The following is a 144,179-nucleotide window of genomic DNA, read 5'->3' on the forward strand; positions in this document are numbered from 1 at the left end:
ACACTGTCTTCCACAATGGTTGAACTAATTTACATTCCCACCAACAGTGTAAAAGCGTTCCTATTTCTCTGGAACCTTGCCACAAGGGAATCTCCTGATCCACAGATTGGAAAAAATTGTGGGAAAAGCATAGTACCCCTGGTTGGTGGCACAGTCCCTCACCACTTCCCTTGGCTAGGGGAAGGAGGTTTCCCTGGTCTGTGCACTTTCTGGGTGAAGTGACACCCCACCCTGCTTGTGCTCTCTCTCCATGGGTTGCGCCCACTGCCTAGCCAGTCCCAGTGAGATGAACTGGGTACCTCAGTTGGAAATACAGAAATCACCCACCTTCTGTGTTGGTCTAGCTAGGAGCTGCAGATGGGAGCTGCTTCTATCTGGCCATCTTGGTCCTTCCCTACCGTTAATTTTTATCAAACATTTTTTCTGTACTAATTGATATAATCATGAGGTTTTTCTTGGTCTGTAGTTTTCTTGTACTGCCCTTGTGTTGTGGCTGTTGTAGTTCAGCAAGTGGAAGGGAATGGCGCCCAGCAGTTTTTTTTTTCTCCCCCATTGCTCAGCAAGCAGGAGGGAGGGTTTCAGTGTTACAGGATTCCTTCAGTGCTACTTTGCCACCTGGAAATCTCTTTGGCTGCCGTGAACTCTGTCCAGGACCTCACTTGAGCCTGCTGGGCTCACTCTACAGGCTCAACCCAGCAGGCTCTGCTTGGCTTGTGCCCTGGCCTATTTCCCACACAGGCTGTGGGATCCGCACTCAACCTGTGGCTGGACCAGGCATGCTGTGAATGGCTTCCATGTTAGGCACTGGCATCTAGATGAGGGGAACATGGTGGCACCTGAAAACTTGGAGACGTCAGTAACCACAGAGCCCCAAAGGGTGTTACAGCTCTTGCCTGGGGAGTCCCAAGTTCTGCCCCCAAGAAATGTTACAGCTCTCTCTCATTCCTGCTGCCCACAGCTTGACGAATGGGGTCTTGTTACAGCTTGTTCAGTCCTGCTGCTCGCAGCTTGGCAAGTTCCGGGTTCTTGTCCCATGACCAAGAGGAATAAGGTACATGGATACCAGAGAGTGAGTAGGACAGAGAAGAATTTTACTGAGCGACAGAAAGAAAGCTTTCAGCAGGGAGGGGACCCAAGAGCAGGTAGTGAGGCTAAGTGGGGTTTTTATGGGCTCAGAATGGGGGAGTACATGCTGATTGGTCCATAGGTGGGCTGGAAAAAGCACCATTTGATCAGCTAAAATGTATCAAGAAAGTTCTCACTCCAGTCATGGACTCTATCCACAGCTGGCAGCTCGGTTTTCAGGCTTCAGGCTGTCTTTGGCTTGAAGGTTGGGTTTCACCAGGGACCTGTCCCTGTCTGCCTAGGAATTTGTCTGTCTCCTTTTTGCTATCACTTGTCTGGTTTTGATATCAGGGTAATGTCCTCATAAAATGGGTTAAGAAGTGTTTCCTTCTCTTCCATTTTCCAAAAGAGGTCATGTACTATTGCTATCATTTTTCTTTACATATTTGGTAGAATTCACCAATGAAACCATCTCAGCCTGGAATTTCTTCTTCAGAAGGTTTTAACTATAAGTTCAACTTTTTATTTTTTATTTTTTTTCGACAGTCTTGCTCTGTCACTCAGGCTGGAGTGCAGTGGCATGGTCTTAGCTAACTGCAAACTCTGCCCCCCGGGTTCAAGTGATTGTCGTGCCTCTGCCCCCCAAGTTGAGTAGCTGGGACTACAGGTGTGCACCACCATGTCTAGCTAATTTTTATATTTTTAGTAGAGATGGGGTTTTGCCATGTTGGCCAGGCTGGTCTTGAACGTCTGGCCTCAAGTGATTCACCTGCCTTGGCCTCCCAAAGTGTATAAATTCAACTTCTTTAATAGTTACAGTGCTATTTAGGTTGCTTATTTGTCCTGGGTGAGTTTTGGTAATTTGTGGGTTTTGAGGAATTGGTCCATTTGATCTAAGTTTCCAAATGTATACAAGTGTAATTTTTCAGTATTCTTTATCCTATTTTTTAAAGTCTCACTAAGTTGCCCAGTTTGGTCTTCAACTCCTGGGCTCAAGAGATTTTCCCACCTCAGCCTCCCAGGTAGCTCTCCTTTTAGGGCCCCCTCCTTTTAACTTATTTTCAAGCAGACAAAAATGAAAATGCAATATATCAAAATTTGTGGGATTGTAGGTAAAGCAGTGTCTAGAGGGAAATTTATAGTATTAAATGCTTGTATTAAAAAGATTTCAAATCAATATTCTAAGTTTCCACTTTAATAAATTAGAAATTAAAACAAAAGTAAAACCAAAACAAATGGAAGAAAGGAAATAATGAAGATAATTGCAGAAATCAATGCAATTGAAAACAGATGAATGAGAAAATGAAACCAAAATCTTATTTGAAAAAAATCACTGAGAATCATAAGCCTATAGTCAGAATGATGAGGGAAAAAAGAGAAAAGACACATTAGCAATAGTATGAATGATATCCCTACAGAAGCTACTGCTGGTAAGAAAATAGGCAAAGACTATGAATAACTCTATGGCTATAAATTTGGCAACTGAGGTAAAATGGAACAACTTATTGAAGGACACAAAGTACTAAAACTCATTCAAGATCAAATATGTATCCTGAATGTTCCTATATCTATTAAAGAAATTGAATTCATGGATAAAAACTTTTAAATAAAACTCCATGCCCAGATTGTTTCAATGGTGAATTCTACAAAATCTCTTCCAGAACACAGAAGAGGAAAAAATACTTCTCTACTCATTTTATGTGATCAGGATTACTCTGAAACAAAAAACAGACTTACATAAATATGGTGATACGGTTTGAATTTGTGTCCCTCCCAAATCTCATGTCAAATTGTAACCTCCAGTGTTGGAAGAGGGGCCTGGTGGGACTTAAATAGATATTTCTCCAAAGATATGTAAATGGCCAAAAAGCACATGAAAAGATATTCAACATCACTAGAGAAATGCAAGTCAAAACCACAATGAGACACCACATCCATTAGGATGGTTATCATAAAAGAAAAAAAGAACCCTAAGAAACAGAAATAATACAAACATTGCTAGTGGGAATGTAAAATGATACAACTATTGTGGAAAACTGTCTGATGATACCTCAAAAAATTAAACATAGAATTACTATATGATCCAGCAGTTCCTCTTCTGAGTATATACCCAAAGGAATTGAAAGCAGGGACTCAAACACGTATTTGTATACACACGTTTATAGCAGCATTATTCACAATAGCCCAAAGATGGAAGCAACCTGAGTGTCCATCAATGAACTAATAAACACAATGTGTTATACACTTAGAATGTGTGGTGGTTAATTTTAGGTGTCAAGTTGATTAAAGAATACTCAGAAACCTGGTAATCTATTATTTTGGGGTGTGTCTGTGAGCGTGTTTCCAGAGGAGATCAGCATGTGAGTCTGAGTGGACTAGGTAGGGAAGATCTACCCTCAATGTGGGCAGGCACCGTGCACCGTGTAAACAGAAGTTTACATCTGCTCCCCTTGACCCCTGAATCCCAAAAGAGCAAAGTGAAAAGTTCCAGACAGGGGCTGCACATGCAGTAAGTTTAGGTGGCATATAGCAGTTGAAGGACACTGGGCTTGGGGAATCTACGTCCTTTATATTATACAACACCTGCCCTTTGCCTCAGAACCTCTTTTTTTTTTTTTTGAGACGTAGTCTTGCTCTGTCACCAGGCTGGAGTGCAGTGGTGCCATCTCGGCTCACTGCAACCTCCAACTGCCCGGTTCAAGCGATTCTCCTGCCTCAGCCACCCGAGTAGCTGGGATTACAGGCACGCACCATCATGCCTAGCTCATTTTTGTATTTTTAGTAGAGACGGGATTTCACCATGTTGGTCAGGATGGTATCGATCTCCTGACATCATGATCCACCCGCCTCGGCCTCCCAAAGTGCTGGGATTACAGGTGTGAGCCACCATGCCCAGCCAGAACCTCATCCTTCAAGGTTGCTCACTGATAACTGGCCGAAGCAAAGAGTGGTCAGGGCCTTACATTCTTGACATATCCAGAAAGTGCAGGTACTCTTAGGGTCCAAGGAAAATTGCCTTTCCTAACGTGGTTTTCATATCAAGGTTACACTAACCTCAGTTAACATGAGCTTTCTTTTAAATCCCAGAAACTATTTGGATAAATGAGGGATTTATGTCTGGAAGTTTTGGTAAAACACTGTAAACTGGGCCTATGTTTGGGGCGGAGAAGGGGAGAATTTTGATGTAATCATTTTTTTTCTTGAGTAAACATTTTGTATTTTCCCAGAAAACTAATCCGTATCAAAAAGTTCTCAAATATATAGGCTGAATTTTTACAATTGCTTGAATCTACTCTGTTTATATCTCCTTTTGCATTGAAGATATTTCTGTTCGTGACTTTTTTTGCCAGTCTGACAAGTTATGTTCCCTCCCAAAAATCAGCCTTTGGTCCACATTCTACAGCTCTTGCATTTTCCTCTCATCTCCATCCTCTGACACAGAGTGATGGGGACTATCTGAATCTTCCACATACCCGTTAACAGGTTCCAGCTGGAGTGGGAACCATAGTTCCTATTTCATCCTGTTTTTGTGGGCTGGTCCAGCACACCTTCTGCCTCCAGAATTTCTGTGAAAGAAGGGACAAGTCTCTGTGCTCACCACACTCCTAGAGGTGCATTTCCAGTTATTACAAGAACTTCCTCACCTTGCACTGATCTAGCAGTGGCACGATGGTAGGTCCGTGAGTTTCTGAAGCAGTGTAATCTATTCAACCAAAGGGGATGCTTAATTTCATCTGTGCAGGCACCCCCAACCAGGTAATTCTGATGATATTCATTGCCTTCGCTTGGTCTGAGAAACAGAAATGTTGGTGACGTGGTCTCTCAGTAAGCCCTAGATGAAGAGAGAATGGTATTGCCCACTTGTTACTGATTGTAGTGAATGCTTATAATTTTATGTGGCCTTGGCACTCATTGTGAATATAAGTTGGACTTTCCCATATAGAAGCAGAGCTCAGTCACCCTTGACACAGTTTCCAGTTCTATGTCTCCCAGTTCCTCAATGTGGTCCATCCAGATGGCTGCCTTATACAGCTGCTCACTGTCAGCCACTTTGCTATGGGACAGCTAGATGCAGCTTGCTTGAGTGGCCTTGTTGACCCTTACATGGGCTGTGTGGATATGTCACAGTGACCACCTCTCAGTCACAGAGTGGTCTCCAGGAACTGATGCCTGCTTGCTTTCAACCTAATTGAAACTCCTCATGGGAAACTTGTTTGAATAATGCCCTGGAGCCAATAAAGGCACTGGCCCATAGGTCCTTCTCTTTCCCTGCCTGCATTCCCTGACCTCCATGTGTGTGGCCTCCAGATGTGCCATGTACTTCCCAGGACCTATAAATAATAATACCTGGAGTCTCTCTCAAGCATTGAGTCTCGTCACAAGCTCTCCATTGTAAATATCTTGAATTAAAACATTGACTCTCTTGAGAGTGTAGAATATTAATAATGCTGCTTCTACAGCTTTAGGCCCAGTTGTTAAAAGAAAAAAAAAATAGAGACACCTGAGAACAAACTGTGGACCAATATTTTTTGAAGTGCCCTTTGTGATAAACAATTTAAAAATTGAATAAGGCCACCCAATACAATATTATAAATGAATTGATTAGTATACTACAATCCAGATTATAATTTAAAAAATCAGATAGCTCAATTTTTTAGGAACAGAAAGTAGAATGGTGGTTACCAGGGGCTTAGGGAAAATGGGGAGTTGCTGTTGAGTGGGTATAGACTTTCAGTGTTGCAGGATGAAAAAGTTCTGGAGATTCATTGCACAACATGAATATACTTAAAACTACTGAACTCTACAGTTAAAAATGGTTCCGATGGTAAAAAAATTAAAAAAAAAAAAAAGAAAACCAGACGTCTGACATTAAGCTGATATAAGGCATTTATTGTGTAAAAAAGAAACATCTAGAGAATGCCACAGACAGGCCTAGTATGGCTACAGTACTGTATATAAAAGACAATTGCTCACAATAATAGCACTGAAGCACTGAGAGATATCAAAGTACTTTCTGAATCGAAGTCAAATGATACTTAGTGTGGTTTTAATATCCTCATATATATCAAAGTTTTACTACTCTGATACTTTTGTAAACCAGATAACCAGAACATCCAATTATACGGCTTTTGGTGATATATAACTTGGCAATAACCCAGTCTGGTGATACATAAAACTACTCACTGTACTCATCTGGTATATACCCGCACGAACATTTTGAAATTCCAATTTCTTGGTCAAGTGATATATTGCTTGAATTCATTAAATATATTTAGATTTCTGTATTATACAAACAAAGTTAAATGTACAACTAAATTAGTATATGAAAAGTGCTCACTATGTTTTTATGGGAAATAATCCTGACAAAAATGTTTAATGAATGTACTCTATACTAATTCTGCCTTTTTATACTTAATTCTAAATTTCTCCCCTCTAATTTACAACAAATATTGTGATTTTTATAAGAATCTATGCCTCCCCAATTCTCATATTTTTCTCTTTTCTCCTTTATTTCTTTGCTTAAATTCAGTATAAGCTTTCTTGTTATTTTAGGCTTCATGCACACTCTTATTCCTAAACACCAGCAGTTCTTCAGAGACCTAAAATCCAGTATAGGAATTACTGTGTTAGTTCTTGAAAAAGCATTAAAGACATTTTTTCCTGAAATATACAGAACATGTCATGCCAAATCTCTTGTTCACATAATAAACTGGTAATACCGGTGAATTGCACATACAGATTTTATCTCCAAGATAGAATAACTTAAATATTAAAATGTACCTTTAATTGACTTTGTAACAGACAGCAATATTCAATACAAAAATCACAAAACCCACTAACTTTAAATGCTGCATAGTACAGCATACAAACTCATCTCCCTATGACCTACTGAAACTATGACAACTTTTTAAGCTACTCTAGCATTTAAACCTTAACTAGAAATTTATACGAAACACGATTTTATGTTCAAATATGGAAATAAGTAACATAATTCCAAAACCCAAAAGCATCCCAGCATTCTGTAAAAAGAAATACCCCCAGCGGCTACATCCATGGTCACTAGCATCATTGTGCAGCATTTCAGGTACCTTAAAAAAAAAGTAAGGGAAAATAAGAGTGACATTTAAGTTTTTAGAACTACAGATTAGTTTTTAGAAAAATTTATAGGACAGTATACTAGCTTTATTTGTAGCTAGATATACTGTGAGTTCATTCCTTAAAACATTATTACATACATACTGACTCTAGCTAACAATGTCACACAGCATTTCCTAGCAGTTTAACAATGATTACTCATGATGTTCTGGGCAAGAAAAAGTTTGTATTGGTTCCAGTTTCCACTGGAAAATGAAAAGCGATATTGACTTTCCTACTTCAGTTACTGGCTGCATATCTGAACTGGATATAACATGTAGTTTGTCTTTAGTTCAGAGATAGAAAACCTTATACTATATAAGATACATATTGTCTTTGATTGCTTACAAAGTAAAAAATAAAAATAAAATAATAAAATACAATTTTAGCAGTAAGATTGGTTGGGATTATTCTGAGGACATTAGTGACAAAAAGATATGACTCCTTGGTTGATTAATAAACTAAGCATTCTGAAGTATACAGCAGGACAACAATATGCGTCTTGTCCTAGACTTCCTACAAATCTATAGAAAATTCACTGCCTGATTACTGAGATCATACCCTAAAACGATACATCAGAAGGATGTAGATATTTTTGTGAATCCGGACACATATTAAGCAAGATAAAGGTGTGATCAACAATCCAAAAAAAAAACTCTAAAAAACCTGTTCTTATATGCCACAAATTTCTGAATATAGAATCACTTCTCATAATGACTGCATTTAAAACCTTTTTTAAAAAAATGACTTTTTTTTTGAGACAGAGTCTTGTTCTGTTGTCCAGGCTGGAGTGCAGTGGTGCAATCTCAGCTCACTGCAACCTCCATCTCCTGGGTTCAAGTGATTCTCCTGCCTCAGCCTCCTAAATAGCTGGGACTACAGGCACACGCCACCACCTCTGGTTAATTTTTTTGTAGTTTTTAGTTGAGACGGGGTTTCACCATGTTGGCCAGCCTGGTCTCGAACTCCTGACCTCCCATGATCTGCCTGGTTTGGTCTCCCAAAATGTTGGACTAACAGGCATGAGCCACTGTGCCCAGCCAAAAAAAAAAAAAAAAAAAGATATTTTATTGAGCCTATAGTCCTAGCTACGCAGGAGGCTGAGGTGGAAGGATCATTTGGGCTCAGGAATTTGAGACCAGCCCGGACAACATAGCAAAATTCCACTTCCTGCTCCCCCAAAAAGAGAGAAAAAAAAATGAGGCTTTACCGAATATTTTCTCTATTTTATTGTTGGTCAATAATGTAATAAGACTTCTTAAAAACTTACCATATCAACCAGAGCAACATACATGAATAAGCCAGCAGTAAGTGCAAATATCCACATAGAAACATTTTCAGCATAATGACCAATGAAAATTCCTGTTGCCATTCCAAGATACGCCAGCATGGCTGACAAAGCATTATAAAGGACAGCCTGCTTAACGGTCATGCCAGCCTTTAGTAAAACAGCAAAGTCACCTTTAACAGAAAACGAAAAAGGAGGAAAAAGTCATTGAGAAATCATTTTTAAGACACATACCAAGATACTTCCCAGATTTAAGAAAATCTTCCAGTGTTTTTGAGAGGGGGAAAAGAAAACAAAATTAAGAATAATCTAGGGTTAAAGCAGTGTTAGTAAATCACCCTAACAGCTGTAGAAACTGTTTTTCCTTTTTATTCTTCATCATTCAACTCGATGTACAAACAATTTTTTTTTTTTTGAGACAGCATCTTGCTCTGTCACCCAGGCTGGAGTGCAGTGGCACCGATGTTGGCTTATTGCAACCTCTGCTTCCTGGGTTCAAGCCATTCCTGTGCCTCAGCCTCCTGAGTAGCTAGGACTACAAGTGCATGCCACCACACCTGGATAATCTTTTTACTTTTAGTAGAGACGGGGTTTCACCATGTTGACCAGGGTGGTTTCGAACTTCTGACCTCAGGTGATCCCCCTGCCCCGGCCTCCCGAAGTGCTGTGATTAAAGGCGTGAGCCACTGCACCTGGCCAGATATCTTATCCAAAAAAAATTTTTTAAGGCTTACACTTTGTCAAAATGATAAATACTAAAAATTTAATATTGTGGTCTTGCAGTGTTTTCAAGGAGCTTGGAATTTGGCCACAAAGAAGGGAGGAATGGGTGGAGAACACACATGAGATGATCAGCAAATGATAATGGTAATGCATAAATAAGAGCTGAAAAGTTTAATGCTACAATTATAAAAGGAGAAAAGAGACACATGAAGATGGAAATAAGAGAGGGGCTTCATGGGACTTGAATGTGGAACATAAATTAGATGCTGAAGACTATAAGGAATGGCTGAGCATATAACAAGGAACAAAAGTGAAAATGGCATCAGCGGTATGTGTGTGAATATATCTCCAAAACAAGAAAAACAAGGATGTGAACTGGGATCCAGAACTAGGGAAGGTTTTAAGGCCTAGTGACAAAGAAGAACAATATTAAAAACACAACTCATCCACTTCCCTTCAATTCCAATGAGATTCTCTTTCTCAACTTTTGTTAATGGAAGATGATTCCTTTGTATCCTGTAGTCTTATTCACCTTGTGTGTATGAGGATGATCCCTGATGTCATCAGTATGCTGGTTAGCAGACTTATGAGAAGGCATGAAATTGATGAAGCAGCTTGCTGAACTACCATTAGCAAAAGCCAGTAACACTAGAACATTTCACCCACCTAGCAAATACAATTTATGTGGTTCTCTTACCTAATTCATGAGGCAACTCATGACAGAACACAGCAACAGAAGTACTTAAACCACTTGATAAGCCTTCAGTAAAAGCAGCACCTGTGTAAAAATCAATCAGAAAAAGTTTGGCTACATTAATTTGTGTGTTTTTTAATCTTATCAGTATGCAAAATGAGGTAACAAGAAAATGGTATTTTGGCTGTGAATGAACAGAAGTTTCCCAACCCAACTCTGTATCTTCTTTGTAAGAAATCTTAGAGTACATTCCATGAGGTCTAAATTTCCCAAAGGAGCACATCGGGCATGAAAGAGAAGGGAAGGTTTTCTATGCCTTAGAGTGAGCGGATAAAGTTATACAAATCTGAGGAGTAACTGCTACCATATAAAAGGCCTATTCAAGAATATAAAATAAACTGTTTAAAAGGTTTAGGAAAAAACTCTCCTGTCAAGGGTATAAACGTGTTTCACTTGCCTCAGAGGAATTTACTCTGTAACTAGATGTTTACATTTATTCTTTCACTGTTTCAGTGAGAAAACTCTAAGACAAATAGCTGTCCCCTTTTAAAAAGCTGACATATTATACAATCAATCAATGATAAACCATGGCTGTGCATGTTTTTTGTTTTTTTTTTTCAGAGACAGGGTTTCATTCTGTTGGCCAGGTTGGAGTATAGTGGTGCGATCATAGCTCACTAGAACCTCAAACTCCCGCACTCAAGCGTTCCATCTACCTCAGCCTACCAGGCAGCTGGGACTACAGGTGTGTACCACCATACCTGGCTAATTTTTTTTATTTGTAGAGATAAGGTCTCACTATGTTGTCTAGGCTGGTCTTGAACTCCTGGGCTTAAGCGATCCTCCTGTCTTGGCCACCCAAAGTGCTGGGATTACAGACATGAGCTACCGCACCCAGCTGACTGTGCAGTTGGAAATTCCTCCTTTGTCTGTTTCAGCTCTGCATAATTTAGTACAAGAGGAAGAGCACTCGACTCCCAGGGAGCCAAGGCCAGGCCTAGCTATAACATAGCACAGCCTCCTTGGGCAAGTGGCGCCACCTTTACAGGCCTCAGCTGCCTAATTGCATGGTTCCTTCCAGCACTAAATTATTAAAATTTGTAAGTATTCTGTTATCTCCCAATTGTGGTATAACAATTTATTAGCAAAATAATTCTTCATAGGATAGAGATTGGTAACTGGACTTAGATGTATGAAGATTCCTTTAGCATAAAAGATGATGGAAAATATAATTTTACTTTTATAAATATTAGTTATATTATCGATAAGGGAACTTCAATGTATAGGGAGAAAAAAATCTCATACATGCACCATACAAATTAAAGACTGATCTTAAGACTTTGCAATTTAAGAACAGCTTTTGACAGTTACAATTTAGGTAATGGGCTAGGTACAATTTCTAGCATTTAATCATACCTAACATTTATTGAGCACTTCATTGTCAAAGTAGTAAAAGAAAAAGTAACATTTTTATAATCTTGGAAGTCACTAATATCCTCATCTAAACTAATCTATTCTTTGTTAAAATTTGACTAGGTGTTTAATGTGACATTTTCAGAATCAATCAACAAGGAACAAATATGTAGATATATACCAATTGCTAGGCCATCACTGAAATTGTGCAGGCCATCGCCCATTATCACCATCCAAGCCAGAGTGGCGATGCCGGCATCTTTCAGCTCCTCCCGAGAGTAGCGCTGGCTGTGACTGTGAGGATGGTGGTTTTGGTGGTGGTGATGATGGAGAATATGATGGTAGTCATGATGGTGGTGAATGAGATCGTCTGACTGGCCGAGTGTATCGTGGAAATGTGAATGGCATTTATTCTTGCACCCTCTGGGTACATATTCATTGTAGACTTCCTGTGGATGAGCATGAGCTATCATGACCTCTTCTTCTTCCAAGATTGCAGGCTGCTGAGAATCAAAGTGGGAGGGCTCTTGTGACTCTGCTCGTAAATAGCCTTCAGTTCCTAGGAATAAACATAAAGGGCATGGGGACAGTTAGAAGGCTTTGTTAATGGACTTGGAAACACTTCAAACCTCATTGAAAAAGTCAACAAAAGATCTTAAAGCACGATAACTCCTTCATATCTGCAGAACTAAACATTAAAGTATTACTGATGAAAAACATCAATAGATTTTAATGAATTCCAGAAATGGAATGGTCTCAAATATTAAGAATGGATTTTAAATGTTAACCTTCAATAACTACCTCTCAGATGCTCCCTTAATTTCTTCTGCCTCCCTACCTTTTTAAAAATGACTTTTTTCCTCATCCTAAGAGAAGAACCTGCTTGTTTTAGAAAATATGTTGTTATTTAAAATACTTATTTTAGAAAAATATCTTAGAGAAGTAATGAAAATTAGAAATAAAAAAACATGCATAATACTGCCATCTGACTTCCTCTTTTTTGGAAGGCAAAATTCAAGGAAAAAACAGAGAATCTGAATTATTTCATCATCACCAAGAAGCATTTATTATCTCTTTGTGCAAAGGAATATAAATTGCCACAATAAGGTTATTTTTTCTCTCCTGTACATAGTTATCAATTTTCTTGGAACCATCCCTGACACTGCAGTCCATTTCTAGGGCAGGTATTTCCTCCCCATCATTACACATTTCACTGGAGTCCATTTAAAAAACTGAAGAGGGGGCCGGGCGCAGTGGCTCATGCCTGTAATCCCAGCACTTTGGGAGGCAGAGGTGGGCGGATCACAACATCAGGAGATCGAGACCATCCTGGCTAACACGGTGAAACCCCGTCTCTACTAAAAATACAAAAAAAATAGCCAGGTGTGGTGGCGGGTGCCTGTAGTCCCAGCTACTCGGGAGGCTGAGGCAGGAGAATGGCGTGAACCTGGGAGGCGGAGCTTGCAGTGAGCTGGGATCGCACCACTGCACTCCAGCCTGGGTGACAGAGTGAGACTCCGTCTCAAAAAAATAAATAAAAAAAAAACAAAAAACAAAAAACAACCATATATCAAAACAGTGTGGTCTAGGCACAGTGGCTTATGCCTGTTGTCATTGGGTGCTCAGGGAAGGCCTCTAAAGGAGATACCTGATTTGAGACCTGCACAACAAGAGGAGGAATGCATGTAATGGTCTCAGAGAACGGTATTCCAAGTACAAGGAATAGTGAGTGCATGGCCTGGAGACAAGCCTTATGTGCTCCCAGCGTGAAAAGAGGGCCAGTGGGGCTGGAGCACAGTGAACAATGCGGGAGAGTGGTGGGCTCAGCGGGACCTTGAAGATCATGGCAAGGAGCTGGGTTGAAAATATGAATCTTAACTCAGTCTGTCCGACAAGATATGCCAAGCAAACAGCCAAGTTTCAGGAAAAACAGGAGAAACATGGTAGATACAACCTTAGGCAAGTGATCAAAATTAACACCACCAATAAGTGCCAAAGAATCATATCAGGTGGCACACCATGTCACAGAAAAGGCCAAATACCATTTTGCGGTATTCCTACCAAAACTCATCAACCTAATCATGCAAAAATACTAAACAAACCCAAAAGTAGAGGCAACTAAATGCAATATTTGATCCTGAATTGTACTCTGGAACAATATTTTGGTGGGGGTTGGGGGAGTGTTGGGGTAAAAAGCACTATTAAGGCATTTGGAAGAATAACGTCTACAGAGAATGGCACTGTATCAGTATAAATTTCCTGATTTAATAATTAAACTCTGGTTATATGAGAGAATGTCCATTTTCCTAGGAAACATAAGTATTTAGGAGTAAGAAACATCATGTCTATAACCTACTCTCAAACGGTTTAGAAAAAAAGTGTGTGTAGCTGGCCCTTTAGTCACTAAAAAATTAAAGAAAAAGGTGTGTGTGTAGACAGAGCTAGAGAAAGACAGAAAGACAGTGTGGTAAAATAACTGGGGAATATGAGTGAATGGGATACAGGAATTCTTTGTATGATTCTTAAACTTTTCTATGAATATGAATTTACTTCAAAATAAAAAGTCACAGAAAAAATAAATGTAAATATACAAAAACAACGTACTCACTGGCAATTTTTTAAAAAGTATGAGATACTGCAAAAACCAAAACCAAAGGACATGGTCCCATTTCTTCCAGATAGTCAAGCTGCCTGCAAATCATACAGCAATGAACTCCCTCCAGCCCTAAAATTTATGCTAAGAACTTACGATCATCTGTATCTACTTTCTCCTCATTTGTTGAAAGTTGAGATTCATACTTGGACAACTGCTTCTTAATCTCCGCATCATCATCATTTTCAGGTTTCTTCTGATTCTAAAATAGTGAGGGAAAACAATACTTTAAAACAGTAATTTGTTTATATGTACAGCTTTCAATCAATAACCAGGTAAGCAAAACACACAGAATACCCCCACAGTCATCTACCCTAAGTATGGTCCCACACTAGCAGCACAGTATCTCCTGGGAACTTGTCAGAAATGCATACTCCCGGCCAGGCGCGGTGGCTCACGCCTGTAATCGCAGCACTTTGGGAGGCCAAGGCAGGCAGATCACGAAGTCAGGAGTTCAAGACCAGCCCGGCCAATACGGTGAAACTCCATCTCTACTAAAAATACAAAAATTAGCCGGATGTGGTGGCATGTGCCTGTATTCCCAGCTACTCAGGAAGCTGAGGCACAAGAATCGCTTGAACTCAGGAGGTGGAGGTTGCAGTGAGCCAAGATCGTGCCCCTGCACTCCAGCCTGGGTGACAGAGGGAGACGCTGTCTCAAAAAACAACAACAAAAAAACCCAGCTAGGGGCATTTCCTTCAGGCATCTAGTGATCTGGTAACCACCTGCCTGGCTTCCTCCATGCCTCTTCTGCACACCGAAACCCCAGACTTCCCATACTTTTTATAACCTAAAACTATAGTTTTTTAGTTATTAAAACACTTTTCTTTAATAAAACACCATTAACATGATTTCTCTTTTAAAACAAGCCTCTATTAACCTTGAATTCATCACTGGGCTTTTTATCCATCCCAAATACCATACCAGAGATATTGTGATATTGTCCCTAAGTCCAAGCAGCCTTTATGTTTTGTAGAGGTCACTGTTTGAACAACGGTGTCTGTGTATCATCTACTTATAACAGAACATTTAGAATAAAAGTTATCATATAAATAACAGATTTCTTATTTGCAGTACCTTTGAATATGATGATCACCACCATACCTAAGATTTCATTCAAGCTCTAATACCATATCAAGTGTTTATACATTCTTAGATTTTAAGAGCTTTTAAAGGCAAACACGGCCGGGCACGGTGGCTCATGCCTGTAATCCCAGCACTTTGGGAGGCCGAGGTGGACGGATCACGAGGTGAGTAGATCGAGACCGTCCTGGCTAACACGGTGAAACCCCGTCTCTACTAAAAATACAAAAAATTAGCTGGGCATGTTGGCCGGTGCCTGTAGTCCCAGCTACCCGGGAGGCTGAGGCAGGAGAATGGCGTGAATCTGGGAGGCAGAGCTTGCAGTGAGCCGAGATCGCGCCACTGCACTCCAGCCTGGGCGACAGAGCGAGACTCTGTCTCAAAAAAAAAAAAAAAAAAAGGCAAACACACACACAAATCTTTACACTTATCCTGAATTTAATGCCTCAATCAGAGAAAGTACTTAAATATTTGTAAAAATAAATGAACTCAGGGTATCTTAAATCATTTATTCTGGTGCTTTATTTCTCACTGGGCAATTGTTCTAGAACGTATAGTTTAATCAATTCTTTCATTCCATAAGTATTAAGGGCCCACAATGTTCCCTATGCTAAATGCTGGGAGTAGAACATAAAATAAGCCCCACAGTCTTTGTTCTCATGGAGCTTACTATCCACAGGGAGAGAGTTTTACACAGGTAATGATTACATACTTCTTTGACTATAATTTTTGATACATTTTACAATAGAAAAGAACAGAGTGCTATTAAGAATGTATAATAACATGACCTCAATAATTTCCAGGTGGCCACAGAAAAAATATAGCTTATACCAAGACCTAAAGATAGGCAGGAATTTGGTGGGGAAGGTTGGGGAGGCAGCATTCCAGGCAGGGAGTAGCACCAGGAAGGGGCCAGCACTGTTCTGGAACTCAAAGAAGTACAAGGCGGTTGGGGCCTACTAGGTCAGAGAGGGTAGCCAGAGATGAGGCTGAGGCAGCTAAAGGAGATCACACAATAGAACTCTGTTGAGAACAGTGGACTTTGTCCAAAAACTAATGGAGCCACTGGAGGAAGGATTTTAAGTAGTGGTATGCAACCTCATCATATTTTCATTTAAACAAATCACTGCCCGCTCTGTGAAATCTAGATTGGGAAAAGGAGGAAAACAAAATAATGTGGACAGGCTCCTATTAGGAGGCAGTAACTGTCACTCAGGTGGGAGATAACCATGGCCTGGACTAGAATGACAGCAAGAAAGATGGAGAGGAATGGAGAGACCATGGACATATTTATTAAAACTTGGTTGGATGTGGGGATGAGGGGCATATCAGAGATTATTCTCTAGTTTTCAGCATGAACAATAACCTTCACTGGCAGAAGGTTAACCTTAAGTAGCAGAAGGCCCGTAACCTAAAAATATGATATACAGAATCTCCCAGGGATGCAGGATGGATCTCTTAAGAAAAATCCTAAGTAAAATGCCCTGTTATGAGCTTGAAGAACTCCCCATACTCACAATATAATGAGTAGTATTTTTCTTTTTGAGAGAATTAGATTAAAAATTATTAAGTAAGTAACTTTAATATCTGCATGCCTTTAACAAAAGATAAACTCAGCATATTCCAAAAAAGGAAGAGAACATGTAACATTTGCAAAACTCCTATGGGAAGTCTTCATCTAGAAATTATGCTTATTTGCTGTTTCATGCTCCTTAAACATTCAGTATTTACTACCATCTATTATGTACCAGACACTATTCTACACGTTGGAGACAGAGCTGTAAACAAGACAGAGAGATCCTGGCTTTTAAGAGCTTACATTCTAGTCGATACTATTTTAAAGCAGAGCGCATCAAACTACTCTGACTATAACCAACATTAATATATGTAATGTAAAACAGTAACATATATAATATTATTGCTGCATTTAAAAATATTGGTTATGACATACAGATTGATTTTACAACTCACTAATAATCTAGAGTTATAACCTAGAGTTAAAAAAGAAAAAATTATTCTGTGTCAGATAACAGAGGGCCTATTTCTTGGAGTCCTAGGTTAAAGAGTGCTAAGTTAAAGAAAAGCTATCCTTAGCTGGGCATGGTGGCATGAGCCTGTAGTCTCAGTTACTTGGGAGGCTGAGGTGGGAGGATTGCTTAAATCCAGGAATTTGAAGCGCAATGAGCTATGATCATGCCACTGCACTCTAACCTGGGCAACAGAGGAAGATCCTGTCTCTTAAAAAAAGATCCTGTTTTCTTAAAAAAAGAAAAAAAAAAAGAAAAGCTGCATTTAGGTAAAATTTGGAAACGAAATTGAAATGAGAATGTTAAATAAATTATGACATTTTGACCCGATGTACAGTTAAAAAAAGAAAAAAACAACCCATCCCCAAGTCTCCCAGAATGAAAATTGATCTTTTTTTTTTAAATGTAAGAATAATTGCAGAAGACTTAAAGAAGTAGGAATAAACTAGTCCATATATGGCAGATAACCTAAAACTATGATATATGGGATCTCCCTAGGGTGCAAGATGGCTCTCTTAAGGAAAATTCTAAGTAAAAAATGCCTGAAGAGCTCCCAGTACTCACCATATAATGAGTAGCTTTTTTTTTTCTTTTTGAGATAATTAAATGAGATTAGAAACTATTCAATAACATTAAGAAACAGTCCAAGGGAAGCAATTGGGTCAATGGGAACACAGAAGATGACTTCCTTGATTAAGAATAAATAAGCTATTCTTATTTTACTTCTTCCCTCTATATTTAGGTCCATTAAACAGAGGGTTCAAAATTTTTAATTTGAGATTTCGGTGAATGTAATATCCCTAAGAGCAAACACTCCAAGTACGTAAACACTCTCCTGTTTATACATGCATTTGTTTCCCACAGTGAGCTCTATGCTCAGCAAGAATCAACTGTGTTAGTTTTGAAACCTCTTCACGCCAGTTATACTTATTACTGTAATTGCACGATTTAATTACACATTGCTCAAACTATGAAACGATGGTAAGGAGTTACTTCTTTTTTGTGGGGTAGAGACAGTGTCTTGCTATGTTGCCCAGGCTGCTCTCAAACTCCTGGCCTCAAGCAATCCTGCTGTTTCAGCCTCCCAACATGCTAGGATCATAGGCGTGAGCCACCGTGCCTGGTAGGGGATACTTAATTCTGTGAACACAAAAGCTGAATACTTGGAAGATTCAAAGGCAAGGTGCTAAAAAAAGATATCAAATTACGTAAGGCTACCACTGAATAAATTTTTTTTTTAATTTCCAAAACCTAGATTCTACATTCAGAATAGCTTTAAGTGTGTAATCTCTTGTTCAATTTTAGAGAGACCAAAATTGGAAATCATAGATGAAGCAGCATGGCTGATAAAGAAAAAAAGAAATGATACAGAATACGGAACTCCAACTCGAAGAAAATCCTGGTCAATATCAAATGACCAGAATATGAGTGTACAGATGTATTAGGTTAGATTAAAATGTTGAGATGTGAACACATCACTTTTCTTTTCTTTCTTTTTTTTTTTTTTTTGAGACAGAGTCTAGCTATTGCCCAGGCTGGAGTGCAGTGGTATAATCTCAGCTCACTGCAGCCTTTGCCTCCCAGGTTCAAGCAATTCTTGTGCCTCAGCCTCTCAAGTAGCTGAGATTACAGGCATGCGCCATCTCACCTGGTTAATTTTTGTATTTGTAGTACAGATGGGGTTTCACCATGTTGGCCAGGCTGGTCTCAAACTCTTGGCCTTAAGTGATCTGCCTGCCTTGGCCTCCCAAAGTGCTGGGATTACAGGCATGAACCACCCCACCTGACCCACATCATTTTCAAGAGTCTCCTGTCAGTCTTCTGAATGACTTGCCTGATCATATCAAATAAAAAGTGGCAAATTACCATAGGCGACTCAAAAGGGTTTTTTTTGGCCAAAAAGAAAGAGCCTATTGTTTGACTTCATACCATTTCTGATCCAATTTGCAAAGGGCAAGTCTGTAAAAGTCACATACCCTTTAAAAGAAAACAGAACATTTAGCTACTGGGTGACTAATTGGAAATTAATGACATTAATTAATCATAACTACTAATAAATATTGATAGTGTATCCATGTATACACGATGCTTCTGGTCTTCAAGGCCCTGCTGGTACCTTTTCTGGTCACTTATACAGATGTTCATCCTTGCCTTTCTTACCCTGTCATGAATTTCAAAAGAATAGCAAAGATAGAAAACTTCAGAGCTATTAAGGTATAGAAATGCTCCTCATAAATATCTCTGGGACCAAAAAGTACTTCAAGGGTACTGAACTCCCTCTCAAATAAAGCTCATACAACCTGGGCATGCTAGTCTAACAATCTAGTTAGAGTACTACTATAAATAAATGTCTGAAGCATAGTAAGTACTCGGTATACTTTTTCTTACCTTTTTCTTCTTATCTTTAAATTGTTTGATCAATGTGAGGACATGTTCAACAAGAAACATGAAATACAGGCCTCCTAGAGCTGTCAGACCCTTCCATGTAGAATCAAAATAGGCACTTTCTTCTATGTTTTGAGAAGACAGATGACTGAAAAGTGGTCCTCTTTTCATTTCCATTGCTGGTTCTTCATGGCTATGACTATGGTGGTGACTTGCATGAGACTGAAGGCAAAATAATTTATTATTTATAAATTCATCAGTTTCACACAATGAGTCAGAAAGTTGGCTAGGTAAGGTCAAAATTGAAATCATTCAGTTATGCAATTATTCAGATACTTCAGAGATGAGATGAAGTTTAGGACATTAAAAATAAAATCACCAATGAGCAGCTAGCTATCTAGAATTTAATGCATGTCATGTACTTCAGATACATTCCCAGTGACCCTTATAATACATAAATAGTGAGCATTTTCAATGCTTGACAAACTACCATGGCCACAAATAACAGGAATACTAGACTTAATGTGCACAGTTTCTACTGCTTATTTTCCCGACCGAAAAGCCCATACCAATGTCATCAGACTAGTATTGTAAGAAGCCTGGTGTGTGTGTGTTGGGTTCTGGCATGTACCCTAGATCCAGGTGCACCGCCCTAGCAGCCTGTAGCTGAGTGGAGTAGTAACTACTGCTGTTGCACATTAGGGAATCGGGTGTGGAACACACTAAGAGACTGGGGGATTACAGAGTACACCCCATACACACGCCACTTTCTATCAGTAGGTATTCCCGAATGTCTGCCATCTGGTGGTTTCAGAGCTTGTCAGAGCAACATAGTTTTCTTTCATTACTGAATGGAACATGAGATTTATAGTGCTCTAGGCATGGTGTGATTTCCTTTTCCCACATACTCGAAAATCTTTAATGGGAATTTAAAGAATGAAACACGCATATTTTTTAACTAAGCATCTATTCCAAATATCTGATGGAAAAGTAAATTCACTTTACCAAACTTGTGTTATGTGTCATGAAGTGTAAATCTCTAAACACATACATAAACATTCAACTCTGAAGAAAACCTCCAAGTTTCTTGGGTACATAAAGGGTCACATATTTTATTTTTTGGCAATTACACTAACAGATAAAGCAGATAACTCACATTGCTGCAGTCTATCACAGTACTAATAGCCAGGCAGAATTTGTCTCTTTTTATTAAGTGGGTTTCAAAAAGTTAAATTAGTCTGTGTTTTGTAAAAGGAAAGCAAAATTCACAAATGTATTAAGATCAAGCAGAAAAATACAGCTTTCACTTACCAAATATATTTTAAAATAAGCTTTTCTAAACCAAATTTCTAACATTTTATACAAAAAATTCTAGTATAAACCAAAACATATTATTTTTTTCAATGTTGAATAATCAAACACTAACAAGACAAGTTACTATACTTACATGTGGAAGAAGGTGTAAAAAAGCATCACCACTCAAAGTCCCAACGGCCAGTGCCACAAGGAAACTCAGGAGAAATTTGAAAAACACCCGATTCATGAGAGGCACTAAGATAACCCCCAGCAGAGACAGGAAACTGATGATGGAAATGGCTATAAAACCACCAACCCAGGCTGTCAAACAAAACAAAACAGAGCAAAGAAAAATTATACAACTAATAAACTTTACAAGAAAGACTTTTGGAGAGTAGCATAAAGCAGCACGTAAAAGGAGAGAAGCTAAAAACACACAAATTTAATGCAAATAGGACCTACTGTGGCAACAGCCCAATAACCAAGAAATCTGTTGTTGGCTCAAATGAACAACCTGACTGGTACTTAAGAACTCTCCAGGTAAGGAGCATAGCTCTAATGGGAAATTCTTCAGGTCGGGGTGAAAGAGGAAAAAAAAATGGTTACCAAGGATGAACTGTAGCTCACTTAGGAACTCAGCTTTCAGATTCCCCATAAGAGCTAAATTATAAAATAATTTTTTTTTTTTTTTTTAAAGAGAAAAGGAAAAGAAAATGAAGAAGAGGAAGAAATCAGGAATTCAATAATGTCCTCAGAAAACAAAGAAAAGAAGAGGAAGAAACCAGGAATTCAGTAATGTCCTCAGAAAACAAAGCAGTGATTCCTTCCTCATTACTTTTGAGCAATGCGACCCTATGCTATAGCAGAGCCTATCCTAGCTTCACTTATCAATAAGAATGCATCAGTATTAGGTTTCTAAGCAGCATAAATGAACCCAAGACCTCTTCCCAAGCAGTGTGACATGATATAAAAATCCCAAATTTCAGGTGATCCTGACACCTTCTTGTAGGATGAACCCAGAGAAGTCCTAATTGAAATTTTATTTTCTGGGTTTTTTTTCCTTGCTTTCTTCACATTCAAGGCAAAGAACAACTAAGATGACATATTCAGAATTGTACTGGAAAACAAATAGGCTGATGCAAATCTAAGGAAAAGCACAACATAAATGAATCTACTGAAATTGTTTTTACATAAAAAAGGCAATTTTACCTATTTGTAATGAATAGGTCTTTGGAGGGATTTCAGCCTTCTTTTCACTTGTATGAATGAGACAAGATCTAGCATCAATTTGGTTGATGATGGCTGGACAGAGATAGTTGAACTCTGTTGCATTCAGCGGAACCTGGATGCCCATGCCATGAGATGTCAGTAGCTTTGATGCATTGAAACACTGAAAGAAACAAAGTAGTGAAAATCACCAAAAGGCATCCCCATCACAGTAGTGTGATGACACAATATCCTTTTTTACTAAAGCTACTTCTTTGTTTTCTCGAATTAATGAAAATTAAAATCAACTTCTGTTTTGAGCACTTTGGAACTTGCCTCCAGCCACCTAGCGATACTATGTCACCACAGTGGTATCCCACCTCTTCTGTCTACTTCATCAGAGAAGCAGTACATCACAAGTCACCTAGGGAGAAAGCCTCAGGTGGAACAAGCATGAGGATAAATGGAGATTCACAAGCCTGTTAACTCACTGTATAAATGTATTAAGGAAATGAGCTTTAATTTCAAAATGGGGCTCGTCAGAGATTGAGAAATATGCTGCTTCAGTACTAACGCTATCTTACTTGGCCTAAACAAGTCCAAGACATGCCTCTCTTCTAGTAATGACTTTACTTGCAAAAACTCAGTTCTGTCTACATACCTGGCAAAGTAATGCTCTGCAATGAGAGGATATTAAATTATGCAGATTATTCTTGTGGAGGGCAAGGCTGGTTAATAAAACAAACCTGTACCGGCAGGCAGATGTTTTCAACTATTTAATTAGATGACAAACTTAGTTTGAAGATACTCCTCTGCAATCTCTCCCCCAGCCAAAAAAGAAAAAAAAAAACAACAACAAAAAAACCCAAAACTGGCTTTAGTACCAGTTTCTCATCTTCTGTAAAGACATTTTCAACTTCCACCACAATTCTCAGTCGGTACAACTCACAGCAAACTTTATCACCAGGGCTGCTATGGCTATGGCCATTACTAGGATTAGTCCAGAATTAGTACAGTCACACGCTGGTTTGCATGAAGTACTAAAGTTTTGCTTATTAAACTGTATCAACTAATTCCTTGTTCCTTTCTTTTTTGACATAATTCCCCGTTCTTGACATCTGTCAGCCAAGGTGAATTACGTACAGTCTGGAAGTCTACTCTAGAAAAACCACATGAACTCAGAACCTCACTGCCCCAACTTTTCCCTTGTCCAGCATGACATTCATGGAAACTGCTCCAATTTCAATCATTCCTCAAGTCATGGTGGACCTTCTGTCAAGGAGGCAGCAGTGGTATTCTCAGTAGTCTTCAGCCCCCTCAGTCACACCTTTCCCTACAATATGGATTCTAACTCCTGCTTTCAACCCCTCATTTTCTATTTTTTATTAATAATGTTCACCTTTATAGACTTTCTCTAAAGATAGCCTTGATATCTTTCTCTATATATTTTATATTCTATATTAGAAAAAATTGTAGGAGGCAGCACTATGCTCACCAAAAGAACTGTTCCCTAAGTTCTGAATTGGGAATGTTTACAACATAGCAGGCATGCTTTGTGGCAAGTGCCTTGCTGAGAAGGTGGAAATTCCCTTCTCAATAACTTCAACATTTTGCTTTTAAACTCCTCACAACTAGAGATAGAGTAGCAGAGACAGGACAGACACACAGGTATATTAAAATAATGAACAGCACTCATCTTACCTCCTGAGGATTTTCATTTGTGTTTCTGGAATACATAAAGCCTTTTCGGGGTTCGCTCACAGATTCATTTGTTTTCCTACCAGCCAGCCGGCTCCCCCGGCTCTTTTCTGTGACACTGGGTGGAGTGGAGCTGCTTACATCTTTGGGGAAGAGTTTTCCAGGTCTTGGAGTCTCTATTGTCTCTAGAAAGTGAGTTCCTTCAGAGACAGTGTTGTACACAGTTGAGGTCACTTCACTAGCACTAACACTGTCCTTGACATTCCTTCTACCACTGGCATGTTCTGATCGGTGAGCTCCTTTCCCCTGGCTATTTCTAGGATCTTTACCTGAACTATCTGAGTCATGGTCTGGGCAAAGAGCTTTTCGTTTATTTTTACCAGAAGCAGCATGATTACGGTGAGAATGATGCTCATGGTCTGAGTGATGCTCGTGGTCTGAGTGATGCTCGTGGTCTGAGTGATGCTCGTGGTCATGGTGTATATGGATTCTTTTAATCTTATCTATGCCTATATTTTGAAGTAATTTTCTGAACCCTTCAACTGACAAAGAATTATTTTCTCCATAGCGGTAGAAAAGCTGTTGTAGATGATATTGCCGTGTGGTAATTGCCAAGTCAACATTAATGCCAGATTCCCAATTCGGACTAATTTTCTCAGTGGTCTGGGGGAAAGCAGCTGCTTTTAGTTCATGAAGGGGATTTGTGACAGAGAGGGCAAAGGTCAGGATCAAGATTACAGATAACTTCCTCGCCATTGCGCCTTCCTAGAAAAGACAGGAAAAAAAAATTCTTGACTCACTTCTAAAACAAATTGAATTAAGAAACCTCATACTGAAAATTAATGTGTAATCAAATAATCAAAGTTGCCAGAGCATCATGTGGTGTGACCAGTGTGATGCTAGGTACTGTGAAGATGGAAAGAACTAGAGTCCTAGGCTCTACCCTTGCATTCCTAAAACACATGAAACAACTGGAGAACAGCTGAGTGCTAAGAGACTGCCATTAGCACTGTAAAAGCAATAGTAATTCAGAGACAAGGGAGATCCATGTGGCCACAGTCATCAACTTCTTACTGAAGTAGAGAATTTATTTGAACGATTATTTGAATCATTGAGGCCAATGATTCATAATTAAATCTAGGCTGGGTGTGGTGGCTCATGCCTATAATCCCAGCACTTTGGGAGGCTGCGGCAGGCAGATCACCTGAGGCCAGGAGTTTGTGACCAGTCTGGGCAACATTGTGAAACCCAGTCTCAAAAAAAAAAAAAACAAAAAAAACCGAAATGAAATCTAGCTACCTTGATCATCACCATCATTTCATAAAATAACCTTCAAACACCAAAAAATAGAAATAATAATCTCAGAATTCACATATTTAAAAAATTTTAAACGAATACACTCTCCTTATATACAAGCCCATTTAAGACCCCTTTCCCCAATCACAATCCTCAAAGGTGCTCAATTTTGCCGGTGTATCCCTCAGGATATTTTCTATGCATACTCAAATACATGTATACTTAATTTTAAAAAAAAATTTTTTTTTTTTTTTTTTTTTTTTTCCTAGAGACAAGGTTTCACTATGTTGTCCGGGTTGGTCTTGAACTTCTGGCCTCAAGAGATCCTTCACCTCCAATTCCCAAAGTGCTGGGATTACAGGCGTGACCACTACGCCCAGCTTCAATAAGTGTATACTTTAAATACACATTGAATCTTTTTTCCGACTTGACAATGAATCAGACACATTTTGTCCATACATAGAATTCTTAAAGTAAATTGAACTTCATGAAAAACTCACTGTAGCATCCTTGTGTTACTACAAACCAGTCAACATTTAATCACAGGCTGTTAATCATCCACAGCACTGTTTGGAACCAAAGGCCTATATACCCCAAAGAGGAGGGAGCAATTGAGTTGGAGCTTGAAAAGCAGAATTCAGTTAAGCAGAGCCAGAATTCAGTTAATTCAGATCCAGTAGGATGTCCAGCACCAACGGTGGAGGTGATGATGGTCAAACTCACATCTCCAGCAAAAGACGCAGACGTCAAATTTCCAACTAAGCAAGAGCCTACCACGGTCAGCTGTTCTTTGGACAGGGCTCTCGCATTCACTACCTCATCTAAAATACCGGTAAAACCTATTTTGCAAGGCGAATGAGGAAAACACATGAAGGAATGTGTACTACAAGTAGTCGTTAAACTCATATGTTGCACAAGTGCGGGGTATCATACAGGGAACCGTGGGAAATGGAGGTACGGCGTAGAACGAGGCTCCTGAAAGAGGAATCTTTGGGGCTTGAAGTTTCGGGAATTCTTTTACTAGGTAAAAGATAAACATTTAGAAATCATTCCCAGGAGAGAGGCGAGGAGCGGGGTGGGAGGGGACTAGCACAGGGGACAGCTCCGAGCCTTTCTCCAGGCAGGATGCTGAGCGCGGTCGTGGACCCATTGAAGGATCTCCTTTCCTGCAAGTTGGTGCGTGCTGGAGGAAAAAGGAAAGCAGAAGGGAAGGGCCTTAGAGAAAAAGGCGAGTACAAAAAACAGAAAGGAGGGCACAAAGCTCTCTTCTAAAAGCTTTTTATTTCTAAACACGTCAGTCCCTTCTTCGAATATGGGATGAAAAGTACGGATCTTTTCATCAAAAAATTCTCCGTTGCACCCCGAAGCCCATCTGAGCACCCTAAGAAGTCCGGCTCTCTAGGGCGAGTGGGCGCCTGCGGCTGGCTCCCCCCAGCATCCTCTTTCTGTAGCCCCCCTGCCCGGTCCGCAGGATCCTGTTCTCCGCAGAACCACCCCCCACCCCGCCACGCCTGTCTAGCCTGCGGAGCTCCCCTCCCAGCTGCCCTGCTCCCGGACCTGAAAGACTCACGTCTCCGCGGCCTCGTTGTCCCACGGCCCGGCCACGCGCGCAGGTTTGGTTTCACACGGGCGGTCCAGAGGGCTCGGAACGGGCCCACTGGTGTCTTCGAGAAATCTCTACCAGGCGCGAACACGCGGTGGTTTCATTGGGTTGGCTGCCCCTCGGTCCGGGGGCAGCGCCGCGCAGCCACCCGGCAGCCGCGCCCCTTGCTTTCGCGAAGCTGGAGGACAATCACTAATTACCGCCGCGCGCAGCGCCGCGGGGAACCACCGCCCCCTTCGCCCAGGACTGCAGGGCATGCGCAGTGCGACCCCGGAACCCGGCTCCGCAGACAAATCCGCTTTTCCGTGTATTCGCCGACGCCGCGGGGGCGTGGCGCGGCCCTAGCGCACTGTAAGCAGTTGGGGGTCATTTCCTTGAGGCCCTACTCGCTAGCCAGCGCCCACGGGGCCAGCCCTGGCTGCTGCTGGGAGCCGGGTCGTAAGGGGCAGCGGGATGTTTCTGACGCTGCCCTGGCACATGAGCCCTGGGTCCTTCGGGAGGGTACCGAGCCACTCGGGTCGGATTTCGCTGTTGGGACAAAGGCCTGGCTCGTGCGCGGAGCGGGGCCACGGTCTAAGAGCAGAGCTAGCAGAGCGGCGGCCTTGCACAGGGGTTCCAGCTTGCGGTGGGAACAGAGAGCCGCAGTGGGGCGGGGCTGCCTCTGTCTGGCCCTCGGCTGCCTGCGAAACGTGGACCGGGTGATGCCACAGGAGAAACCACCCTAGTAGTTCCGCTCCGAGGGCGGAAGTGCGCGTCTCTGTCTGTGCGGCTGACCAGTTAGCGACATGGTGGCACCCGTGCTGGAGACTTCTCACGTGTTTTGCTGCCCAAACCGGGTGCGGGGAGTCCTGAACTGGAGCTCTGGGCCCAGAGGACTTCTGGCCTTTGGCACGTCCTGCTCCGTGGTGCTCTATGACCCCCTGGTAAGAGGTCGCTGGACGGCCAACCCTTGTGCTTTTCGGGTTGAACCTGTGGACGTGCTCCGGGCGCGCTGTAGTTGCCGCCCCAGACCTAGGCGGCGAGTCGGGCCGGCTCAAGGGAGCGGGGTTTGGGCTCGGAGTCTCCAGTGGACCTGCCGGACTCCCTCCTCGCCCCTCACCCTTTGCCGTCTCACGCGTGGCGTCATCCTAGGGTCATTGCTGCCCATGACCTGCCAGTAACCTTTTAGTCCCACGCAGAAACCGGAATGATGAGCATCTTACCTGAAGCCTTCGTTGGGAACTGTAGTACCGTTAATCAATTTGGGTTTTAAAACAATTGAAATTTATATGTAGATTAAAAACATCATCCCACAGGTGCAATCTCATTTCTGTATTTCCTTCAGTTTTGGTTAATGAACTTTTGTTGTACTGAATTTCAAGGAAATGTTACCTGTGTTTTAACTACGGGAATGGACATTTTAGAGAAAGTGCCAGTTTGGGGGAAAGGTCATAGGGAATGGGGATCCTAAGCACTGATTATAAGGCGGGACTTCCCTCGACTTCACCCAGTCAGTTGGTTATTTTCTTGGCGCTTTCCTTACCATATTTCTCAAGTGAATAGTTTTTGCAAGCTCCCCAGAATTCATTATAACCCCATTCCCAATGGCTAATTTAGGTCGATACAGTTAGTCTTGCATCTCAAAAGGAGGCTCAGTATAAAAAGTAAAATATTGAAAATTAAAATACAACGCAGGAGATGGCTATATGTATTTCTGTTCATACTGCTTTATTAATTTGATTAAAAATTTCATTATTGGCCAGGAGCGTGTCTCATGTCTGTAATCCCGGCACTTTGGGAGGCAGAGGTGGGAGCATCGCTTGAGTCCAGGAGTTGGAGACCAGTTTAGGCAACACAGCGAGACCCCAGTCTCTACAAAAAGTTAAAAAAAAAAAATAGCTGGGTGTGGTGGCGTGCGCCTGTAGTCCCAGCTACTCCGGAGGTAGAGGTGGGAGGATCGCTTGCGCTCAGGAGTTTGAGGCTGCAGTGGACGGGGGTCGCACCACTGAACTCCAGCCTGGGCAACAGAGCCAGACCCTATCTCAAAAAAACATTATTCTCACACCCTTTGGAGATTCAAATATATGTATGAAATATTTGTATCCACATTACCCCATCTTGAGCTTGCTTGCCTCTTCCTGGTTTTTGTTTCTTGTTATTTGCATTCTTGAATGGCAAGAGAAAGTGCAAAAAACAAGGGTAAACTTTAAAGGGACCATGAGGCAAGGACCGACTGTAGAATGGGAGAGACCACAGCAGGCTCTCCATCATCTCCCACAGCGTCTCCTCATCCAACGCCGTGAGCGTGGAGCCTTGCGGCATTGCGGCACCGTTCCGCCATGGCTGGGCACTGGGAGGACCCTAAGAGGGGCGGCCATAGGGGTGGAGTTGTCAGGGAAGCAGGAGCCCGGGAGAGCCAGGGTGACACGCTTTTAAAATCAACTCCATCGTAAAATTAGCAAGGTTCACTCTTTGCCAGTCAACCCAGGGTCTTGAGATGTTTACGGCAGAGGAAGCAGCTTGGTAAAGTCTGCAAGGACAAACTTGCCCCTATATCACAGGACAAGATCTGCTTTTAAGACGATTATACTCATGCTTTGATGTACTTACACACTGAAATGAAATTCTGATTCAGCTGTAGAATTCCATCTTTTTGCAGCAGTTGAATGGATTTGTTTCCATGCATTCCATCAGATTTTAAATGATAACCTGGTGGCTGAGCTAGTGAATTTTAGCATATTGACAAAGAAGTGTTGAGCCTAAAAAGTACTTTGTCCTGTTAAATATTTGCTGGTTGGGCTTTTTTTTTTTTTTTTTTTTTTTTTTTTTTTGGAGTGTAGTGACAGTCTCTGCTCAGTGCAACCTGCAACCTCCACATCCCGAAATCAAGTGATTCTCGTGCCTCAGCCTCCCTAGTAGCAGGGATTACAGGTGTGCACCACCACACCTGGCCAATTTTTGTGTTTTTAGTAGAGACAGGTTTTACCACATTGGCCAGGCTGGTCTTAAACTCCTGGCCTCCCGAAGTGCTGGGATTAAAGGCATGAGCCACCACACCTGGCCTCGATTGGGCTTTTAAGTAAATATGGGAATAAAAGCATTTCAAATGCTAAAATAAAGTTTTGGGAATGATGCTCATTCAGCAAATCTTCGACGACCATCTGTGGGCTAGCCCTGGGCTGAGTGATGATGACACAAGGTAACGAGTGATAACTCGTGGCCACCAAGGAATTCTCAGTCTAGTGGGAGAGACAGTGAAGTACAGTAAATTGTTTTCCAGGCTCAAATAACCTATATGTGAAATATATTAGTTTATGCACATTTGCCTCTTCCTTTTTCTTAGCCATGAGAATTCTAGTTGGCATATAAGCAGATACAAAGCCATTGCCGTTGACAACAGATAGAGAAAGGGGCTGTAAAGAGGAAGGTGCAGTAGTCACAGTTAAAGTCTTTAGTGGTGTGTGAAGTATGAGAGCTCCAAGCATGGGGAGAGGTTGGTGAAAGCAGTCTGTTGAGGATCTGTGGAGAACCTGGCAATAGGCCCTGCAGGAATCTGATGTGTGAGGACCTTAGTAGTTGTGGCCTTGTGACATTGTGCCACTGGGTCTGAAAAACCCACCGTCTCATTGGCCATGGCATGCAAAGTGAACTGTGCTTGTACCCATTAATCACAGATTCTTCTATTGGAGGGCTTTTTTTTTTTTGTCAGAGAAACCCTCAGATTGGTGCAAGCATAGTAGGCCTACTTCCACAAGGAAGCAGCTGCTTGTCTAGTTTGGTGTGTCAGGACAGGCTGCCTAGGTGAGAAGGATGTGGGCACTGTAAGAGAGTGAGCAGAAGCAGGTGGGTGGATGCAGACGCAAGAGCTCAGTGTAATGGGAGGACAAGATGCTGGGAATGTGGAGTCTCAAGAAAGGCAGGACTGATTTAGAGGAATGGATAACTTAAGCCATGGTTAAAAGTTTATGGATTGAAGAAGGCAAATCTGTTTGATGTAATCCTGATCTTTTTACTAGCATCGAAAACACTGAAATCTGTTTTTACTTATTAATTTTTCTGTAGGCTAAACTCCAGTTTACTAACTGTATTTTCTTCTCTAAAGAAAAGGGTTGTTGTTACCAACTTGAATGGTCACACCGCCCGAGTCAATTGCATACAGTGGATTTGTAAACAGGATGGCTGTAAGTATTAACCAGATTGTTAAAGTTGATCTCAATTGCTTTCTGATAAAATATGGTTAGCCATTTTTTTCTCATCACTTCTCTTAATTTAGCATTACCTTATATGATGTTATGCAATTGGAGAAACAGAAGAAAAATGGTATTCCCAGTGAAATATCTGAACTGTATTTTTACTTTGTAGCAGTTGAAGCTTGGTTTATACAGCAGTGCTTAGGATGAGGGTAGTGCAGCCCTAGACTTTGGCAGGATCCTGTCCCACCTCCCCAGTTGCCTATAACCTTTATTAAAAAAACTTGTAAGCAGGGCCTAGACTGAGGCTGTGTTTTAGAGACTTGGTTTCTTGGTCTGTTTCTGCCATAAACAAGCTATTGCTTTTTCTTCTTATTCTTTTTTCTTTTATTTACTTATTTAAATTTTTTTTTTTTTTTGCCAACTAGTTGGAGACTAGAATATTAATTTTTTTTAAGAGACAGGATCTCACTTGTTGCCCAAGCTGGAATGCAGCGGCTCCGTCAGAGTTCTCTGCAATAGCTGGGACCGCAAGTGTGTGGCACCATGCCTTTCTAGTTTTTTAGTTTTTTCGTTGTTTTTTTTTTTTTTGAGACGGAGTCTCGCTTTGTCACCCAGGCTGGAGTGCAGTGGCGCGATCTCAGCTCACTGCAAGCTCCGCCTCCCAGGTTCACACCATTCTCCTGCCTTGCTCTGTAGCCCAGGCTTGTCTCGTACTCCTAACCTCAAGCAGTCTTCCCTCTTTAGCCTCCCAAAGTGCTGGGATTACAGGATGAGCTACTGTACCCGGCCAGCTATTGCTTTTTTAGGCAAGACATTGCATCTCTATTGATCCTAGTTTGTACCTTAATAACATCTGAGAAGTAAAAGATTGGACTAGATCAAGGGTGTCTTAGAGGTTTGTAAGACCTATGAGATCAAATTATTTTCATAATGATATCAAGAAGTTATTCACAGTATTCATTCTCATTGTCATGAATGTACAGTGTTTTCCAGCAGCTACATGATGTATGATACTGCAGCAGATTAAATACAGAAGCAGATATGAAAATCCAGCTATATTCTAATAAAATCATATGTTAAAGAGATTTGTAGGAATGTAAAATAGTCCCTCTTTTTCATTAAGTTTTTGTTTTGGAAACCATTGGGGTTTTTCCCCATCAAAATGTTATATATGTTCACACATCATAGAACCCATTGTTATTTTTAAGTAAATGGTTAAGCACATATTTTTCATATTTCTCAGTTTTAATTTCTAATGTGGTTAATATTGGTACATATGGTTCATATAATCAAAAGCTTTTTGGGGTCCTCCAAAATTGTAAGACTGTAAAGGAATTCTAAGACCAAAAGTTATGAAAATTTCTGGACAAGATTATCTCCAGGTCTCTTCCATCTCTAAGATTCTGACTCCAGAATTTTCAGTTAAGATATTGGTTGCCTTTAGATGGTGCTCCCAAAATCCTATATTTCTTTAGTTATCTTAAATATATCTACTGTAGTATTGATATGGATTCTGAATTAGTTTTATTTTTCATTCCACAATCATTTGAGGGCATTTTGAGCCAGGCACAAATGCAAAATTTTCTGAATTATTAAGACTTTGCTATGATTTTATAAATGATGTTAAAAAAAGTTTTAATAAGCTACTTATTTCATTTGGTTCTGTAGGATTAGTCACATGTTAGGTCAATAAAAATCATTAAATGGTACAAGGGATGCTTGTTAGTGTGGATAATAAAACATAATTGCAATTATATTAATTGCCACCAGATAACATCAAAGACTGACTTTCAGTATAGGAATTTGTTATAAAATATTAATTTAGGTTTGTATGTTTTATCTTCCGTTTAAAAGTGAGGTTACATAAAATGAATTGCTTGTGTATTACTGTAATCTATAACTATTATGATTGATTTCCTTTCATTGAACTGCCAGATAATGCAGATAGCCTTTCCAACCCTCTATCAGTGATATATAAAATTTTAATATAATTTTGTATTTTTAATATGTCTGAATTTTAACATTACTTTTATGTATAGACATTCTTAAAATCATATAGTTAAGTGGCTTAATTGCTGTGACACGTGAAGTTGAAGCCCATGATCACAGTTGGCTGGCAGCAGAGTTAGGACATGAACCTGGGCCTTCTGTGTTCAAATTTAATGCTCTTTAGTCCAGCTGCTTCCCTGAAACAAATAAAAAGAAAATCCAAACCCAAATTAGGTTATTTGCCCCTTTTTTGGTACTACTTTTTCTTCTGTTATCACTGAGAAGTTGCAAGTATTTAAAAGATCTATTTTGAAGTATGTCTTTAATTTCAACAATAAGTCATATTCTTGGTAGTAGCACCTGACTACAATGTTTCATATAATGTTCCTGCCAAGAATGTTTAGCCTGCATCTAATCATGAGGAAACAATCAAACAGATTGAGGGACATTCTGCAGAACAACTGCTGGGTACTGTCATTGTCACAAAAATGAGGGGGACTAGGAAACTATTCTAGATTAAAGGAGACTAAAAAGATGTGATATCCAAATGTTCAGTGTATTTCCTTAGATTCTGAATCCCAAACAAAAAAAGTTTTAAAAGACATTACTGAGAGAATTGGGACATTTTAATATGGACTGTATATTATATAATAATACTTATCAATGTTAGAATTTTTGAATGTGATAATTGTATTGAGGTAATATAGGAGAATGTTTTTGTCCTTAGGAGATATATGGTCTTTAAGGATCAGAGATCACAGTGTCTGCCACTTATTTTTGAGTAGTTTGCCTCCTAAAAAGTGTGTGTGTATGTATATAGAGGAAGAGTGAGATATTAAGCAAATATGGCAAAATGTTACCAGTTTGCGCATCTAGGTAGAGGGTATAGGGGCATTGTTTTTTGGTGTAGCTTGGAAATTTTTAAAAATTGCAGAAAAAATGAATAAAGATATTTACTGAGATATAATTTTTTTCAGCCCCTTCTACTGAATTAGTTTCTGGAGGATCTGATAATCAAGTGATTCACTGGGAAATAGAGGATAATCAGGTGAGTAGACATGTTTATAAACATAAGAAATGACTTTTTTTGTTTGTTTGTTTTTTAAGAGGTAGAGTTTCACTGTGTCACCCAGGCTGACGTGCAGTGGTGTGATCGTGGCTCACCTCAGCCTCCTAAGTAGCTGGGACTACAGGTGCCTGACACCATGCCTGGCTGATTTCTGTTTTTTTTGTTTTTGTTTTTTTTTTGTAGAGATGGGGTCTTACTTTGTTGCCCAGGCTGGTCTCAGAAATGACTTTTATATATACTTTTATTTTTAGTTTTTTTCTTCAACTGTGTTGTTCTTTTATGAAGTTAATCTTGCTCATCAGCAACACAAATGCTGTATCTTTTATACTACACAGGCCCTGTACCCTTTGCTGTGATTTCTACTCCCATATTTGTATGCTGTTAACTGTCTCTGTGAATTTCCTATCATTTTGGAATAATTTTCAAACTATTCTTACTTGGGCTGATCTGTTTTCAATGCTTTTGGCATACGAATATAGATTTACAAGACTCTTCTCAGTGCTACCCCACACTTCTGTCATGTTATGTTTTTAAAAATTCTCTGATTGAGCTATAACTATGCTTAAAGATGTGAAATGAGTATTTTCAATAGATTTAATTTTTTCAGGGGGTAATGACAGACTTGTTAAAAAAAAAAAAGGTTATAAATACAAAAAGTATAAAGAAGGAAAAACCTATACAAAATCTGAGCAGAGTTAACTTTCTGGTGAATGTCATTCCCCGTCTCTAGTTATATGTGTATAATTATGCATAACAGAGATTCTATTGTATCCAAGGATTTTTTAAACCTTTTTGAGGTGAGATCTGGCTGTGTTGCCCAGGCTGGAGTGCAGTGGCTGTTCACAGGTAAGATGATAGTGCACTATAGCCAAGGACTCCTGGACTCAGGTGATACTCCTACCTCAGCCTCCCAAGTAACTGGGACTGCTGGCACACACCACTGTACCTGGCTTAAGTGTTTTTTTCCGAGAAGTCAAAGGCTAATGATTCTAAAGAAAGTTAGTGTACAGACCCTTATACAAGAGTATTATGCACACCTTCTTTAGTGGCAGCATTCTGTTTTAAGTATTATAATTGGAAAAACAACTGAGAAGACATTTAAGGAACACCACTATTTCAGCAGACAGTTTATAGAAGATACCTTTTAAAAGAAGTGGTGGAATGTCACACATTTGAAACTTAAAAAAAGATAAACCCAAAACGTCAGTAGAAGGGATGCCAGAGGGAATAATCTTGATGGGAAGCAGGTAGATTTGATAAGCAAATGGGATTTCCCACTTCTCTGCTATTTTTCTATTTTGCAGCCCTACTTGATTTAGGCAAGTATCATGAGTGGATGCTAAAAGTACTTAGTAAAGGTTTGATGGGGAATAGAATGTTTATTCAATTCCGAAGTATACTCATCACCAAAAAAAAAAAAAAAAAAAAAATTAACATCACAGTGAAAAAACCTGGCAGACAATACTTCTACTAAATATGAAGGTTAGCTTCACTAAAACCTGGACAAACTGAAATCATGTGCCTCCTGATGGGATGTGCTTATGTAGTAATGCTGTCAAAATGTATATTCTGAATCTCTTCATAATGAAAATCACACTAATCCAAAAAGAGGAACATTCCACAAAGTTGACCTATATTCTTCAGAATACCTATTGTCTCCTCAGAGTAGATTCCTAGATATGAGATTGCTGTGTTGCAGGGCATGCACATTTTGTGTGTTATTAACATGGTCAGACAGACTTCTTGAAAAATTTTATTCTTTTCAACTTAGAGGACCTATTTCTGGCTCAGCCATTTTATTGGCACCTTTATCCAATTAAATTAAGGTAAAAAAAAATCCTTTTTTTTTTTCACAATGCTTCTGTCATTCTTTCTGATTCAGCTTTTAAAAGCAGTCCATCTTCAAGGCCATGAAGGACCTGTTTATGCGGTGCATGCTGTTTACCAGAGGAGGACATCAGATCCTACTTTATGTACACTGATCGTTTCTGCAGCTGCAGATTCTGCTGTTCGACTCTGGTCTAAAAAGGGTTCAGAAGGTAGGTTTGGAGACATGATAATCCAGACAAACGAAATAATATTTAACAAATGAATGATGAGTAGAAGAGCATATATATAATTCTTTACAACTTTCGAGCAACTTTAAAAATACTATAATTGTAATCTAAATTTTTCTTTTGCACTTATTTAAAATTCTCTATACCAAGATTTTTTCATGTAAGTCGTTTTGCTCTCTGTAACATCGTTAAAATTTGGCCATTTAACTTTACATGGTCAGTGGGGGCTCAGGATTGACTTCTCTCATCTCCCTTCTGCTACCTGGTGCTGTGATGATGCTATCCAACCTGTCTAGCTGGATAAGCTCTGAGGTAGTTGTTCATTGTGTTTTTTATTATTTCTTAGTAATGTGCCTTCAGACTTTAAACTTTGGAAATGGATTTGCTTTGGCTCTCTGCTTGTCTTTTTTGCCAAATACTGATGGTGAGTATCCTGTTAAGTATATGTTAAAAGGGCAGTATATTTGCATACTATCATATGATTAGAACCTAAAAGAAATGTGTTGGGTCTTAATTTTGTATCTAAATGTTTCTATGAAACAAGATGTGAATAACATACTTTTATTATAATAATCAAATGATCTGAGTATAGAACATAAAGTTAAGGGGGGCTTATTAGGATTTTGATAGCTATTGATAATTTAAGTGACTTACTATGTACTCAAGATTGATACTGTTATCAAATATACTGTGGTTGTATATAGATCTAATTTGAGGAAAGAATCTAATTCTTTAGAAGGTGAAGGTCTGGGGTAAGTTGAAAAACTGTTGAATGAAGATGGCATATAAGCATTTCTCTCAAAATGACAGCCCCTTCACATCCCGCATAATGACATTTTGCCCAAGACCACTTAAAATCTGCAAACAGGAAAATTTCCCTTTTGCTGTGAAACCCATCTGTATTTATCTTTGAGTATCTTCTACAAAGATAATAGCCAGTGTGAGTGAGTCAGCCTCTTTGCCTCCACAGTTACCTGGAAGACTGGCCAGGTGGAAAGAGGCAGGGCCTGGAAGCCACCAGCCTCTCTCGCCCTCTGTAGCAGGAGCTGCGACTCTATGGTTTCATGTTATGCTTCCATTCTGTGCAAGGAGAAGCTGCACACATTCTGGCATCATAACAGAATTTCATTTCTTCCATCTGCATTCAGGCCAAGTGACTGGAGTTTTGTTTTTATTGTTTTTATTTTTCTTTTTTCTGTAGTTGATCTAAAGTAAGAAAATCTTTGAAAAACACATTGGTGGCAAGGCATGTCCTTAGAAAAAGTCTCATTTTATCTAGCAGAGTCGTCAGGGCTGCCCTTTGGTAATGCAAATTATTAATTTTTTTATCTTATGAAAATAATTTTACAGTCACATCTTTCATAGCTTTTAAAAATTTTTAAATTGAAAATTTATTTATTTATTTTTTAGAGACAAAGTCTCATTCTGTCACTCAGGCTGGAGTGCAGTGATCATAGCTCACTGCAGCCTCTAACTCCTGGGCTCAGGTGATTTTCCCACCTCAGCCAAGTAGCTGGGACTACAAGCATGCTCCACCACGCCCAGCTAATTTTTTTATTCTTGTAGAGACAGAGTCTGTTTATGTTGCCCAGGCTGGTCTTGGACTCCTGGCTTCAAGTGGTTCTCCTGTCTCGGCCTCCCAAAGTGCTGGGATCACAGACATGAGCCAGTGCGTCTGGATCCCCTTGTGTAGCTTTTTAAATTTTTTATTTTATTTTTTTGACACAGGGTCTCATTCTGTTGCCCAGGCTGGAGTGCAGTGGCGTCATCACAGCTCACCTCAGCCTGGGTGGCTGGGACTCCAAGCACATGCCACCATGACTGGCTAATTGCCATGTATAGCTTTTTAGCCACATGCTTAATTATATGCTCTTTTATTTATTTATTTATTTTATTTATTTATTTTTATTTATTTATATTTTATTTTATTTTTTATTTTTATTTCTTTATTTTTATTTTATTTTTTTTATTTTTATTTTTATTTTTTAGGATGGAGTCTTGCTCTGTCGCCCAGGCTGGAGTGCAGTGGTGCGATCTCGGCTCACTGCAATCTCTGCCTCCTGGGTTTAAGTGATTTTCCTGCTTCAGCCTCCTGAGTAACTGGGATTATAGGCATATGCCACCAAGCCCAGATAATTTTTGTATTTTTAGTAGAGACAGGGTTTTGTCATGTTGGCTAGGCTGGTCTCAAATTCCTGACCTCAGGTGATCTGCCCACCTCAGCCTCCCAAAGGATCACGCCCTAGGATTACAGGCATGAGCCACCACACCCGGCCTTTTATTTTGTTTTAAACAAAATAAAATGTAAGGTTTTCAAACAAAACATAAAGTCCTCAAATTAACAAACATACCCTTAAGTCTGTGTGCATTAGCCATGATGGTAGGGCTCATAGTAGCTGTTCATTATTTAGTTGTCTTAACAACTTTTCATCTTGGTCTTTGGGCTGACATGGTGAAAATGCTCTCTAGTTGCTCTTGAGCTTATTTTTCACTTATATCATAAATGTCATAGACTGGAGAGAAGGACTGGATTCTCATTTAATAGTCATTATATTTACCAAGTAACCACTGAATAGAACATTTTAGAGTGTTCATTGTATTCCTGCAGACATTTATTGAGCATTTTCAATTATTCGTGTAGTGGTGTGGGAAATTGAAGTCAGGATTCTTTACTTAGAGCTTACAATCCAGTACAGTTGATAATCATAACGTGGTGGAATAGAGAACTCACAGTGAAGCCTGTTTTTTTTCCCTCAGTACCAATATTAGCATGTGGCGATGATGATTGCAGAGTTCACGTATTTGCTCAACAAAATGATCAGGTAATAATGTTTATTAAGAGGCTGGAATTATATTCTGCTTAGTTATATCTCAATACAGACTATATCCAGATTATAGAATTTTAGGGAATGTTCTAATCTAAACCAAAGTAATCCAATAGAATCTTTTTTTGACAGTCCTCTGTTAAGATGGTTGTCTACTCTGAACACCAAGTAACCGCTGCCTTGACCATCAGGCTCAGAGTTGTTAGGGGTAAACAGGTCATTAGGTGGGGGAGGAGAGATGGAAGATGCTGTGGTCGTTGTTTTTCTCTTAAAAATTTAAACGGGATATACCTATAGTGAAGCATTCCTAGTAGTGTTTATTTGCCCTTCTGAGCTTTACTTAGATTTTGAGTGGTTAAACTAAAGGAGAGAAATTTAGAAAGGGGTTGGTTAACTCTAAACTCATTTATTTAATAGTGAGGATACTTGTTTCTTTGCATTCTATAAGAAGGTTAAAAATGATTGTGAAAGTCCAGCTATTCAACTTTTTTTTTTTTTTTTTTTTTGAGACAGAGTCTTGTTCTGTCTCCTGGGCTGGTGCAGTGGTGAGAACATGCGTCACTGTAGTCTTGACTTCCTGGGGTCAAGCAATCCTCCTGCCTCAGCCTCCTGTGTAGTTGAGACCACAGGCGTGTATCACCATGCCTGGCTACTTTTTAAATTTTTTGTGGACGCAGGGTCTCCCCTTTATTGCCCAGGCTGGTCTTAGTCTCCTGGCCTCAAGTGATAGTCCCACCTCCTCAGCCTCGCAAGGTATTAGGATTATAGGTGTGAGCCACTGCCCAACCCACCTTTTTTTCTATATTATATCTATAGTATGTATCATTTTATATCAAACATTTAAAATATTTGAGATTACAAATATTATATTATCTACTCACAGGTGCTCCAGTTAGTGATTTAGATATTACATGATGGGTTTTTCATTCCCAAAGGAATGCTTTTTCTTGTCTAATCAAATAGCGTTCTCAGTAAAAGAGCAATGCAGTAGGACTGTCTGAGACCAAATGATGTCACTGGTATACATGAAGATGTTAAATTCTTACATCAAGCCCAATGATTTTTATCTTACTAGTTTCAGAAAGTGCTTTCTCTCTGTGGACATGAGGATTGGATTAGAGGAGTGGAATGGGCAGCCTTTGGTCAGTATGAAATTTTGCTAATGCACATACAATGGGAACAAGTATGTGTTACTTCCAAGAAAGCAGCCTTTTATGTTTTAATTTTTAAGTTTTCTTTGTATGTTATGTTTTTCTGTTGTCCCAATTAGAAAGGAGGATGCTTATCCCTTCTGTTGTTAGTTGGGTGGTAGATCATTAAATAAATTGGTATTTATCAGATGACATTAGCTGTCTTGTTCACATGCAGACCTTCTTGAAAAGTTCTTTGTAGAACTTAGTAGACTATATATGAGTACTACATGTTGTAAACATGTATTAGCATTGTATGCATATTTGTCAATGTTATTAAAAATGAATAGAGATCAAATGAATTGGAGGGTAAGGAAACAAAGTATTGTTTTTTTTGGGAAAATCTGGAAATATATATATTATAGAGAAAAAGTCTTATACATAAACTTCACAATATAATGTTTTAAAATTAATATAACTTATTTTTTAATTAGGTAGAGATCTTTTCCTAGCAAGCTGTTCACAAGATTGCCTGATAAGAATATGGAAGCTGTATATAAAGTCAACATCTTTAGAAACTCAGGATGACGATAACATAAGACTGAAAGAAAATACTTTTACCATAGAAAATGAAAGTGAGTAATAATGAAAATATCCGATATAACAATACTTACGTCTCCTAGTTGGTTGATTCTTTTTTTTTCACCACCCACCTATGTGAAGGTTAGTTTTTCGCAAGTGTCAGATTCCTACCTGAAATTTCTTTTTTCTTTCTTTTTTTTTTTTTGAGACAGAGTTTTGCTTCTTCACCTAGGCTGGAGTGCAGTGGCGTGAGCGTGGCTCACTTCAACCTCCGTCTCCCAGGTTCAAGCGATTCTCCTGCCTCAGCCTCCCAAGTAGCTGGGATTACAGGCACGCACCACCACGCCTGGCTAAATTTTTGTATTTTTAGTAGAAATGGGGTTTCATCATGTTAACCAGGCTGATCTCTAACTCCTGACCTCAGGTGATCTGCCCGCCTCGGCCTCCCAGAGTGCTGGGATTACAGGTGTGAGCCACTGTGCCTGGCCTGTTTGTTTTTTTTGAGACATCTTACCCAGGTTGGAGTGCAGTGGCATAATCACAGCTCACTGCAGCCTTGAACTCCTTGGCTCAAGTGGCTTAGCTTCCTGAGTAGCTAGGACTATGCCGTCACACCCAGCTAATTTTTAAAATTTTTTGTAGAGATAGAGTCTTGTTATGTTGTCCAGGCTGTTTTTCAACTACTGGCCTCAAATGATCCTTCCACCTTGGTATCCTAAAGTGTTGGGATTACAGGTGTGGGCCACCATGCTTGGCCTGATACTTTGTATTTTCCTATTTTTATGTGAGAATGAGTCATTTTTCATATGTGAAATATTTTTCTTCTAAACTATATTAGTAAGATTTTTTAAATTGCTGAGAATAATGTTTAGTGCTTCTCAATAAAGTAATTTGTAAAATATTACTAAATTTGCAGTTTTAGCACAGGAAGACCTAAAGGAATAATGTGAATTACTTACACATTTTATTGACCTATGATAAAAGACAAGCTAAATCTCACCATTTGAGTAGTATATTTAATTCTGATTTTCCTATTGTCTAGCCTTAGAACAGTATCCCTGCATGGTAGATCCTGTTGGGATGTTGTATTTGAAAGAGATATTTTTGGATGTGTCAGTTATAAAGGTAGTTCTCAGTGAACATTGTTCACCTAGGTGTATTCTGTTTTTTGTTACTATTCTTGGTGGTAAAGTCCATCAGAGTTGAGATTTTGGTAACAGTTTTTTGGGGAGAACGAAAAAATGATATACCCAGCATATTAGGAGTAGCTGTACCCAAATATGATTTTTTTTCTATTTTCGTTGTATTGTTTGAAAGGTCAAAATACTGATTTCATTTTCTTTATTTCTGCATTTATCCTTTTAAAAAATGGGATTTGTATTTGTCCATTCTTACGCTTCTGTAAAGAACTTCCCAAGACTGGGTAATTTGTAAGAGAAAGAGGTTTAGTTGACTCACAGTTCTGCAAAGCTGAGGAGGCCTCAGGAAACTCAAATTAATAGCAGAAGGGGAAGCAGGCACCTTCTTCACAGGGCGTCTCCCACCAGATCCTTCCCTTGACAGGTGGGGCTTAGGGGGGATTACAATTCAAAATGAGATTTAGGTGAGGACACAGAGCCAAACCATATCAGTATTTTAGGCTATTCTTATAATAAGTGAGGATAATAAGGAGGCTGGCATGACTGTTTTTCCTTCCTCATTGTAGGTTAATAGTAACTGTCTCAGAAAATTGTAAAAATATAAGATATTCCTTCATATTTATTTATGACCAGCTAGAACAGAATATAAGGAAAAATGTATAACTTTTTCTCCTATAATTTTGAACAGCAGTTGAGGTTAAAGAAATTTAGAATGCATGTTCTTTTTTTGAATCCCAGCTATCATATTTTGTCCTAATTTTTTTTTTTTTTACGTAATTGCCCAACTGTCTTGGTTATGGAAATACTCTTTTTAGAAGAGCTTTGAGGAAATAATACCTTCATTGCTTTTGTTACAGGTGTTAAAATAGCATTTGCTGTTACTCTGGAGACAGTGCTAGCCGGTCATGAAAACTGGGTAAATGCAGTTCACTGGCAACCTGTGTTTTACAAAGGTAGGAAGAAAACCATACACATATCCCTTACTCCAGTTAAATCTTATGGCATGGCAAGCTGACCAAATCAAGTGGAGAATTTTTTTAGTGTGATTAGAAATCTCAAATACATGACATTTTCAAGTTGACAAAGTATAATACTGCATTCGTGGTCTGCTGGACACTCAATTCTATTGAACATTGAACTTCTAAGTGGGAAAAGTGTAATTCCTGCCATGATGCTGAAACTACCACACCCCCAGTAACTTTTTATCTTAAAAGTTTCCACTTGATTATTATGGGATTGAAGAAAAACTGACTTTCAAGCCAACTTCACTGGATCCTTTACCCTTGGTAATAACAAAGTTGGTACCACTGAAATACATTATGAGAAAGTAAGACTGTTACTCTTTCTTTCTTTTGCCGTTGTGTCTCCGTTTATGGAGTGACAGTTCTGTGCGTGTTCAGGCTGGTGCTGGGTGTATAGCTAGGTAAGGCATAGCCTCACATTCTTCCATGGCCACTTCCCCAAGGCAATAACAGCAATAATTAATTCTTAGGCTCTTCCTTACATTATGCCATGTTTGCTATAATTTAAAAAACAAAAAAAATTGGAATTATAGATATTACGGCTGGCCTTTTTAGCTTACCATGTTTTGGAGCTGTATCCACATTGATTTGTGAAGCTCTAGTTATTTGTTTTTATTGCACGATAGTAGTCTATTGTCTGAATATACTACAACCCATTTATCCCTTCTTCTAATGGTAGACATTTGTGGTGTTTGCAATTTTTTGCTATTACAAATAATGTTCAGTGAACATCCTTGCAGTACCCTTGTTGTTTGTTGTTTTTTTCTGGTCATCTAGAAACATGATGCTTGTTGATCACCTAAAGGGATTAGGTTTTATTTTTTAGATGGTGTTCTACAGCAGCCAATGAGATTATTATCTGCTTCCATGGATAAAACCATGATTCTCTGGGCTCCAGATGAAGAGTCAGGAGTTTGGCTAGAAGAGGTAAAAATATTGGATATTTAAGGAACAGAAAATTAAGTTTTGAACTCTGTATTTAAATCCCAAGTCTATATTGATAGACCTGCAAATTTTCACTGTGTACATTAAAATAGTGGGAATTTAACAGTCTCTGGAATCAGCGATTTCTGTTGTGAGAAATATAGACTATTGATTATAAATTGTTTTCTGTCTGTTATTGTACAGGTTCGAGTAGGTGAAGTAGGTGGGAATACTTTGGGATTTTATGATTGCCAGTTCAATGAAGATGGCTCCATGATCATTGCTCATGCTTTCCACGGAGCGTTGCACCTTTGGAAACAGAATACAGTTAACCCAGTAAGAAAAGAGTGTTTAAATAAAGCATTTCTAATCAAATAGAGTGCATTCTAGGTAAATAGTATTTTGCTTATAACACTCTACAGAAACATAGTAGAGGCACTTGAAGTTCAAGTGACATAAATTTTTTCTGTAGACATTGTTAAGGTATTGAAATTTGCATATAGGTAAATTTGCTACATAAATGCACTGTATTCCTTCAAGCTATAGAAGTTTTTAATGAGAATTTTCCTGAAATGTGTAGCTTTCCTGTCTTCTTAAAAAGTTAACATAATTGGATATCTTGTTAGACTGCTAGATCCCTATTATTGAATGAATGTCAGTCATTTATTGTGACTGACATTCAACACCTGGGCATGGTGGCTCGTCTCAGCAACTTGAAAGGCTGAGAGGGAGGATTGCTTGAAGCTAGGAGTTTGAGAACAGCCTTGGTGAAAGAATAAGACCCTGTCTCCAAAAAAAAAAAAAGAGGTAGTCTTCTCCCTTTAGTCATATAACTGTCTCTCTACAGCATTCCTTCTCTTACTTTGTAATCTGATTTGCTTCTAATCTGCTTCTAGCTTGGGAAAATTAGATAGCAAGAACGGAGTGGCCAAGAGCACAGGCCCTTGGAGCTAGACAGCCTGGGTTCACTTACTAGCTATGTGTCCTTGAGGACATTAGTTAATCCCTGTCTCAGGTTCCTCATTTGTAAAATATGGGTAGTTTTTTTTTTTTTTTTTTTTTTTCTTTCTTTTAACAGGATCTCACTCTGTCATCCAGGTGTGATCATAGCTCACTGCAACCTCATTCTCCTGGGGTTAAGCCATCCTCGTGCTTCAACTTTCTGAGTAGCTGGGACTACAGGTGCACATCACCACACCCAGCTAATATCTAAAATTTTTTTTATAGACACAGGGTCTTGTTTTGTTGCCCTGCCTGGTCCTGAACTGGCTTCAAGTGATCCTCCCGCCTCAGTCTCCCAAAGTGCTGGGATTACAGGTGTGAGCCACTGCATTTGGCATGTGGATTGTTAATAGCACCTACTGACAGGGTTTTTTTGTTTGTTTGTTTTGTTTTGTTTTTTTTGAAACGGAGTTTTGCTCTTTTGGCCCAGGTTGGAGTGCAGTGGCGTGATCTTGGCTCACTGCAACCTCCACCTTCCGGGTTCAAGCGATTCTTCTGCCTCAGCCTCCTGAGTAGCTGGGATTACAGGTGCCTACCACCATGTCTGGCTAATTTTGTATTTTTAGTAGAGATGGGGTTTCATCGTTTTAGCCAGGTTGTTCTCGATCTTCTGACCTCGTGATCCACCCACCTCGGCTTCCCAAAGTGCTGGGATTACAGGTGTGACCCACTGCACCCAGCTGGTCGGGTTTAAGACACACAGTCAAACAGGTGGGGAAGATTAGAGGCCTGACCCTGAAGCCTAATATACACAATTTTGTAGCTGAAGACTGTACCAAGGGCTATGGGAGTTTTGAGCCAGGAACTTTTGTCAGAGAAAACCAGTGTACTTAACACCTCAGGCCATGGATCCCTCAGGCCAGGGATCCTTTACATCAAAAAATATAGGCTGGGTGTGGTGGCTCATGCTGGTAATCCCAGCACTTTGGGAGGCCAAGGCGGGAGGATTATTTGAGCCCAGGAGCTTGAGACCAGCCTGGGCAACATAGGGAGACCCTGTCTGTACAAATAATTTTAAAAATTAGCCATGGGCTTGCAGCCCTGGGTATCATTGCAGGCGCCTGTGGTCGCAGCTACTTGGGAGGCTGATGCAGGAGGATTGTGTGAGCCTGGGAAGTTGAGGCTGCAGTGAGCCGTGGTTACGACACTGCATTCCAGCCTGGGTGATAGAGCAAGACCCTGTCTCAAAAAAAAAAAAAAAAATGTGTACGCACACACAGTCAATAATTAGTCCAGTCCATCATACTGTATCAGTGTCTCCCAGGCTGAGGCCACTCAGGTTTGCAGATTTCCTTCAATCTTGTCAGGTTTCAGAAGGAGTAGCCTCAGTCAATATTATATACAACTTCACTCTTTCAGGCATCTGGGATAATGAAGCTAAGAGACAATGTCATCTCTTGCTCTTGAGACTCTTATGAGTTGTTAATGTGATATTGAATTTTCCTCAATGACCCATTTATTCATTTCTTTACTCTCAGCTGCTATTTCTCCTTCTCTCCATTAATACCCAAACCTTTTCATCTTTGGAAGGCACATTAGAATTGCCATTGTGTTGATCTAGATTGCTGGCAGTAATACAAGTCAAGCAAGTAGCTCCTCAGTCTACTGCGTTCAGACAGGTTAAGGTTAGGTGCAGAACTAGTGAGCTATTTTTACCACCAGGCAATGTAGCTGTTTTCACCATTAGCCCTAATTTTGCTAGATGGGGTGAAGGTACACCTGTACAACCCATTCCCGTCATGCCTTAGGAATTTTGATACAAGACTTAGAAACATAGTTGTAGGGTTTTTTGTTTTTTGGTTTTTTTTTTTTTGCTTAGAAATCATCCCTGCTGTTCCAGTACTTGTCGTTGCAGTCCTGGTCCTAGGACCACTGCATCAGGTAGAGGAGAAAAAATAAATTAAAAAAAATTTTTTTTGAGGCGATTTGGGGAAGAAAGAAAACAAATATAGTCATTTTACCAGTGTATTCCTCCCTTGGTAAGAGCTGCATAGTCATACCAGCATCCTCCCCAACCCCCATCCCCATATCAACAAGAAAAACAAAAAATCTAGCAGGGACACTCAAGTTCCACTCATGTTGAGTGTGAGTACACACTCATGAAGGTGTGTAAGCAAGCCCTTCATGCTTTTATCTCCCCTTATTTTAGACAACCGATGTTTCAATTGTCCATTTCTACTTCTCTGTCAAACCGTGACTCTAAGGAGGAGATATCTCTGCCCATTGTTGGACATTATGAGCTGTACAGTGTATCTTTGGTCTGAAGAAATGATAGTCAGCCATCCAGATCTATTTAATATCTTCTGTTCTGTTTTTTTTATGGCACGTAGAGCATTTTCATCTTTCACTGGCTAAGCAAAACCTACTACACAGTCAGTTTCAGTTCCTGTCAAGACCCATTTATAGCTCCCCAGGGCTACTAGCATCGGTCTTACTTGCCAGCCATGTTCAGGGCCTTCCCACCAGAGTCTGTGCCCTGTAGCCATCAGCAGTCTCTGTTGCTGACAAACAGAGCAGTTCTTTCTGGCATTATGTGCCTTGGAATTGCCATCTACTAACCAAGCAGCTCTTGAGAGCTGTTCATCTGACACTGCAGAATCCAGCAGTTTTTCACACAGTTCCAGCGTCAGTTCTAGGGGAAAAGAAACTCCTTGCTCAAGGGTATCTCCTCCTTCCATTCCCCAGGTAGTATAAAGCATTTCCATTTTATTATGGAACTCTTCTGGACACTGCCATCCCCATTAGAATGTTTCTCTGACATCACTGGAGACAGTATGGGTATTTCAGGTGTCATAGGGATAGCTTCAGCTAATGTTTCATAGCAAGACAGTAAATGCCCCTCAAGTGGAAATACTCTAGTCCAAACCCCAGTAGTTGTTGCTGGGAGCTACTCAGAGGCTTTAGCCATAATAAGCTTGAGGAGCTGTGCCACAGAGGGTGATGAAGTGGAGAATTTATCCTTCCCAGCACTCTAGCTTCTACCCTGCATTGTGTGGTTCAGGCAATTCTGCTGGTTCCCATTTAGCATATCCAGTTAATATTGCTTGAAGGTCAGATTTACATGCTTTCTGTTTTACAGTACCAGGTAGGGGAAACATTCCCCAATCAGACACAATGTTCAGCCCCATGATACCATCAGGTAAAAGAGATGCAACCACTTCATATGAAGTGTGTTCAAATATACCAACTTTCATAATCCTATTAACCCTTAGATTTTTATGTTCTGTTTTCAGGAACTTCACCCCCAGACCATTTTACCCTTTCTTCTACAAAAAGCTTTGGGTCCCTTGCTGCCAAGGGTTGAGCCAAAGGACTCCAGCCCTTTTGTCAGTAGTTTCCCCCACTATTGCCCCAGGCCAGATGAGATTTTTCACTGTAGTCTCTGCCTTCCAGCTTTTTTTTTTCTCTTTTTTTGAGACAGGGTCTCACTCTGTTGCCCAGGCTGGGGTACAATTGTGCAGTCATGGCTGACTGCAGTCTTGACCTCCTGGGCTCAATCGATCCTCCCACCTCCACCTCCCGAGTAGCTGAGACTACAGGCAGGCACCGCCATGCCCGGCTAATTTTTGTATTTTTTGTAGAGACGGGGTTTCACCATGTTGCCAAGGCTGGTCTCAGACTCCTGGGCTCAAGCAATCTACCCGCTTCTGCCTCCCAAAGTGCTGAGATTATAGACATGAGCCACCCTGACCTGCCCTGCCTTCCAGCTTTTACCATTTCTCCAAACTGGGAGAAATGCAGTAAACTGGTTTGGCATCCTTTAATGTTGGGAGACCAGGTGGGACTCCCTTTGGTCCACTCAGCCTTTGATAGTGTTGTATTACTACTTTGTTTTAGGCCAGGCATGGTGGCTCACACCTGGAATCCTAACACTTAGGAAAGCTGAGGTAGATGGATGGATCTCTTGAGCCTAGAAGTTTGAGACAAGCCTGGGCAACATGGCAAAACCCCATCTCTACAAAAAAGACAAAAATTAGCCAGGCGTGGTTAATTCTTCGGTCTGAAGAAATGATGGTTGGTCATCCAGATCCATTTAGTATCTTCTGTTCTGGTTTTTTTTTTTTTTTTTTTTAAGGTGGAGTTTCGCTCTCGTTGCCCAGGCTGGAGTGCAATGGCACGATCTTGGCTCACTGCACTCTCGCCTCCCTGGTTCAATTGATTCTCCTGTCTCAGCCTCCTGAGTAGCTGGGATTACATGCACCCACCACCATGCCCGGCTAATTTTTTTTTTTTGTATTTTTAGGAGAGACAGAGTTTCACCATGTTGGCCAGGCTGGTCTCAAACTCCTGACCGCAAGTGATCCACCCTCCTCAGCCTCCCAAAGTGCTGGAATTACAGGCCTGAGCCACCATGCCCAGCCAGTTCTCATTTTTTAATGGTTTTTTTTCAGCTACTCAGAGGCTGAGGTGGGAAGATCACTTGGGCCTGGGAGGGAGGGTGAGGCTGCAGTTAGCCGTGATTGCATCACTGCACTCTAGCCTGGGTGACAGAGTGAGACCCTATCTCAAAAAAAAAAACAAAAAAAAAAAAAACAAAGATCTTTGTTTTAACACCATCAGTTTCTATTTTATTCTTTGTTTCTTAATAACCATCTAAAGATTTCCACCCTGCCTTTGAATCTCTCCCTTTTACCTTTCCTGTTTTCTTGTCAACCTAATGTTTTTATTAGCATCTGTAAGACTCATGAGAAGCTGAGACAGCAAGTTTAATAAGGCTTCTTGAACTGTTTATCGATTCTGCAGGAGTACCATCACATGGGGTGCCCATGTAGAAGGAACCTCCTTAACCATAGCATTTACTGTGATCTGGGTAACAGGCATATTCAGCAGGTGAATATCCCTGTTATCACAAAGCCAGTCTCACAAGGCTTGCATACAAAGCACGTTAGCTGCCCCATCTGGGGTGTTACACTTGGCATTTATAGATGATGTTAGGCAGTCCCCATTTTTGGGGGTAAACAGACCTTACAGTGGCATTTATCCAGTCCACCTGGCTGGCCGTTCCCTCAGGAATAATCTCCTGTGTGTCTTGATTCTATATCCCCATCCACGATTGTTCACTAGTGAGCTGTGGGTCCTGCATCAACCCGAATATGCTCTTCCACTCCGTAGCATTTAAAACCAAAGATACTGCCCCTTAAATTAATCACTTTCATAGTCCACTTTAGCAAAGGTTCCCCAGGAAACTGATGATACCAGTCTATAAGATGGAACAATTCCTTCATACTACACCCTTTGGTTTCAGTAGTTACTTGGTTTTGCCCTTCCCCCACATTGACTACCTTCTTGGTCCCACAGGACTTAGAAATGTTTTCTGTTGTCCCTGCATAATTCTCTGCTTTGTGGGTGACTTTGAGGCTGGTGGCCTCAGCTCACACCCACATTTTGAGCTGGGTCCAGCCTCAAGTCCTTATCCAGCACCCTCTTGTACTTTCATTTTAGCCATTATAGATAACAGTGACCAAGAGATTGAATATTGGATTGAATATTTCACTTTTTTCTTATTAGTTTGCATTTCCTTATGTATCCAATGAACCAACGCTTGGAGTTGGATCTATCTGTAAATTCCACTGGTAACTTTAACCTTTGGTAACTGATCTCAACACAGCTGCAGCTTCATACCATTGGTGAGCACATGATCAAAGATTCCTCATTCCCCACCCTTTTATTCTTTTTCTTCCCAAACCACATGATTCCGTGAGTCAGGGCCTTTCCAGCAAATCCTGCTTCACTGACATTAAGTACGCAGGGAAAACTCTCTCTCTTACACCACAACAATCATTAACTTCTGTGAGCAAATGTGTGGGGGTTTCTTCCCCAACACCAAGCAGCAGACACCAGCTGGGTGTTCTCTAATTCAGTTCCAACACTCTCTATCCAGAGATAGTGTCAGATCCCAGAGGTTGAGGGCTCAGTCCCCAAGACTGCCCCTACCCCAGCAGTCATAGTCCAGGCCTCAGGAACTTCTGACTGACCAGCTTCAAGTTAGGATTCCCTCAACCCCCTCTTTAGGTTCAATTAATTTGGGGTGGCTCATAGAACTCAGGGAAACACTTAACATTTATTGGTTTATTGGATTGAAAGTGACTTTTTTTTATATAGACTTTTTTTTTTTTTTTTAATAGAGCAGTTTTAGGTTAACAGCAAAATTGATCTGAAGGTACAGAGTTTCCACGTCCCTCTACCCCCACACATCAACTTGTAGCCTCCCGCACTATATTGCTACAGTCAAGGAGGATTTTTTAAAAGCCAAACACTGCCCTTCAGGACTGTTACTGTGGGAAACTGTTGTTAGTCCAAAAGTGCTGTCCATTGCTCAGAACTTTTTGTAAACTCCCATTAGTGCTAACTTTAGAATCAGTTTTTGTTCACAGAGGGAGTAACATTTTTTGTCACAGGCTTTTTTTTTTTTTTTCGACCAGACATAATATAGTTTAGTCACAGACTTATCCATCAGACTAGGTTTTGAATGACCTATTAGCTATTTATACACATTTAATTTTCCTCTAAAGGTTAAGTTTTAGTCCCACTTGAGGTTGTTCAAAAAGATGCTCTGTGGACCAGGCATATGACATTTTCTATATTTTGTTGTCATTATTTGTTTATATGGTTGTTGTTGCAGGCTTCTTAGTAGGTGAACCAACTAGGTTTGATTCAGTTGTCTGTCCTCTACACCTGTAACTCTTTTTACTTAATAAAGCCATCAGGTCCACATGCAGAACCCACTGACTCGTTTTACACGATATTTTTACATTTTATACAATTTTTATTTAGTTTAATAAATACTCACATAGAACCTAGTATATACTAGAATTGTCCTGTGTACTTTACAAATGTAACTCATTTAATCCTCATAATAACCCTAGAAGGTAGGTGCTGTTATAACTGTTTTATTCTATAATTGAGACACAGAAAGGTTAAGTAGTATCTGGCTGCTCAATAAATGATGAATGGAGGGAAATTTCCCACAGTTACTGATTTAAAGGATACAACACATATTTGAATGCTTAAGCTCTTATATGATTGATTGGAAAATGGATCCTATTATTCTGTGATCCGATCTTGTATACTTAGCTTTTCACCTTGCCAGAGGGCTTTAGTCTTCTCTGTTATCAGACATGAGTGCTTTACTTTGGTGGTAGTCTTTGAGTATTTTGATATGTGATATGAGCACTTCCATTGCAGAGAGAGTGGACTCCAGAGATTGTCATTTCAGGACACTTTGATGGTGTCCAAGACCTAGTCTGGGATCCAGAAGGAGAATTTATTATCACCGTTGGTACTGATCAGACAACTAGACTTTTTGCTCCATGGAAGAGAAAAGACCAATCACAGGTAAAATGTCTTATTTATTTATTTATTTATTTATTTTTTCTTGGGACGGAGTTTCACATCACCCAGGCTGAAGTGCAATGGCGCGATCTCAGCTCACTGCAGCCTCCGCCGCCCAGGTTCAAGCGATTCTCCTGTCTCAGCTTCCCAAGTAGCTGGGATTATAGGTGCCCACCACGACACCCATCTACTTTTTGTATTTTTAGTAGAGACGGGGTTTCACCATGTTGGCCAGACTGGTCTCGAACTCCTGACCTCAGGTGATGCACCCCTGCCCCCCTCAGCCTCCCAAAGTGCTGGGTTATAGGCATGAGCCACTGCAGCTGGCCTCTTCTTATTTTACTAATGTGTTTAAAAGAAAACATCCATGAACACAAGAAAAGTAGGGCAGCCACGCTAGCCATTAGAAAAATGCAAATTAGAACCATGATGAGATACCACCACACACCCTCTTGAATAGCTAAAGTAAAAAATATATTAACAAGTGCTGGTAAGGATGCAGAGCAACTGGAGCTTTCATACATTGCTACTGGGGATGTGGAATGATACAGCCACTCTGGAAAACAGTTGGACATTTTATTTTTTGTTTTTTGTAGAGACAAGGTCTTGCTGTGTTGCTCAGGCTGGCCTTGAACTCCTGGCCTCAAGTGATCCTCCTGCCTCAGCCTCCCAAGTAACTAAGACTACAGGTGTGAGCCACCATGCCCAGCTAATTTTTAGATTTTTTGTAGAGACAGGGTCTTGCTCTGTTGCCTAGTTTCATTATGTCTTGTAATTTTAGGTTTAATTCATTAGGAAGCATTATCGAGTGTACAATAAAAGCCTGAAGTCATATAGTATTAGATAATAGTAGTGAGGGCAGTTTTTGTTTAAGGAAATTTTCACTGTGTTAGGCACCTAGAATAAAACAAAATGTAAAAGATAGATCCTGTGTTCAGGGAGTTTACCATCTAGCTGTAGGGTAGGGCTATAGGTAGGGGGCAGTGGAACTAATGTTTCTGTAATTATTAGATAAGACCAGTTAATTGCTAACTGTTGGCCCTGAGCTCAAACGGTTGTAAAACTTCACTACTGGTAAACCTTGAACTGCTATGTGGTAGAGAAAATCAGGATCCTCTGCTTCAGTTTCTGATAGAAATTCATGGAACTGACTATGGGTCAGTCCGTAAGAGCTAATGAAGTTTGCCACTAACACTACTGCTTCAGTAACACGTGGTAGATTCAAATAAATAGAGTTGAGAACATTGGGAACAGCATCTATAGTCAACTGAAAAACAAGTCAAATGATTTTGAGTGGTTTTCTGTGGCTCTTGGTAATTTTTACCAATACTGCCCAGTTGTGGTTTATTCATGGATGAATTTGCCCCATGGTTATATTTCCATTGTATAGTAAATAATTTTCATCTAATAATTTGCTTATTGAAAATTCAGCTTTTGAATGATCATTTTTGTTTATCCCGTTTTACCCAGGTGACTTGGCATGAAATTGCAAGGCCTCAGATACATGGATATGACCTGAAATGTTTGGCAATGATTAATCGGTTTCAGTTTGTATCTGGAGCAGATGAAAAAGTTCTTCGGGTTTTTTGTGCCCCTCGGAATTTTGTGGAAAATTTTTGTGCCATTACAGGACAATCACTGAATCATGTGCTTTGTAATGTGAGTATTTCTCTAAATATTTTACCTAAATCTAGTCACTTCATTTTAAATTTAAAAAGATTTTTGCCTCAGGCTTTAAATGGAATATATGGGTAGAAAGAAAGTAATATTGTTTCTTAATGTAAGATTTGACAAAGTTTTTTGTGCACTGTGGGGTGTAATGATTTAAATACTAAAATTAGAAATTTTGTGTAGCAAATGAGCTCAAAATACTACAAAGCTGCATTAGTGTTCAATTGAGACATGAATACGATGTTTTATCACAGTGTTAGGTACCTAGAATAGAACAAAATAAAAGATGGATACTGTTTTCAAGGAGATTACCATCTAGCTGTATGGTAGGGGAAGAGGTAGGGGACAGTGGAACTAATGTATCTGCAGTTATTAGATGAGACCAGTTAATTGCTAAATCTTCTGGTACTAAAGTAAATTTCATAGAAGGAAGAGGTCATTGTATTGGAAAAACGAGAACATGTTTAATGGGACTTGATTTGGGTTTTGTAAGGGTAACTTTTTTTTTTATGTTTATACGCCCTTCTAAGAAAGATTTGAGCTACTTATAAAAATACATGGATTATAAAAATTATGAAGTAATTTTGAAAGAAGGAAAATTAAGTAGGAAGATGGGTTACACAGAAGTGCATATTATACAGTCCTTCACTTAGAGTTGAGTCACAAATTTGGTTCTGAGCTCTAAAAGGATAAGTACCCTTTTGATAGGCAAAAAGAAGGGGAGAGAGAGGGAGAGAGCAAAGGGAAGAGAGAGAGAGAGAGCAAAGGGGAGGCCAGAGCTATTGTGGTACCTGTTGGACTAAAGACTGGATAGAAGTGGGGAGAATGGGGAAAGTCCATGGTGGAGGACTTGGGAGGCAGGCACAGTCTGACTGTGGGGTGCTGTTGGGGGCTTCTACACAAAGAGTGATGAAAAGCATTTTGGAAGAGAATTATCTGGAAGCCAAGAGACTCTGAAGGCAGTGAAACTAGCACCAGTCTGGGTAAGACTGGAGAGGAAAATGAAATTCATTAGAAATGAAGTATCCAACTAAATTTCCTGGAATGTATACTCAGCACCTCATGCTACAGGCTTTCTTGATTATGTGAAGAGGATTTAAGATTCTGTTGTGGTTGTTTCTAATAATAATGGACAATAGGAACAAGATCAAAAGGGAAGTCTTAATTGTGGTTATTATGTAGAGCTAAGCGTATGGGAGGTGGAGGGGCAGCTAGTTTCAGGATCTCTTCAGTTCTAGGAATTGAAATGGGGTTTTAGGATTCCATGAGAGGCTTAGTCCCAGTTGTACACTTAGTTCTGTGTCCTAAGATACAGGGATCCTGTAGAGTAGTGAGCTGCTTGCTCTCGTTTGGGTTTTGCTCCCATACTAAGTGTTGGGATAGGTATGTAGGAATGCCTCTTACTGTTCTTTTCCATGTTAGTTTTTCCTGGTTTCTGAGATAAAGCATACTGTTTCTTCTGTCCCAGGTAGCCATTTTTGATGGTTTTAAATTCTTACTATTCATGTTTGTGTCTAGTTTCAGCTTCTGTATTAAAGTCTAAATTGTACAGAACACTCTTAGCAAATGAGCATGTGCCAGTTTTGATGGTTAGCTTATATTTTCACATGTAATAATTTGATTGATATAAATTGCAAAATCTAAGCAGATATTGCCTTTTCAAATGACACTCATACGAAGCTTTAAAATACTCAGTTAGTTAGGTATGTTTAATGAAAATACTATGACTAATGCTGTAACTGTTCCCTTCTGGGAAGCATCTGTGTTTATATGAGCATCATCAGGGGATGTGCCTGTGAGATTATCTTGGAAGTAGAGCTCTGGGCCTTCCATTTTCAGCTCACTGCATTTCCTGTCAGACCCTGAAACCCATTGAAATGTTATGGTTCAACGAGATCCCTTTATGGATGAGAGGATGCCCGACTTTATGGATTGCGTGGGAGTTGGAGGCCTGGTAGGGCCTATCTGTTGGAGAGTGATTGCTTAGCATTGCAGTGTTGGTTCAGGAAGTGAAAGTACAGGTAGACATCCACACAAGATGGTCTTTAAACTGTTTCTCGGCATTTATGAGCATGACTTTTTTGTAGTGCCTGAAGTAACAGTAACTTTTAGTTTTAAAATTAGCAAATAAAACTTTAGCATTTAAAACTTAGATATTATATTTTCTATTCTAGCAAGATAGTGATCTTCCAGAAGGAGCCACTGTCCCTGCGTTGGGATTGTCAAATAAAGCTGTCTTTCAGGGTAAGGCTTTTGTCTTCAAAATTATTAAACCCATAGTGGTACTTAAACCCCAGTCACACACTTGTGTAATGTCTACCTAATGTTTGTTACAGCTGATTTTTTTTTAATCACAATATATGTATCTATCTTTTCTGTCACCTATTTCGTGATAAGTACTCTTTGTACACACTCAGACCACTGAAGTAGATGCAATTTTCACAAAGCATGTTTTTTCCTTTTTTTTTTTTTTTTGAGACAGAGTCTTGCTCTGTCACCCAGGCTGGAGTGCAGTGGCGCGATCTCAGCTCACTGCAACCTCCGCCTCCTGGCTTCAAGCAATTCTCCTGCCTCAGCCTCCCGAGTAGCTGGGACTACAGGCATGTGCTACCATGCCTAGCTAATTTTTGTATTTTTAGTAGAGACAGGGTTTCACCATGTTGGCCAGACTGGTCTGGAACTCCTTACCTCAGGTGATCCACCTGCCTTGGCCTCCCAAACTGCTGTTATTACAGGTGTGAGCCACCACGCCCTGCCACAAAGTATGTTTTTTGGTGTTAGAACTACAGATGGAATGTGGGTAACCTGAAGAGTTGGTTGGGTAGTTTTAAAAGTTTGGAGACTGTTAGATCAAAGAAAATGGAAAGAACTTTTATGGAGTTGATTAATGCCGCCAGGAGCATGTTTGGAAAATACTGGAGTAATGGAAATACTGTTGCCTTTGGAATCACATGGACACAGCTGTGAATTACACCACTTTGAATCACCACTGCTTTCTATCTGGTGGCCTTAATATTGAGACAAGTGAAGGAGATATAAAAATAGTGACTATATTCTTGATGTGTTTCTTCAAACTAGGAGATATAGCTTCTCAGCCTTCTGATGAAGAGGAGCTGTTAACTAGCACTGGTTTTGAGTATCAGCAGGTGGCCTTTCAGCCCTCCATACTTACTGGTAAGAAGTGACAAAGACAATTTAATAAATCGCTAGAACACACAGTATGTTATCTATTGCTGTTGACCTAAATAAGTGCTATAGAATTCACTTTTGTATTTGGATGAACATAGAAAAAAATAGCTTCAATTTATTCTAGAGCCTCCCACTGAGGATCATCTTCTGCAGAATACTTTGTGGCCTGAAGTTCAAAAACTGTAAGTTAAACTGTATTTAGCTCTTTGGTCTGATTCTGTCATAACTTCTGACTTTTCCTCCCCACCCCACAATTTGATTTCTCCTTTTTCTTCCTTCTACCTACCTTTTCCTCCTCTTCTATATATCTCTTAGTGGCTCTTCATAAGGAATGAGAATTAAACCTCATGTTTATTTTTATATTACTGTTTATTATGTTCATTAGTTTTGTTTATTCATCTTATTTTTAAAGTAGAGAAGCATAACAATATATATTTTTTCTTTATTAAAAAGACTTGGCTGGGTACAGAGGCTCACACCTGTAATCACAGCACTTTGGGAGGCCGTAGAAGGAGGATCACTTGAGGCCAGGAGTTTGAGACCAGCCTTGACAACATAGCGAGACCCCATCTCTACAAAAAATTTTTAAAAATTAGCCAGGCATGATGATGCATGCCTGTAGTCCAAAGCTACTTGAGAGGCTGAGGCTGGAGGATTGCTTCTGCCCAGGAATTGGAGGCTGCAGTGAGCCATGATTGCACCACTGCACCCCAGCCTGGGTGACAGAGTGAGACCTTGCCTCGAAAAAAAAAAAAAAAAAGACTTAAGTTTTGTTGTTAGTCATGGTCTTTTTGTCTTTGATGGTTCCTGATGAAGACTTTTCCATGGTTTATTGTTTAGATACTGGCTGGTTGAAAGTAGGAGGTGAAAACTTGTATGTTAATTGTTTGAATGAGTTATATTACTTATAGGAAGCTGGCATTTTTCTCCCATCTCCCTGTCTTTCTCTCAAATGTTTGCCTAGACAAACCTATAATGTTCCTTAAAAGAATTGTATGTTAGCTAGAGAGGTTGATGTTATTCTTTTTACTTTCAAAAATTGTGTAGCATGAGAATAGATTCATTTGCTAATAGTACATTTTTTTCTTTTTAAATTTTAGATATGGGCATGGTTATGAAATATTTTGTGTTACTTGTAACAGTTCAAAGACTCTGCTTGCCTCAGCTTGTAAGGTAGGGAAGTTTACTTTTGATTCTGTTTGGTCACAGGTTATTTGGGTCATCAGGCTCCTGCAACTTTGGTAATGATTTAGGCAGAACTCTATGTGAAAGGCCACTAGTGCTTGGTTTTTTGAATCTTACTTTCTCAATTTTTCTTACCCTTCTGTCTCTTCAAAAGCTTATGGTTTCATTTTAAGTCTGTTTCAGCTGCACATTTTGAGCTTATCTGTGCCCCGCCGCTAAAAGTGATTTAATCAGGTATCTCAAAATGACACCTGCAATCCCAGCTACTCAGGAGGCTGAGACATGCGAATCACTTGAACCCCAGAGGTGGCAGTTGCAGTGAGGCAAGATCGCGCCACAGCACTCCAGCCTGGGTGACAGAGTGAGACTCTGTATATAAAACAACGATATCTCAAAATGACACCTAAAAATGTGATAAATTTTAAATAATTGGAGTCATAGAGACGCAGGGAAATGAGAAGAGGAAACCTGGAGTGAAGTCCATCAGACTTTTTTTTGAGGACACTCTTTTCACTGACCTAAGGTAGATGACTTTTGCATTTACCTAGAAGGATGGTCTTGAATTCATCATTCAGTATTTATCCATATCCTATGGAATGATATAGCAATTGTGGAGGATTATCTGAAGGGTCTGAAACCCACACATTCGTCTTAAATTTTCTGAAATTTATTTACTTGTTTTAAATATGATGATAAGGGCTGCCCACCTGCATGGGCTCGTGTCCCTGCTTTTACTGTGGATTTATGCCGCTGATCTGCATTGAGAGGCATCATAAGAAATACTGCTGTGCTTCCCCTACACCCACCCCTACCCGACTTGTTTATTCTTTGAAATGGTACTGAGAGGACTTCCTTCTCTTGTAGGAGCCTTTGGGAAAAATGGAGTTCAGTAGTTCAAATGTCTGGGCTTCTACTGAGCAGATAATTTGTTTCTAACTTAGGGCACTGTGAATCCTGTAATTGATTTTTTCTTTTCCCTTTTTAAGTTGACTCACAACAAGATGTGTATCCTCTAAACATTTTTTAACAGCTTTATTTAGGGTTATTAACATACTATAAATGGTATGTTTAATGTGAACAATTTGATAAGTTTTGACATGTTTATCCCTGTATAAATCATCACTACAATCAAGATACTGTATATATCCATCAACCCCCAACATTTTCTGTGCTCTTTGGCAATTCCTCTCTTCTGCCTCTCCCTTTTCCCTCCTGCCTCCATCCCTACGAAACCACTTGTCTGCTTTTTGTCATGATAGAGTAGTTTACATTTTCTAAAATTGTATATAAATAGGATCATGTAAGTATGTACTTTTTTGGTTTTGCTTCTTTCATTCATCATAATTGTTTGAGATTTATCCATGTTTTTGCATGCATCAGTAGTTCATGCCTTCTTAATGCTGAGTAGTTTTACCTTGTACAGATGTACCACCATTTATTGATCCATTCACTTATTAATGGACATTTGGGTTGTTTTCCAGTTTTGGGCTTTTACCGATGGTACAGTTATGAAAATTTATGTACAAATCTCTGCGTGGATATATGCTTTCATTCTCTTGAGTACATATCTGTGAGTGGAATTGCTGGATGGTATGGTAGATGTATATTTAAAATTTTAAGACAGTTGACATGCTGTGTTCCGCAGTGGTTATACATTTTTGCAGCAGTGTATTAGATTTCCAGTTGCTCTGCACCCTCACCAGCACTTAGTATCAGTCTTTTTAACTTTAACCATTCTAGTAAGTGTGTAGCAGCTCATTATGGCTGTGATTTGTATTTCTCTAATGATATTAAGCATCTTTTCATGTGCTAATTTTTATCCATATGAAAATACGGTGAAACTATTCAAATCTTTTGCCCATTTATTTATTAGATTGTTTTCTTACTGAGTTTTGAAAAGTTTTTAAAGTTTTTTTTATAGATTTAGGGGTACAAGTGCAACTGTGTTACATGGATATATTGTGTCTTGTTGAACTCTGGATTTTAGCATACCCATCACCTGAATAGTATACCTTGGACCTTGAGTATTGCATTCCTCAACCCCTCCCACCTTTTTGATTCTCCAGTGTCTACTATTATTCCACACCATATGTCTATGTGTACCCATTGTTTAGCTCCTCCTTGTAAGCAAGGATGTCTGGTTTTTGGCTTTTTGCTTCTGAGTCATTTCCCACTTAGGAGAATGGCTTCTAATTCAATCCATTTTGCTGCAGAAGACATGATTTCATTGTTTTTTATGGCTGAGTAGTAGTTCATGGTGTGTGTGTGTGTGTGTGTGTATACACACCACATTTTAAAAATCCAATTATCCATTGATGGACACTGAACAGTTTTTTATATACCCTGGATACAACTTTATCACATGTGCTTATGTAGATATTTTTTCTCAGTGGCTTGTCATTCTCCTAACAGTGTCTTTCAAATAGCATATGTTTTATGTTTTGGTGAAGTCCAGTTTATCAATTTTTTTTTTTTTAATTAGGCTGTGTCTTTCTTATATCTAGTCTTTGATTCAAGGTCACAAGGATTTTTCTGCTGTGTTTTGTTCTAGGAGTTTTATGGATTTTTAGCTTTTGCCTTTAGACCTATGATACTTTCAAATTAATTCCTGTATTTGTCATGGAGTATAGATTAAAATTGATTTTCTTTTATTATAGATACCAGTTTCAGCATCATTTTTTTAAAAGACTATCCCCTTCATCACTGTGTTTTGTCCCTTTGTCTAAAGTCGGTTGTTCATATATGTGGGTCTGTTCCCTAGACTATATTCTGTTCTGTTGATCTTTTTTGATATGATGCCAGTACCATACTCTGTTAGTAACGATAGTGTTTTAATAATACATCTTGAAATTAGGAAGTATAGAGTTATTCTGGCTATAGTAGATCCTTTATTTTGCATTTTAGAATCAGCTTAAGAGTTTCTGCAAAAATACCTGCAGGAATTTTAATGGAGATTGCATTGATTCTCTAGATCAATTTGGGGAGAATTTTAACAATATTGAGTATTTTGATATATGAATGCAATATGCCTGTCATTCGTTCAGGTCTTTGATTTCTCTCAGGATTGATCTTTTTAAAAGTAAACCCTTTATTTTGGAATAATTTTCATTTTTTCCCGCTCCATGCCACAGTTTTGCGTTTTATTTTTTCCCCCTCCATGTCATAGTTTTGATCATGGAATAATTTTTTAAGATCTGAGAGCTACAGTGAAAAGGAAAAAAAGAAAGAAAGAAAACATGATACTGTAGTCCCCGATGATTCATTTTTTCTAATCCCAGTCATCTGTAATTCTTCCCAGAGATTAGAAATGCTTGTAGTATGTTATCTCCTAGGAATTTTTTTTGGAATTCAAACAGATAAATAAAATATACTCATAGAAACAATGTGTTGTTTTTAAAATGTTTTCTCTTCAGTTTATTTTTACTTACTAGCTTCATTGTTTCATCTCTGTCCTACAGGCAGCTAAGAAAGAGCATGCAGCTATCATTCTTTGGAACACTACATCTTGGAAACAGGTGCAGAATTTAGTTTTCCACAGTTTGACAGTCACGCAGATGGCCTTCTCACCTAATGACAAGTTCTTGCTAGCTGTTTCCAGAGATCGAACCTGGTCATTGTGGAAAAAGCAGGATACAATCTCACCTGAGTTCGGTAAAACAGCTTCTGATTGGGAAAGTTATTAGTGAAACAGTTATGTCCATTTTATCTACATTAAGCAGCTTTAGTTAAGAGAAAGATAACAGAGTGAAGGGTAGAGCCTCATGTCTTTGAAGCCTTTCAAAGTTCTTGGATAACTGAGGAAGACTTGACCTTCCTTGTAAGATTTAAATGGAGATGATCTTTATTTGGGTTGACCTACTTGTGATTATGTAGTCAAGATGGCATGCATTCAGATATCTCAGTTCAAGAAACATAAACATCTGTATGTAGGAAGTTAGGTTTTGCAAATGGTGATAGAATGCTACCACAAAACCTAATGGATGATGTGTCCTGAGCTAGGATTTTATGGGACAGGAATAATGAAGATACAACTGAGAAAACTCATGGTTGAGTGGTTTCTTCTCTCTGAACTACTTTATTAATATAGTACTATTTTAAATTATGAAATGTAGAGGAAACCATTATCCTTAGCTTTTTCCTACCCTCTCCAGTCACCTCCTTCGTTGAGAAGGGCATATTAGGCATCCATCTGGATAACATGACCCCTGAGCAAGGTGTTAGCCCACCTACCCACATTCTACTCTGAACCTGTCATAAACTGAAAAAAGAAAGAAGACTAAAAACCTTTGTGTAGTTGGGGCAGTGGCCTATTCCTGTTCCCCTAGTTTCTTTTGGTGGATAAGTTCTAGAGAGTGTTTAAAGTATATTTGCATTGTTTAATCCTGTTTTTAATTTTTCCATTGATAAGACTTGCATACAGTTTGGTTTTGTGATATTTCTGGTCTGTTTGTTTCTTGTGTTTTAGAGAACACCCAGGGACTGTAAAGTATACTCAGCAATATGTTTTAGAACAGACTGCTTTTTTTTGCGTCACTAATCTTTTCCTAACATGCAGCATTTACTGTTTAAAAAGCTAAAGTCGGCCAGGCACAGTGGCTCATGCGTGTGATCCCAGCACTTTGGGAGGCCAAGGTGGGCGGATCACCTGAGGTCAGGAGTTCAAGACCAGCCTGGCCAACATGATGAAACTCCATCTCTACTGAAAATACAAAAAATTGGCCGGGCATGATGGTGCACGCCTGTAATCCCAGCTACTTGGGAGGCTGAGGCAGGAGAATCGTTTCAACCCAGGAGGCAGAGGTTGCAGTGAGCCAAGATGGCGCCATTGCACTCCAGCCTAGGCGACAGAGCAAGACTCTGTCTCAACAAAATAAAAAATAAGTTAAAGTTGGACGGGTGCGGTGGCTCACACCTGCAATCCCACCACTTTGGGAGGCCAAGGCAGGTGGATCATTTGAAGTCAGAAGTTTGAGACCAGCCTAGCCAATATGGTGAAACCCCATCTCTACTAAAAAAAAAGTAAAAATTAGCCAGGCATGGTGGTGCATGCCTGTAATCCCCGCTACTCAGGAAGCTGAGACAGGAGGATTGCATGAACCTGGGAGATGAAGGTTGCAGTGAGTGGAGATCCCACCACGGCGCTCCAGCCGGGGCATTAGAGTGAGACTTCATCCTCCTGCAAAAAGAAAAAATTGTATTAATAACGTATTTATTAATTTGTTATATCTTTATGGGTTATGGAGTAATAATAGATACACTCTTATTCCCTCCTCATAAACAGTTATGTGGATTTTGTTTTTTAGGAGTTTTTTTTTTTTTTTTTGAGACAGAGTTTCCCTCTTGTTCCCTAGGCTGGAGTGCAGTGGTATGATCTCAGCTCACTGCAGCCTCCGCCTCCTGGGTTCAAGCGATTCTCCTGCCTCGGCCTCCTGAGTAGCTGGGATTAAAGGCGCCTGCTACCACACCTGGCTAATTTTTTGTAATTTTAGTAGAGACGGGGTTTCATCATGTTGGGCAGGCTGGTCTTGAACTCCTGACCTCAGGTGATCCACCCGCCTCTGCCTCCCAAAAGTGCAGGGATTATAGGTGTGAGCCACCATGCCTAGCCAACAGTTAGGTGTGATAGGTTTAGTCCATATAAGGGCTAGAAGTTGCCTTATACTTAAAAGGAAAATATTTTCTTAAGATTTCTTTTTTTAAACATTAAGTGGTGCATTAATCTTTTTTCTATAGCCTAATATGCAAATCTGCCTACTTTGAGTAAGGCTAAATAGCTTGAGGCTTCTTCTATAGGCGTGAGTTGAACTTCAGTTGAGTGTTTGGAAGATGTTTGTCATCAGTCGCTAGAGAGTGACCAATCAGTACAAAAGCATTCCCTACTAGAAAAATAGCTATGTCCACAGCCTTCTGGTGAGGGGTTGGTTGCCTGGCTTCAGTCTATTTCAAAAGTCAGTGCATATAAATTGAGTATTAAGTCATATGGTGTATATGGCACTTAAACATCACTTCCTAACAGGTAAAAACCCAGCTTTCTCTCCTTTGTGAATAGTGTATACATATTTCTTTCAGAGCCAGTTTTTAGTCTTTTTGCCTTCACCAACAAAATTACTTCTGTGCACAGTAGAATTATTTGGTCTTGTGATTGGAGTCCTGATAGCAAGTATTTCTTCACTGGGAGTCGAGACAAAAAGGTAATCATTTAAAAACTTAATATTTTTTCAAATGTAAAAATAATATTTTTGTAGGTATGTTTGAATAAAAAACACATAATCCTGCCTTTCTGTTACGGCTTTTAAGAATCAGCTATGTATTCCTTTCTGTTTTTCATATATGTACATATAAAAAAAGACTTTTCTTGTTAAATTCTATAAGTAAATTTCTCTGAAATGTCAAAAATATGAGGAGAAGACCTTTCAGACATATGACCTTCAGCAAATGGTCCCAGTGGAAGAAGAATAATAAATGAAATTAATCAAGACCAAGAAACCAGGAGGGCAGCGGGAGGTAGGGGAATAAGGGAAAAACTATTTTCTAGTTTTCTTACTTTTATGAATTTAACATTTTTCTGTAATAAATGATTGTTACCTTTTCATTTGGTGCTAGAAGTGGGTGGAGTATGACTGACCCAAGCTTTAAAAAAAGTCAAAACAAAGTAGCTAGAATTTTTTTTTTGTTTGTTTTTGTTTTGAGACAGGATCTCAGGTATAGTGGTACAGTCACGGCTCACTGCAGCCTGGACCTCCTGGGCCCAAGCAATTTTCCCACCTCAGCCTTGGCCTCCCAAGTAGGTGGGACTACAGGTGCTCACCACCACGCCCAGCCATTGTTTTAACTGTGTAGAGATGGGGTCTTGCCATGTTGCCAGGCTGGTCCCAAACTCCTGGGCACAAGCAGTCCTCCCACTTTGGCCTCCCAAAGTGTTGGAATTACAGGCATGAGCCACCACACCTAGCCTCGGAGTATGTTCTCCAACATGACCTTCACCTTTGTTCTCTGGGAAATGTCCACCTCACCTCTGGTCTTTCCTTTGTTTTCATACTCTTTAAAATATCCTTTTGTTCCTACAGACTGGAGGTGGTGAAGCAGTTTAGTGTTGCCATTCCTCTCCCTGCCTTCTTTAGTCACAGACAAGGTACAGATCACTGAAGTGGAGGGCTAGCACAGGCAGGGTGTCACTCAGGCTAAACACTTTCATGTCAGCCTCTATGGCAGACTTTACGTCTCAGACCCTCCCTTCTGTTCATTTGCCTGCTCTTTCTTTCTTGGCATTGGTGTGCCTGTGCTGTGCTCGATGCTGAGGAAAAAGGACTGCTTTTGTCCCCCACAGTCATACTGTATTAATCTGTTTTCACGCTGCTATAAAGAACTGCCTGAGACTGGGTAATTTATAAAGGAAAGAGGTTTAATTGACTCACAGTTCCTCAGGGCTGGGGAGGCCTCAGGAAACTCAGTCATGGCAGCAGGTGAAGCAAACACATCCTTCTTCACTTGGTGGCAGGAGAAAGAAGTGCTGAGCAAAAGGGGGAAGCCTCTTATAAAACCATCAGATCTCGTGAGAACTCACTCACTATCATGAGAAGAGCATGGAGGTAACCACCCCCATGATCCTATTACCTCCTACTGTGTCCCTCCCACAACATACGGGGATTATGGGAACTACAATTCAAGATGAGATTTGGGTGGGGATACAGCCAAACCATATCACATGCCTATAGAACATGGTCCAGCTGCTACTCTCAGGGATAGGTCAGGGATCCAGCAGACAAAGCAGCATTCGCTGGGCATTCTCTGAAATGTACTTCTGCTTGCTTGGACAAAGCCTTCTGCTCAGAATCTTGCTTTGGTTCTGCATTTTGCTACTGTTGTCCACTTCATTTCTCTCTCCATTTCTTTTCTTTTTTTTTTTTTTTGAGATGGAGTTTCACTCTTGTTGCCTAGGCTGGAGTGCAGTGGCGTGATCTTGGCTCACTGCAACCCCCGCCTCCCAGGTTCAGGCGATTCTTCTGCCTCAGCCTCCTGAGTAGCTGGGATTACAGGCACCCACCACCACGCCTGGCTAATTTTTTGTATTGTTAGTAGAAACGGGGTTTCACCATGTGGGCCAGGCTGGTTTTGAACTCCTGGCCTCAAGCAGTCCACCCGTCTCGACCTCCCAAACTGGTAGGAGTATAGGTGTGAGCCACCACGCCCAGCCCACTCTCCATTTCTTTGTGACCATTCACACATCCTTGAGGCATGAGTTTCCAGGGAAGCCTCATTTCATGAGGGGTATCATCTAGGTCAGGTTTTCCTCATAGCTGAGTAGATTCCCTGAGCAATGGACAGTGTAGAGGAAGAGCTAGAAAGCTGACTAGTTCTTTTTTTTTTTTTTTTTTTTGAGACGGAGTTTCACTCTTGTTGCCCAGGCTGGAGTGCAGTGGCACGATCTCGGCTCACTGCAACCTCTGCCTCCTAGGTTCAAGCGATTCTCCTGCCTTAGCCTCCCTAGCAGCTGGGATTACAGGCACCCGCCACCACGCCCTGCTTATTTTTTATATTTTTAGTAGAGAAGGGGTTTCACTATGTTGGCCAGGCTGGTCTTGAACTCCTGACCTCAGGTGATCCACCCACCTCGGCCTCCCAGAGTGCTGGGATTACAGGTATGAGCCACCACGCCCAGCCCGAAAGCTGATTAGTTCTTAAACATTTTGTAGTAGCTTCTTGGGGAAGTGCATGAGCCTACTGATGGGACTCCACTGGATCAGAACCAATTTGTGAGTATAGAAGGCAGGTTAGACACCTCTTTGTGGTCTCTGGGCAGGAATGCTTTGTCTTTGGACCAAGACGAGCTCTCAGAGATGCATGTCTGCTGTACTGTACCTTCTTTGTAATGCTTGAAATGTTCTCAAGTCCTGGCACATCATACACGAATGTAATGATGCATTTTTAAAAATACCAGAGCAAATACTTTGTTTTATCTTTGCCAATGAAACTGTAGTACATTGCTAGAAACCTTGCAAAGAGAAGGCTTTACAGTGTGTGATCTGTCTGTATTAGGTGGTTGTCTGGGGTGAGTGCGACTCCACTGATGACTGTATTGAGCACAACATTGGCCCCTGCTCCTCAGTCCTGGACGTGGGTGGGGCTGTGACAGCTGTCAGCGTCTGCCCAGCGCTCCACCCTTCTCAACGGTCAGTCTCTGTGTGGGGCTTAGTTTTAAGAGGACCACTTGGTTTCTTAATATGTAGCCCTCATGTCATTTCATTTTTGAATTCTCCTAGCCTCTGAGTTACTGTCTTTTTTTTTTCTTTGTCTTTTTTCTTTTTCTTTTTTCTTTTTTTTTTTTTTTGAGATGGAGTCTCACTCTGTCGCCCAGGCTGGAATGCAGTGGCATGATCTCTGCTCACTGCAACCTCTGCCTTCTGAGTTTAAGCGATTCTCCTGCCTCAGCCTCCCAAGTAGGTGGGATTATAGGCATGTGCCATCACGCCTGGCTCATTTTTTTGTATTTTTAGTAGAGATGGAGTTTCACCATGTTGGCCAGGCAGGTCTTAATCTCCTGACCTCAGGTGATCCACCTGCCTCGGCCTCCCAAAGTGCTGGGATTACAGGTGTATGCCGCCGTGCCTGGCCTGAGTTACTGTCTTTTCCAAAATGCTTATGTTTCTCATAATAATTTTTAAATTGATAGAATCTAATGATTCAGAATGTAAAATACAGGTTAGGAATGTGGCTCAAAGATTCTTACTTCACCAAATCTAGGACTATAATACTTTCTCTGTAACAAGCATCTTCAGTGGAACAAGGGTCCCTGCAGCCAGCTGGGGAAACACTGGCTCATGGGCTTTGTCAGCAGAGGACACAGATAAATCTGTGTGCAGCCCCTGTAAAGAGGAGGCTCCTTGAGGACACAGCAGAGCAGTGCAGCATGTCCTGGGCTGATGCCTGCAGAGTCTTTTGTAAGGCAGGGACAGTTGGGACACTGTGAAGAACTACTTCAGAGCAATGACGGAGATAACAATTTCATGCTAAGTTAATCACTGTTGTCCCCCTCCCTTAAAAACAGATATGTGGTTGCAGTAGGATTGGAGTGTGGAAAGATTTGCTTATATACCTGGAAAAAGACTGATCAAGTTCCAGAAATAAATGACTGGACCCACTGTGTAGAAACAAGTCAAAGGTATTTCTTTCCTATTTTTGTTTCCATCACATTAACTAGAAATTATGGGGTCTTTCGTGGCAAATTTTATGCCACATTTTCGTGGAGAGGGACATATATCTGTATTCGTCGTGTCTACCACTTTGTTTTGTGGTAATCGGAAATTGATACATGTGGTAATCTGAAACTGATATATTGCACTTGATTTTTAAAAGTTTGCTTGACCAAATTGCTTGCGTGCATAATATTATTTTTATAAACAACCATTTGAGATGAAAGTGATTTTCATAATGGTGTGTTGTAGAATTTGACTACAGTAGATTCTTAATTTGATTCAAAATGTTTGTGATTTTTAAAGATATTCTGGATTGCACTTTGGTAGCCGTATCCTTATGATTGAGCCCTTTACCTCAAAAGATCCTATAGGGAGCTTTCAGGCATAGCAAGTCTCATGCCCTGGGCCTCATGCATTTGCCACCTGAGCTGGCATAGAGCACCTGCTGTTTACAACCTCCTCCCCATCCCACCCACCTAGACAGCAGGGATCACTTTTGATCTACCCTTTTACAGGTTTTATTCTTTTTGTGTGTGTGTGTGAGAGACAGGGTCTCACTCTGTCACCTAGGCTAGAGTGCTGTGGCAAGATCCCAGCTCACTGCAACCTCTGCCTCCCAGGCTCAATCAGTCTTCCTACCTCAGCCTCCCAAATAGCTGGGACTACAGACACGCACCACCATGCCCGGCTAATTTTTTTTGTATTTTTAGTAGAGATGGGGTTTCATTGTGTTGGCCAGGCTGGTCTCCATCTCCTGGGCTCAAGCAATCCTCCTGTCTTGGCCTCCCAAAGTGCTAGAGTTACAGGCATGGGCCACTGTGCCTGGCCCACATTTTATTTAAAAATGCCTAAATGTGGCTGGGTGTGTTGGCTCATGGTCTCTACCAAAAATAAAAGAAATTAGCCAGGTGTGATGGTGCATGACTGTGGGTCCCAGCTACTTGGGAGGGTGAAGTGGGAGGATCACTTGAGCCCAGGAGGTTGAGGCTGCAGCAAGCCATAATCACACCATTGCACTCCAGCCTGGGTGAATGAGAGCCTGTCCCCCACAAAAAAGTATAAACGTTCAGAAAGCTACTAATATCATTCTGTGTTATGTTTTCTTAGGCTTTTTCAACCTTCGTATGTCTGTACTGTTGAAAATACAATTTCAAATAGCAATTTCAAATGACAGTATGATGAGGGTGAGTGCTTAATGGAGAGAGATTTGTGAGCAATGTCTTAAAACATATTTCATCCAGCAGATCTTGTCTCCATGTCAGCCAAGCATGTTAGTGCTCATTATAATTACATTTATTAAAATGAGATATTGCCATGCCCCCGTGGCTTCTCTCCTGCCTCTCTGGGCTGGGTTTAGCAGTTGAACTAGTTTGTGCTGTTGGCTTGCTGAAGAGGGAAGAAATCTGTTGAAATTCCATGCTTCAGGCATTTGAAATTTTCTCTCTTCCTGGGCACCCCTTCCTTCCACTTTGCCTGCCCACAGTGCTCCCTTCACCTCTAACCTGGTGTGAAGACCTCTTCAATGGCCCCCATGTGGGACACTGGTGGGAAGCCCCTTAGAAAGCACAAGAAGGGAACATGTATAGAATTTGAGTTTTTTGTCTGAAGGGGTTGTTTTTTTCTTTGGTCATTGTGGTGACTTAGGATTTGCAAGATGGAACTAATGCGTGACTTAACATATTATATTATTTGGATTGCTAATATTTCAGTTACCAAGTTCCAAGTACCTTTCAAATGAAAGCTTTTGCTAGTAATAAGATTTACAAAGGTAATATAAGCAAACACTACCCTTTAGGTTGGTTTGCCAAACTCCCTATCTTCTTAAAATGTGACATGTTAATATTCTGTATTTAAAGGACATTACCAAAAAAAAAAAAAAAAAGAAACCCACTATCTCAAAGCTTACATAGCCAAACAAGTACTGTTCCTCAAAGTAGCTCCCTTGGAAAGAATTATACCACATATGTTTATTTCAGTGATTTCACTACATCAAATCATTCTTTTAATGAAACGAGATAACTTTAATCCATAATAATTGAGATTCCAGTGATGTTGCTATCACTTAAAATGTTCTTGGAACTTCTCTGTAGGAATTGTGTTCAGAACTAGCTTACTAGTGATGCAAGAAAACAAATTATAATGCCTTTTATAATATTACTTATTTCAATCGTTTCCTCTTTTTAAAGCTTGCCATTCATATCTATTAAGTTTGCCATTTATATTTATTATAAAGCTTACTTCCGGGTGCTTTCAACAGTCAGATTCATCCTCAAAGGAATATGAGCTATCATTGAGAGTACTCAAATCATAGTCTGCATAATATGGAAGCATTTTCTCTAGAATAATTTCAGAAAACAGTTGAGGCACAGCAGCCCAGCCAGAGTGACTATTTGTAAGGGCACGCAGTCATCTTGTTGCATAGGTTCAGGAGGACTGATTTTTAAAATGGGTTTCATGACTTCATTCTTCCCTTTTAATCATGAGAATGCATCTGGTGACAGGGACTGTCAGCAAATGAAAGTGTAATGTGTGTGCTCTGGTATTGTTTTCAGTGTTTACTGCCCTAAAACCTACTTAGGTTTTTCACTTTATTCCTTTTTGGTTTGGGAAGCTAATTTGCAGGTTAAATTTATAGAAGATGTTGTATTTTCATAGAAATTTGTTCCTAACATACGTTGGTAACATTCTGGGTCTGCCTTTTTAAAGGGCTGGGGAAGTAGGGGGTAGGGAGCATTAATACGATGGTCTTGCCCAAGATCACGCAGTTAGAGGTCACACTGGAGACCAAGACTCTTTCATTGTGCAGTACATTAAATCTGTCATTGTCTTTCTTTACCCAGTAGTAAAAATGCAATTCCACCACCTCACAGGGATGTCAAAAGAATAAAATAATCTAGAATATATTGTAAAGTTAAAATTGTTATAAATTTAGTAATGTTATCTAAAAGGCTAACTTGAATATCCATTTCATGAAATTCCATTGATCATTAAAACAACATTCGTTTAAAAAATTTTTATTTTTTGTTTTTTTTTAAACAACATTTGACAGAGATTCATTGTCTGTGTCTTGCTTGTTTTGGTGATGTTATTGCCAGTGAGTAAGATTAAAATTTAGCTTTGCAGTTTTAAGTGAATATAGTAAAATATTTTCCAGGTTAAAATAAAATGGCTAAAATGTTAATGATGCTATTTTAACACCTGTACATTTCAATTTTCAGGTTTTAACTTCCATTCATGTTTACACCATTAATTAGAAAAACATTTCATGATTTCTCTTTGTTTTAGCCAAAGTCATACACTGGCTATCAGAAAATTATGCTGGAAGAATTGCAGTGGAAAAACTGAGCAGAAGGAAGCAGAAGGTGCTGAGTGGTTACACTTTGCAAGCTGTGGTGAAGATCACACTGTGAAGATACACAGAATCAATAAATGTGCACTGTAATGGACTTAATAACTGCATGCTTGCAGTCACTGGTATCTTAAAATATTATCATGTGAACAGGTCATCTTTACCTTCATAACTGAACTGAGTTTCTGGTTTTTTTTTTGTTGTTGTTGTTGAGATGGAGTCTTGCTTTGTCACAGCCTCCACCTCCCAGGTTCAAGCGATTCTCTTTCTTCAGCCTCCTGAGTAGCTGGGACTAGAGGCACACACCACCATGCCCAGCTAATTTTTGTATTTTTAGTAGAGACTGGGTTTCACCGTTGGCCAGGCTGGTCTCAAACTCCTCGTCTCAGGTGATCTGCTTGCGTCGGCCTCCCAAAGTGCTGGGATTACAGGCGTGAGCCACTGCGCCCAGCCTGAGTTTCATTTTTTAAGTCACATAGCAGTAGTCCTTATTTCAGTGCTAGACCCTTTGAAATGCGGTGAAAGCTATGGACCCTTCACTTTGTTATATAACATATGCACACACACCCAGAACTTTGCACATACATTCAGAGATTCCTAGAGCTGCAGACCTGCCTCTGTGTGTCCCAATTCAAGAACCTCTGTTCTTTCTTCATGACTGGATTTGCCCAATTTTGTGTTATTTTGGGACTTCATTTGTCCCTCTTTGGGACGTTTCCTTATTTATTGCCCTCTTCAGAGAGTAGACGTAGAAAATAAAGAGAGGAAACCTAGATTACTTAATTTTTATTTTAACATTTTCTATAGATAGCATACCATGCCAAGTGTGCTCTGTCTTGATCCCCTTCTTTCTAGCATCTGCCAGACATTGTAGAGTTTCGCAAGCAGTTGTAGGTTTGAGCTGCAGCCAGTCATTTCTTTTATTCTTTAAAAGTACATGGATTCGTCTTTTTAGGGCTTTACTGAAAGTAAAATATCCTGACATTTAAACTGACAGATGTAGGAGGTAAAAAATAGAGTTCTGAAACATTTGAATTTATGTGATAGCTGAAGTCACGAGATGAGGGATGTATGTCCCCCAGGGAGGATGCAGAAAGAAGAAAAGGGTGCTGGAAACAGCATGTCAGTTGTGCCAGCTGAGGGCTGGAGGCAGCCAGGAGAGTTGGGAGCCTGGGTGTTGGGTGGAGAGAGGTTAACAGGGAAGACATGGGAAGTACTGTGAAGGCTGGTGTGAGCAGAGGACTACTCCAACCCTGTTGGAACATAGAGCCATTTGGCAGATTGACAATGCGGTGACAGCTGTATATAATAAATGTGTTGAAAGGAGGAAGGTGAAGATTTTCTTGGTGGGAGTTTATGCTGTTATTTAACATATTTTGCTTCCAAAGGGGTTAAGATGTTTTACCTAAATGGAGGTTTCTAGGTCAGTGCTATACAATATTTCTAATCTGTGTTTTATAGTGTGAGCTACATATGTAATTTTAAAATTTTCAAGTAGCCACATAAAGGAAACAGGTGAAATTTAATGACATATTTCCTTTAATACGGTATATCCAAAATATTATTATGTCAACCTATAATCAGTATAAGCTGTTACTGAAATATTTTATAGGGCCCATCTCAGTTCAGACTAGCCACATTTAAGTGCTTCATAGCCACATGTGGCTTATGGCCATCCATATTTGGACAATGTACTTTAGACTATTGCATCTGTATACTCTTGTGCCCTCAGCTGGGGGATGGGGTGTGTGTGCGTGTATACCAAGGCAGTGAGCATCTGAGCTTTGAACCTCAAAAACCAAAATGCCCTGCCCATTTCCCTGCTTATCAGCTGAGGAATCTTTACCCACATTGACACATGGGCTTGTTCTGACCCAAGTGCATGCAGGCTTCCAGAGCAGATTCAGAGGCCTAACTTAGTCCTTTAGCTTTCCTCCCAGCACAGAACTCCCAAGGTTATCTGAAAGTAGGCCTTGCCTAGAGAGACTGAGTTTTCAAGTTGTCAGTTTTCCCAAATGGTCCTCAAACATCTTCCTCAGGAATCACCTTGCAGTTTAGTAAACATTCAGAGGACTTGCTACACATCTGGGCAGTCTGCATTGTAATTCATATGTGTTTACACATTTGTGTCTTCACAAATGTTAAAGCATTTGTGCTAAAGCACCTTTGAACCATATTGTAATTCATAATATCTGAAGCAATTATTATGAATTATAGTAATTCATAATATTGAAGCAATTCATAATATCTGAAGCAATCCCCAGATACGGGTTAGGCATGGCCCTGCTCTGAGCAGGATGGCAAAAGTGGCAGTCTATGACGCAGCCCTTGTTACCCCAGGCTATTACTAAATGGTGGTGGTGGTTTTATCTTAATTAAAATGACATCACCAACAATGGGCCCTTTCCTGTCTGCCAGGAAAAAGTTTTCTGTAGTGACGCACATGTTGTGTGTTTATGTGTGCGTTTGAGGCTGTATTACTCATTGCTACAGCAGTTCAAAATGACTTGGAAAAAAACAATGAACGCTGGTCATTGATATGTATACTGACATGTTTAAGGGAAGTTACTGTGGTCTGTAACTTATGAAATACATAAAAAATACGATGGGTGGAGTGACGGACACATGGACAGATATGAAGCAAGCACTGTAAAATATTAGTGGTAGTTTTGTGTGCCCATACTCACGGCACCATTATTCACAGTAGCTAAGAGATGGAAGCAATACGTGTCAATCAGTGGGTGAATGATCAACAAAATGTGGTGTATTCATACAGTGGAATATTATTCAGCCTCTAAAAGGAAGATATGCTGACACATGCTGCAACATGGATTAATCTTGAGGACATGATGCTAAGTGAAGTAAGCCAGTCACTGGAAGACAAATACTCTATGCTTCCGTTTATATGAAGTATCTAGAGCAGTCAAATGCGTAGAAACAAAGTAGAATGGTAGTTGCCAAGGACTGGGGGAGGAGGAAATGAGGAGTTGTTTAATGGGTATAGTGTTTCAGTTTTGCAAGACAAAAAGTCCTGGGGATTGGTTGCACAGTTAAGTTATGTGAATGCTGCATGCCGACTCAACTGTATACTCTAAAATGGTTAAGATGGTAAATGTTATCTTTATTTTACCACAGTTTTTTTTAAAGCATGGTAAACACCATTTCCCAGGATGTAAAACTGTACTAAAAAAAAAAGTGCTCCAAAGTAAGATATATTTGGGAAACACAGGGATAACTAAGGTTAGATAGGTGTTCTTTATTGCAGGAATTCTAAGAGCATTTAACAAATTAATTTACACTGGGAATTTTCAGGGTGGAGGGTCTGGCTTATAGCATTTCACAAACATTATACTTCAGAGTCCCAAAGCCTTTAAATAAAATGTTAATGGTAGAAACTCCTTAAGGGGTGTTCACTGTACAATTCTTTCAACTTTTCTGCATGCTGGGAGTTTTTTTTGGTAACAACATGTTGGGGAAAATGGCCTTGGAATATTTCTTTCAAATTGGAGCCAAGCTAACACAAAGCTGTTGCTGCTCGTGGGAACAGCTCTGATGTCCATGTAACAAGCGGCCCTCCCCAACTCCCTCCCTTCTGTTTCTCCCTCCTCGGCACCCGCTTCCAGGATTAACGGGCAGGGAGACAGAGCTCAGCTCCGGGTGCAGTTGGGCCACAGCAGAAGGAGGGCCAGGGTAGAGGTTTGCGCCTTGGCTCCGTTGCTTGAACATAAACACACCTAGTCAGAAGTACATCAGTACAAAGTGGGCCCTACAAAATTATAGGGTCAGAAAACAGGTAAGTGGTTACCAGGGGCTGGGAATGGGGAGAGGAGTGACTACAGGGGGACCCAGATTCTTCAACAAATGCATTACAAGAGGAAAAGGGAAGGGAAGCCTGGAGATTGAAAGATACTTGAGACATGTGAATCTAGTGCAATGTATGAACCTTGTTTGCCTCTTGATCTGAACTAGCCAATCAATCTTGTAAAAATGTGCTTAAGGGACAAAGCAAATTTGAACTCTGGCTGGATATTTGATGATATTAAGGAAACAACATTTAAACATATGACATTGGGGCTGTGGTTATGATTGGTTTTGTTTTTTTTTTCTCTAGAGACTGGGTTTTGCAGTGTTGCCTAAGCTGGTCTTGAACTCCTGGGCTCAAGCAGTTCTCCCACCTCAGCCTTGGTTTAAGAAAAAAAAAAAAAAAAGTTCTCTTGAATCATAATTTCAGTATTTATGGATGAAATCAATTTATGTCTTGGGTTGTTTCATAATGATTGTGTGTGTGTCAAGGACTAGGTGGGTTTTAGATGTGTGGATTATTAATGAAGCTGGGCAGTGTTGGGGTGGTCATACTATTCTAATTTTTTAATATACTTAAAATTTCCTTATAAGAATTGTTAAAAAAGAATGAGCATATCCATAAGTCAAATACAAAAATTGTTACATTGTGAGGAGTTCTTCCCCTTCTAGCATGTAGTGGATGGTCCAGTATTAAGGCTCTGCCACGCTTAAACAAGAGACTGGCACTCCAAGGACAATGAGGCTGAGACCAGAAGAGAGACAGCATGTTGGATGGCTGCATGTGGTTGGTGGATAGAGGACTCTGAGCCCCACTCTGGTAGACTCAGAGATCTGGGACCTGGGCCAGGCATGGTGGCTCACACCTGTAATCCCAGCAATTTGGGAGGCTGAGGTGGGTGGATCACTTGAGGTCAGGAGTTTGAGACCAGCCTGGCCAACATGGTGAAACCCCATCTCTACTAAAAATTAAAAAAAAAAAAACATTAGTCGGGCATGGTGGTGGGCGCCTGTAATCCCAGATGTTCCAGAGGCTGAGGCAGGAGAACCGCTTAAACCCAGGAGGAGGAGGTTGCAGTGGGCCGAGATCGAGCCACTGCACTCCATCCTGGGCAACAGAGTGAGACTCCATCTCAAAAAAAAAAAAAAAAAAAAAAAATCTGGGACCCAGTACTGAGTGAAGACAGCAGAGTGAAGGAGAGAGGCCATGCTTTGTCCGAGAAGCTCCTCCTGGGGTGGAAGGAACAACTCCACAAAGGCTGCTCTTGCGGGGGCTCCCCTGCAGCCAGGTGCCTGCTGACTGTCCCCAAACTGCCTCCCAACACAGAGGGATGCAAAGGCAGCCTCTTCCTGCTCAGTGGAATAGGGAAATTATATCACCTTTCACTCCCCACTCTCACTTCTGCCCCTGCTACCCTTAGTCTTTGGCTTTTGCTGACATTTTCCCTCTTATCTTTTCTCCTGACCAAGTTCTAGGTATTTCGTAGGGCAGTCTAGGTGAGGGTTGGAACCCCAATGAGTCAGGCAACAGAAACCCAGCTCACACTGGCTGTCACTGTGGGCAAGCTGTTCCCCTTATCTCTAAAAGTGGAGATAAAATTAGTGTATGAGTCTGGCTTCCATTCAACTGTGTGTGAAAAAAATTGTAAAATTTTCTTTCTGGTTTACACAAGTTAAAAGTTTATTTCTCTCATATGAAAGGAGTCAAGGCAGACAGACCAGGATGGGCAGGGAGATGTCTACAGGGTCAAGGACCCAGGCTCTTATTTCGCTGTCTGACGTCCTCAGTATGAGGCTGTCACCTTCCAGGATGGCTGCTTGGCCTCCTGCCGTGATCTTTGCATTCCAGCCAGCAAAGAGGAAGAAGGCATGAAGAAAGGCCTGCCCCTGGCTTTAAAAACATTTCTTGGAAGTCCCATACTATTTTGCTTAATCTCCTCAGGCAGAATTTACTGTTGTGGCCATACCGAGCTTCAAGAGAAGCTGGGAAATTAAATCTTTATTGCATATGCCCATGTGCTCAGCAGAGAACTGGGGTGCTTCATTCTGGAAGAAAGGGAGAACAACAGTGACCAGTGTGTAGGATTGTTCTGAGAATTAAATGAGCCAATATATGTAAAACACTAGTTTGGTTCCTGGGATATAAATAAGACAGCAGTAATTTGTATCTGGTACTATTATGATTAAGTAAAACTCAGCTCATGTCACCTCCATAGAGCCTTTGGTAAACCTCTCAAGTATTCTTTTTTTTTTTTCCTCTGAATTCTGGAATATTTTATTCCAAATTTCTTTTATGGCACTTGTCACCTTCTGTCTTCTATTTTTGTGTATGTTTTATGCTGTGTCAGATAGATGCCTTCTATTGTAAGGAAGTTCATCTCAAACACAAAGGAATTACTGGCTCATATGACTGAAAAAAATTCAGTGGTGGGATAGGCTTCAGGTGCAGTTTGATATGGGCTCTGCCTTCCTTTCTCTAGTTTGCTTAGCTCTGCCCTTTCCATGGCAGCCTTCTTTTGTTATTATTATTATTTGAGTTTCACTCTTGTTGCCCAGGCTGGAGTGCAGTGGTGTGATCTCGGCTCACTGCAACCTCCACCTCCTGGGTTCAAGTGATTCTGCTGCCTCAGCCCCTTGAATAGCTGGGATTACAGGCACACACCAACACGCCTGGCTAATTTTTGTATTTTTAGTAGAGACGGGGTTTCACCGTGTTGGCCAGGCTGGTCCCGAACTCTTGACCTCAGGTGATCCACCCACCTCGGCTTCCCAAAGTGCTGGGATTACAGGCATGAGCCACTGGGCCTGGCCCGTTATTATTTTTAATAGAGACAGGGCTTCACTATGTTGCCCAAGCTGGTCTCAAACTCCTGGGCTCAAGCCATCCTCCTGTCTTGGCCTCCTGAAGTGCTGGGATTATATGGGTGAGCCACCATGCCTCGCCACATGGCAGCTTTCCCCTGAGGCCGTTCTCCCTCATTGCCGTAAGAGGAATGCAAACAGCCCCTACATTACTTTTTTCCTTGTTAATATCAAAGGAAATAACTCTTAGCATTAAGTCTCTAACTTTACTCTGACTGGACCATTCCTCAACTAATCACAGTGGGCAGGGGAAAGCCACATGTTGAGTGGCTTGGGCCTGCCCATCTGATGTAACAAGCTGTGAGATCACCTATGCTGGCCTCGAGGCAGAGTAGGTCCCAGCGAGATCACATAGCTGCTCTAATGTGGGGTGGTTCTCCAAAGCAAAATCAGAGGGGCCAATGGATACAGGATGGGCAACCAATGCAAGCCCCCTATACGAGCCTGCTAAAGCCTAAACACCTGCGCATCAGATGGTTTTCCTGTTGTCCACAGCATCCCTGAATTCAGCAAATTTGTGACAATACATATTTGCTGAATTCAGGGATGAATGAGTTTGACAATGCTGATGGCTGGTGGAGGAAGTATTCTCAAATGTAATCTGCCAGTCAGTAAATAGAATATCTGAGATTCCTGTCTTGGTGGTTAAAGGGGTAGGAGGCAAAGAGTAGGAGGGAGGTGCTAGCACAGAAGGGACCAAGAAGGAGCTGGCCTGGCCCAGTGGACCTGCTCATGAATGAACATGGGAGAAGCCGAGCCCCCAGGAAGACAGCGCCAGGAAGATTGCTGCTCTGGGCCCTCTGCCTTCTCAGTCCTGTGGTCTGCCTAGTATTGGTGGGTTTGGTTGTTTTAAACATTAGATATAATGGAGCCTTGTTCCCAATCATGTCATGATGTCGAACTGCCCTTTTCGTTTCTATTCACAGGAAAGGTCTTGTGTCACTCTAGGGGAGGGAGCTTCCTGGGGTTTCTGATCTTTCTTTCCACTGCTCTCAGTTTCTACCAGGGCACTCTGCCAGTCTTTGGAGAGAAACTTGCTCCAATGCTATGTCTGTCTCACTGCTTCCTGTGCCAGCCCTCTTCTTACTTCCTAGGTACCAGGATATCCAGGTCTGTGAGCTCTCATTGTTGGAAAAGTGTGCGTTTCACTCTAGTAGGAAACACTTAATTTCATTATCCAAACCAAATTCAGCCTTCTTGGACATACCTATCCCTATCCTGATATTTGGTGGGAAATTTGATCCCTCATAATTGCAGCCCCCAACTATAGGTTGGTGCAAAAGTAATTGCAGTTTTTGCCATTTTGATGCAAAAGCCGCAATTACTTTTGCAGCAACCTAGTATCTTCCAGACTAGGAGGTCAAGGTTTTCAGGGTGCTCGCCAGTGGGAAAACCTCTACCATTACTCACCATTTAGGACTTGACCATTATAGTGGAGCTGCCATCCCCACCTGGATAATAGAGCTGTTCCTTCTTAGGCCACTGCATACCACCTACCCAACAAGTTTAACAATCTGTCCTAATTGTTTAAGTTTAACCCTTGTCCTAATTGGCCTTATGGCCTTAGATATTGCCAAGGTGCTCTCTTCTGGCTCTGTCCCCACTTCTCTAACTGAACTTTCCCACCTGTGGCATGAGACAGAGACCCTTTAAGTGCCACTGTCCCCAGGGCTCTGGGCTCTTTCCCTAAACACTTCAGAGGTCCTGAGATGACCTGTCCACAAGCCCCTCACATGACTCAAGTCTCTAACCCCAGACACTCTGTCCCTTTTGAGCCCTGAATCTCCACCGAGATGTCCTGAACCGGGTTCCATATTGTCTCCCTATGCCTGAGACTCCCTGTGTCCACTCAGTCTCCCAATCTGACAGCACCAAGTCACCTTGGGCCAGTCCTTAGTCCCATTAGTCCCTGAATTTCATCACTTCTGCACGATCTGGGCCTGAGACCAGGCCCTCACTGCTCTTCGCCAGGACTTTTGCCCAGCTTCTGACAGCAGGGCTGCCTGCAACCTCCCTACTCCCACCTCCCCCACTGCTGCCTGGGGTCTAAGCACACCCCTGATCCAGCCACTCTCAGGAGGAGACTCTAGGATGTTCCTGTCCCTTTTAGACCAAGGCCAGCTTTCTCCTCTGTACCAGAAAGTCTGACCCCTCTTACTTCTCTCACTCCCCGTTGCACTTATCCCCACAGAGCTACAGTCTGTGCTCCAGCTTCATTAAAAGTCCTGCATGTGGAATTCTCCGAGCCTTTTTGCACCTCTAGACCTTTGAGTATAGAATGCTACCCTCCCTCCCCCACCTCCTCCTCCAGGACCCTCTGGGAAGGTCTCCCAGCAGCCCCAGGTCTGGGAGGCTCTTTACCCCGAGCCTGGACCTTTGTGGGAAGGACTCTTCTCTAGCTCTCTGCAGCCTGGAGGGGTGACCTGACTATGAACCTATCTCCTTCCTCATCCCAGGAGCCTCTCAGGCACAGAGACTGCCTTGCTGACTGTTGTCTTCTCAGTGCCTACCATGTTTGCAGCAGAGTGCAGCTGCCCAGTGAACACTGAATAAATACCCCTGCCAAAAGCACTAGTAATTTTCAAATGAATCTTCTAGTGTTTCAAGCCTGAACAGTTGCAAGAGGTTATAGCTGGTTTCCCTGCTCCCAATTCTCACAGGCTGATCCAATCTGGTCATGGCCATTGGATAGTTCTACCTAAATCACTCATAGGGCACTTTCTAGCTCCAAAGCCTGCCTTTCCTTGTTTGTCTACCGCCAACTCCAAGCCTAACTCTGACAAGCACTCATTAATCTTCTGCTGAGTGAGTGAATGAATGAATACATGAATGAACGCTTTGTATGTAGTAGAGATTCTTGCAAATGGAGCCCATTGCTAGGAGACACTGGGGGTGGGAGTTGTTAACCTGGGAGCAAGGGGATTTGGGGAAGCATCATCAGGAGGTAAGGAATCAGGCTCAGTGGGCTGCACCAGGGAATAAGATTTACACGGGGAGAGATTTAAAGTACAAAATTGAGGGCATCTCACCTGTCTGCCCAACTGGCTCATAGACACATAATTTTTTAAGTTCTTAGGTGAGAAAGGGTTGCAAGTGGGAGTTGAAAGAGCTGTTTTCCTACCTAGCTGTAAACTTTAGGTGCAGAAGCTGGCCTCTGGGAACTCAGCAGGGACCAGCTCAGGTTGCTTGGAAGCTCCAAGGCCAGCAGCTGGACCAGGTGAGAGGTGGCCATGGCAGCCTATAGCACAGGGCCCAGGAGATCACTCCTCCTCCCAGGTCAGACATTCCTTGGTGGGGATAGAGGTTCTGCTTAGGCAGGGTGAGAGCGAGCAATCTGACTTCTGATAGTCTCTTTCTGGTAGGAGCGGCCCAGGGAATCTTGATGAAATGCACCTAAGGGTGCCAATTAGAGGCCAAGACTCCCAGTGTTTCTCACATTCCCTACTCCTCCTCCCATCTTGACTGGCTCACTGCTGTGGCCCACTTCAAAGGCTTCCTCCTTTGGACTACCTTCCCTGGATACCTTGCTAGAAGTAGCCACTTCCTCTCTTGCAATCCTATACCTGCATCCTGAACCAGTGCTGCCTGGGCACTCAGCCCACATTGCCTTGTGGCTAGTGTAGGTTCATTTTCCTACTCAGCTGTAGGCGCTATCTTCACATCCACCCTCCCAAGCACACAGTGCCCTAGATGGGCATAGCCAACTGCTTTAAAGTATTTCTGGATTAATGGTAGCTCAGTGATTTTTAATAACCTTCAGGAGTTCTGCACTGACTTGGCCTATTCCAGTCCATCACTAGGCGAGCTAGTCTGAAGCAGCACCCCTGTAGACTGGTGGTTTGTTAGTTGGCCGCAGAACTCCTTGAGGAGAGGTGCTCCTTACATTCCCAGGGAAATGACCTAGGCCCTCCCTCCTCAGAGTGCCATTCGTGAATGGGGCATCAACATCACCTGGGCTACTTAGAAACACAGAACCTCAAGGAGTCAGAACCTGCCTTTGAATTGGCTCTCTAGGGGATTCATGCAAATGAATGCCTGGAAACCCTGGCCTAGGGAAGACTCTCACCAGGAAGCAGGGCTTTAAAAGGAGGGGTAAGGAGTGACACACTGAACAGCTGCTGGGAGGATCAACTCCACCCCTCTCTCAACTTAGATGGGGAAACTGAGGCCCTGGGAACCACAGTGGCTCACACCAGAGTTAGCAAAACACACTTCCCTGCCTGGGCTCTGGAGACTGACTTCCCAGATGCTAGCTTGTCTTCTACCTGTGTGCCCTTGTGCAAGTTATTCTGCCTCTCTCTGCCTCAGCTTCCCCATCTGTAAGAGCCACCTCCTAGATCTGCATATTTAATCATTGAACGACCAGGGCAGGTAAGAGTGTACACAGTGCAGTGCTTGGCACACAGTGAGGCCCTGTAACTAGCTCTTGTTATTAGTGCTGCTCAAAGCCACATTCACAGAAGACAGTCCAGTATCCAAAGTGCCTGCTTAAAGCATGGCCAGAAGGCAAGCAGATGGTGGGGTGGGCAGTGATGTCAATAAGCAAATGCCTACATCCATCCATCAGTATATTAACTCCTCCTCCAACAACTATGGGTGTTTGTCGAGTAAGGTCCTGGACATTCAGCAGTGAGGGAGAGAGCTGGGGTGGTCGGTGGGCAGAGGCCACTGAGGAATACGGGTACCTGGGCATGGACTCTAGCGCTGCAGTCCACAGACCCCTGGGTCTCTGGCCAGGGGGAAATGAGCTCTTAGTGGCGGGTCTTTCTCTGGCCTGGTATCAGGGGCCTGGGCGGGAGAGCCAGGGCTGCCTGCTGCCTTCCCATGGCTCTCACGCTGGGCACTGGTATGCATCATGCATCAGCAAGGATCCTAGGGCATCTGTGGCCCATACCCTGGGTGGCTGCTGGCCTGGATGCAGCATAGGTTGAGCTCTTGGGGCATAGGCGTCCTTCCCACCTCGTCCCCACGCTGTATGCCTCCAGGGCCTGTGGGCCGCCTGCACCTGGTCGCCCGCCTTGGGTTCTCCATCGAGCCTGCCTCTGAGTTATCTCCCCTGAGCCCCAGCACCTGCCGCCTATCCGCACTATCCACCATCCCTGACATTCGATTCCCCCACGAGGCACCTCGCCTGTGCATGCAGTACCTGTTTTGCTTCCACCCCATTCCCAGCAGCGGGTTCCGCACCTGGGATCACACGTGAGATTCCCCCTACCCCCCAACAGCAGGCCTGGGCTCTGCTTCCTGCACCTGCCGCCCCACCCCTGCATCCCGCTCCGCACTTCCCGCGCATAGATTTGGCCAGGCCCTCCCTATTGAGGCACCTGTTCTCCAAGACAGAGCGCTGTGTCCCAGGTGCTCTGGGTGCAGGCGCGAGTGGGGATTGAAGGAGGCGCTCTTATTCCACTCTGTCCGGGACAGGGGCGGCTTTGTCGTAGGGCACTCTTGCCTTAATAGAGAGGGCCCGGCCACACCCACGTGCGGGAAGTGCGGGGCGGGATGCAGGGTTGAGGGGGCAAGGGCAGGAAGTAGGGCCCAGTATGCGGTTGGGAGGGCGGGGAAGCTCAGCTCACGTGGATCCCAGCTGCGGGGCCCGCTCCGGGGGAAGCCCCCGAGCTTCCCGGTTCCGACAGTGTGCAGCCACTGAGAATTTATTAGCCTCGTGGACCCCTAATCTTTCCCCTTTTCTACCCTTTGCTCAGCCGCATTCTAACAAACGGCAAGCACACGCCCCGCTGGGTAGCAGCAACCCGAGAACGCCCCCACACTCCGCCCCCGCCAGACGCCGGTCCCCGCTTGAGAGGGTGAGGGTCCTGAGACCCCTGAGAGGAGGAGGGTCGCGGGGTTCCAGGATGCCGATGCCGTGCGGGAAAGATCACCTCGTTGCTTCTTCCACCGGCCTCTCCGCGAGACATAGCTAAACTTGAACTTGGCATTCCAAGGGTCTGGAAACATCTTCGTGGGACCCATCGAGAGGTTGTTTAAAGACGGGCACCCGCTCCCGCGCCCACTGGGGGAAAGGGCCGGCCAGAAGTGAAAGTCCGGCCGGGGCGCCACACCTAGGCTGCGGATTCCGAGAGACTGGAGGCTGGCGGCCTGGGAGGCGCGGCGGGGGCGGAGTCGCCGGGGGCGGGCTTCGCGCACTTCCCGGGCCCGGCCAGCCTGGATGGACAAGCCGGGGCCATGGCCGGCGCGGCGGCGGAGTCAGGGCCGGAGCTGCGAACCTTCGCGGGGTCCCGGGACCCGAGCGCACCGCGGCTAGCCTACGGCTACGGCTACGGCTACGGCTACGGCTACGGCTACGGCCCGGGCAACCTGCGCGAGCTGCGGGCGCGCGAGTTCGGCCGCCTGGCAGGTGAGGCGGGCGGGCAGGCTTGGGGGACACGAGGTTTCTGGAATTGACGTGGACGGATCTTTTGCTCCTAGTGAGAGCGGCGCTACCTCATTTGGGGCGCATTTTGAATCGAAACTCCAGGAGGGACATGTTCACGCGTCCTCTTCGTAGACACGGCTCCCTGAGGTCCCACCTGCAGCCCCAAGGCTTCTTGCTACTCTTACTCTTCAGACTTTCCGGTGGGCAGGACCAACCTAGCCGTCTTCCCCTTTTCCCGCCCTCTGCGAGCAGGGCTTAGGATGGTTCTTGCCCTCTCTTGCGGGAGACCCCTCACTGTAAAGGGCCTGCTGGGGCCGGGGTTGCAAAAGACAGCATGTCCAGCGGCCGTGACCCTTTGGATGTCCGCCCGAGGTAGGAGCGGTGCATGGGCCGCCAGCGCCCGGGCTGGGACAGCACCTCTGCCGGCGCGCCAGGTTGGGACCCGGAGGGCCAAGGCCTCCTGGCCGGGGCCTCCCGAGGCTGCGCTCTGCAGACTCCTCTGGGATAGCCTGTATTCAGCTTTGATTTTCGAAACCTCATTTTCCTCACTCTTGCAGCATCAGAACAATCCCTCTGAGCTCCAGTTCTCTGGGGGACTAGAAGAATTAGCAAACAGTGCAATTTCACCTTTAAGAACAGGGCGAGCCTGTGAATTAGACAAGACCAAGGTCACATCGTGCCTTTCCTCAGAGCGGAACAGGCTGATGAAATTGCAAATCAAGCTCCATCTGGCCTTGGCCGACCCAGCCCTCTGCTGCCGGGGCCCAAGTTCGTGACTCATCCCTCTGCGAGGGACTTTGGGTGCAGGGCTTCATCAAGCCCCAGAGCCGCGTGCCGGGTGGTCAAGGAGGGTCTGCAGGTGAAGTGGGCACGTCTTGGCACAGGGCACCGGGGTTTGAGTGCATCTGCTCTGTCGCGATGAACAGCTGGTGACTGCTCCCCTTGTGGGGGCAGAACAGCAACCATGACTTAGGTTTCACTACTCGGGTAGCTGATTTCAGCGCTTTGGGTCACTTCCTGGTGTTGTGGAGGGTAACTGTGTTTTCCCTTTGGGGGCTGTGAGAACTGTGGCCTCCTCCTGTGTGTCTCCTCTGGCTTCCTAAGTAGGGAGAGTCAGGAGGGAGACGGGGGTGCCTTCTGCCAGCTTCTCTATTCACTCCTCATCCTTCCCTCTCGCAGGGTCACCTGCTGGAGACAGCTCCTCATCCTTCTTTCGTATTCTCTCTCTCTCTCTCAACTATTAATTATGGAAATTTCCTACCACTCAGAAATAAATGGGTACTATGAATGCCTACAGGTGCTGGGGAGGGAGGCTCTCCATTCTTTGAAGCAACTCTTCAAGGCTACCTGAGTAATTATGTCAGCACCGCACCTCCTTAATCCCCTAAATCTCCTCCAGCTGTGATCTCTCACGCCCACTATTGGCCAACCTATCCCCTCAATGCTACCCTGGGAAAGTAGAGCTATATTCTGGTCCCCTTCTGGTTTCACTCTTGTCCCTCAGAGAACAGTACTTTTCCCCTCAAATGCAAAATTGGAATGTGTCAGCCAGGCTGGCCCTCAGAACTCGTTACCGCTTACTGTATGTCTGGTAGTGTTGTGGGCATCTTTTATTTAATGCAAGTTCCTTGTATTTCCTCTACATTACAGTTAAAGCAGACGTTTGTGCACTAATCTGACGCCCCTCCCACTGCCGGGAGTCTTGGAACACGTCCACTTGTTTTTCTCCTAGAAACAAGCCAGAGAGACGGCAGGAAAAAACAAACCAAAATAATATCACCTCTTCCTCGTTCCTCCTCTCCGCTCATGAAGCTTTTCTGCCAATTTGAGAATTACTCTGGTTAAGTGGTAGCTCAGAATAATTAAATGCTTAAGCTTTAAGTGCTGAAATGTGTTACCTAAAGATTTGGATGGGAACATCCTTGCCTTTGTGAAGGGAGCATATTGAATATGCAGGTCAAGGGTCTCTGGAAGGCTTCGGGCTGAATCATGACCACTCACCATGCTGGAATGAGAACTGGAGGGGGACGACCTAGAGCTGACCCTGGAATTCTCTTTCCTGAAGAAGGTCTGATGCCATTTAACTTTGGGGGTAATTCACCTGTTTCTAATAACAGCTACACCTGTGTCCTGAGCATTGGACTGGGTGCTGCCATATACCAGCTCATTTAACCTTTGTCCCATCTGCAGATGAAGGAACAGGGGCCCAGAATGGCTACTGGTGGAGCCAGGATTCAAGTCTGGGTTGATTGATTTGGATTTTGTACCATTAACCCCTATGCTGCCTGACTTTCTCCTAACATCACATCTATGGGTGATTTAACACAGCTTTCCCACCCTTTTGTTTTTCCTGCAAAATTAACCATTGGACCAAAAGCCAAAGCATCTTCTTCTCCAATAGCTACTTGGTCCTGCAGAAGACTGTGGCACAGTGTGAGATGCTCCCCAGCAGCTTCCAGGTCTCACCTGTGGCCTTGACGTCGGGTGAACAGAAGCCTTTCTGTTGGTTTGGTACCTTTGTATTTCTGAATCTTTAGTAAAAGCGAACATTGTTTTAACAGCATCTTTTTGGACTAGCTCATACATTTGATATGGTTTGGCTCTGTGTCCCCACCTAAATCTCATGTTGAATTGTAATTCCCAATGTTGGGGGAGGGACTTGGTAGGAGGTGATTGGATCAAGGGGGTGGATTTCCCCCTTGCAGTTCTCGTGACAGTGCGTTCTCACAAGATCTGGTTGTTTAAAGTGTGTAGCACAAACTGGGTATGGTGGCTCAAGCCTGTAATCCTAGAACTTGGGAGGCCGAGGTGGGCAGATCACTTGAGCCCAGGAGTTCAAGACCAGCCTGGGCAACATGGTGAAACCCTGTCTCTACAAAACATACAAAAATTAGGCAGGCATGGTGGCTCATGCCTAAAGTCCCAGCTACTGTGGAGGCTGAGGTGAGAGAATTGCTTGAGCCTGGGAAGTCAGAGCTGCAGTAAGCTGAGATTGCGCCACTTCACTCCAGTCTGGGCAACAGAGTGAGACCCTGTCTCAAAAAAAAAAAAAAAGAAAGAAAAAGAAAAAAGAAAAAAGAAAAAAAAACTTTCTTTGGCTAGGTGCAGTGGCTCACACCTGTAATCTCAGCACTTTGGGAGGCCAGCCTGGCCGACATGGCAAAACCCAGTCTCTACTAAAAATATAAAAAAATTAGCCCAGTGTGGTGGCACATGCCTGTAATCCCAGCTATTTGGGAGGCTGAACCCGGGAGGTGGAGGTTGCAGTGAGCCGAGATTGAGCCCCTGCACTCTAGCCTGGGTGGCAGAGCAAGACCCTCTCTCTCAAAAAAAAAAAAAAAAAAAAAGAAAAAGTGTGTCGCACCTGCCCCTTCACAAGCGCTTTCTCTCTCTCTCTCTCTCTCTGTCTCTCCTGTCACCATATGAAGATGTGCTTGCTTCACCTTCCACCAAGATTGTAAAGTTTCCTGAGGCCTCCCCAGCCATGCCTCCTATACAGCCTGTGCAACTGTGAGTCAATTAAACCTCTTTTCTTTATAAACTACCCAGTCTCAGGTAGTTCTTTACAGCAATGTGAGAATAGACTGATACAACATTTAATGGTATCAGATTCAAAAGTTGCCAAAGGAGGGTGAAGAATTGCCAGGGAGCCTCCCTCTCATGCCAGCTGCAGCCACTGTGGCCACCTCAGAGGCAATTGCTGTCACTCATGTCTTGTGTATCTTTCCAGTGGTTGTCCATATTTATGTGTGCATGTGTACACTTTTTGAGACAGGGACTTGCTCTGTCACCGAGGCTGGAATGCAGTGGCATGATTATAGCTCACTGCCGCCTTGATCTCTTGGGCTTAAGCTATCCTCTTGCCTCAGCCTCCCAAGTAGCTGGGACTACAGGTGTGCACCACCATGCCTGGCTATTTATTTCTATAGAGATGGGGTCTCACTATGTTGCTTATGCTGGTCTCAAATTCCTGGCCTCAAGCAATCCTGCCTTGGCCTCACAAAATCCTGGGATTATAGATATGAGTCACTGTATCCAGTACACTTAAAACACACACACACACACACACGTGAGCCATATGTCTCACCACTTGACATAGTTTGTGTTTGTTTAAGGTCTTTCTCTGCCATTATCATGCTAGCTTCTATTTTGTTCATTGCTGTGTCCCCAGCACTTAGAACAATGCCTGACACATAGTAGGTGCTCAATAAATATTTCTTGAATGCAAATACACTCAATAAACTAGGAATGAAGGAAAAATTAACCAACTGATAAAGGTCATCTGCAAAACCCCCCACAGCTAATATCATACTTAGTGGTGAAAGACTGAAAACTTTCATCCTGAGTTTGAAACAAGACAAAAGTGCCTGTTCTCACCATTCTATTCAACATTGTACTGGAGGCTCTAGCCAGGGCAATTAGGCAAGAAAACAAAATAGAAGGGATCCAGATTGGAAAGAAGTAAAACTATCTCTACTTGGTAATAATGTAATTTTGTGTATAAAAAATTTCAAGGAATCCACACACAAAACTATTGGAATTTAAAAACAAATTTAGCCAAGTGGTAGGATACAAGATCAATATGCAAACATCAGTTCAATTTCTATACATTGGCAATAGATACTATGAAAATGAAATTAGGAAAACAATTCCTAAGGCATCAAAAATAATAAAATACACAGAAAAAAATTTATCAAAAGAAGTATCACATACACTGAAAATTGTAAAACATCATTGAAAGAAATTAAAGAAGACCTAAATAAATGGAAAGATATCCTGTACTGATGGCTTGGAAGACTTAATATTGTTAACATGGCAATAATCCCCAAATTAATATACAGATTCAATGAAATTCCTATCAAAATCCCAGCTGCCTTTTTGCAGAAGTTGACAAGCTGATTCTAAAATTTATATAGAAATGCAAGTGACTCAGAATAGCCAAAGCAATTGTTTTATTTTATTTTATTTTTTGAGTCAGGGTCTCACTCTGTCACAAAGACTGGAGTACAGTGGCGCAATCTCAGCTCACTGCAATCTCCGCCTCCCAGGCTCAAGTGATTATCCTGCCTCAGCCTCCCGAGTAGCTGGGATTACAGGCGCACGCCATTACCGCCTGGCTAATTTTTGTATTTGTAGTAGAGATGGGGTTTCACCATGTTGGCCAGGCTGGTCTTGAACTACTGACCTCAAATGATCCACTTGCCTCAGCTTCCCCAAATGCTGGGATTACAGTGTGTGCCACCGCACCTGACCTCAAAGAAATCTTGAAAAAGAAGATCAAAGTTGGAGGAATCACACTTTCCAGTTTCAAAACTTACTACAAAGTTACAGAATGAAGACAGTGTGATATTGGCATAAGTGTACACATATAGACCAATGAAATATAATTTTAATTTAATAAACCCATATGTCTATGGTCAATTGATTTTCAACAGATACCAAGACTGTTCAACGAGGGAAATAACTTCTTCAATAAGTGATATTGGGACAACTGGATATCAACATGCAAAAGAACTAACTTGGACCCCTACCTCATTCTGCATTCAGAAATTAACTCAATGGATCAAAGACCTAAATATGAAACAGCTAAAAGTATAATATTCTTAGAGTAATACATAAGCATAAATCACTAGGACCTTGTTGAATCAGACAATAACTTCTTATGACACCAAAAATGCAACAACAAAAATAGACAAATTGGATTTTATCAAAGTTAAAAAGAACTTGTATGTTTCAATGAACACCATCAAGAAAGTGAAAGGACAACCCACCAAATGAGAGAAAACACATCCAGACAAAAACTTGTACACCAGTATTCATAGCAGCAATCATTTATAATACACAAAAGGAAACAACGCAGATATTCCTCAGTAGATGAATGGATAAATAAAATGTGGTATATTCACACAATGGAATACTATTCTGCCATAAAAGGAATGAAGTTCTGATACATGCTAAAATGTGGATGTACCTTGAAAACGTTATGCTAAGTGAAAGAAGTCAGACACTAAAGGCCACATATTGTATGGTTCCTTTTACATGAAATGTTCAGAACAGGAAAATTTAGAGAAGCAGAAAGTAGATTAGTGGTTATCAAGGGCTGGGGTTGGAGGCATTGGGGAGTGATTGGTAATGATATGGGATTTCTTTTGGGGATGAATGAAAATATTCTAAAATTAGTGGTGGTATTTATGTAATGTTATGAATATGTTAAAAACCACTGAATTGTATACTTTAAGAGAGTGAATTTTATGTTATATCTCAATAAAGCTGTGATAAAACAACCCATTCTACACAAAACAAAATATTTGATAAGTGAATGAATGGATCTCTTCACATTATATGTACTTGAAAGTGTATCTCAGAGTTTGTTTCATGTCAGTACTTATTATTAGATAGTGTACAATGTTTCTTTATTTTAAAAGCGCGTTGATGGATATTTAAGTTGTTTCCAATCTTTTGCTATTGCAGGCAGTAGTTCATTGAATATCCTTATATTCAGGTCATTCTACAAAAGTGTGGGTATTTGTAAGATGAATTCCTGCAAGTGGAATTGCTAGGTCAAAGGGTGTGTACATTTTAAAGCATGAACTGATGTTGCCAAATTGCTGAGCATAAAGAAGGTGTACCTGTGTACCCTCCTACCAGCCGTGTACCAATGAGCTTGTTTTGCCACAGCTTCATTCACACAGTGAGGAATCCAACCACTGATCTCTGCCAATCTGATCAGTAAACCGCGGTATCTCATTTTCATCTAAATTTGCATTTCTCTCTGAGAGAGGTTGGAAGGATCATTTGCATTCCTTGTATTCTTGGAAGCTCTGCAGCTGCATTAGTGTTGAGGGGTGCAGAGCAGTGTGGGAAAGTAGGATCAGGGCTCTCCCCTCAGGGAATCCTCCCAGAACCTCCAGAATAGGTTGTGACAATGTGAAACAGCTTTGCCATCATTCATCACGAATGTCGGCTAGGCGCCTTCTCTGTGTGGGATGCTGTTCCAGGTTCACAAAAGAGTGAAGAGAGCTGATTAATCAGGAGGGCTCTCTCAGGGCTTTAAAAGTCCTTCAGCATTAGAAGTGCAGTCCTTCCACTGCTCATGCCTACACTTGGATTAAGAGGCACATATCAAGAGGCACAAGTCAGTGGCCTGGTGTTATGTCTACATGCATTAGATAGTGTCAGTTGGGCTTACACAAACCAGATTCAGGTAAAATTTTATGTATTTATTTTATGTTTTCTTTCAGGAACTGTCTATCTTGACCATGCAGGTGCCACCTTGTTCTCCCAGAGCCAGCTCGAAAGCTTCACTAGTGACCTCATGGAAAACACTTATGGTAAAGAGAAACACCTGAAACAGGTTTTAGTCAACTACATGCAGCTGATATACCTATGCATATTAAATGTTGGATTAATAGGCCGGGAACATTCTGACCACAAAAAGCTGAATAAGCCCCATGTAAGATAGGGGCCAGGCAAGCACCCTGGGTCATTCTGTACTATAAACATGTGGCCGGGATGGAGGGAGCTGGCTCAGGGACAGACACACAGGTTACTACCAGAAGAAGGGGCCAGTGTTAGGAAGGGCACAGAGATTCAAAGGTGCTGTATTTGGTGGTGGTGAGTGACCCTGTATAGTGCAGAGAGTGGGACGGCAGGAGGGATGTGAATTCAGTCATTCACTCTATAACTGTTCATTGAGCCACTGTGATGTGTGGGGCATGGTGCTATAATGGGAACAAAATAAACATATCCCTTTCTTCTTGGACACTGTGATCTAGTCCTGGAAGACAAGACCTTACGTGAACTCCAAATAAATGTGATTACCAACTGTGTGAAGGACTATGGACAAAAGGTGCCTGGTTCCAGGCCAGCCTGTATCTGCAGTGACAGTGGGGTTGGCTTGTGCATGTCAGGGAAAGCTTCCTTTGGAGTGGAGTGGATGCTGGAGGATGAGCCAGAATTCACTCAGACAAGAGGGGGAGAAGTGCGAGCAGGCAGGGTAACAGCCTGAGCCAAGATCCCATAGTGGTTTCAGAAACCAGTCCGGGAACACGGAAGGGAGAAGAGTGGGAGAGGTCCCAATGGGGAGGGAGGGAGAAGAAGCCAGTGCAGGGCATTGTAGATGCTTGATCTTTGTTCTAGGAGCAATGGCATTGTCATCAGTGGCATTTATTAGCAGCACAACATGATCTCACATACTTTGGAAAGGGAATTTGAAATCATAGTGGCAGTAGCAATTGTAATATTTGTGATGAGGCTAATGATAAATAACATTTACCAGGTACTCGCTATGAGCTTCCTCTCTTCAGCCTCACAACAACCCAAGAGGTATAGGTTCTGGTATCACTCCTGTTTTATGGGTGAAGAAATGGGGCCCCAGAGAGGGCAAGTAACTAGCCTGGGGCTGCACAGGAAGGACTGGAGCTTGGGGGAGCTAGAAGCTGGTTTTCCAGGCAGTTTAGCTCCAGAGCCCAAGCCCTTAGCCTCCACCAGAGTACCTCGATTCAGGATACTTCTGTTATGCCACATTAAGGGGTTTGGATTTTGGCTCTGGGCAGCCAGCAGATATTTAAATCTGGGGAACAGTCTTCTGGGAAGGTGCCAAGGAGGGATTTATCCTGATTTTAATCTGCAGTTTGCAAAGGTTCTTGTAATTCTCCTTTGACCTTTGCAAGAGCCATAACTGTGGGAAAGCCTGAGAGATAGCAGAGTCGAGATTGCAGGTGGTGCTAATGATGCAGCGCTAAAGCCAAGCAGAGGAAAGGCAATGAGGATAATTACCAGGTCCCACAGGTTACTAGCAATGTGGAAACAGAACATGTGGTAGCTGCAGTGGCCAGAAATCCAGTGCAATCTTTCAGTGTATTTTGGAGGAAAAAAAAAAATCTAAAACTAAAGGGCAAATTCTGCGTTAATGAGCACATGTGGCTCCTGAGAAATGCTGGTGCCTGGTCTTATAGGTCAGGCCCTACCAAGTCCTGTCTGGGGGTTAAGTTTGAGGGAGGTCATGATACTCTGGGACACATTTGGTGAGGACCCTGGGAAGGGAGCAAAATAGAAGTTAAGAGGAAGGGTGACATTGGGAGGAGGGTCTTCCTCCTTGAGAGTGGATGGCTAAGGGCAGCACAGTGGCCCCCTTCACATATTTGGAGGCCGGGATCAATTATTTCTGCAGGAATGGTATCAGTAGTGGTGGTGGGATCTGCAGGGCAATAGGTGGGGACTTAGATTAAGTGGCGTTCATGGCTCTGCTTCATGCTTGGAGAAAAGGGCATCCTCCTGAGGCTGTATACTGCATTCTCTGGAGTTAAACAGAGCCACAGCCACTGTCCAGAACATGTAGAACAGACTCTTGCACTGGCCTGCTTCTGAGCTGACTTCCAGCTCTAAAATACTCTTCCCGATCACATTTGGTTTTACTAGTGAGGAGAGATTTTTTTTTTTTTAACTATATCATAAAATTTACGAGCTGGGTACAATGTCTCAGGCCTATAAAATCCCAGTGCTTTGGGAGGCCAAGGTAGGAGGATTGCTTGAGCCCAGGAGTTCAAGACAAGCCTGGGAAACATAGCAAAAGCCTATCTTTACAAAAAACAAAAATTTAAAAAATCAGCCAGGTGTGGTGGCACATGCCTGTTGTGCTAGTTATTCAGGAGGCTGAGGCAGGAGGAGCCCCTGAGCCCAGAAATTCAAGGTTATAGTGAGCTATGATCAGCCACTGTACTCCAGCCTGGGTGATAGAGTAAGATTCTGTCTCTCTTAAAAATATATATATATTTCAGGTGTCCAATGATGATTTTTTAGTAAATGACCTAGTGATGCAATCATCACTATAAATCAGTTAGATGTTTTCATTCCCCCGAAAAGATCCTTCATGCCCATTACAGCTAATCCTTGTTGCTGCCCTCAGCCCCAGGCAACTGCTAATCTACTACTTTCTGTATCTCTACAATTCTTTTGCTGGACATTTAATGTAAACTGATTCATGCATTATGCATATTCTTGTGTCTGGAGTATTTCATTTATCATGCTTTTGAAGTTCTTTCATGACATAGCCAGTAGTTTGTTCCTTTTTATTGGCAAATAACTTCCCTGGCTGGGCACAGTGGCTCATGCCTGTAATCCTAGCACTTGGGGAGGCTGAGGCAGGAAGATTGCTTGAACCCAAGAGTTCAAGACCAGCCTGGGCAGCACAGTGAGACCTCATCTCTACAAAAATTAATTTTAAAAAGTTAGCCAGGTGTAGTGGTGCACACCTGTAGTCACAGTTACTCAGGAGGCTGAGATGCGAGGATCGCTTGAGCCCAGGAGTTTGAGGCTGCAGTGACCTATGATCCTGCCACTGCCCTCCATCCTGGGTGACGGAGCAAGACAGAGCAAAAAACCAAATCACTTTTTATTTTATGGATGTAGCATTTTTTTTTATCTGTTCACCTATTGATGGATATTTATATTGTTCCCAGAATTTGACTTTCTGAATAAAGCTATGAACATTCACGTGCAAGTCTGGATGGACATAAGTTTTCATTTTTGAGGGGTAGAAATCTAGGAGTGGAATTGTTTGGTGATATGGTAGTTTTATGTTGAGCTCTTTGAGAAACTGAGGGAGTTGGTTCAGAAGGAATACAAAAGAAGAGACCCTAAGTAGTGACTTGGTGGCCTTGTCTTTGTAACCTGCCAGGTAATCCTCACAGCCAGAACATCAGCAGCAAGCTCACCCATGACACTGTGGAGCAGGTGCGCTACAGGTAAGCATCAGGGACACCTGCCTGACTGGGCATACCTAGGCAGACAGACTTCCTTCCTAGGACTTGCCTGCATCCCACAAAAGTTCTGAGTCGATTTCAGGAGGATCACAGTTGGCTAAAAGGCAATGCATACATGTTGAGAAACATCAGAGTCAGAGCTCAGAAAGGCAGGGGTGAGTAGATGCAGTGTGGGGCAGATGAGATGCACAGGTAGGTGGCTCTGAGGTGCACATAGCTGTTCTGTGTGGCTCCAGAGACTGCAGTGCCAGAGTGACAGGGAGTGACCCAGGATCCTAGGTCTTGTTTTCAGAAAGAAGAAAAGTACTATTTCTCTGGTTTTCCTTTTCATAAGAAGTTTTATTAGGCATCTTGTTTTCTTCCTGTCTTTTTTCCCTTTCCCCCTCCCCCTTTTTTTGTTTTACTAGTATTTGTATGTTAAACAGCTCTCTATACTTTCTACACATAACAGTATCTGGCAAATAATTTCCAGGTGGTATTTAAATTATTAACACAATTTCCAATCACACAATTTCAAGTTATTTCAAATTTGAAAGTGATACTGTTTTGTTATTAGAGCTGCCAAAATTAAAAGCAATGTAAACAGGTTGATTACTATTTAAACCTTGTTGTGTTAGAGCCGAGTAGAAAGCACCAAGGAGAGAGAGTAGTATCAACTCTGATTAAGTTTATTGTGGATTTTTGTCATACATATCCAATTGGAGATATCCAGTGATATTTGGGAGGTAAGAGGATTTTGCCAACTGGAACTCGTTCCCACGGCTTTCATTGCCCTTGCCCTAATTTCACAGCTGTGGCAAAGCCTATCTATCCATGAAGGTAGAGATGTCATAGTTAATAGAAATAAAACAGCCTGCAAACATTCAGTGCTGGGGCTGAGATCCGGGGGTTGCGGGGATGCTGTGCTTCTTCCAGAATCCTGGCGCACTTCCACACCACCGCGGAGGACTACACTGTGATCTTCACTGCCGGGAGCACGGCTGCTCTCAAACTGGTGGCAGAGGCCTTTCCGTGGGTGTCCCAGGGCCCAGAGAGCAGTGGGAGTCGCTTCTGTTACCTCACCGACAGCCATACCTCCGTAGTGGGTATGAGGAACGTGACCATGGCTGTAAACGTCATGTCCACCCCGGTCAGGCCAGAGGACCTGTGGTCTGCAGAGGAACGTGGTGCTTCAGCCAGTGACCCAGACTGCCAGCTGCCTCATCTCTTCTGCTACCCAGCTCAGAGTAACTTTTCTGGAGTCAGATACCCACTGTCCTGGATAGAAGAGGTCAAGTCTGGGCGGTTACGCCCTGTGAGCACATCTGGGAAGTGGTTTGTGCTGCTGGATGCAGCCTCCTACGTGAGCACCTCGCCTTTGGACCTGTCAGCTCACCAGGCCGACTTTGTTCCCATCTCCTTCTATAAGATCTTCGGGTTTCCTACGGGCCTGGGCGCTCTGCTGGTCCATAATCGTGTGGCTCCTCTACTGAGGAAGACCTACTTTGGAGGAGGCACAGCCTCTGCCTACCTAGCAGGAGAAGACTTCTACATCCCGAGGCCATCAGTAGCTCAAAGGTAACCTTGCCACAGGGGAGGGCTCAGAGGAGTTCAGCAAGGTGGGGTCTGGCCTGTTTCTCCTGGAGGATTATGCAAGAGGTGGGTCTGGCTTTGGGGGTCAGCAGAATTCAGGTTGCTGGCAGGGACAGGCTGATGGCAAGGCTCAGATCCGGGAGGCAGAGGTTGACTGGAGGTGACACAGGTGGTTCAGTGAACTCTGCCCCCATTTGAGAGACTTCTCCAGAGCTGTGAGAGGACCGGGGCCTGCAGATAAGAACTGCACACAGGAGAGATAAAACGCCCTCATGGGGTAAGGAGGGTGACCTACCAGGCCTTTGCCCTCAGCACTGACAAGAGGTTGCAACAGTTGAAACAGTGGCCTCAAAAGGGGGCACCCAGTGGCTTTAAAAGGTGGCCCGTTTGGAACAAGTCTGCCCACACATTGACAGCATAGCTGGTTCTCCAGGAGCTAGGATCAGCTCAGCCTGGCACCTAGTTAGCAGGAAGAATCAGTTAAAGCAGAGGCCCCCAGACTTGTGAGGCAGTGTTAGCAGCAACCTCTATGAGCCCCACTGTGAGTGAGTTACAGAGGGAGTCTGGGTGCAGGTTGTCACTTGCCCTCAAATGCCAGAGGCCTCTGCCTGGGTTGTTGGCATATGCCTCATCCCCAGGCTGCAAGGGCAGGTGGTGTGGGTTATGCTCAGGAATCTTTCAGATGGTGACAGCTGGGACCTGTAAGGTCAAGTGTGTCAAGGCTGAAAATGGTGGCTGATCCAGGGTTCTGCTGGGTCAACATCGGGGACACAGGGTTGGGTAGGCAACTAATCACCTACAGGGTCTGGAGAAGGCCTGGGGCATAGATGGGAAGGGCTGTAGATCCCCCACGGACCCCACACAGACTCAAGGGTCCTGCACGTAGGGCCATGGCCTTGACAATAGAGTCAGTGTTAGCTGTGTAGGCCTCAGGCTGGACCACTGGGGAATGAGTCCCCGCTCCACTGCACACCAGCGAGGGGACATGTGACTTGTTCTCTGCACCTCATGTTTTTTCTGTAAAGTAGAAATGATAATATTGGGTCGGGTGTGGTGGCTCATGCCTGTAATCCCAGCACTTTGGGAGGCCAAGGTGGGTGGATCATGAGGTCAGGAGTTCGAGACCAGACTGCCCATCATGGTGAAACTCTGTCTCTACTAAAAACACAAAAATTAGCTGAGCATGCTGGTGGGTGCTTGTAATCCCAGCTGCTCAGGAGGTTGAGGCAGGAGAATTGCTTGAGCCCAGGAGGCGGAGGTTGCAGGGAGTCAAGATCATGCCCACTGCACTCTAGCCTGGGTGACAGAGCAAGACTCCATCTCAAAAAAAAAAAAAAAAAAAAAAAAAAAAAAAAAAAAAAAACAAGAGAGAAGTGATAATATTGTCCTTTTAGAGCTAACACAGGTGAAGTATCAGAATGGTAGGGATCAATGTTAGGAGGCTATTTGATGTCTCTTTTATTTAGGACTTGTCCATAGTTGGGGGGTTTCTAAAACAGGAATGCTCATGTAAAACCTTTTGACTCCAAGTGTGATAATTTACCATGTAACAGAACCAAATGAGAAAAGAATGACAGGCATAACATAATGTAAGTTACAGGCAGAACAAAGCGACACCTCAAATTTAATTTGGCCAATAAGGGCACCTGAAGGCCAGGAGAAGTGGGACAGCTCACTGGGGGCCAGGACATGGATGGGCTGGGGGAGATCAGACCTCTTTCCTTTGATTCAGGTAGATGACTTTACAACAGATGACATGCCAACATTCCCAGAAAGCTGAATTTATTTATTTACCATTATAAACCAATTTTTTTTTCATGTGAACTTAGGACTAGAACTCAAGAGATTTAATACTCAACCTAAAGGTTTATTGAATGAGTACTTTGACTATGTTCTCAACTTTATGTATTTTATAACTCAGTGAAGTACATCCCTTGACAGAAACAAAAAACTCCTCTTTTATTTTAAGAAATAATCTATTAAGTATTTGATCAATAAATAATTGTCAATCAATTAATAACTGGCTAGTTTAACAAAATTTTTTGTAGAGATGGGGTCTCGCTGTGTTGCACAGGCAGGTAGTTTCAAACTCTTGGCCTCAAGTGATCCTCACACCTGGGCCTCCCAAAGTGTTGAGATAACAGGCATGGGCCACCACACCTGGCCACCCTAGGAAATTTAGAGCAGCCCAAGAAAACTGCAGAGTGGGTCAGGGCCAGAGGCAGCTGGACAGGTCTTGGTGTACAAAGTCCCCGCATCCTGAAGGGGAGAGCAAAGTATTATAAGACAGCAGAGGGAAGGTATTAACAGATTACAGCGGTATTAGTCCAATTTCACACTGTTATAAAGATACTACCCAAGACTGGGTAATTTATAAACAAAGGAGGTTTAATTGGCTCACAGTTCTGCATTGCTGGAGAGGCCTCAGGAAACTTAAAATCATGGCGGAAGGGGAAGCAGGCACTTTCTTCACAAGGCAGCAGGAGAGACAGAGAAGAGCCCAGGGGAACTGTCATTTATAAAACCATCAGATCTTGTGAGGACTCACTCATTATCACGAAATGAGAACAGCAAGGGGAAAACCACCCCCATGATCCAATCACCTCCTACCAGGTCCATCCCTCAACACCTGGGGATTACAATTAGAGATGAGATTTGAGTGGAGACATAAAGCCAAACCGTATCAACAGCTAAGCCTAAAATCTAAAGCTCATTATATACCACTAAATGCACATGGATTGTTTTGACCACAGCTTGACCTGTTCTCCTCACCCCGTGGTTATAGGTTTGAAGATGGCACCATCTCATTCCTTGATGTTATCGCGCTAAAACATGGATTTGACACCCTAGAGCGCCTCACAGGTCAGTGGACGTTTCTATCCCTGTGGAATTTGCTCCTGTTGTGTCCTTGAGGGAGCTCTGGCACAGCTGTGATTCAGGTGAAGGAGACAGAGTCTGTGGAAGTGACTGGCACTCCATGCAGTTAAATTTGATTCCTAGAAACTTCAAAACCACTTCAGAGAGCAAGAGAATGAGGTGGGGTTTTTGGATTGTTTTTTGTTTTTTCAGCTAAAATAACATTTTAACAGGTAGAAGACATTCCAAATCAGGAGATTGCTAGCTTCACAGAATGAGAGGAGCATCCCTGGGTCCTGGGAGTGGTTACAGATCCTGAGGCCTTTACCTGCTCTTGCCTTTCTGGGTCCTCCCCACTGCCCCACGGGGGAGCTCTGCCTATGAATAAGCTGATGCTCAGAGAGGTTAAACGCCTTCCAGGCCAGGGAGCTGGAAACCAGGAGGGCAAGGATTTAACCCAGGTCATACTGATGCCTAACCATGAGCACCCAACCACTGTGTCTGCCGGTGGTCTTCGCATGACGCATGATTTCTTTTGTCACAGTAATGGGACCCTTCAGTGCCTTAACCTTAGCCTTAGCCCAACATAGGGGCAGACAGGATTCACGGGAAGAGAGGGTCACCCTGATGGCAATGCGGGGAGGTAAGTGGGCATGATCTGGGACAAAGGGAGGAGTTAATAAATACAGGCACTGAGTAGTGAGTACTTTCCAAGGAAAGATATTAACAGGGCCCCCAAACTGCAGGTGACAGGGTCTAACAGGGCCAGCCACCTCGGAACGCAAAGGTTGACTGTACCAGTCCACAATATGGCAAATGCTGATTTTTTCCTATGTGATTGTTCCTTTTTTAAAAAATAAAAATTGTGGTAAAATATACATAACATAAAACTTACCATTTTAACTATTTTTAAGTGTACAACCCAGTCGTAGTAAATACATTAACAATGTCTTGCCACCATCACCACTATCTATTTCCAGAACTTTATCACCCCAAACAGAAACTCTGTACCCATTAAACAATAACTCTCTATTTCCTCCTCCCCTTCCAACCCTTGGAACTACTTTTTTTCTCTGTGGATTTGCCTATTCTTGGTAACTCATCTAAGTAGAATCATACAACATTTGTCCTTTTGTGTCTGGCTTCACTTAGCATGTTTCCAAGGTTCATTCATGTTGAAGCATGTATTCTTCATTGCTTTGTGTAGTGTTAAAATGATTTAAACGTTAATAATAAAAACAAACAGCAAAAATATGTTTAGAGGAAAAAACATACATTTTGTGATCTGTTACCAAAGGGTCTAAATATCTAAATGTTTAAGTAACATTATGTATAAAAAAGAGGATGACAGGAATGACTATGGAAAAATTCTGCTGTTCAGTACCAAAGACCTAAACATTTGTCACAAGGGCAGTACCATCCACTCTTTACACACATTTAAAATTACTAATGTGAGGTCCAGATTTGCCAGTTATAACAAACTTGTTTTCTTAAAAGTGAGTTAGTGGTGCCAGGCGTGGTGGCTCATGCCTGTAATCCCAGCACTTTGGGAGGCTGAGGCAGGTGGATCACTTGAGCCCAGGAGCTCAAGACCAGCCTGGGCAACATGGTGAAACTCCATCTCTGCAAAAAATACAAAAATTAGTCAGGCATGGTGGTGAATGCCTGTCGTCCCAGCTACTTAGGAGGCTGAGGTGAGAGGATCACCTGAGCCCAGGAGGTTGAGGCTGCAGTGAGCTGTGATCGTACCACTGCACTCCAGCCTGGGTGACAGAGTGAGACCCTGTCTCAAAAAAAAAAAAAAAAAGAATGGGTGAATTGTGAATTTACATAAAGCTCATGATTCTCTTGTGTTTCATGATTGATTTGAGGTGGAATGGAGAATATAAAGCAGCACACCTTCATCTTGGCTCAGTATACCTACGTGGCCCTGTCCTCTCTCCAGTACCCCAATGGAGCCCCTGTGGTGCGGATTTACAGCGATTCTGAGTTCAGCAGCCCTGAGGTTCAGGGCCCAATCATCAATTTTAATGTGCTGGATGACAAAGGGAACATCATTGGTTACTCCCAGGTGGGTTTTCTTTCCATCCTGCTGACCTTATTACAACTCGTCCTAGTTCCAGACAAGAGTAATGCAGTGTGACAAAGTCCATTCACTGTTGAAGAAGCCACCAGGCCCTCAGCCACATGCCTTTCCACCTTCATTCACCCTCGTTTTTCAGTCCTCTTTACTCAGCCAAAAGTGGTAACTTTCAAATGGGAAGAAAGAGGCCAGTTCTTCTAATGGCAGGTGGGAAACTGTTGGGTCTTTGCCATAGTTGAATAAGCTGTTCACTTCACTTCCTGGTCCACTAAAATGTCCAGAGTTGCACTGAGCACTCAGGCATGGTAGTAGATGGTTATCAGATGGGGTGTCACAGATGGACAACAGGAACCAAAGGTCACTCCCAGAGCAGCACCGAGGGGAACGGATTAACTTTTGGGTGTTTGGAAGACGGTGCTGCTTTTTCCTTGAAAGCACATCTGCATCCACATTTTTATTTATTTTTTTGAGGTGGGGTCTCGCTCTTTCACCCAGTCTGGCATGCAATGGCATGATCTTGGCTCACGGCAACCTCCGCCTCTTGGGTTCAAGCAATTCTCATGCCTCAGCCTTCCAAGTAGCTGGGATTACAGGCACGCACCACCACACCTGGCTAATTTTTGTATTTTTAGTAGACACGGGGTTTCGCCATTTTGGCTAGGCTGGTCTCGAACTCCTGACCTCAAGTGATCCACCTGTGTTGGCCTCCCAAAGTGCTGGGATTATAGATGTGAGCCACTGTGCCTGGCCCACATTTTGTTTTTAACAAAGAAAAAAAGTTTTATTTGGCTCATGATTCTATTGACTGGAAGATTGGGCATTGGCGAACACCTTAGGTTGCTTCCACCCATGGAGGAAGGCAAATGTGAACTGGTATGTGCAGCCAGAGAAGCAAGAGAGAGGGCGAGGGAGGTACCTGGCACTTTATTTTTATTTTATTTTTTCTTCCAACTTTTTTTTTTTTTTTTTTTTTTGAGATGGAGTCTTGCTGTGTCACCCAAGCTGGAGTGCAGTGGCGTGATCTCAGCTCCCTGCAACCTCCACCTCTCGGGTTCAAGTGATTCTCTCACCTCAGCCTCCAGAATAGCTGGGACTACAGGCATGTGCCACCATGCCTGGCTAATTTTTATATTTTAGTAGAGATGAGGTTTCACCATGTTGGTCAGGCTGGTCTTGAACTCCTGACCTCAGGTGATCTGCCCGCCTCAGCCTCCCAAAGTGCCGGGATTACAGACGTGAACCACTGTGCCCGGCGTTCTTCCAACTTTTATTTTAGGTTCAGGGGATACATGTGCAGGCCTGTTACATGGGTACCTGATAGGTAGTTTCTCAATCTTCCCCTCCCACCATCTTCTACCCTCAAGTAGGCCCCGGTGGCCGTGGTTTTCTTCTTTGTGTCCATGTGTACTCAATGTTTAGCTCCTACTTATAAGTGGGAACATGCAGTATTTAGTTTTCTGTTTCTGTGTTAATTCACTTAGGATAATGGCCTCCAGCTGTATCATGTTGCTGCAAAGGACTGGTTTCATTTTTTTTGTGGCTGTGTAGTATCCTAGGGTGTAAATGTACCACATTTTCTTTAACCAGTCTACCACTGATGGGCATATAGGTTGATTCCATGTCCTTGCTGTTGAGAAAAGTGCTGCAATGAAGATATGCGTGCATTTGCCTTTATGGTAGGATGATTTATATTCCTTTGGGTATGCACCAGTAATTTAATTAAGGAATTGGGATGGCTGAATTCACTGGTAGTTCTGTTTGTTTGTTTGTTTGTTTGTTTGAGACAGTCTCACTTTGTTGCCCAAGCTGGAGTGCAGTGGCGCAATCTCGGTTCACTGCAACCTCTGCCTCCCGGGTTCAATTTATTCTCCTGCCTCAGCCTCCTAAGTAGCTGGAATGACAGATGTGCACCACCACGTTCGGTTAATTTTTGTATTTTTAGTAGAGACAGGGTTTCACCATGTTGGTCAGGCTGGTCTCAAACTCCTGGCCTCATGTGATCCACCTGCCTCAGCCTCCCAAAGTGCTGGGATTACAGGCATAAGCCACCATGCCCGGCCAATGGTAGTTCTGTTTTAAATTCTTTTAGAAATCTCCAAACTGCTTTCCACAGTGGCTAAGCTAATTTACATTCCCACTAGCAGTGTATAAGTGTTTCTTTTTATCCACAACCTCACCAGCATATGTTAATTTTTGACCTTTTAATAGCTATTCCGACTGGTGTGAGATGGTATCTCATTGTGGTTTTAATTTGCATTTCTCTCATGATTAATGATGTCGAACATTTTTTCATATGCTATTGGCTGCATGTATGTCATCTTTTGATAAGGGTCTGTTCATGTTCTTTGCCCATTTTTGATGGGGTTCTTTGTTTTTTGCTTGTTGATTTAAGTTCCTTATAGCTTCCAGTTATTAGACCTTTATTAGATGCATAGTTTGCAAATATTTTCTCTCATTTTATAGGTTATCTGTTTACTGTGTTGATAGTTTCTTTTGTTGTGCCGATGTTCATTAGTTTAGTTAGGCTTCATTTGTCAATTTTTCCTTTTGTTGCAATTGCTTTTGGAGTCTTCATCATGAAGTCTTTGTCAAGGCCTATGTCCAGAATGATATTTCCTAGGTTTTCTTCTAGGATTTTTATAGTTTCAGGTTTTACATTTAAGTCTTTAATCTGTCTTGAGTTTATTTTTGTATGTGGTGATAGGAAAGGGTCCAGTTTCAATCTTCTGCATATCTATAGCCAGTTATCCCAGCACCATTTGTTGAATAGGGAGTCTTTTCCGCATTGCTTGTTATTGTCTACTTTGTCAAAGATCTGATGGTTGTAGGCATGTGGCTTTATTTCTGGGTTCTCTAACCTTTTCCATTGATTTATGTGTCTGTTTTTGTACTAGAACCATGCTGTTTTGATTACTGTAGCCTTGTAGTATAGTTTGATGTCATGTAGTGTGATGCCTTCAGCTTTATTCTTTTTGCTTAGGATTGCTTTGGCTATTTGGGCTCTTTTCTGGTTCCATATGAATTTTAGAATAGTTTTTTTTTCTAATTCCATGAAAAATGACATTGGTAGTTTGATAGGAATAACATTGACTCTGTAAATTGCTTTGGGCAGTATGACCATCTTAACAATACTGATTCTTCCTATCCATGAGTATGGAATGTTTTTCCATTTGTTTGTGTGGTGTCTGATTTCTTTTAGCAGTATTCTGTAATTCTTATTGTAGATATCCCCCCTGGTAAGGTGGATTCCTAGGTATTTTATTATTTTTGTGGCTATTGTAAATGGGATTGCATTCTTGATTTGGCTTTCAGCTTGATCATTATTAATGTATAAAAATGCTACTGATTTTCATGCATTGATTTTGTATCCTGAAACTTTACTGAAGTTGTTTATTAGTTCTAGGAGCCTTTGGGCAGAGATTATGGGATTTTCCGGGTATAGAATCATGTTATCAGTGAAGAGAGATAGCTTGACTTCTTCTCTTCCTATTTGGATGTCTTTTATTTGTTTCTCTTGCCTAATCGCTGTGGCTAGGACTTCCAGTATTATGTCGAAAAGGAGTGGTGAGAGAGGTCATCCTTATCTTGTGCCAGTTTTCAAGGGAAGTGCTTGCAGCTTTTGCCCATTCAATATGATGTTGGGTGTAGTTTTGTCATAGATGGGTCTTGTTATTTTGATGTATGTTCCTTGGATTCCTTGTTTGTTGAGAGTTTTTAACAGAAGGGATGCTGAATTTTGTTATAAGCCTTTTCTGTGTCTATTGAGATGATCATGTGGTTTTTGTTTTTAGTTCTGTTTATGTGATAAATCACATATATTAATTTGTGTACGTTGAACCAGCTTTGCATCCCAGGAATAAAGCCTACTTGATTATGGTGGATTAGCTTTCTCTTCTTCTTCTTTTTTTTTTTCTTGGAGACTTGGTTTCACTCTGTCGCCCAGACTGGAGTTCAGTGGCACGATCTTGGTTCACTGCAGCCTTGACCTCCCTGGCTTAAGTGATCCTCCCACCTCAACTTCCCGAGTAGCTGGGACTACAGGAACATGCCACCATGCCCAGCTAATTTATTTTAATAGTTTTTTATTGTATAGGTGGTTTTTGGTTACATGGATAAGTTCTTTGGTGATGGTTTCTGAGATTTTGGTGCACCCATCACTTGAGCAGTGTACACATTGTACCCAATATGTAGTCTTTTATCCCTCCCCCATTCCACCCTTCCCCACTGAGTCCCCAAAGTCCATTATATCATTCTTATGCCTTTGCATCCTCATACCTTAGCTCCCACTTATAAGTGAGAACATATGATATTTGGTTTTCCATTCCTGAGTTATTTCACTTAGAATAATGGCCTCCAGCTCCATTCAAGTTGCTGCAAAGGCCATTGTTTTGTTTCGTTTTATGGCTGAGTAGTATTCCATGTTGTATATATACCACATTTTCTTTATCCACTTGTTGGTTGATGGGCATTGAGGTTGGTTCCATATTTTTGCAATTGTGAATTGTGCTGCTATAAACATGTGTGCGTGTGTCTTTTCCACATAATGACGTTTTCTTTGGGTAGATACCCAGTAGTGACACCTGGCTAATTTTTTGATATTTTTTGTAGAGACAGGGTTTTGTCATGTTGCCCAGGCTGGTCTTGAACACCTGAGTTCAATCAATCTGCCCACCTCAGCCTCCCAAGGTGCTGCAATTACAGGTGTGCACCACTGTACCTGGCTGGAATAGCTCTTTAATGTGCTGGTGAATTCGATTTATTAGTATTTTGTTGGGATTTTTGTGTCTATGTTCATCAAGGGTATTGGCCTGAAGTTTTCTTTCTTCATAGTATCTCTGCCATGTTTTGGTATTAAAATGATGCTGTCCTTATAGAATGAGTTAGGGAGTCAGTCCACATTTGTTAAACCCTAGATTTCCCAAACAAAATTCATTTCCCAGGGAATCTTTTCCCCCACTTTTCTGAATAGCCATAAACTTTCTAAAGAATACACTTGGGGAATATTCTTCTGGGGGGAGATGTTGGTCCTCACTGGTGTTCAGGGGCAGACACTGTACAGCCACAGGTGGTCTCTCGAGTATGGCAGCTGTGTAGACCCCTCGCCCCCACTGCCCTCAGCTGTCAGTACTGGCAGAACCAGCCCTGACACTACTAAGAAGCACAATATTTTAAATGCTTTTGGAGGGGGCAAGGTGGAAAATGCATCAGAGGCAAAAGGTTTGCCTTCTTAAATATGTTATTCTAGGTCATTGGTAACGTAAGTTTTATTCTTGAATCAAAAGTAAATGTGCCTGGGCGTGGTGGCTCACACCTGTAATCCCAGCACTTTGGGAGGCTGAGGTTGGTGGACCACCTGAGGTCAGGAGTTGGAGACTAGCCTGGCCAACATGGCGAAACCCTGTCTCTACTAAAAATACAAAAATTAGCTGGGCGTGGTGGCACACACCTGTAACCCCAGCTATTCATGAGGCTGAGGCAGGAGAATCACTTGAACCCGAGAGGTGGAGGTTGCCATGAGCTGAGATCGCACCACTGCACTCCAGCCTGGGTGACAGAGCAAGACTCTGTCTCAAAAACAAAATCAAAAACAAAAACAAAAAAACCCAAAAAACTGTGTGTGCTGTGGCAGGGGCATGGGATTTGTGGTGGAGAAGAAGCTTCCAAGAAGAGGAATCACCGGGGTGTGAGGCTGCCTGTCTAGGTGTCTGGGGACTCTCATTCCCCGGGGCTAGACACAGGATGAGTTTCTCCCTCTGTGCCTTGGTAGAGGAAGCTCACTGTGTGAATGGATTCTGTGGCTAAGGCATGACTAACTGTGCCAGTTCAAGAAAGTGCGGTTACGGTTTTTTCAGGTTCAGGGAACTTCATGATATGGGAATTTCCACAGGGATTTTGGTGGCCTTCGGAAACATCAGTTGGGTTTAGCTGTCTCTTTTTCATCAGGGGTTGTATAAAGAATTTAGGTCCTATGAGAAGGCTTTGGGTTCTTGTTTTGGTATATCCAGGCTTCTAATTTTATTCTCCCACTGTTGGAAGTCACTCTGCATGGTGGTTAAGAGCGGGGACTCAGAGTCTGTCTGCCTCTTGCCAGCTCTGTGAACTTGGGCAAGTTAAGCTCTCCAGGACTCTGTGAAATGGGGATAACAATATACCCTGATTATAGGGTTGATATGAGGATTAAATGAGATACAATATATACATCCCTTAGCACAGGACCCAGAATAAAGTAAGTTCTCAATAAATGTTGGGCACAAAGGCTCCCGGGCTGGGAGCCTCCAGGGCATTGTAGCTGGGCCAGTTTCTCAGTCCTCCCTGAATGCTGTGCTCATCCTGCCATAGCAAACAACCTCCTTCACCTGGCTGGGCACAGGCTGGGCCTGTGTGGGATTCCCCAGGGCTGAGGGCAAGAAGAGACTGATGCATAAATGGGAAATTAGGACAAAGGGTAAGTGTGGCTGCAACAGTGTCTTCTGCTCACATCCTCTCATGGAGTGCCATGAGACTTTGACACTCCTGCATGGAGGGCTGGGGATCCATGGGTCTTCCCCTAGAATCTGGGCTGATCTGTGACTCGCTCAGCTATGAGCGAGTGCCGGGAGGATGACACTGCATGGCTTCTAAGGCTAGATCAGAAGAGATGATGCCATATTGGCTTTGTTCCATGGGACACTAGCTTTTGAGCCTGGAGTTTCCCTGTCAGCTACTGTCTCGCACCCTGAGGCTGCTGTGCGTGCTGCAAGGATGCCAAGCCACACAGAGAGGCCAAGCTCAGGACTGTGGCTGGTGGTCCTAATTCTGAAGCCCTTCCAGCCTGTGGACCAGAAAGACCCAGGAGTAAAGGAGTCTCCAGATGATCCCAACCCCCAGATGCCAAACTACTCCCAGCCTTTGAGTCTTCCTAGCTGAGACTCCAGACATTTTGAGACAGAGAGGAGACATCTCCTTCATGCCCCGTTTGAATTCTTCCCACACTGTAGCCATGAGGTGCATAAAATGGTTGTTGTTTTATTCCCCCTAGTTTGGGTGGCCTACTTCACAGCAAAAGGAACTGGAATGGTGAATATGGGGGAGCGGGTGAGGGGCAGCCACGGGGACTCTAATTCAGCCTGGTGGGAGCTGGACAGGGGGTCGGGGGTCTCCCTAGGAGTTGCCTTGTGAAGGGAAACCTGACCTGGAGATGGAGTCGGCCAGGCCCAGTAGAGCTGCCAGGACTCACCTTAGAGCTGGGATACTCCTGAATTCACTAGCAGGTCTGCATGCCAGTGGGCCATTAGCCAAGGGTGAAGGAACAGAACTGTTCATGTGAAGCCCCTCACTTCAACCCAGAGAATGGCTTCTTCTCACACACCAGAGGAGAAGGCCAAAGTGAAGACTGCCGTGGTCTTGATAAGGGTCTGTGGGAGGCATCACTGCCCAGCCAAGATCCCTGGCTGACCACGCGGTGACCTCTGGCCACCCCACATGTGACTTCCCAGGGAGAAAAATTCAAAGGCTCACCCAGCTGAGCAAGATGTGTTTATTTTCCTGAGTGCAGTTCAGTGACTCCTCCTCCTGAATTCAGCCTGAGCCCCCAGGGCGAGGACTCTCACTGGGACCCCAGGCCTTTGGGGAATGGAGTCCTTGACTCACAGCCTGAAGGAGCTGGGGCAAACATCTCCAGGGGCTCAGTGAATGCGAACCACCTCCCAGAGCCTTCAGAGGGCAGGAAAGAGCTTTGGGAACTTCTGGACTGAAAAGCAATTCTGTGATTAAACCGAAAGTTGGAGAAAGTAGGAAAAGCAAATCAATTATACTCAGCATGGACACAGTAACACTTGCAGTCCACGCTGCGAGCTGAGGTGGGGCTGCTCGGAATAGCACTTTGCGGGGCCTGCTCTGTGGTCCAACCCTGTGCAGCTGATGCCAAGAAGCCACTGTCTCCAGCCCCACTGAAACATTTTAAACAATGTTTAACCTGTGATAGATCATTTTAGAGGACAATTCCAGACTTGTATCATCATTTTATTATTAGGAAAGAGAGGTCCAAATCCTGATCTGAATCTCTCAGAGTAAAACTGCACGTTGGTAATGGCTCATTCCATGTTACATTAAATCCGCAGGTGGACAAAATGGCCAGTCTTTACAACATCCACTTGCGAACTGGCTGCTTCTGTAACACCGGGGCCTGCCAGAGGCACCTGGGCATAAGCAACGAGATGGTCAGGAAGCATTTTCAGGTTGGTACAGGGCTCTGCGATCCAGACGCTGGTCAGCGAGACCCGGCAACACCTGTTGCTGCCTGCGTGTCTGGGGTGGGGGCTGCTGCTGCATACTCATTTCTCCACGCCTACTCTGTGCATGTACAAAGGAAAAGGAATACAAATGGAAAATGCTTCAAGAAGGCCAGGCGCAGTGGCTCACGCCTGTAATCCCAGCACTTTGGGAGGCCGAGGCAGGTGGATCACCTGAGGTCAGGAGTTCGAGACCAGCCTGGCCAACATGGTGAAACCCTGTCCCTATTAAAGATGCAAAAATTAGCCAGGCATGATGGCATGTGCCTGTAATCCTAGCTACTTGGGAGGCTGAGGCAGGAGAATTGTTTGAGCCCAGGAGGCGAGGTTGCAGTGAGCTGAGATCACACCATTGCACTCCAGCCTGGGTGACAGAGCAAGACTCCATCCCCCACCACCAAAAAAAAAAAAAAAAAAAAAGAAGAAGAAGCCGGGCGCAGTGGCTCATGCCTGTAATCACAGCACTTTGGGAGGCCGAGGTGGGTGAGTCACCTGAGGTCAGGAGTTCATGACCAGCGTGACCAACATGGAGAAACCCTCTCTCTACTGAAAATATAAAATTATCCAGGTGTGGTGGTGCATGCCTGTAACCCCAGCTAGTCGGGAGGCTGAGGCAGGAGAACTGCTTGAACCCGGGAGGTGGAGAGTGTGGTGGTGAGCTGAGATTCTGCCATTGTACTCCAGCCTGGGCAAAAAGAGCGAAACTCAGTCTCAAAAAAAAAAAAAGAAAGTGCTTCAAGATACTCTCTATAGCAGACTTTCGGATTCATTTTTTACTTTGAGGCCAACCATTTAAAGGCAAGGGAGGGGTGTTAACAAGGAATGTGTGAGGATGTGCCCTTACCTGGTTCAGCCCTCCTGAGGTACAGCCTCCAAGCTAGAGTTAGCTGACATCTGGGTTGGGTGCGGCGTGGAACTCTTCTAGGGCTCCAGGGATTCTGTGTCTCCCAGAATCCCCACCCTCCCTGTCTCTCCCCTGGGCTGAAGTTTTTCACTTCAGGGTATAGCCTGTTTTGAACCATTTCATTAGGAATAATTTGAGTGGCAAAGAGTGTTTATTGATCTGAGTTTCTAATTTGATTTTCCTTTGGTTGCCGTGAAATATTGTATATACTAGATCTCAACTAACCATGAACTGAGTTTTGTTTAAAAAGAAAAAGGGATAGGAGAGAAGGAGAGGGAGAAGATAGGAGAGGGGCAGGAGAAGAAATAGAGAGAGGGAGGCTCAGAACACAAACACAGCTCCAGATAGAATATTTGGTCCTATGGAACGCTGTGGCTCCATTTCTTCGGGTGTCTGACCCGGATCCAGCACCGAGGTTTGTCCAGGACTGCTCCATGCACTGTGCTTACCAGTGACCAACACCAGGCAGCCGGGCTCAGAGGCTGAGATTCTCCTGCCCTTCTTCCCCACCTCCCTGCAGGGGCACTCAAGCTGACCTTGGCCTTCACAGTGGCCCGGGGCTGGTCATTTGCAGGGGCAGCATCTCTGCCTTTCCCTGTTGCCAAGGGGCAGCTCTCAGGGATGCAGGCCTCCCCTCAGTACTGAGAGGCTAACGAGAGTGACCAGTGATGTTTCTCCCATCTCAGCCCTGGGTAGACCTTGAAGTTGACCCTTTGGTGCTCCTGAAACCTTAGTCTGTGTTTTGACCCCTCTGTGAGCTAGCCCTGTGCCTGGCTCTAGGAAAATGCTTTCCATGAAGTATTTCTATTAAACTTTTTAATGGCCCCTTGAGATTGATATTGGTCCCAATTTACAGCTGTGCAAAATGAGATCCAGAAAGTGGTCCCCTGCATGTAGAGAGCTGAACTATGTATGTCCCAGACGCACAGCACATATGTTAATGTTGCAGTTCTGTTTTCCTGGGTTAATTTTAAAATTAACAAAGTGTATTTTGCCAAACTGTTTCCAATGTCTCTATGAGAAAGGGGTCACTCTGGCTGATGCACTTCCCTCTTATCCTAGGCTGGTCACGTCTGTGGGGACAATATGGACCTCATAGATGGGCAGCCCACAGGATCTGTGAGGATTTCATTTGGATACATGTCGACGCTGGATGATGTCCAGGCCTTTCTTAGGTTCATCATAGACACCCGCCTGCACTCATCAGGGGACTGGCCTGTCCCTCAGGCCCATGCTGACACCGGGGAGACTGGAGCCCCATCAGCAGACAGCCAGGCTGATGTTACACTTGCTGTCATGAGCAGACGTAGCCTCTCCCCTCAGGAAGATGCCCTCACAGGCTCCAGGGTTTGGAACAACTCGTCTACTGTGAATGCTGTGCCTGTGGCCCCACCTGTGTGTGATGTCGCCAGAACCCAGCAGACTCCTTCAGAGAAAGCTGCAGGAGTCCTGGAGGGGGCCCTTGGGCCACACGTTGTCACTAACCTTTACCTCTATCCAATCAAATCCTGTGCTGCATTTGAGGTAAGGACTTTCACAGCAGCACAGAAAGTCTTCTCTTTGTTTACTCTATTTTTTGATAAAGTGAAGAAAAGCATGAAAAAAAAATCAAAATCATCCATCAGAGTGTTGCGGTGAGAAAAGCCATTCTCTCTCTCCCTTTCTTGGTCTGTGCTGACTTTTGAACATGACTGCTCACGGGTACTCCTGAGAGGACCCTGTTTCTGAGTGGTGAATGTGTCATTACTCTTATTAGTTATAGCTGCAACTTTCACTGAATGTGTGTGCTGGCTGTGTGCTGAAGCATTGTATGTGTTTATTTGTTTCATTTGATCCTTAAAATGGTGAAAGATGAGGTGGATAGTAATATTATCCCTATTTTATAGATATGGAGCCTGAGGGTTTTGAGGTTAAGCACTTTGCCCAGGTGACCTGAAGATACGTCAAAAGGACACAAGAGCCAGCTTGAAGGAGCTCCCATTGGCCAAGTCTTTGGCAATATGTACATCAAAATAAGTACTGATAGTGATGAGTGGTGAGCATTTGAGAAACACAGGAATCCATGAGTCCAGTAGAAAGTAAAAATGAATTAGCGAATAAATAGAGAAGAAGCTCAACCCTACTATAGGATACCAACTAATAAATCAATGATAGAATTTTAAAAACTACCACTTTGCAACCATCATGCCAATAATTGATTTAGGCAATAGTCATCAATAGATGCTAAATCTAATGAATGAAAATTTGATAAGTAACAGGATATCTGCATATTCTGAAAATATCTCTCCATAAAATACTTATTAATTAGTAAGTACCACCTACTTATTGATGAATTTTACAATGGAGAAACCTAATAGACCCCATGTTAACCAAGTAGCAAAAGTTGACATCACCAACATTGGGACGAATGAATGGGGTGTGTCTCCTGGGATGCACAGAGAAGAACATAGCGTTGGTCCTGTGGCATTCCTACCAAAAATGCAGAAATAATAAGGAAGCTCAGATAATCCCAAATTAAGAGACATTTAGCAAGGTAGCTGGACTGTACTCCTCAAAAACATCATGGTTGTGAAAGACAAGAGAAGACTGAAGGAGACTAGAGAGACCTGACAAATGTATGCAACGTGATATTCAATGCAGACAGCAGAGGTGGAATCTGAATGGAGTCTATTGGTTAGTTGTAATATCAGGTCAACAGTAATTCCTAATTTTGATGGTTGTACTGGGGTTATGTCAGAGAGTGTCCTTATACTTAGAATATGTACAGTAGAGTATTATGGGGGTGATGAGACATTATTTTGCAACTTATTCTCAAATGATTTAGAAAAGTCAACAATCAGAATTGGAGTGAAAGGTTTATGGGAGCTCCGTGCACTGTAACTACTTTTATTTAAGCTTAAAGTATATTAAAAATATTAAATTTTAATTTTTCTAAATTGTGGCATCAGTAAATAATATCACTTTTTTTTTTTGCATCTTTACTACTGAGGGTAGCTGGGCTCCCTTGTGTGTGCACTACAGGGACATCTATGACCAGTTCTGTGGTTGGAACTCTGAACCTTTGCCTTTGTCCACACCCTTCTTCAGCAGACAGCTGGCTCAGGAAAAGCCCTCATTGAAGGGACATTGCACCCGTGCTATCACACGCTGGTGCTGTTAAAACCTAACCTGTGGACAACCGCTCCTGCAAAGGGCAGGAGCAGGAAGCCAGCAGAGATGAAATTGGACTAATTCTCTCTGTACTCAGAGAAAGCATATCCTTGCTAAAATAAAGGTTCAAAGAAGAAACGAGATGAAGACGGAATTGGTCTAGTAGCTTAGGAAATAAGTGGAAGGGATGAATGAAACTTACAGAATGTAACCCACAGCTGTTTATTCCCAGCTAAACCCCCAGAGGGCTTAGGGAACCACCACGACATCTTGTGAGGATGCTGCAGCCTTTCCTCAATGTGGGCCTCTGTTTCTGAGCTTGGGCCCTTCTCACAATTACATGAAGCAGCTTCTATTGCTCCACAGCTGACCTTCCATACCAGAATGGTCAACCCAAAGAACATCATCTCCATTAGTTTAGGATCTCACCATCTTGCAAAAGCAGGATGGGGTGACAAGGCTTGGCATCTGTGGTAGGTGAACCCAGAGATGTGGTGGAAGGAGCGGCAGGAGGGAGCTGCTGGTGGGACGGCTACACCTCTTATACAGGGAAACTGTACTTCAGAGACCCTGATGGAAGGAAAACAAGCAAAGTTAGAAATAATCAATGCCTCTTGTTATTCTGTGATGTCAGCTTTTGATGCCTATTCCCACCTAACTGGTGGTTTTAATTTTTTCCATCAGCAGATTCTGTCAAATTCAATTTTACCTTTTATGGCTTTTTTTTTTTTCTTTTAGAGAAACACACCACCAGGAAGAACATTTGTACCTTATTTTCTGGGTCTTCGAAAAAGCCAGCTTCTTTTTGGGGAAACAGTTTAAAACTAGTTTCTCAGGGAGTTTTCTTCTGTGCTGAAAGATTTCTTACTTGCTACTCACTTTATTCATTGTTTCATTTGATTATTATTATTTTTTCAAGATGGGATCTCACTCTGTCTCCCAGGCTGGAATACAGTGCTGCCATCAAACTCACTGCAGTTTTGAACTCCTGGTCTCAAGCTATCCCCCTGCCTCTGCCTCTTGAGTAGCTGAGACTACAGGCACACACCACCATGCCCGGCTACTTTTTAATTTTCATTTTTTTAGAGACAGGGTCTTGCTATGTTGACCAGGCTGGTCTTGAACTCCTGGCCTCAAGTGATTGCCCTGCCTCAACCTCCCAAAGTGCTGGCATTACAGACATAAGCCACTATGCCCAGCTCTACTCACTTTATTTTATTTTATTTATTTGTTTTTTTGTTTATTTATTTATTTATTTATTTATTTTTGAGATGAAGTCTCGCTCTGTCGCCCAGACTGGAGTGCAGTGGTGCGATCTTGGCTCACTGCAAGCTCCGCCTCCCAGGTTCAAGCGATTCTCCTGCCTCAGCCTCCAGAGCAGCTAGGACTACAGGCGCCTGCCATCACGCCTGGCTAATTTTTGTATTTTTAGTAGAGATGGGGTTTCACCATGTCAGCCAGGATGGTCTTGAACTCCTGACCTCGTGATCTGCCCACCTCAGCCTCCCAAAATGCTGGGATTATAGGAATGAGCCACCATGCCTGGCTATTATTATTTTTATTTTTTTGACACAGAGTCTCACTCTTGTCGCCCAGGCTGGAGTGCAATGACATGATCTTGGCTCACTGCAACCTCCGCTTCCTAGATTCAAGCAATTTTCTCAGCTGATTTTTTATATTTTTCATAGAAAAATATGTCTATACTATTATGAAATACCTGGACAGGCACCACTGCTAAGGAAGGATATACAAGAGCAAAGAGGTGGGCGTGGTGGCTCATGCCACTAATTCCAGAACTTTGGGAGGCAAAGGCAGATGGATCACTTGAGGTCAGGAGTTTGAGACCAGCCTGGCTAACATGGTGAAACCCTGTCTTTACTAAAAACACAAAAATTAGCCGGGCATGGTGGCAGGTGCCTGTAATCCCAGCTACTCAGGAGGCTGAGGCAGGAGAATAGCTTAAACCCAGGAGGCAGAGGTTGCAATGGGCTGAGATTGCACCACTACACTCCAGTCTGGGTGACAGAGCAAGACTCCAATTTAAAAACAAACAAACAAATAAAATAGCAGCAAAAAAAGAGCAATGGCTGGAGCCAGCTGGGAAAGGAGGCTTGCTTTTCACTGTAGACTCTTGTACTCTCTGAATGTCAGGCATTACCTACTTAAAACATGGCTTGAAGTGGAGAAGGGTGGAGTGTGGACCTGGAGGCTGAATGGGAGATATCCAGCTCCTACATCATCTTCTTTGCATTGTCCTCTCTGTTTTAGTTTCTTCTCTTCCTCCCTTTCTTCCTTCCAGAGTAGGTGCTGAATTCATGAAGTCTATCTGTGTTTGTGTAGCCACTGTACAAACAGGTGAAGACCAACTTTGGGGAACCCTGGCCTAAGACACGTCTACCTTTTTGTTTAGGTAACCAGGTGGCCTGTAGGAAACCAAGGGCTGCTATATGACCGGAGCTGGATGGTTGTGAATCACAATGGTGTTTGCCTGAGTCAGAAGCAGGAACCGCGGCTCTGTCTGATTCAGCCCTTCATCGACCTGCAGCAAAGGATCATGGTCATCAAAGCCAAAGGTGGGAAAACTGCTTCATTTTCACAGACCAGCTCCCAAGAGCAGCTTTTATACTCACATGAAATACTCTACCAAGTGTTAGAATAACCCATCAGCCTGGGCAATACAGTGAGACCTCATCTCTACAAAAAAATAAAAAATTATCCTGGGCGTGGTAGCACGTGCCTGTAATCTCAGCTGCTCAGGAGGCCGAGGCACAAGAATCACTTGAACCCGGGAGGTGGAGGTTGCAGTGAACCGAGATCGTGCCATTGCATTCCGGCCTGGGCAACAGAGCAAGACCTCGTCTCAAGGGAAAAAATGGGTAAAATAACCTGAAAGTAAGGGAAATAGTGTCTAGGAAATGCAACAAAGAGTTTGTTCCCCTTGATTTTGGGAAATTTCGGGAGAGAGAAAGATCTGACAGTCCAATCAGACAGTAAAGAGGGGCCAGATGTGGTGGCTCACACTTGTAATCCCAGCACTGCCGAGGTGGGCAGATCACTTGAGGTCAAAAGTTCGAGACCAGACTGGCCAACATGACGAAACCCCTTCTCTACTAAAAATACATAAAGAAGCTGGGCATAGTGGCACACGCCTGTGATCCCAGCTGCTTGGGTACTTGGGAGGCTGAGGCAGGAGTATCGCTTGAGCCCCAGAGGTGGAGGCTGCAGTGAGCCCAGATCGCACCACTGCACTCCAGCCTGGGCGACAGAGGGTGATGATGTCTCAAAGAAAAAAAAAAAAAAAAAAAAAGAGGTATAAACTTTATATTAATTAGATGATGTCCTTTTTAGTTAAGTTTCTTTTATTTTCTTCACTCATCATCATGTATACTGCAGGCTTTAATTCGTCCTTGTTGATTTTGTTATGAGTGATATGAATGATCAAACCTATAGAAAAGTATAGGCCCGCTCTGTTTAGTAGAACTTTCTGTGATGATGAAAATGTTCAAATTATACCTTGTCCAGTTTAGTGGCCACCAGTCACTTGTGACTATTGAATTGTGGCTAGTGGGACACTAGAACTGAATTTTAAATTTTACTTAATTTTAATTAATTTAAATAGCTACATGTAGCTATGCTACAGTGTTGGACAGCACAGGTGTAAAGAATAATACACAATTACAGCATTCAATTTTAGCAAATCTTAACATTTGCCACATTTCCTTTAGGTCCTCCTCTTCCTCTTCCTTTTCTTTTTTAATATACATACATACATACATACATACATAAAACATTACATAGCAGTTGTGGTGCTGGGTTAAAAAAAGATAAAAGACATTACAGATACAGCAGAAATTTCCTGTGGACCTCTCCTGAGTCTTACTCCTCCTCCTTTCCCATCCCACTTACCATTTTTAGAACATTCCCATTTCCTCCCTAACTTGCAGTTGTACTTTTGTGATATATAACATTTCCATATATTCACGATTGTGTTTCTTGGCTGTAAGTGTTCTGTTCTGTTCTGTTCCCGTGGTTTATTTTTCCTTGAACCAAGAGGCCAGTGTTATTACTAGAGTTATAGAATGAGTCTTGATATCCCCTTTTTTTTTTTTTTTGAGACGGAGTTTCACTCTTGTTGCCCAGGCTGGAGTGCAATGGCATGACCTTGGCTCACTGCAACCTCTGCCTCCTGGGTTCAAACGATTCTCGTGCCTCAGCCTCCCGAGTAGCTGGGATTACAGGCATGCAGCACCACGCCTGGCTGATTTTGTATTTTTAGTAGAGACAGAGTTTCTCCATGTTGATAAGGCTGGTCTCGAACTCCCGACCTCAGGTGATCTGCCCACCTTGGCATCCCAAAGTGCTGGGATTACAGGTATAAGCCACTGCGCTGGCCCTAATATCCCATTTGTTTAAATTGTCTGTTGTCACATATTGCAGAATCTCTTTTAAGATTGAGTGGTATTCTGTTAAATGAGTATACCATATTTACTTTATTCATCTCTTAATGGACATTTAGATTGTATCCATATCTTGGCTATTGGAAATAAAGCTGCAATGAACATTGGGAGTGCTAATATCTCTTCAGTATCCTGGTTGAAATTATTTTGGATAAGTACCCAGAAGTGGGATCACTGGATCATTTGGTAGTTTTATTTTTAATTTTCTAAGGAATCTCAATATTGTTTTTCATATTGACTGAAAAATTTTACATACCCACCAGTGGTTGCAAGGGCTCAAGTTTTTTCCACATTCTCGCCAACACTTACTGTCTTTTGTTTGTTTTCTTTTGACGATAGCCATCCTGACAGGGGTAGAGTGATATCTCATTTTGATTTTAATTTGCATTTCCCTCATTATTAGTGATGTTAAACATTTTCCATATACCCATTGACCATTAGTACATCTTCTTTGGAGAAATACCTAGAAATACCTATTCAGGTCTTGAACCCATTTTTTTTTAAAATTTTATTTATTTATTTATTTATTTTAGAGACAGAGTCTTGCTCTGTCGCCCAGGCTGGAGTACAGTGGTGCGATCTCGGCTCACTGCAAGCTCTGCCTTCCAGGTTCACGCCATTCTCCTGCCTCAGCCTTCCCAGTAGCTGGGACTACAGGCGCCCGCCACTACGCCTGGCTAATTTTTGTATTTTTAGTAGAGACGGGGTTTCACTGTGTTAGCCAGGATGGTCTCGATCTCCTGACCTTGTGATCTGCCTGCCTCGGCCTCCCAGAGTGCTGGGATTACAGGCGTGAGCCATTGCTCCCAGCCACTAACCCATTTTTAAATTAGGTTATTTGGTTTTTTGTTTGTTTGTTTACTGCTGAGTTGTATGAGTTCCTTATATATCTTGGAGGTTAACTACTTTTTCAGATAAATGGTTTGAAAATATTTTCTCCCGTTCCACAGGTTGCCTTTTCGCTTTTTTAATTGTTCCCTTTGCTGTGCAGAAGCTTTTTAGTTGGATATAGTCCCATTTGTGTATTTTTATTTTTGTTATTTGTGCTTTGGGTGTCATATTCACAAAGTTATTGCCAAGACCAATGTCATGAAGTTTTTCCCCTATGTTTTCTTCCAGGAGCTTTACATTTTGCGATCTTGTGCTTAAATCTCTAATCCATTTTGGGTTGAAATTTTTGTATGATGTAAGATAAGGGTCCAATTTTATTCTTTTACATGTGGATATCCAGTTTTCCCAACACCATTTGTTGAAAAGATATCTTTTCTCCATCGTGTTTTCTTGACACCCTTTCCAAAGATCACCTAACCATATATGCATGGATTTATATCTGGACTCTCTATCCTGTTTCATTAGTCTATATATCTGTCTTTGTGCCAGTACCATACTGCTTTGATTACTATAGCTATAGTGATATATTTTAAAATCAGGAACTGTGACAACTCCAGCTTTGTTCTTCTTTCTCAAGATTAATTAGTTTATTTGTCATCTTTTGTGGGTCTATATGAATTTTAGGATTGTTCTTTCTATTTCGGTAAAAAAATGCCATTGCGATTTTGATAGGGATTGGATTGAATCTGTGGATTGCTTTGGGCTCTATAGACATTTTAACAATATTAATTCTTCTAATCCATGAACATGGAATGCCTTTCCATTTGTTTAATTTCTTGTTTGTGTCTTATTTAATTTCTTTCATCAATGTTTTGTAGTTTTCAGAATGTGAGTATTTCACCTCCTTAGGTAAGTTTCTTTTGTTCTTTTAAAAGAGATTTAGGGTCTCACTCTGTTGCCCAGACTGGAGTACAGTGGCATGATCACAACTCACTGCAGCCTTGAACTCCTGGGCTCAAGCAATCCTCCTGCTTCAGCCTCCTGAGTAGCTGGGACAACAGGCATGTGCCACCATGCCTGGTCTAGATGAGTTTATTTCTAGGTATTGTACTCTTTTTTTGTGCTATTATAAGTGGGATTGGTTTTCTTATTTCCTTTTCAGAGAGTTTGTTTTTAGTGTATAGAAATGCAATAGATTTTTGTATGTTGATGTGTATCCTGTATCCTGCAACTTTACTGAATTCATTTATTAGTTTAACAGTTTTTTAAAATGGAGTATTTAGAATTTTTTGAATATATAAGATCATGTTTTTTGATCAAACAAGGACAATTTTACTTCCCTTTTCCAATTTGAATGTCTTTTATTTCTTTTTCTTGCCTAATTGCTCTGACTAGAACTTCCAGTACTATGTCAAATAGTGGAGGCAAGAAAGGGCTTCTTTGCCTTGTTCCTGATCTTAGAGAAAAAGTTTTCAGTTTTCCGTCATTGAGTATAATGTTAGTTGTAGGCTTTTCATATGGCATTTATGATCTTGAGGTAACATGTTCTATTCCTAGGTTATTGAGTTTTTATTATGACAGGGTGCTGAATTTTGTCAAATGCTTTTTCTGTGTCCATTGAGATGATTATGTAATTTTCTCCTCTATTCTGTTAATGTAGTAGGTCACATTAATTGATTTTCATATGTTGAATCGTCCTTACATCCCAGGAATAAAGCTCACTTTCTCATGGTGTATGATCCTTTTAATGTACTGTTAGATTCCGTTTTGTTGAGGATGTTTGTGTTTATATTCATCAGGGATATTGGCCTGCAGTTGTCTTTGCCTGCCTTTAGTATCAAGATAATGCTGGCCTCATAAAATGAGTTTGGGAATGTTCCCTCCTCTTAGTTTTTAAGTAGAGTTTGAGAAGATTTAGTATTAATTCTTCTTTAAATATTTGATAGCATTCACCAGTGAAGCCATTTGGATGTAGGCTTTTCTTTGTTGAGAGGTTTTTGATTACTGATTCAATCTTCATACTAGTTGTAGGTTTGCTCAGGCTTTATTTTGTTCATGTTTAGTTTTGATAGATGGTATGTTTTTAGGAATTTATTCATTTCTTCTAGGTTATCCAGTTTGTTGGCATATAGTTGATTATAGTAATCTCTTGGAATATTTTATTCTTGTGGCATTATTTATAGTGTCTCATTTCATTTCACATTTTGAGTTTTCAATTTTTCTTTTCTTTTTTTTTGTTTTGTTTGTTTGTTTTTGAGACGGAGTCTCATTCTGTCGCCAGGCTGGAGTGCAGTGGCATGATCTTGGCTCACTGCAACCTCCGCCTCCTGGGTTCAAGTGATTCCCCTGCCTCAGCCTCCCGAGTAGCTGGGACTACAGGTGCGCACCACCATGCCCAGCTAATTTTTGTACTTTTTGTAGAGAGAGGGTTTCACCATGTTGGCCAGGATGGTCTCGATCTCTTGACCTCGTGATCTGCCTGCCTTGGCCTCCCAAAGTGCTGAGATTACAAGCGTGAGCCACCGCGCCCGGAGAGTTTTCTATTTTTCTTAGTCTAGATAAAAGCTTGTCAGTTCTGTTTTTCAAAAATCCAACTTAGTTTTGTTAATGTTTTCCATTTTTCTATTTTATTTATTTCCGTTGCAATCTTTGTTGTTTCCTTCCTTGTGCTACATTTGGGTTTACTTTGTTCTCCTTTTTCTGGCTCCTTGTGGTGTAAAATTAGGTTGTTTGAGATCTTTCTTCTTTTTTACTGTAGACACTTACTTCCATGAGCTTACTATTTAGTACTGCTTTTGCCATATCCCATAAATTTTGATATTTTATGTTTTCGTTTGTCTTTGGTATTTTATAATTTTTAAAATTTTCTTCTCTGATCAAATGGTCATTTAAGAGTGTGTTGTTTCATTTCCACATATTTGTGAATTTTTCCATTTTCTTGCTGCTACTATTTCTAGTTTCATTTCACTGTGGTCAGAAACTTGATATGATTTCAGTCTTTTTAAATTCATTGTCTTTTTTTTTTTTTTTAAGTCTTGTTTTAAGACCTAACGTGATCTATCCTGGAGAAAGATGCGTGTGTGCCTTAGAAGAATGTGTATTCTTCTGCTGTTGGGTGAAACGTTTTATGTATGTTTGTTAGGTCCATTTGGTCTACAGTATGATTCAAGTCCTCCTTTTCCTTATTGATCTTCAGTTTGCATGTTCTGTCCATTATTGAATTTATTTTTGTTTTGCTGTCTATTTCTCCTTTCGGTTCTGTCAATATTTGCTGTATGTATTTAGGTGCTCTGATGTTGGGTGCATATATAACTGTTATATATTCCTGGTGGATTGATCGTTTTATCATCATAAAATGTCCTTCCTTATCTCTTGTGACAGTTTTTGACTTAAAGTCCATTTTAATGGATATAATTATAGCCACTCCTACTCTCTTTTGGTTACCATTTGCATGGAATATCTTTTTCCATCTGTTTACTTTCAGTCTATGTATATCCTTAAACCTATAGTCAGTTCCTTTTAAACAGCATACAGTTGGGTTTTTTTTTTTTTATGTCTTTTTATGCTTTTTTTTTTTATTCAGCCACTCTAAGTCTTTCGATTGGAGAGTTCAATCAAATACATTTAGAGTAATTATTGATAAGGATTTAATATTGCCATTTGGCTAGTTGTTTTCTGTTAGTCTTATAGTTCTTTTGTCTGTCTTTTCACCTCTTGCTGTCTTTGTGTTTTGTTGATATTTTATATTGATGGGCTTTAATTCCTTTGTCTTTTCCTTTTTGTGTAACTTCTATAGTTTTTTTTTTTTTTTTGGTGTGTAGTTATTTCAAGGCTTACATAAAATATCTTAGAGTTATAGCAGTCTGTTTTAAGCTGACAGCAAGTTTAATCACATACATAACTCTACACTTTAAGCTTTGCTCCCCATACTTTACGTATGGTTGTCAGGATTTAATCTATTCATAATGTGTATCTTTTTTTTTTTTTTTGAGACAGGGTCTTGCTCTATTGCCCAGGCTGGAGTACAGTGGTGTGATCTTGACTCACTGCAAACTCTGCCACCTAGGCTCAAGCAATCATCCCACCTAAGCCTCCTGAGTAGTCCTAAGCTAAGTCCTAAGCAGACACATGCCACCATGCCTGGCTAATTTTTGTATTTTTTTTTTAGAGACAGGGTTTCACCATGTTGCTCAGGTTGGTCTCGAACTCCTGAACTTAAGCAATCCATCTTCCTTGGCCTCCCAAAGTGTTGGAATTATGGGCATGAGCCACCACCCCTGGCCCATATTTGTATCTTTTAACACATATGTGTATATTTTAAGAGATGTGGTCTCACTCTGTTGCCCAGGCTGGAGTGCAGTGACATGATCATAGCTCATTACAGCTTTGAACTCCTGGGTTCAAGTGATCCTCCTGCCTTACCCTACCAAGTAGCTGGGGCTACTGATATGTGCTGCCATGCCCAGCTAATTTTTTTTTTTTTTGAGATGGAGTCTCGCTCTGTCATCCAGGCTGGAGTACAGTGGCATGATCCCAGCTCACTGCAACTTCTGCCTCCTGGGTTCAGAGATTCTTCTCCCTCAGCTTTCCGGGTAGCTGGGATAACAAGTGCATGCCACCACACCCAGCTAATTTTTGTATTTTTAGTAGAGATGGGGTTTCACCATGTTGGCCAGGCTGGTCCTGAACTAACCTCAGGTGATCTGCGTGTCTCGGCCTCCCAAAGTATGGGGATTATAGGCGTGAGCCATTGTGCCTGGCCCATGCCCAACTAAATTTTTAAAACTTTTAAAAAGATGAGTTCTCTCCAATCTAGGCAATACCATTCAGGACATAAGCAAGGGCAAAGATTTCATAGTGAAGACAGCAAAAGCAATTGCAACAAAAGCAAAAATCGACAAATGGGATATAATTAAACTAGAGAGCTTCTGCACAGCAAAAGAAATGATCAACAGAGTAAACAGACAGCCTATAGAATGGGAGAAAATTTTTGCAAACTATGCATCTGACAAAGGTCTATATCCAGCATCTATAAGGAACTTAAACAAATTTACAAGAAACAACCCCATAAAAAGTAGGCAAAGAACATGAGCAGACACTTTTCAAAAGAAGACATATATGCAGCCAACAATCATATGAAAAAAAGCTCAACATCACTGATATTAGAGAAATGCAAATCAAAACCACAGTGAGATATCATCTAACACCAGTCAGAATGAGTATTATTAAAAAGTAAAAAAATAACAGTTGCTGAAGAGGTTGTAGAGAAAAAGGAATGCTTATACACCATTGGTGGGACTGTAAATTAGTTTAGCCATTGTGGAAGATAGTGTGGTGATTCCTCAAACACCTAAAGACAGAAATACCATTTGACCCAGTAATCCCATTACTGGGTATATACCCAAAGAAATATAAATTATTCTATTATAAAAACACATGCATGCATATGTACATTTGTGACACAATTCACAATAGCAAGGACATGGAATCAACTTAAATGCCCATCAATAATAGACTGGATAAAGAAAATGTGGTACATATACATGATGGAATACTATGCAGTCATAAAAAAGAATGAGATCATGTCTTTTTCAGGGACATAGATGAAGCTGGAGGCCATTAGCCTTAGCAAACCAACACAGGAACAGGAAACCAAATACCACATGTTCTCGCTTATAAATGGGAGCTAAATGATGAGAACACATGAACACATAGAGGGGAACAATAGACACTGAGACCTACAGGAGGGTGGAGGGTGAGAGGATGGGGAGGATCAGGAAAAATAACTAATGAGTATTAGGCCTAATACCTGCATGATGAAATAATCTGTATAACAAACCCCCATAATGCAAGTTTACCTATGTAATAAACCTGCACTTGTACCCCGGAACTTAAAAGTTTTTTTAAAAAAAAGATGAGATCTCACCATGTTTCCCAAGCTGGTTTCAAACTCCTGGCCTCGAGAAATCCTTCTGCCTCAGCCCCCTACTAGCTGGGATTACAAGCATTAGCCATTGTGGACTGTGTGTATTTTAACCTATTTTTGTAGTTATTCTTTAATACTTTTGTCTTTTGACTTATTTTTGACATATTTTTGTAGCTATTTTAAATATTTTTGTCTTTTGACCTTTATGCTAGGATTAAAAATAAGTTACCCACTACCAATAGTAACATAATATTATTTATTTGTCTACATATTTACTTTATAGCAAATTTCATGCTTTCTTATGCTATTGTGTTGTTGTTTAGTGTCTTTTAGTTTCCACTTGAGGAACTTTCTTTTGCCTTTTTTATAAATCAGGTCTAGTAATGATAAATTTTCTCAGCTTTTGCTTGGTATGGTATTCTTGTTGGCAGGTTTGTTTCTTTTAATAGTTTGAATATATCATCCTACTTTGTCTGGCCTACAAAATTTCTGCTGAAAAAAATCTACTGATTGTATTATGAGGGTTCCCTTGTATATGACAAGTCAGTTTTCCCTTGCCTTTTTCCTTCCTTTTGACTTTTGGCAATCTGATTATATGTGTCTTGGCGTGGATTTTTTAAGATTTATCTTATTTGGTATCTGTTGGGCTTTTTGAATTTGGATGTCCATTTTTTTTCCTGGATTTGGGAAGTTTTCAGCCATTATTTCTTTGAATAAGCTTTCTTTTCTTTTCTCACTCTTTTCAACTTTTTAGACTCCCATAATGTATATATTGGTCCACTTGATGATGTCTCATAATTCCCCTAGGCTTACTTCACCCTTTTAAATTTTTACTTCTTTTTGCTCCTCTGACTGAATTATTTCCAATGACCTGTCTTCAAGTTTGCTTATCTTTTCTTTTGCTGATCTAGTCTGCTGTTGAACCTCCCTTATAATAAATTTTTTAGTTCAGTTACTGTGTCCTTCACCTCCATGATTTCTATCTGGTACTTTTAACATTTTCTATTTCCTTGTCGAACTATTAATTTTGTTCATACACTCTTCTCTTGACTTTGGTGACTGTCTTTATAGAGTTATTTTAAACTCTCTGTCAGGTAAACCATATTACTCTGTTTCATTAGGGTCAGTTGCTGGAAATTTATCTTGTTCTTTTGTTTGGAACATCTTTGCCTGATTCTTCATTCTCCTCAAGTGTCTGTGTTGGTGTCTGTGCATTACTTGTTTGTCTGTTTGTTTCAAGACATCTTGCTCTGTCACCCAGGCTGGAGTACAGTGGCACGATCTCGGCTTACTGCAACCTTTGCCTCCAGGTTTCAAGCGATTCTCATGCCTCAGCCTCCCAAGTAGCTGGGTTTACAGCTGGTGTGCACTACTACACCAGGCTAATTTTTTTGTATTTTTAGAGATGGGATTTCACCATGTTGGCCAGGCTGGTCTCGAACTCCTGACCTCAGGTGATCCACCCACCTTGGTCTCCCAAAGTGCTGGGATTACAGACATGAGCCACTGTGCCCAGCCTGTGTCTATGCATTAGACAAAGCAAGCAACTCTCCTAGTCTTCACTGACTGGCCTCATAAAAGAAGACCCCTACCAATCAGATTGGCCAGAGATTCAGGGGGTCACTAACAACTCTTTCCTCCCTTAGGAGAATCAGCAACTATGTTTTCTATATGCTTACGGTGTGATGAGCACTGGGGAGCTCAAGATGCTACCTCCATTCTCTTGTGAGTGGCTTCACTGTGCCAGGCCCATCAGAGCTCTAAGACTGAGAAGACAGAAGCCAGTCCTCTAGGGAGCTCTCTTGAAGAGGTTGGGGTGCTAGACACACAAACCAGCCCCTTCTCTTCCCTGAGTGAAGCTGAGAGCGAGGGGCTCTCTTCCTGATTGTATGGCACTGCACCATGGGCCAGGTGTCTGTGGAGAAGGTGCTGGAAGTCTCCCTACCAGTTTCAGTGAGTCTGGTTTCATGTTCTTTTGGGGTTCAGGAGCCTTTCAATTAGGTTCTGATTTCCATGTCATCTTCTAATAATGATAGTTTTGTACCTTTCTTTTTCATTTTTATTTGTTTATTTTTGTCTTACTGCATTTGTTAATCTTTCCTATATAATGAGGAATGGAGCACTGATGGAAGACATTCTTCTTTATTACCAACTTGAGTGGAATGCTTCTGAAGTTTCAAAAATAAGAATGATGTTTATTGTAGGTTTTTGATTGATTTATTTTATCAGGCTAAAGTAGTTCTTTTCTTATTTTGCCAAAAGTTTTATCATGACTAAATTTATTTCTTACTGAATGCTTTTTCTGCATTTGTTTATCATATTTTTTCCCATAATCTATTAATGTTATGTATTACATTACCAGATTGTCTATAACTGAGCTATATATTTGGTATCTTAAGGAAAAAGTACACTTGGCAATGACTTTCTAATACATTGCTGGGTTTGGTTTGCTAATATTTTGGTGATGTTTGTCTCTGTTTTTATCAGTGAGAGTGATTATAGCCCATTGTTATTAAATTATTCTTGTTCAAGTTCAAGTACCCAGGATATTAACATACGTTAATTATTGTTATTTTGAACTGTTACCTATGCATGTTACGCACTCCTTTATATATATGATGTGTATAACAAAGAAAAAAGAATAGCTTTCCAACTCTACTGACATAGTAAGGTTTTTGTTTGTTTGTTTGTTTGTTTTTTAGCAATAACGATGATTGATGCAGGAATCCAATTTGATGCTAACTCCTAGAGGCTACTGAGATTTGACACTCTATACTGATATCTTTATAGAATGAACCTTCATGCTTGTCTGTCTATTTCTAAAGGATTGAAGGTAGCTTAGAGAACAATGACCCACGATGTGGATGATCCAGAAGTAGAGAAATCTTTCAAAATAATTTATAGAGTGTCCCTGGGGCCTTGGATGTGATCGCCCCCATTCAGGCTCTTCCATAAAAAACTTGCTCAGTGCACATACTATTGGTGGCACTGATAATGATGAAGAAAGTCTTCATGTTATAAAAAGATTTCTAAGACCCAGGCACTTCCTTGATCCAACCAAATTCTAGTGTCATTAAAATCTTTCTTTGTTGTTTTTGTTTTTTTGAGACATGTTCTCACTCTGTCACCCCCGCTGGAGTGCAGTGGCACAATCTCAGCTCACTGCAACCTCCATCTCCTGGGCTCAAGCCTCAAGCGATCCTGCTACCTCAGCCTCCCGAGTAGCTGGGACCACAGGCATGTGCCACCACATCTAGCTAATTTTTTATATTTTCAGTAGAGATGGGGTTTTGCCATGTTGCCCAGGCTGGTCTGAAACTTCTGAGCTCAAGCAATCCACCTGCCTCGGCCTCTGAAATTGCTGGGATTCCAGGTATGAGCCACCATGCCTGGCCTTAAAATTATTTTATATTTCATAATAATGGGCTTTGATTTACATAGTTATTCATTTTTAATTTTGAACAGATACAGTAATTGTACATATTTATGGTGTACAATGTGATACTTTGATACATGCATACAATATGTAATAATAAAATCAGTGTAATGGTCAAATCAGTGTAATTATATAGCATATTCGTCACCTCAAATATTTATCATTTCTTTGTGTTGAGGATGTTTAAAATCCTCTTTTCTAGCTATTTTGAAATATTTAATAAATTATTGTTAACCATAGTCACCCTATTGTGCTACAGAATACTAGACCTTATTCCCCTTATATACCTGTAATTTTGTACCCATTAACCAACCTCTACCTATCCCCTTCTTTCTCCTACCCATCCCTGCTTTTGGTAACCACTATTCTACTCTTTACTTCTATGAGATCAACTTAAAAAATTCCCACATATGAGTGAGAACATGCAGTATTTGTCTTTTTATGCCTGGCTTATTTTACTTAACATAATGTCCTTTAGGCTCATCCATGTTGCTGCAAATAACATAATTTCCTTCTTTTTACGGCTGAATAATATTCCATTACACACACACACACACACACACACACACACACACATTTTCTTTATCCATTCATTCATTGACGAACACTTAAGTTGATTCCATAACTTGGCTATTGTGAATAGTGCTGCAATAAAAATGGGAATGCAGATATATCTTAAACATACTGATTTTCCTCTCCTTCGTTATTATTATTATTATCACTTCAATAGTTTTTGGGAAACAGGTGGTGTTTAGGTACATGGATAAGTTCTTTAGGTGGGATTTCTGAGATTTTGGTGCACTCATCACCCGAGCAGTGTACACTGCACCCAGTTGGTAGTCTTTTATCTCTCAACTCCCCTCCCACCCTTTTCTGCAAGTCCCCAGAGTCCATATGTCATTCTTATGTCTTTATGTCCCCATAGCTTATTTTCCACTTATAAGAGAGAACATACAATGTTTTGTTTTCCATTCCTGAATTACTTCCCTAAAAATAATGGCCTCCAACTCTATCCAGGTTGTTGCAAATGCCATTATTTAGTTCCTTTTAATGGCTAAGTAGTATTCCATGGTGTTTGTGTGTGTGTATACACACATCACATTTTCTTTATCCACGCATTGGCTGATGAGCATTTAGGCTGATTCCATATTTTTGCAATTGTGAATTGTGCTGCTATAAACATATGTGTACAAATGTCTTTTTTATATAATGACTTCTTTTCCTCTGGGTAAATACCCAGTAGTAGGGTTGCTGGATCAAATGGTAGTTCTACTTTTAGTTCTTTAAGGAAACTCCGTATTGTTTTCCATAGTGGTTTTACTAGTTTACATTCCCACCAGCCGTGTAAAGTGTTCCCTTTTCACCACATCTATGCCAGCATCGATTATTTTTCAATTTTTAAATTACGGTCATTCTTGCAGGAGTAAGGTGGTATTACATTGTGGTTTTGATTTGCATTTCCTTGATAATTAGTAATGATGAGCATTTTCTCATGTTTGTTGGCCATTTGTATATCTTCTTTTGAAAAATTTCCATTCATGTCCTTAGCCCACTTTTTGATGAGATTATTTGTTTTTTGTTGCTGATTTGTTTGAGTTCCTTGTAGATTCTGGATATTAGTCCTTTGTCAGATGCATGGTTTGCAAATATTCTCTCTCACTTTGTGGATTGTCTCTACTTTTCTGGGTATTTCTTTTGCTGTGCAGAAGCTTTTTAAATTAGGTCCCATCTATTTATCTTTGTTTTTGTTGCATTTACTTTTGGGTTCTTGGTCATGAATTCTTTGCTTACCCCAATATCTAGAAGGGTTTTTCCAATGTTACCTTCTAGGATTTTTATGGTTTCATGTCTTAGATTTAAGTCTTTGATCAATCTTCAGTTGATTTTTGTATAAGGTGAGAGATGAGGATCCATTTTCATGTTTTTACATGTAGCTTGCCAGTTATCCCAGCACCATTTGTTGAATAGGGTGTCCTTTCTCCACTTTGTTTTTGTTTGCTTTGTCGAAGATCAGTTGGCTGTAAGTATTTGGCTTTATTTCTGGGTTCTTTATTCTGTTCCACTGGTCTGTGTGCCTGCTTTTTAATACCAGTGCCATGCTGTTTTGGTAACAGTAGCCTTGTAGTATAGTTTGAAGTTGGGTAATGTGATGCCTTCAGATTTTTCTTTTTGCTTAGTCTTGCTTTGGCTAAGTGGGCTATTTTTTTGTTTCCATATGAATTTTAGGATCATTTTTTCCTAGTTCTGTGAATAATGATGATGGTATTTTGATGGGAATTGCATTGAATTTGTAGATTTCTTTTAACAGCATGGTCATTTTCACAATATTGATTCTAGCCATCTATGAGCATTAGTCCATTTGTATTGTTGTATTAGCCTGTTTTCACATTGCTATAAAGAAATACCTGAGACTGGGTAATTTATAAAGGAAAGAGGTTCAATTGACTCACAGTTTTAAATGGCTGGGGAAGCCTCAGGAAACTTACAATCATGATGGAAGGCAAAGGGAAGTGAGGACCTTCTTCACATGGTGGCAAGAGGGAGAAGGGCAAAGGAGGAACTTCCAAACATTCATAATACCATCAGATCTCATGAGAACTTACTCACTATCATGCGAACAGCATGGGGGAAACTGTCCCCATGATCGAATCACCTCCCTCCCTTGATACCTAGGGATCACAACTTGAGATGATATTTGGATGGGGATACAGAGCCAAACCATATTATTCTGCCCCTGGCCCCTCCCAAATCTCATGTCTTTTAACATTTCAAAAGCAATCATGCCTTCTCAACAGTACCCCAAAATCTTAACTAATTTCAGCATTAACTCGAAAGTCCACAGTCCAAAGTCTCATCTGAGACAAGGCAAGTCCCTTCCACCTAGGGGCCTGTAAAAGAAAAAACAAGTTAGTTCCTTCCAAGATATAATGGGGTACAAGAATTGTGTAAATGTACCCATTTTAAATGGGAGAAATTGGCCAAAACAAAGGGTCTGCAGTCTCCTTGTAAGTCTGAAATCCAGCAGGGCAGGCATTAAATCTTAAAGGTTCAAAATGATCTTCTTTGACTCCATGTCTCACATCCAGATCACACTGATGCAAGAGGTGGGCTCCCATGGCCTTGGGCAACTTCTTCATGGGCTGAAGTTGAGTGATGGGGCTTTTCCAGGTGCACAGTGCAAGCTGCTGGTGGATCTATCATTCTGGGGTCTGCAGGACAGTGGCCCTCTTCTCACAGCTCCACTAGGCAATGCCCCTGTGGGGACTCTGTGGAATCTCCAATTTCACATTACCCATCTGTGCTGCTCTAGCAGAGGTTCTCCATGAGGGATCTACCCCTGTGCAGACTTCTGTCTGGATATCCAGGCATTTTCTCACATCCTCTGAAATCTAGGTGGAGGTTACCAAATCTCAGTTCTTGACTTTTGTGTACCCACAGGCCCAATACCACATGGAAGCCACCAAGGCTCAGGGCTTGCACCCTCCGAAGCAATAGCCCAAGCTGTACCTTGGCCCTTTTAGCCACAGCTGGATTGCGAGTGGCCAGGATGCAGGGCACCAAATCCTGAGGCTACACACAGCAGTGGGGCCCTGGGCCTGACCCACGAAGCCATTTTTTTCCTCCTAGGCCTCCGGGCCGTGATGGGAAGTGCTGCTACCAGGATCTCTGACATGCCCTGGAGACAATTTTCCCCATTGATTTGGCAATTAACATTCGGCTCCTGGTTACTTATGCAAATTTCTGCAGCAGGGTTGAATTTCTCCCCAGAAAATGGGTTTTTCTTTTCTATAGCACAGACTGCGAATTTTCCAAACTCTTATGCTCTGCTACCCTCCCCTTTTAAATATAAGTTCCAATTTCAGATCATCTCTCTCAAGTTCAAAGTTCCACAGATCTCTAGGGCAGGGGCAAAATGTTACCAGTCTCTTCGCTAAAGCATAGCAAGGTGACCTTTGCTCCACTTCCCCACGAGTTCCTCATCTCTATCTGAGACTCCCTTAGCCTGGACTTCACTGTCCACATCACTATCGGCATTTTGGTCAAAACCATTCAACAAGTCTCTAGGAAGTTCCAAACTTTCTGACATCTTCCTGTCTTCTTAGCCCTCCAAACTGTTCTAACCTCTGCCCATTACCTAGTTCCAAAGTCTCTTCCACATTTTCAAGTATCTTTGTAGCCATGCCCCAAACTCCTGGTACCAATTTACTGTATTAGTCCATTTTCACACTGCTATAAAGAAATATCTGAGACTGGGTAATTTATAAAGGAAGCAGTTTAATTGACTCACAGTTCCACATGGCTGGATAGGCCTCAGGAAACTTACAATCATGGTGGAAGGTGAAGGGGAAGCAAGGACATTTTTCACATGGTGGCAGGAGAGAGAAGGGGGTAGGAGGAACTTCCGAACACTTATAAAACCATCAGATCTCATGAGAACTCACTGTCATGAGAATATCATAGGGGAAACTGCCCCTGTGATCCAATCACCTTCCTCCCTTTATGAGTGGGGATTACAATTCAAGATGAGACTTGGATGGGGACATAGTGCCAAACCATATCACATGTGTTTCCATTTGTTTGTGTCATCTATGATTTCTTTCAGCAGTGTTTTGTAGTTTTCCTTGTAGGTATCTTTACCTCCTTGGTTAGGTATATTGCTAAATATTTTAATTTTTTTTGCAGCTGTGGTAAAAGGGAATGAGTTCTTGATTTGATTCTCAGCTTTGTCACTGTTGGTGTATAGCAGTGCTACTGATTTGTGTACATTGATTTTGTATCCTGAAACTTTACTGACTTCATTTATCAGATCTGGGAGCTTTTTGGATGAGTCTTTAAGGTTTTTTAGTATACAGTTGTATCATTGGCAAACAGGGACAGTTTGACATCCTCTTTACCGATTTGGATGCCCTTTATTTCTTTCTCTTGTCTGATTGTTCTGGCTACAACTTTGCTGAGGGTTTTAATCATAAAGCATTGCTGGATTTTGTTAAATGTTTTTTCTGCATCTATTGAGATAATCACATGATTTTTGTTTTTTACTCCTGTTTATGTGGCATATCACATTTATTGACTTATGTAAGTTAAACTTACATAAACTGCATCACTGGTATGAAACCCAGTTGATCATGGTGTATTATCTTTTTGATATACTGTTGAATTTAGTTAGCTAGGATTTTATTGAGGATTTTTGCATCTATATTCATCAGGGATATTTGTCTGTAGTTTTCTTTTTTTTGTTGTTATGTCCTTTCCTGGTTTTGGTATTAGGGTGATACTGGCTTTATAGAATGATTTAGGGAGGATTCCCTCTGTCTCTGCCTTTCGAAATAGTTTCAGCAGGATTGGTACCAGTTCTTCTTTGAATGTCTGACAGAATTCAGCTGTGAATCCACCTGGTCCTGGACTTTTTTTTGTTGGCAGTTTTTTTATTACCATTTCAGTCTCGCTACTTGTTATTGGTCTGTTCATAGTTTCTATTTCTTCCTGGTTTAATCTAGGAGGGTTGTATATTTCCAGGAATTTATCCATCTTCTCTAGGTTTTCTAGTTTGTGTGCATAAAGGTGTTCATAGTTGCCTTGAATGATCTTTTGTATTTCTGTGGTTTCAATTGTAATATTGCCCATTTCATTTCTAATTGATCTTATTTGAATCTTCTCTCTTCTTTTCTTGGTTAATCACACTAATGATCTATTGATTTTGTTTATTTTTTTCAAAGAACCAGCTTTTTGTTCTATTTATCTTTTGTGTTGTTTTTTGTTTGTTTCAATTTTATTTAGTGTTACTCTGATCTTTGTTATTTCTTTTTTTCTTCTGTTTGGTTTGGGTTTGGTTTGTTCTTTATTCTCTAGTTTTTTGAGGTGTGACCTTAGATTATTTATTTGTGCTCTTTCAGACTTTTTGATGTAGGCATTTAGTGCTATGAACTTTCCTCTTAGCAGTACTTTTGCTGTATCCCACAGGTTGTGATTGGTTGTGTCACTGTTACCGTTCAGTTCAAAGAATTTTTTAAATTCCATCTTGATTTCATTGTTGACCCAAGGATCAGTCAGGAGCAGATTATTTAATTTCCATGTCTTCGTATAGTTTCGAGAGTTCTTTTTGGAGTTAATTTCCAATCTTTTTCCACTGTGGTCTGAAAGGGTACTTGATCTAATTTCAATTTTCTTAAATGTATTGAGACTTGTTTATGGCCTATAATATGGTTCATCTTGGAGAATATTACATGTGCCAGTTAAAGGAATGTACATTCTGCAGTTGTTGGGTAGAATTTTCGTAAATATCTGTTAAGTCCATTTGTTTTAGGGTATAGTTTAAGTCCATTGTTTCTTTGTTGACCTGTCTTGATGACCTGTCTAGTGCTGTCAGTGGAGTATTGAAGTCCCCCACTATTACTGTGTTGCCATGTATCTCATTTCTTAGGTCTAGTAGCAATTGTTTTATAAATTTGAGAACTCCAATTCCGGTGTTAGGTGTATATAGATTTAGGATTGGGACACTTTCCTGTTGGACTGTTCTTTTTATTATTACATAATGTTCCTCTTTGTCTTTTTAAACTGTTGTTGCTTTAAAGTTTGTTTTGTCTGCTGTAAGAATAGCTACTCCTGCTCACTTTTGGTTTCCATTTTCATGGAATATCTTTTTCCACCCCTTTCATCAAGTTTATATGAGTCCTTGTGTGTCAGGTGAGTCTCTCGAAGACAATAGATACTTGGTTGGTGGATTTTTATCCATTCTGCCATTCTGCCTCTTTTAAGTGGAACATTTAGGCCATTTACATTCAAACGTTACTATTGAGATATGAGATACTGTTCTATTCATCGTGCTAGTTGTTGCCTGAATACCTTTTTTAAATTGTGTTACTGTTTTATAAGCTGTGTGAGCTTTATGCTTTAAGGAGGTTCTATTTTTGGTGTATTTCAAAGTTTTGTTTTAAGATTTAGGACTTCTTTTACCATTTTTTTTTTAGTGCTGGATTGGTAGTCACAAATTTTGTCAGCATTTCTTTTTCTAAAAAAAAAAAATTATCTTTCCTTCATTTATGAAGCTTTGTTTCACTGGATGCAAAATTCTTGGCTGATAATTATTTTGTTTAAGGAGGCTGAAGATAGGACCCCAATCCCTTCTGACTTGCAAGGTTTCTGCTGAGAAATCTGCTGTTAATCTGTTAGGTTTTCCTTTTGGGTTACTGATGCTTTTGCCTCACAGCTCTTTAGATTCTTTCCTTTATCTTGACTTTAGCTAACCTGATGACTATGTGCCTAGGTGATAATCCTTTTGCAATGAATTTCCCAGGTGTTCTTTAAGCTTTTTATATGTGAATGTCTAGATCTCTAGTGAGATCAGAGAAGTTTTTCTTGATTATTCCCTCAAATAAGGTTTCCAAAGTTTTAGATTTCTCTTCTTCCTCAGGGACACCAATTATTCTTATGTTTGGTCATTTAAAATAATCTGAAATTTCATGGAGGCTTTGTTCATTTTTTAAAATTCTTTTTTATTTGTCTTTTGGATTGGGTTAATTTGAAAGCATTGTCTTTGGGCTCTGAAGTTCTTTCTTCTACTTTTTCAATACTATTGCTGAAACTTTTGTGTGGATTTTGCATTTCTATAAGTGTCTTTCATTTCCAGAAGTTGTGATCATCTTTTCTTTATGATATCTATTTCTCTGGAGACTTTTTCATCCATATCCTGTATTTTTTAAAAATTTTTTAAAATTAGTTTTCACCTTTCTCTGGTGCCTCCTTAAGTAGATTAATAGTCAACTTTCTGAATTCTTTTTCTGGCAATTCAGAAATTTCCTCTTGGTTTAGATCCATTGCTGGAAAGCTAGAGTGATCTTTTGATGGTGTTATAGAACCTTGTTTTATCATATTACCAGAATACTTTTCTGGTTACTTCTCGTTTGGGTAGACTCTTTCTGTGGGAAGATATGGGACTCAAGGGCTGCTATTCACATTCTTTTGTCCCGGGGTGCTCTCTTGATGTGGTGCTCTCCCCCTTCCTCTAAGGATACGGCTTCTAAAAAGCCAGACTGCAGTGATTGTTATTGCCCTTATGGTTCTAGCCACTCAGCAGGATTCTGGGGCTCCAGGGTGGTGCTAAGAACTGTCTGCAAAGAGTCCTGTGATGTGATTCATCTTCACGTCTTCCAGCTATGGATACCAGCACTTGCTCTGGTGAAGGTGGCAGGGCAGTAAAGCGGACTCTGTGGGAGTCCTTGGTTGTAGTTTTGTTTTAGTGTGCTGGTTTTAGTCCTTGGTTGTAGTTTTGTTTAGTGTGGTGGTTTTCTTGAATGCTGGTTATGCTAGCAGTGAAGTTGTCACATGGACAGACTCAGGACCTCTGGTTAACCAGGGTGTTGCAGGTGGTGAAATTAGCTGTTGTTTTCTCCTTCTTTGGAGCAGAGTTGTTCTCTTATGAGTTGCTGTAATGGCTTGAGTTGATTGGCCTCCAGCCAGAAGGTGGTGCTTTCAAGAGAGCAGCAGCCGCAGCAGTAGAAGGGGGATATAATCTTGCCCTGCCTTGGCTAGGCTAGGTATTGGGTTTCTCAGGTAATGAACAGGGCCATAGAGCTCCCAAGAGATCATGTCATTTGTCTTTGGCTATCAGGGCAAGTAGAGAAAAACCATCAGGTGGGGGCAGGTTAGGTGGGTCTGAGATCATACTCTCCTTGGGCAGGACTTGCTGTGGCCACTCTGGGGGTGGGGGGCTGGTTCTCAGGCAAATGGAGTTATGTTCCCAGGGGAATTATGGCTGTTTCTGCTGTGTCAAATAGGTCTCCAGAGACATGGGGGAAAGCTGGCATTGAAAGACCTCACCCAGCTCCCACACAGCCAGCAAGGCCGGTCTCACTCCCACTGTGCCTCCCCAGCAGCACTGAGGTTTCTGTACAGGCATCTGGTAAGCAGGGCTGAGATCTTGCCCCAGGCTACAAGCCTCCTGCTGAGAAAGCAAGCAGGGATCTCAGGCCTTGCTCCTCCCTGCCTGCCAGGACAGTTGGCTGCAGCTTCTACGCTTGTATCTTTACTTCCCATTTGTCTCCTCCTCTGGATTCTACTTAAGAAAGTTTGTGCTCAGTTAAAATTATTACAAAGTCAAGCTAGGAGCTTCCTTCACCCTGTGGCCCCTCTCCAATTCCACTGGCTGCCTTCCCTTCCTCAAGGACCCCTGTGAGATAAGTCCAGGAATGGCTTTCTTGGGGTTCAATCTGAAGACCAGGAGTCCCTACAGGGCTCTTCCCGCTGCTTCTTCTACTTTTATATTTGGCTTGGCTCCCTAAATCCATTTCAGCTCTAGGTAAGGTTAAATCCTTCTCTTGTGATCTGGATTTTCAGGTTTCCCAGTGGGGATGTGTTCAGAGGCCAACTTCTCGCCTTCTCACGCTTTGGGAACTCAAATTTTTGGCTATCTTGTGGTGTTTGCAGCAGCAAGCTGCTTCTTTCAAAGTGTCTATGAATTCTATCAGTTTTCCTGATATGTTCCTGCAGTGGTTCGTGGAGCAAAAGTTCACAGTGTGAGTCTCTATGTGCTGTTCTGTCCGTCTAACTGGGAGCTGTACATTAGTCCTGTCTCCTATCCACTGTTCTTTTTTTCCTCTGATTTTCCTTTCCTTTGGGTAAATACCCAGAAGTGGGATTGCTGGATCATACGGTATTTTTATTTTTAGTTTTCTGAAGAACCTCAGTAGTGTTTTCCATGATGGCTGTACTAATTCACATTCCCACCAACAGTGTGTAAGAGTTCCCCTTTCTCTGCATCCTCACCAGCATTTGTTATTTTTTGTCATTCTGATAAGAGCCATTCTAACTGGGGTAAGATCTCATTGTGGTTTTGGTTTGCATTCCCCTGATGATTAGTGATGTTGAACATTAAAAAAAAAATCGATTAGCCATTTGTGTGTCTTCTTTGAAGAAATATCTATTCAGATTATTTGCTCATTTAAAAAAATTGAATTACTTGTTTTTTTTTCACTGTTGAGTTGTTGATTTTCTTATATATTTGGTTATTAATCCCTTGCTGGATGGATGCTTTGCAAACATTTCCTCTCATTCTGTTGGTTGTCTCTTCATTCTGTTGTTTCCCTTGTTGTGCAGAAGCTTTTTAGTTTGCTGTAATTCTGTTTCTCTATTTTGGCTTTTGTGGCTGATGCTTTTGAGGTCTCATCCAAAAATTCTTTGCCCAGACCAATGTCTTGAAGCAGTTCCCCAATGTTTTCTTCTAGTAGTTTAATAATTTGGGGTCTTAGATTTAAGTCTCTAGTCCATTTTGAGTTGATTTGTGTATATGGTGAAAGATAGGGGTCTAGTTTTATTCTTCTGCATATGGTTATCTAGTCTTCCCAGCATCATTTATTGAAGAGAACTCTTCTTGCTCCAATGTTTGTTCTTGACACCTTTGTCAGAAATCAGCTGACTGTAAATGTGTGGATTTATATTTTGGTTCTGTATCCTGTCACATTGGTCTATGTGTCTATTTTTGTGTCAGTACCATGCTGTTTTGGTTACTATAGCTTTGTAGTATATTTTGAAGTCAAGTAGCTGTTGTTTTTACTTAATGATAAATTTGTTTTTAACCTTTGTTCATTAGGGATGGAGCCTATAGAGATGCCTCTTGAGGAAAATAGTGAACGGACTCAGATTCGCCAAAGCAGGGTCTGTGCTGACAGGTGAGACTCTGAAGCAGGTGAAAATCTCAGCTTTATTGACAGGCTGGCACAGAGGGGGAAGAGGGTAATGCCCTATGCAATCTATCCTTTGCTACCTTTCAGTCCAGTTGCTGCCCATTGCTCCCTTGCATGCTTCTCTCTAACCACACTCTTGGCTTTTTGCTCTTCAAACCTCCCAAGCATGCTCCCTTCTCAGGTCTTTGCACTTGCTGTTCCCTCTGCCTGGTGCTCTTCCCCTAGTTATACCTCCACAGGGCTTGTTCTCTCACCTCTGGCAGTTTCATCTCCAACAGGTCTCTGCTCAAAAGCCCCCTTCTCAGAGGGCCGCATGACTACCCACAGAAACTAGCCTCTCCCTCTTCATTTCCCCTGTTGTATTCATCTCCTTTGCCTTTGTTGTTTCCAGGTTAATATATATCTGTTTATTGATCTTTAGTCCCTCCCACTAGAATGCCCATGTTGTTCCCTTCAGAGCCTGGGACAGTGTCAAGAGGACAGTGTGGGGTGGGAAGAAAAGGTGACACAGAAGGAACAGTCTGGAGGGCACTGCAACACTCCAGAGGAGGCCTCATAGGGAGGGAAAAGACCTGATTTGCATGTTGAGAAGACTGGCTGGTGCCTGTGGAGTGGTTGGAAGGGGGAAGGGGTGCAAGCAGGAAGGCCACATAAGCACCTGTGTTAGCAACATAGGTGGGACAAGATGGAGGCTTGGACCAGGGTCAGAGAGAAAGTCAGGAAGCTGCAGGTATATATTCTGGAAATAGAATAACCTGAACTAGCTGATGATTGGATAAGGAGGCTGAGGGTGAGGGGGGTTATCAAGACATCTCTCAGGTTTCTAAAGCCTAGCTTTCAGGTGATAACTCATAGATTATATACCCATATTATGGGTTATTATCTAATCTGGGTTGCTGATGATAAATCATCTACTGAATTCTAGGAAATGTAAAGTGGGGTTGAATGTAATAGCATTGCTATTTTGTTTATTGATTGTACATGTTTCTAAGTATTTTTATTGAATAAATCAAATGTCTGCATCCCTTGTTACCTAATCTTATCTGTACCTGAATACATGTGGAATAGCAAATTTTCCAATCTTGGGAAATTTATCCTATCTTAAGCATCAACCAATTCCCCTTTCACCCCCGCCCATATACTAAAACAGTTAACTATATAACGCTTCACTAAAGATTTATGTATAATAAAAAACTTACAAAGTGCTGATTGCCTACCAGTTAACACAATGCACTCATTAGTGGGTAGGTCTGTGCTCAGTAGATGGTGATACTGCGTGGTATCAAACCATATTGCACGTCTTTGTGCACTGCCCTGAACATATGCTATCATGCAAGGCAGGAAATGGTATGTTAAATGCTAAAGCTACATCCAAGTTGAACCCCAGTCATTAGTGCTCTGGGTGATAGGCAGAGGATCACTCTGGGAGTGTGAAGGGCTATACCCCCAGGAAAGCACAAAGGTGATGATGTGATGATTGTGCTTGACACAGTGGAGCATCCTGGGCACTGGTCCCCGCCTTGGAGGCTAAAGGGTGAAGCACACCCTACATCTTCTCGTCAGTACTTCCACCAATGTCACCAACTTACACATTCATTTAGCACATTTTCAGTCAGAACAATACATTTTGGATAAACAAAATTCTAGAGGATTCTTGAGTTTTCAAACACCAGATAGATAAATGCAGTACTTATATCTGTAACTCACAGGCACAGTGTTCATTTTACAAACCAAACACGTCAGTTCATGTGAGGGAAAATATTTCAATCAGGCCCATAGTGAAAAAATAGGACACATTTCTGGGTTCAAGGGCTTCTGAAAGCAACATATCACTCTGGAAGTTCTCAAATTCTAAGCTTTGTGGTTCTCTGTGTCAATAATTAATAGTAAAAAGGTCTTTCCAGGAGAAATGTTGAAGCTTTTTATTTGGTCTGAAAGCTTCACATAAGCCCCAGATGGCAGGTCTTCCTGCCTTGGAAATCTCCTTGCAGCATCTGTCACTTCAGGCTGCCTTCTCTTCAAGACTCATGCAATGTTTTGTTTTATTTTATTTTGTAATCAAACTTTTTGCAATTCAGATTATTATTTAAATAAATACTATGTAACAGTTCACTCTTTCTCTCTCTCTTTTGCCAGAGTAAGTACTTATGATTGTGGAGAAAAAATTTCAAGCTGGTTGTCAACATTTTTTGGCCGTCGTTGTCATTTGATCAAACAAAGTTCAAACTCTCAAAGGAATGCAAAGAAGAAACATGGAAAAGGTATTACATTTTGAATTGGTTCGTAGAGAACAGGAACCCTGGCTTACCCTTGCACACGTCAAAACAGCCCATGAACTGCACTTACGGGTGACTTGCTCGTGTATGGAAAGCAGGGGTCGTCAGCCTTTAGCAGAAACCTACTGCAGTAGCCCCAGGTCAGCAGGCGAAATGGGCTCCAGGATCCTCTTAAGTAGGCTAAGGAGGGCATAAAGCCAGCTGCCCAGCCTCTGCCCAAACATTCAGCCTTAGTCCTGCATGTTCAAAAGCACAATTAATCCAATTGTATTAAATAAAAACCCTAATAGCTTGCTATGTCCTCAGATTGGATCTGGAAGCAAGGAAACCTGGCTTGCTAGTTTTTAGCTCTATCACCAAACAATGGTGTGACCTTGGTAGATCCTTGAACCCCATGGTGCCTCAACTTCTATAGACCTCATCTCCTCAGACTTTTAAAAGTTTCCGCCCACCTTAAGCCATTGTTAGGATGAAGTGAGGCAGTAGAGATGAAAGTACTTTGAAAGTTAACAGTCCCAGATGTGCAGAAAAGATCATTTTCATGTGTCTGCTCAAATGTCACCTTCTTAGGGAAGCCTGGCTGACTACCCTCTTCAGAACAGCACCCTGTACCTGAATCTGCAGCAACGTAGCAACCTTCCCTGTCTCATTTTTCTCAGTGGCACCTTTTTTTCACATTCTTCTGACTATATATTTTGCTCATTTATTTTGTTCTGTTTTCCTTTTAGTAGATGTAAGCAATCTCTATGAGGATAGGGATTGTTGCTTGTTTTCTTCAGTGCTGTCTCCCCATGCTTAAAATAGCACCTGGCACGTAGTTGCTCAATACATGGCTAGATGAATGAATGAATGATTACCAGTTTGTTCAGATATTACCTGGCCTAGTGATCAGTTCCCAGAGGAACTAGTTTGTAATCCAAATAGCATTTAGAGTTTGGGCGTGGTAGCTCACACCTGTAATCCCAGCACTTTGGGAGGCCGAGGAGGGAGGATTGGTTAAGCCCAGGAGTTCAAGACCAGCCTGGGCAACATGGCAAGACCCTATATCTGCAAAATAAGATACAAAAATTATGAAACCGTATCTCTTCAAAAAATACAAAAATGAGCCAAGTATGCTGGTGCATGCCTATAGTCCCAGCTACTTGGGAGGCTGAGGTGGGAGGATCACTTGAGCCTGGGAGGTAGAGGTTGCAGTGAGTTGAGGTCACACCACTATACTTCAGCCTGGGTGACAAAGCGAGACTCTGTCTCAAAAAAAATTAAAAAAATTGCTAGGTGTGGTGGCATGCACCTGTAGTCCCAGCTGCTTGGGAGACTGAGATGGGAGGATCTTTTGAACCCAGGAGTTCGAGGCTGCAGTGAGTTATCATCACACCACAGCACTCCAGCCTGGCCGACAGCAATATTTTATGTTTCATGTTTCTAAAACATAAATAAACCAAACAAATAGCATTTGACCATATATGGACTGAAAACTGGGTCTAAGGCCCTGCATAGTTTAACCTACAAATCCCTGAAAGTGTATGCTCTAGAGAGGAGTCAAAGGATGTAATGTACTTAGAGTTTTTAAAGTTCTGATGATTTTCATGCCATAGGCTGTTAAGAATTTGAGTTGCTGTGTGATAGAAAAGGGGAATAGATTTATACTCATTTTATTGAAGTTAGATGGTGGTGGTTGGGGTATGGATAAACTTAGAGACATGATTAAAGGGGAGAGAGAAATAGGCATTTCCAGGAGTAGAGACATGAAAGGAGTGGGATTTGTCAGGACCTGTGTACCACCCTTGTAAATCATCTGGAGAAGTGAGCAGCAGTGAAATCTCTAAGTGCCAATTATTCATAGCACCCATTGCCTACCTGGGGTTTGCTGGGTTTTCAGGAGGCTGGCTGAGATAATTAAGCCTTAGTCCTGGTCCTTTGGAGTCTCAGTTGGTGAGATCAATCGCCAGCAGATAGCGATGCTACAACGTAAGAGATGTAATAAAGGTCTATGCAAAGGGCAGAATCCTCTACACCTGGAATGTGTCACAGAGGGCTTCAGGGAGGAGGTGAGTTTGGAGCTGCATCTTAAAAGGAGAGTAGGAGGCCGGGCGCGGTGGCTCATGCCTGTATTCCCAGGACTTTGGGAGGCCGAGGTGGGCAGATCACGAGGTTAGGAGTTCGAGACTAGCCTGGCCAACATGGTGAAACCCCATCTCTACTAAAAATACAAAAATTAGCCAGGCATGGTGGCACGTGCCTGTAATCCCAGCTACTTGGGAGGCTGAGGCAGGAGAATCGCTTGAACCCAGGAGGTGGAGGTTGCAGTGAGCCAAGACCGCGCCACTGCACACTCCAGCCTGGTGACAGAGCAAGACCCTGTCTCAAAAAAAAAAAAAAAAAAAAAAAAAAAAAAAAAAAGGAGAGTAGGAATTTTTCAGGCTGTCACAGGCGGGATGGTTACTGGGGAGCAGCGTGGCAGGGCTTGGCATTCTTGTGCTCAGAGAAGGGTTTAGAGGGTCAGATGTGAGCAGGGGAATGATGGGGGACAGATGGGGAGAAGGGA

At 41.8% G+C, this 144,179-nt stretch overlaps 3 protein-coding genes across 7 annotated transcripts in view; 2 read left to right on the forward strand and 1 right to left on the reverse strand.

The window, feature by feature from the left end:
• Positions 1-5,934: 5,934 nt before the first annotated feature.
• On the reverse strand, positions 5,935-26,814 carry SLC39A6 (solute carrier family 39 member 6). 2 transcript variants are annotated; one of them, XM_024235715.3, is made up of 10 exons: positions 26,533-26,814; positions 23,670-24,431; positions 21,972-22,152; positions 20,914-21,083; positions 19,470-19,688; positions 14,068-14,173; positions 11,500-11,877; positions 9,909-9,989; positions 8,471-8,661; positions 5,935-7,154 (listed from the first exon to the last, which is right to left on the reverse strand). In XM_024235715.3, exons 2-10 carry the CDS (start codon positions 24,420-24,422, stop codon positions 7,002-7,004), a joined length of 2,232 nt encoding a protein of 743 aa, XP_024091483.2. In that variant the 5' UTR covers positions 24,423-24,431; positions 26,533-26,814; the 3' UTR covers positions 5,935-7,001.
• Positions 26,815-26,872: 58 nt separating this feature from the next.
• On the forward strand, positions 26,873-71,572 carry ELP2 (elongator acetyltransferase complex subunit 2). 3 transcript variants are annotated; one of them, XM_054538205.2, is made up of 23 exons: positions 27,351-27,488; positions 30,647-30,725; positions 33,704-33,774; positions 35,678-35,834; positions 36,199-36,276; positions 36,823-37,005; positions 38,610-38,674; positions 39,753-39,819; positions 40,302-40,442; positions 42,386-42,481; positions 43,377-43,477; positions 43,679-43,810; positions 51,662-51,811; positions 53,279-53,467; positions 55,654-55,723; positions 56,558-56,653; positions 56,793-56,850; positions 57,769-57,841; positions 61,312-61,504; positions 63,923-64,044; positions 66,890-67,023; positions 67,899-68,012; positions 71,332-71,572. In XM_054538205.2, exons 1-23 carry the CDS (start codon positions 27,351-27,353, stop codon positions 71,486-71,488), a joined length of 2,664 nt encoding a protein of 887 aa, XP_054394180.2. In that variant the 3' UTR covers positions 71,489-71,572. The 3 variants fall into 3 exon arrangements, 2 of the variants coding, with proteins under 2 accessions (XP_024091557.2, XP_054394180.2); XM_024235789.3 differs by lacking the exon at positions 36,823-37,005 and having other exon boundaries at positions 26,873-27,488; XR_002912214.3 differs by lacking the exons at positions 36,823-37,005; positions 66,890-67,023 and having other exon boundaries at positions 71,332-71,350.
• A 12,602-nt stretch (positions 71,573-84,174) lies between these two features.
• MOCOS (molybdenum cofactor sulfurase) overlaps positions 84,175-144,179 on the forward strand; it is a 75,084-nt gene continuing 15,079 nt past the window's right edge. The window contains exons 1-11 of one of the 2 annotated variants that reach the window (XM_024236071.3): positions 84,175-84,413; positions 91,673-91,762; positions 95,110-95,176; positions 96,110-96,751; positions 99,552-99,628; positions 101,494-101,693; positions 109,805-109,921; positions 111,942-112,403; positions 116,440-116,602; positions 139,265-139,343; positions 141,495-141,619. In XM_024236071.3, coding sequence (XP_024091839.2) covers positions 84,242-84,413; positions 91,673-91,762; positions 95,110-95,176; positions 96,110-96,751; positions 99,552-99,628; positions 101,494-101,693; positions 109,805-109,921; positions 111,942-112,403; positions 116,440-116,602; positions 139,265-139,343; positions 141,495-141,619 — 2,194 coding nt within the window. In that variant the 5' untranslated portion in view covers positions 84,175-84,241. Of the gene's footprint in view, positions 84,804-91,672; positions 91,763-95,109; positions 95,177-96,109; positions 96,752-99,551; positions 99,629-101,493; positions 101,694-109,804; positions 109,922-111,941; positions 112,404-116,439; positions 116,603-139,264; positions 139,344-141,494; positions 141,620-144,179 lie in introns of both variants that reach the window. The other variant, XM_054538204.2, reaches the window with a different exon arrangement.

This window comes from Pongo abelii, chromosome 17, assembly GCF_028885655.2.
Source record: "Pongo abelii isolate AG06213 chromosome 17, NHGRI_mPonAbe1-v2.0_pri, whole genome shotgun sequence".
In the NCBI taxonomy this organism is placed as follows: Eukaryota; Metazoa; Chordata; class Mammalia; order Primates; family Hominidae; genus Pongo; species Pongo abelii.

What these genes read in the sequence shown, in the direction of transcription:
- ELP2 (XM_054538205.2), top strand. Translation starts at nt 27,351, where the DNA reads ATGGTGGCACCCGTGCTGGAGACTTCTCACGTGTTTTGCTGCCCAAAC. An exon ending in GATTTGTAAACAGGATGGCT is followed by an intron (nt 30,726 to 33,703) that starts GTAAGTATTAAC and finishes AATTTTTTTCAG; the next exon opens with CCCCTTCTACTGAATTAGTT. An exon ending in CTGGGAGTCGAGACAAAAAG is followed by an intron (nt 64,045 to 66,889) that starts GTAATCATTTAA and finishes TGTCTGTATTAG; the next exon opens with GTGGTTGTCTGGGGTGAGTG.
- SLC39A6 (XM_024235715.3), bottom strand. Translation starts at nt 24,422, where the DNA reads ATGGCGAGGAAGTTATCTGTAATCTTGATCCTGACCTTTGCCCTCTCT. An exon ending in CAAATGAAAATCCTCAGGAG is followed by an intron (nt 22,153 to 23,669) that starts GTAAGATGAGTG and finishes TGTTTCTTTCAG; the next exon opens with TGTTTCAATGCATCAAAGCT. An exon ending in TTTTACACCTTCTTCCACAT is followed by an intron (nt 19,689 to 20,913) that starts GTAAGTATAGTA and finishes TTTTGCCTTCAG; the next exon opens with TCTCATGCAAGTCACCACCA.